This window comes from Anabas testudineus, chromosome 24 (assembly GCF_900324465.2).
Source record: "Anabas testudineus chromosome 24, fAnaTes1.2, whole genome shotgun sequence".
Classification (NCBI taxonomy): Eukaryota; Metazoa; Chordata; class Actinopteri; order Anabantiformes; family Anabantidae; genus Anabas; species Anabas testudineus.
The window spans coordinates 16,575,586-16,719,037 of NC_046632.1; the positions used below are offsets into that span (position 1 = coordinate 16,575,586).

General features: G+C 38.8%; 9 protein-coding genes across 13 annotated transcripts in view; 4 read left to right on the forward strand and 5 right to left on the reverse strand.

The window, feature by feature from the left end:
- Window positions 1-1,695: 1,695 nt before the first annotated feature.
- On the forward strand, window positions 1,696-12,235 carry trim54 (tripartite motif containing 54). The gene is made up of 8 exons (XM_026342221.1): window positions 1,696-2,280; window positions 2,542-2,720; window positions 4,949-5,129; window positions 6,062-6,157; window positions 7,501-7,734; window positions 9,532-9,554; window positions 11,298-11,422; window positions 12,070-12,235. Exons 1-8 carry the CDS (start codon window positions 2,089-2,091, stop codon window positions 12,141-12,143), a joined length of 1,104 nt encoding a protein of 367 aa, XP_026198006.1. The 5' UTR covers window positions 1,696-2,088; the 3' UTR covers window positions 12,144-12,235.
- A 4,759-nt stretch (window positions 12,236-16,994) lies between these two features.
- Window positions 16,995-18,787, reverse strand: uts1 (urotensin 1). The gene is made up of 2 exons (XM_026341625.1): window positions 18,748-18,787; window positions 16,995-18,344 (listed from the first exon to the last, which is right to left on the reverse strand). The coding sequence occupies exon 2, from the start codon at window positions 18,339-18,341 to the stop codon at window positions 17,904-17,906; it is 438 nt and encodes a 145-aa protein (XP_026197410.1). The 5' UTR covers window positions 18,342-18,344; window positions 18,748-18,787; the 3' UTR covers window positions 16,995-17,903.
- Window positions 18,788-20,878: 2,091 nt separating this feature from the next.
- On the reverse strand, window positions 20,879-29,489 carry mpv17 (mitochondrial inner membrane protein MPV17). Of its 2 annotated transcripts, none has more exons than XM_026340656.1 (8): window positions 29,412-29,489; window positions 28,131-28,213; window positions 26,003-26,118; window positions 25,626-25,718; window positions 25,185-25,280; window positions 21,960-21,992; window positions 21,789-21,841; window positions 20,879-21,500 (listed from the first exon to the last, which is right to left on the reverse strand). In XM_026340656.1, the coding sequence occupies exons 2-8, from the start codon at window positions 28,201-28,203 to the stop codon at window positions 21,431-21,433; spliced, it is 534 nt and encodes a 177-aa protein (XP_026196441.1). In that variant the 5' UTR covers window positions 28,204-28,213; window positions 29,412-29,489; the 3' UTR covers window positions 20,879-21,430. The 2 variants fall into 2 exon arrangements, with proteins under 2 accessions (XP_026196441.1, XP_026196442.1); XM_026340657.1 differs by having other exon boundaries at window positions 28,131-28,208; window positions 29,412-29,460.
- Window positions 29,490-29,947: 458 nt separating this feature from the next.
- si:ch211-243j20.2 (uridine-cytidine kinase-like 1) lies at window positions 29,948-48,628 on the reverse strand. 2 transcript variants are annotated; one of them, XM_026341345.1, is made up of 15 exons: window positions 48,522-48,628; window positions 46,463-46,671; window positions 44,093-44,199; window positions 43,387-43,557; window positions 41,686-41,757; window positions 39,556-39,745; window positions 39,132-39,193; window positions 35,867-35,886; window positions 34,778-34,876; window positions 34,468-34,561; window positions 34,147-34,209; window positions 33,797-33,919; window positions 33,510-33,617; window positions 33,200-33,356; window positions 29,948-32,356 (listed from the first exon to the last, which is right to left on the reverse strand). In XM_026341345.1, the coding sequence occupies exons 1-15, from the start codon at window positions 48,608-48,610 to the stop codon at window positions 32,280-32,282; spliced, it is 1,641 nt and encodes a 546-aa protein (XP_026197130.1). In that variant the 5' UTR covers window positions 48,611-48,628; the 3' UTR covers window positions 29,948-32,279. The 2 variants fall into 2 exon arrangements, with proteins under 2 accessions (XP_026197130.1, XP_026197131.1); XM_026341346.1 differs by lacking the exon at window positions 35,867-35,886 and adding an exon at window positions 37,605-37,621.
- Window positions 48,629-50,645: 2,017 nt separating this feature from the next.
- slc30a2 (solute carrier family 30 member 2) lies at window positions 50,646-60,413 on the forward strand. The gene is made up of 8 exons (XM_026341683.1): window positions 50,646-50,728; window positions 56,833-57,044; window positions 57,289-57,435; window positions 57,742-57,895; window positions 58,378-58,597; window positions 58,915-59,020; window positions 59,798-59,932; window positions 60,268-60,413. The coding sequence occupies exons 1-8, from the start codon at window positions 50,646-50,648 to the stop codon at window positions 60,411-60,413; spliced, it is 1,203 nt and encodes a 400-aa protein (XP_026197468.1).
- Window positions 60,414-64,249: 3,836 nt separating this feature from the next.
- On the reverse strand, window positions 64,250-80,162 carry gtf3c2 (general transcription factor IIIC, polypeptide 2, beta). Of its 2 annotated transcripts, none has more exons than XM_026341350.1 (20): window positions 79,890-80,162; window positions 78,957-79,070; window positions 77,999-78,599; window positions 77,601-77,728; window positions 76,972-77,159; window positions 76,581-76,666; window positions 76,205-76,282; window positions 76,011-76,112; window positions 75,615-75,842; window positions 75,341-75,452; window positions 75,130-75,247; window positions 71,150-71,181; window positions 70,905-71,034; window positions 70,595-70,739; window positions 67,904-68,065; window positions 67,692-67,770; window positions 66,995-67,123; window positions 66,588-66,869; window positions 66,378-66,485; window positions 64,250-65,778 (listed from the first exon to the last, which is right to left on the reverse strand). In XM_026341350.1, the coding sequence occupies exons 2-20, from the start codon at window positions 78,979-78,981 to the stop codon at window positions 65,578-65,580; spliced, it is 2,934 nt and encodes a 977-aa protein (XP_026197135.1). In that variant the 5' UTR covers window positions 78,982-79,070; window positions 79,890-80,162; the 3' UTR covers window positions 64,250-65,577. The 2 variants fall into 2 exon arrangements, with proteins under 2 accessions (XP_026197135.1, XP_026197134.1); XM_026341349.1 differs by having other exon boundaries at window positions 78,957-79,075.
- Window positions 80,163-81,092: 930 nt separating this feature from the next.
- znf512 (zinc finger protein 512) lies at window positions 81,093-92,087 on the reverse strand. Of its 2 annotated transcripts, none has more exons than XM_026342185.1 (16): window positions 91,209-92,087; window positions 89,891-90,019; window positions 89,721-89,776; window positions 89,504-89,562; window positions 87,946-88,508; window positions 87,617-87,706; window positions 87,302-87,406; window positions 87,013-87,137; window positions 86,831-86,917; window positions 86,617-86,715; window positions 86,346-86,513; window positions 86,055-86,252; window positions 85,770-85,871; window positions 85,566-85,628; window positions 85,219-85,317; window positions 81,093-85,087 (listed from the first exon to the last, which is right to left on the reverse strand). In XM_026342185.1, exons 2-16 carry the CDS (start codon window positions 89,988-89,990, stop codon window positions 84,383-84,385), a joined length of 2,619 nt encoding a protein of 872 aa, XP_026197970.1. In that variant the 5' UTR covers window positions 89,991-90,019; window positions 91,209-92,087; the 3' UTR covers window positions 81,093-84,382. The 2 variants fall into 2 exon arrangements, with proteins under 2 accessions (XP_026197970.1, XP_026197969.1); XM_026342184.1 differs by having other exon boundaries at window positions 89,891-90,022.
- A 7,548-nt stretch (window positions 92,088-99,635) lies between these two features.
- On the forward strand, window positions 99,636-135,606 carry LOC113149351. The gene is made up of 35 exons (XM_026341424.1): window positions 99,636-99,728; window positions 100,358-100,384; window positions 101,765-101,990; window positions 102,580-102,605; window positions 103,485-103,676; window positions 103,915-104,111; window positions 104,478-104,490; window positions 105,133-105,215; window positions 105,599-105,690; window positions 106,080-106,105; window positions 106,316-106,507; window positions 106,827-107,023; window positions 107,380-107,392; window positions 108,037-108,043; window positions 108,090-108,120; window positions 108,527-108,579; window positions 118,337-118,477; window positions 118,585-118,610; window positions 118,850-119,041; window positions 119,714-119,910; window positions 120,298-120,310; window positions 120,820-120,939; window positions 121,268-121,319; window positions 121,712-121,801; window positions 121,909-121,934; window positions 122,210-122,401; window positions 123,074-123,270; window positions 128,777-128,789; window positions 129,297-129,379; window positions 129,790-129,842; window positions 130,435-130,460; window positions 130,735-130,926; window positions 134,224-134,426; window positions 134,597-134,630; window positions 135,129-135,606. The coding sequence occupies exons 2-35, from the start codon at window positions 100,363-100,365 to the stop codon at window positions 135,218-135,220; spliced, it is 3,312 nt and encodes a 1,103-aa protein (XP_026197209.1). The 5' UTR covers window positions 99,636-99,728; window positions 100,358-100,362; the 3' UTR covers window positions 135,221-135,606.
- Window positions 135,607-136,688: 1,082 nt separating this feature from the next.
- Window positions 136,689-143,452, forward strand: part of LOC113149635 (probable serine/threonine-protein kinase kinX) — a 20,726-nt gene continuing 13,962 nt past the window's right edge. Inside the window, exons 1-5 of the mRNA XM_026341844.1 lie at window positions 136,689-137,112; window positions 140,421-140,630; window positions 142,279-142,404; window positions 142,494-142,520; window positions 143,146-143,172. Of these exons, the coding sequence (XP_026197629.1) occupies window positions 137,094-137,112; window positions 140,421-140,630; window positions 142,279-142,404; window positions 142,494-142,520; window positions 143,146-143,172 (409 nt within the window). The 5' untranslated portion in view covers window positions 136,689-137,093. The remainder of the gene's footprint in view (window positions 137,113-140,420; window positions 140,631-142,278; window positions 142,405-142,493; window positions 142,521-143,145; window positions 143,173-143,452) is intronic.

Consider the following 143,452-nt stretch of genomic DNA (forward strand, 5'->3'; position numbering starts at 1 on the left):
TGTCAACAAACAGCAGCTGCTTTTCAAGTCTTGATGATAACCAGAAGTCATAACATGCTAGTGACAGTGAGGCTTGAATAGCTCTTGTATGTGTGTGTTTGTTTCGCTTACTCTGCAGCAGCCGACTCCTGCAGAGCCTATAAATACTCTGTAATCCCATTAGTAGCTTAGTGTACTTAACAGACTCCATTCCAATGATAGCAAATACGTACATTGAGTGTTTGGTCATTATGAACTGACCTCGCTGATGATTGTTTGCTCATCAGGAAGTTGACAACATCGCATGTGGAAACGACCAGTGATTTATTTAAAATTGAATCATTTGTGAATCACGACTGTCCTAATTCCAGCTTTCAATTGTCCCAGTCCTAAGAGCTATGCTACCAAATTAAAGGATATGGTCAGTCATCTTCTGTATTTTCATTATTGTCACCTATTCCCATCATGAAAAGGAGCTATGAAGAGTTAGAACCACCATCACTTTTTGTTGAGGCTGTAAAAGAACCAGAACAGCGGTGTGTCTCTGAACAATAATGGCACAGACATCAACAAGTTAAAGATTGACTTTTGTTGAACTTGACTGACCCTGTCCTTTAAGTCCCTTTTTTCACCAATACATCTTTAGAATTAGGATTCCTGTCGTCTTCGGCCATGTCAACATTTTAGTTTGGCATCTGTGTCTTTGATTGTGTCTCTGTGGAGTTGGAGCCAACTTGTGTAGCTTCTATAATATTATAATGGATAATTAAATTAGTCATGGTACTTTACTGTTGACGTTTTTACAGTTCACTCAATGAGTGAGCTAAAGCTTTAACTGCGAAATCCTCAATTTGTTGTGTTGTCCTGCAGTAGTAGAACTACTCGTTTAAATCCATCTTCTGTGTATGATGCTGAATTGTAGTTTAAATATATCCTGTGAGCTGTTTGTTTCCATTCAGCTTCATTTCAAGATAAAGTTACTCACAGGCTCTGTTTCTGTTTTATTTTTTCTCACTGCCTCTTGAGGCTTGATGACTCAATCGTACAGTTTAAATTTAACACTTGCTAAGTGTTCACCCAAAATTGAAAAGTGGGAAAACAAAAACAGAGCTTACGTTACGCAGTAGTCTTCATTAATGTTTAAGATGTTTTTAATATTTGTAATTTTCCATCATTGAGAATACCAGATTTTGTGTAATCCAAGTTTACAAGTTACGTACTATCACAAGGAAGTACTAAATATTTAAATGTTTTTAAATAGTATTTAATGTCTACAGAGGTCCCCTTCCAGACACAAACCAGGGACTTATTGGTTATGTGGCATGTACACAAACCAGTGAGCACCTGTGTCATGCTCAGTTTAAACAGATTGAATTGTAATAGTTGAGTAGGAAATTAAAACTGTCCTTTTACTTTGTAAAAACATTTTTAAAATGCTAGGTTAGGTCTTTGCTTTCATAACAATCCAGCAAACTATTAGCAAATCAGACACAGTACAGCTGCTCCTGGTATAAAGGTAGAGGTGGTATAAAGATACCTGTCAAACAGTACTTGAGCTGGATGAAGTTGCTGTTATCTGACTGAGAAATACATTAGATGTATCAGGTTTTCATTAAATGTTGTCTTGAGTTCTGCAGGGACAAACAGAAGTGGAGGAACACAACTGGTCTGTTTATGTCAAAGTACTAATGACCTAGTACCTCAAACATGGCTGCCAGAGGTTGCATTCTGTCACCAGGATCCCCTCACAACTATCAGACTTCATATAAACAGGGTACCACTGTAGTAATCCGATGCCACGCCCCAACTTTCCAATGGTCCGGCTGTGGAACGCAGTTTAGACAGTAACTCAAGCCAGAACAAACTGAGGGGCTAAAAATACCAGTCAACAGTGGGACTGCTGCGGGACTGAGACAGGGGCGTCGGAGGGTCTTTACATGGTCGTTAGGCCTGCCGCAGGGTAAAGGGATGGACAGCTGAGGAGTGAGATGACGTAAGAGACGGAGTGGACGTCTAAACTAGAATGGTGGAGAGTTTAGCTGGAAGACGATCAAAATCAAGAAGAAAGGACTAGAAGATCTGATATTTTACCCAACGTCCCTGGACGTGATGAACTTTACTCTTGGCTTCAAGCCCCCAACGGCAGGCAGTTCTGGCCCCGGTGCTGGCAGCGGAGTCACCATGGAGAACCTGGAGAGGCAGCTGATCTGCCCCGTGTGCCTGGAGATGTTCTCCAAGCCTGTGGTCATCCTGCCCTGCCAGCACAACCTCTGCCGCAAGTGTGCCAACGACATCTTCCAGGTGAGGCTGAGCGTCTGCCAACAGACATCAAAACATACCTGCTGGATTTTAGTCCATTAAAACGTTCATGTGACCTCTCAAACCCTCCAGATCAGTCCACTTCTAAACATCAGTATAATAACTATTTCACCACATTTTGGCTAAATATGAAACATTTCACCATGTTTGCTGTTTTTCACCCATCAAAATGTATTTTAATGTTATTTTCCAGACAGAACTAAACTTGTTTCATCGTTTTCTTTCCCTCTTGTCTTGACACAGTCGGCGAACCCCCTGTGGCAGTCCCGAGGCTCCTCTGGCATTGCTGCCAGTGGGGGTCGTTTCCGTTGTCCGTCTTGTCGCCACGAGGTGGTGCTGGACCGTCATGGAGTCTACGGTCTGCAGAGAAATCTGCTGGTGGAGAACATCATAGACATCTACAGACAGCAGGAGTCGTCCAGGTGAGTTTGTAGAAGAGAGTGAAATAGAAAGATTCTTGATAAACTGTAATACATACATGTATAAATAAATACATGTCCTTATTTCATTGAATCATTAGTTTAAAATACTTTAATACTAATGTAATGTAGTTATAGACACTAGGTGTTTTTTAATAATGTGTTACTTGTTATTTGTTATATTGTCGTTCATTATTATTATTATTATACACAGAAAATCTGTCACGTTACATTATATGATGAAGCTTGCATAAAGTAAGAAGATGCCGTTTGTTGTAATAATGAGTGATTACCAGCAGAGAGCAGTGCTGTTTTGCATCACTCCAGTCTACAAGTATCTGACAAAACTTATTTTCCTCTGTCAGAAGTGGAGAATTGATCCATCCTCAGGGTGAAGTATGTAGTTTTGCTTCTGTGTTTTAGCATAATACACTCAAATTAACAGTAGGCATTAAGAAACTGTAACTAAAGACATAAAAGTTACTTACTTAAATGTTGATATGCAGCAGTCTTTTGGTAGAAAACGGCTTATTTCTTGAAAAAATGTAATTTAATGAAATTTCAACGTATGCAAAACAGAATTAAACCGGTGAAATGGTGCCTCAGTTACACATTTTACCATTCCATCAAATATTTGCAGCCTGTTTTGAAACACATGCAGCATTTTAATTTAGTGTTTTCCCCTCAGTCACGTTCTTGTTTCTGTTTTGATCCTATGGACGTTGATGCTGTTTCCTGGTTGAAGACGTCCTGTTTGCACACGGGAAACATTATAGAAAGGTGAAGAATGTGCTGATACACCTGTCATGTTGTCTGCAGAGATGGAAACTAATATAATGAAGCATCCTTGTCTTATCTTAGCTCAGGTGTTAATTTTCAGCTGCAGAGAGAGACAGTTAAACATGTTTTCTAATTGATGACTAATAATTCGGATGTTTATACAGTTTAGTTATAACTTCGTTAATGTAGTTTCTGCAGTAACTATTGAACTTCTCAATTCGAAGCCTCATCCGTTCATTTGACTCAGTTTTACACACTTTACAACTCTACACTGATAATTTTGTGTCATCGTATGTGTAGATTTGTCACGTTGACTCCAAAATAGCAGCTAAATGAGTCACTGGTTAAGAAGAGAGATGTTGGCATTCGTTAGAGGCAGAAGGACAGGAGTCCCCTCATTATCTGTGTGGGAGAAAATAGATGCGATTGTTCACAAATGTTTTGTAACTTGTAGTTTCTCATCATTTCTTACATGTGTGGAAGAATTTCAAATTACTTATTCATCATCATTTCTGTCAGAGACGCCTACGTCAGAGGACAAAGGACCATTTGTTGGCTAAAATTTGGCACTAAACAGCCATTGCTTTTTTCAGATGCTACATGCTGCAGATGCTACCCCCCCCCCATCCCTGGTACAGCATCCGTGTACCAATGTTGACTTTCATTCAAGGTTTTTAAAGGCTATCTTTGGCAGTGCTGTGTGTTTACATAGCTATCCATTTCTGTTGTATGCTAATTAAATGCTTGGCAGTGAAAGGACCGTGTACTTTACACCCTGGCAGTGACAGATCTGGAAGGAAGATGACATAAAATCACACAAGCACAGAGATAATGTAGAGGTATGCTATAGAAACCTGACAGCATCTCAGCAACACATCTCAGCCAAACTCTTTCATCTTTCCACATCCAGTGACGTCAAAATACGTCAGTGAGAACAGAATTAATTGAAGCTGCTTCAACAAGCGATGTTGCCAAGTCTTGTGGACACTGTGCCACTGGTGCATGGAAATGAGATTTAAAAACTGGCCGAGCTTTCCTTTAAATGATCCTTTAAGGGCACTAAGTGCATTAAAAAGATGGCAAACAGCCACCGTGTCTGCACTTTTTGTCTTCTTGAGAAACTTCTGTGCTCTTGAAGTAATCGTACTATTTGTTTGGTGGTTAATGTTGGTAATTTTGAACAGATAAAGTGCTGCCACTTCATATTTACTACATGATTCTTGAAACATTAATAACTATGTTACAGTGGGAGTTAAAGGCAGGTAACGCTGGTGTTTTTTAGTGATGCTATTGATTCACATTCACTAACATATTTATTTATCTGTCGTCCACCTGAAAAGGCGACAACCAGCTGGACCTTCCAGAGAAACTCGACTTTAAGATTGTAATGTAACTATAATAAGTCTGCAAATTGATGATCTGATGATTTTGCACTTGTTTCTCTCGTCCAGACTTGTCAACATAAAGTCAGAGCATCAGCAGCAGCAGCAGATGTGTGAAGAACATGAGGAGGAGAAGATCAACATCTACTGCCTGTCCTGTCAGACTCCAACCTGCTCCATGTGTAAAGTGTTCGGACAACACAGAGACTGTGACGTGGCTCCGCTCAGCAGTGTCTACACGAGGCAGAAGGTAAAGAATCCAATCCAACAGATTCAAGTCATTTAAACATCGGACTCCAGTTCTAAGTCTGCAGTTTAGTCCAGTTCACCTCACTGTTAATAAAGAATACAGCCAGATGTTATCAGTGCTGTGTGTGAGGGAGGTTATCTGGCACGTATGTGACATTCAATCTTCTGTTAGACTTTTAACGCTGAATAAAATGTACATGTCATATATCATATTTAAAAAACTTTATTTACTCAAGTGCAGCAGTTGTCATGCAGATGGAAGCGACACCAGTGTCCAGCGGGTTTTTGAGCATTTGGCTTTGTTGACATTTCTCGCGCCGTCTCTGATTCACTCATCTGAATTTTAGATGAGGCTGAGGAAAGTTGTTGATCCTTCATATTTATGCAAAAGTTAAGCTGAAAAACAAAAGTTAGCGCCTTCATTTGGCCTCCACACAAGTGAGAATGTTTGTTACACTCATTAGTTGACACTTGAACTGTACAGAAGCTGCAACAAACTATAAGAATGTGCATGATACTCGAAGCAGATGCACACTAGTGACTCATGTCTGCTTTAGGTGACGACAGGCTCACTAACTAGAAAGTACTCGGAGTGCATTCCTCCGCCAACGCTACTAATTTGTCTTTTTAATAAGAGAAATACGTCTATTGGCTGATAATCATGCTTCTTAGTCGAGACAGTCGAGAAGTTTAGTTAAAACAAAGACTGGAGCATTTGTTCAAGAGGGAATGTTGAACAGTTACTCACAAACAGTGGCGTCTAAAAACAAATCAGAAATGACTGTTATGATGAAATGATGTAATTACAGGACACACAGTATCATCAGAAAAAGAACAAACCTAATGAAGAACTGAGTGTCAATTCAAGCTATTACTTTAAGTGTATTGTTATTCATTGTAAAGTAACATGAGTGATGTTTTGAATGTTTGCAGGCAGAGCTGAGCGACGGCATCGCGATCTTGGTGGCCAGTAACGACCACATCCAGGCAGTCGTCTCTCAGATGGAGCAAATCTGCCGCACCATCGAGGTGAGACACATGCAGTCGTTATGTGAAACATGAAATACTGAACTTCGAAACAGCGGTCACATAAACTAAGTGCTCATATGCACATTGAAACAGGCTTTACTTGATGTAACTGTAACTCCTATCAGATAATATAAGCTTTGAAAAATAAAAAAGGATCTTTCCTAATGTCCTTTTAGTTGAACAGATAGGGGACAATCTCTAATCATCCCTCTGTGTATAAAAGGTTTATCAATAATTAACAATAATAAACTATATGATTCCAAGTTACATTAAGTATCTCCCACAGTTGCATCTTTTTTAATATTCATTTTCCAACTTCTCCCTGCATGTCAGTGGAGAAACACAAATTTTATACGTGTAAAAACCTTTCAGACTTCAGAAATCATTTTTATGATGACTGTGGATTACTCCCACTGAAAGAGAACGGATCCTTACATCAAGTAAAACCTCATACAGTGTTCATATGAGCGCCTGACTGGGATGATTCACTTGAATATATTTATGCACATCATTGAAGGCTCAACTTGTTTTTTTAAGAGCTTTTTCCAGCTGTCATGGAATTTCTTATTTAAATTGGACATTTGCAGCTTCTCTCATAAAACAAAAACTCGTGTGATGAGTCGTGTCAGTTTTAATCATGTCAACATGGAGCGAAGACCCCGACAGCATCTTTTAAATACGTGTCTAGTGGAGTAAGTGGACCTTGTGGAGATTTTCTTGACATTTTACTTTCAGAGAGATAATTAACATCCTAACTTCTTCACTTTTTAATAACATTTTCTGAGCTGTAAACACTGCAAGAAGTTGTTTACAGTAAATTGCAGCGACCTCGCAGCAGAAAGTACAACAGGTTTTGAGTGTGACGTTCAATCTGGTTGAAAATCGGTTTAAATGGTAAAAAAAAAATTTCTGACTTATTTTAAGTGATAAGACGCCCAGAGACGAACTTATAATATAAACTGACGAAAAGCTGTTTCCACTTTAGTAATTCTGTCTTTTTAATAATTGATTTCTCATTATGTGTTAAGAGATGAGAGAGGCTGGTGAACTGAATGCGCTGTCAGGAGGTTCACACCAGCTGTTTGTCATGAATGACTGATCTCACACCCAATCCACGCACAGCAACAATGCATATTAATAACACAAGGAAGCAGCTCGTGAGCCAAATAATACTTCACACATGTGTTGATCAGTCATCAATCAGGCATTATTGACAGCAGTAGTCTGTCAGTGGTGGCTACAGTAAAATAACAGGTGACAAGATGTTGGATTTAAACGATGGCTTATTCATTTATTGTTGGGTAATTAGCAGTTTTTTAACTTAATCTTCCTTCTTGTCTTAGGAGAATGGCCATCACCAGCGAGAGCAGCTTGCCAACCACTTCGACAGCCTGGTGGCCATCCTGGAGGAGCGGAAGCAGGAGCTGGTGGGGGAGATCGCCAAAGAACAGGACGACAAACTCAAACATGTTCGATCTCTCATTCGTCAGCACGGCGATCACCTGGAGGCCGCGGTCACGCTGGTAGAGTCGGCTATTCAGTTCATGGAGGAGCCGCACATGCCTTTGTTTATACAGGTGGGTGTCTGTAAATACTATTAACGTGATTAACGAGACAAATAATTTAAAGTTTCTTCTTCTAATATTGTAGTTATGCAGAAAACCAGGAAACTGAAGAGTTCAAATGTTTTCCTGTCACTGTAGTTTATTTATCTGTGTCAAACCTCCACTGTTGTTCAAAAACTACAACAAACACATCATATGTAATAAGAGCCTCTGGTGTCATGTTTGTTACCTGGATGATCCATGTCTTCTGTTTTTTTGGGCCTAGAGAGCATATATGTATTAGCATCCTTCTAGATTTTCTAAATATTCGGTCAAATTGAGCAAATTCTGATAAGTCAGAGTTAAATCAGTGGGTTTGTGAAGCTCAGAAAAATGTATTCGCTGTTTTAGAGCCATGATTGTCTTTTAGAAAAAAGCTTTTTGACCATGTGTGAGTCACAGGATGAAGCTGGAAGTTGTAGTAATGCAGTTTGGCCAATACGTCCAATCAATATAAGACTCTGACATAGTGTTTCAAGAACTGAATTCAGCATCACTGGTTTTTGTTGTGTGAGGCGCTGGTGAACTAGTGCAGTAAAATGTGAAGGCTGTTCTCAAATGAACAACAGTGGAGGTCGACTGCACAGACAAATGAGCTAAAGTTAGGTTTTGGATTCACAGGTTGAACAGTGATAGATGCATTTCAATCCTGGTTTTAGTCTCATAATCAGATTTGTTGACGATGGCAAAAATTAAAAATCTGTTCAAGATACTTGTACAACTCACCTGAGACTTCTCACACTCCTCCACCTTCATTTAACATGTCCTTCAAATCAAAATTTCCCAGCCACGGATTTAATCAGACAGGATGAAGCATGTTCAGCAGTCCCCAGGCAATGTGTGCAGTCGCTGTTAATGATCAAGAGTTCGATGTGCAGGGCGCTGGGCGAGGAGAGAACCAGGAGCAGGAAGCCCGTTAGGAAGCGTTCATGTCGAGAGCTCTGTTTCTAAAGAACCCCCCAGGGGACAGCCGGGTTTCTAGTGCTGGATACCTAAAGACACAGAAAGTATCGTCACACAGACAGTCCCTGAAGTATAATCTATTAATCAATCAATCAATCCATCAATAATGTGCTCATACATATACAAATGTGTTGATGGTTAAAACGCTCAGACACGTTCAATCCACTAACTAGATCACTCTAAAGCATCGCTTATCAAGGCTACACATCACTTTATCACAGACATGTCAAATTAGTTAATTAGCTAACAGTGAAATAATAGTTTTAATGTATTATATTAGCAGAAATGCTAAATTTAGCTGTTTGCCAAATGTAAAGATTATGGTTTGTTGGTACTTTTTGTTGGACATTTTATAGACTCATTAAAAAGCAATTTAATACTTTTTAAAAGAACAAGAAGTTTTCTAACACTTTAAAGTTATTAAAACCTGACAGCAGGGAGTTGAACGGTCCCTCAGTTCTGCCCCACTCATCCCTGAAGAGAGAAGCAGGTTGTTACTAAATTCAGCATCGTCGGTGCTGATGCAACACGTCTGCGTCACTGCCACCACTGAGGAAAGTGTGTGTGTGTGTGTGTGTGAGAAACCCTCAGGTGTTGCTGTTTTATGTTCAGCTGCATCCTCTGCCAAAGCAGGTGTTAAAGAAGAGACTTAGTGGAAGCAGGTAGTAAACACAGTGAGGCCATTGTGGCAGATGGTGTCGCTTCTTAGAATCATGTTTTTACTCTATGTTATGATGTGCCTGACATGTGTTGGCAGATGTTGTCGAAGCACATTGTGATTCATTTTCCCTCCTTTCTGTCTTACAGAGCGCCAAAGTCATACTGGAAAAGTAAGTGGAGTGTTTTGTGGTGACGCTGAGTCAGCATTAAAGTTTGGGTTGAATGTATTCACGTCTAATGTCCTTTTGTCAGCAGTCATATCACCACAGAGTAATATCCTCCAGATAGTAACGTTACAGACTCAGATTCCTAAAATCTATTGTATTAGAATAGAAAAGTAGTTTGAATCTGATACCAGAATATTCTGCGTATTTACACTAACGGAACCTGGTTGCAATACGCTGATATGTTAATGTTGTTAATCGTTTGCAATTAACTTGAATTGCAATTAACAAAACTTGCAATTTGGGTAAAGGATCAGAGAAACCTGATTTCCTGACCTAGATTTCTCGTGGGGAATGCTAATTTCAAGCTGCCAATAACCTTTTAGTTAGACATTTGCATCATGGCTACCCTGCGTATTCAGATATTAATGCTATGCATGTGCAAGAATGGAACTCAACACTCAAATGTGCACAACAATATCTACAACTGACTGCATCTAAGATAAGAGACTTTATTCATCCCACGATGGCGACTAGTGGTTGCAGTATGAAGCACACTCAGAAGAAATGAAGATTTATAGAAGCAGAAAAGGCAGATGTTTAAATGAAACGGGTTCTATTTTCTGTGGACAGACTTATAAATCGTCCAGATTTACACAATCTACACAGATGTTTTAGACAGTTTGTGCGGTGAAAGTGAGCTTCCGTCATTTATTTAATAGGCTGTCAGTCTGCAAGACACCAAAATAAATACATAAATAAATAAAGAGATCTTACACAGTTAACATCTGTGAGCCATGCTTCTAAATTAAGTTGGGGCTAGAGAAGGAATCCAATTACTGGTAACTACTTTTAATTACTGCTGCACACACATTGATTTACAGTGAACACGGAGTAAAAAGCTGCTTACACATGTCCCTCCCCTCTTTTCTCTCATACTGGGCACAATTTAAAAGGCTAGGAGAAAAACATCAGATTCAACTATGAACTGATCATTTTGACAGTTATTTGTGCATCTTATTCCTCAGTAACTAAAGCAACAAATGTGTATTAATCCTCCACAGAAAGTAGTTCCCGACAAAGTCACTATTTATTCCAGTTAGTTTGCTAAAATCTATCTTAGCCTGTTAGTCTAGGAAATGTATTAGATGGGGATTTGTTCTCAATTTATTTTACAGCGTGACCTGTAGTAACCTTTAACGTACTGCTCGTGTTCAGCTAGATTAGACTGTAGTAGTGCGTCGCCTCATTTCATTAAATCTCTGTCAGACAGTTGGTCATTTCATATACATTATGTAGCAGATAATCCACCTGTTGTCAAAACATCGACAAACCAAACTAATCTGTTCTGAGCGCTGGCGTCACTGACCGGCCCCGTGGGAACCACCAGAGGTCTGTGTGTGAGTGTGTGTGTGTGTGTGTGTTGATGGATTGAACCAATACTGGCCTCTTATTTAGACTCTGCATCAATGAGCTTTAAAATAGACGTTTGCCTGATTAAATATTTATTGTTAAATTACCATTACTACACTGGCTGCACTTCAGAAGTCATTAACCTAAAATAAGTCAAGCGTGCACGAGAATGTGCTGCAAGGTCTAAATACTGTGTGTTCACGAGTGTAAGAGCTTTGAATGAACATCAGCTGTGAGCGGCTAACATCTGAAAACATCTGTGGCAGGTTCAGCAGACAGACATTATACATAATTCAGCTTTTTTTAATCACTGATCTGAAAGTTCTCTATTCACAGAATGACAGTGATGGCGAGAACCTCGAACACGGAGCGTCCAGAACTCGGTTATGAGAGTATGAGTCACTTCGATATAGATACAGACGACCTTGCAGACATGTTAAGGAACATCAGCTTCAACTCTGGTATGTACAGTAGTACAACACAAAGGTAAAGTGCTACTAGTACATCACTAGTTCCTCTGTTCTTGAAATATCCCAATCAGTCATACACACTACCAGGCGAATTGATCAGAAATACAGTGTAGATATAGTTAATACTGGAAGTGACTATGGTAGCTGGAAATAAAAGATATATAGCTGTTAATTAGAAAACCCACAGGTGAAGACATGCACAGTGAATCCAGAAAGTTTTACAGTGCTCAACTTTTTCCGCATTTTATGTTGCAAAGAAGAATGTGAGAAACTGCCCAAAGAAAGGCAAATAAATAATAATAATAGGTAAATAAAGGATAAAACAAAGTATTGAGCAAAGAATGGGATACATATTTTATATAAACTTTTTTCACTTTAACATTATGGGGTATCGTTTGTAGAATTCAGAGGAATATAATGAATTGAATCCATTTTGGAATAAGGCTGCAACATAACACGTGGAAAGAGTTTCACACTGTAAAACTTTCTGGATGAACTGTACATGAACTGTACACCTGTGGGTTTTCTAATGACCAGCTATTTATATCTTATATATTACTGTGTCCAGACTTTTGACTGATCTGTTCCAGTTTACACTGATTAAAGTTAATGTCTGTTCTTTGTTTGCACGTTTTTAGGTGCAGGGGACGATGAAGAGGATCCTGAACGAGTGGGAGAAGAGTCAGAGCTTGACTTTAGTTCCAGATTCTAAGACCATAACAGAGGAAGGGTTTTTTGATGAGTGAAGTTCAGGATCTGTTTTTGATTTTGTTCATTTATTTGTGAATAAAAAGATTGATTGAAGTTCTTTCTGTGATTTGTGGTGTTTTCACACTTAGATTCAACAAAGTCCTGTTCTGCCTGGTTTCTTGTCAGATGTTTTGTGCACAGTGACCAACACACTAGACTCCAGAACCTAAATTCTAATATTTAACTCGTTGGATAAGTGAGGGGAGACGGTAACCTTAAGTTTAGCCCTGAATTATCAAATCTACAATTTCAAAATAAAAAAATAAATGTGTAAGGTTTACTTACAGTGTTCTAGTCTTTCTGCTGCCTTCACATCTCCCAGTCTTCATCAGCTGATGAAGCAGCGTTGTGGATCGTTCGTGTTCAATCTATGAACAGAGAGCTCGATTACTACAACTTAAATTCAAACTTTTTTCTCATTTTGTTAAAGAATGTTCTCAAAGACACTTTAAGCTTCTTTTGAGTATCGTTTTTAAATCCATACATGTGGAGATTTTCTGCAGACCTGCACTAAATCCATTTTAGAGATGAGTCTGATCATTTGTTGATGCTATGCTGTAGTTTTCACTGCTGCTGATTTGGACCGCATTATATAGAGAGGTTTTTAGCTTATGCAGATTAGCTATACTGATATAAATTGTGTGGACACAATAATAGACACAGCTTTTAGTATAAAACTCTACGATTACCAGCAGCACAAACCACCTGTAAATTATAATAAAGTTGAATCAAACCAGTTTTAACTGTTAGTCAAATCATGTCAGCTTTAACTAATGATTTAACATGAGATGTTAAATATATAAATGATGCTAATTTAAAGTGTTTTCCCTGGAAATTCCTGAAAAAGCAAAAGAAAGCTCTCTAACTAAAGTAGGGCCAGTGTGTCAGAGCCTGTTCAAAGATGTTCTTGTCAGTTTGTATTGTAATAGTTGTAAATCTGCACAGTCTGAACTCGGCAGGAGCTCGCTGCGATTTGTACAGAGGGGATGTGTGAAATCATCTCTAACAAGACCACTTACGTAAAGCGAGCTGCTGCAGAGAGTGAAGGATTCCCCTCATCCACCCAGGAAGGAGACGGCATCAGTGGATTCGTGCTGACTCAGTCGAATGCGGCAACAACAACAGCATCCTCCTCCGTGCTGGGACATCAGGCCGAGCAGTTGGAGAGTCACTGGTGATTGTTTAGACGTGGGAAGATGACACTGATCTCATGATATTCGTCTTTTGTTCTTTACTTGAGGTTCCTGCTGCAGTTCTGAGGAAATGTAAAACAGAGACAGAAATAGAGGTTTACCATAATCCTCCGGAAGAAATCCACACAGTGCTGGGGAGAGAAATCCGCCCCGACGGACATGAAACGACAGCAAAGGCAACATGAAAAGGAAATCAGAAGAGATCCAAACAGACATCTATACACATTAACCAGCTGTGTTCAATCATTCAACAGTTCACGTGCAGGAAAACGAGACCTTGAAAGCTTTCTGCCTCCCACAGTGATGCCAGGATGATATAAAGACGAATGTGTAAAGGATATTTATCCAGTGGATTTACTGCTGGATTCTGTGCTCTAAAAGGATTTAGAGTCCTTTTAGAGTTTTGTACATTAAACATTTGTGGCTTTTCAGTTTGTAAAAGTCATTTAGGATATTACATAAACTGTGTGGGTTAAATTTAAAAGGTAGAAATGGTTTCTATTAGAGTAATTAGACGTTTAAATCAAGTTATCAACACAACTGGGGATAAAGCAATAAATGGTTTTGTTGATGAATGGGGAAAACGTTTCTAAATTCACAAATAGAGAAACTGAATTATCCTTTAAATGCACTAAATACAGCAGAACGGGGAAAGACAGAGTGCGCAGTATAACACCAGCAGCAGTCTGCATTTTTCTTATTGTCAACACAAATGCACCAATAAACACAAATTAACCATCAACTATTAAATATCATCTCTGTATCCAAAGAGTCTATTTCCCCTCAGTGCCACAGAGCTCACACAGCAGCATGGCCGTAAAAACAAAAGTAGATGATTGTGAGCCTTCATCAAGACTCAAAATCAATCCACCCTGCTATGCCCAGCCCTCCCTGTGTCTGCTCAGTTATGCTCTTCTACTGTGTGCTACGCTAAACACTGCACAGCTCTGTAAGGATCATTCTCAAACAACACAACACATAAAATGAAGCAAATCTTCCAAATCAAGCAGAAATAAATTAAATGCTCTGGTTGGAAAGAACGAGCACTAAATATCTGCACTGCTGCCAAACTGTTGACTGAGTCTGACTTCCACAGATGCACTGGACATTAAAACCCTTTGTGCAGCATATTTCTACTAAAAAACATATTTGCAGGGTGAAATACTGTAGAGCTTTATGTTTTATTTCTAGGAGCAGGATTACAGCTCCGTCTAAGGTTAAAGTTCTGATTAAACGTTTAATTGGGGGACCCGCACTCCTGTCGGTTATTTTACTACAGACAGCTTTTTTGGGTAGACAGTCTCAAACATGGGGGATTAAAGTGCTTCAGGGCGCTGGCTGTACTGGACAGGTGGGGAATGTTAGTCCAGACTCGATCTGTTGATTCACAACAAGAGGTCTTTTTTTATATTTTCCTCACCTGCACTATTTCTGGCACAGGTATTAGTCAGGACCGGGTCAGACTGAATCATCACTGATACTGAGATTGATGATTGTTTCTCCTGAACTGACCAGAGCATTGATTTTTTTTATTAAATGTACTTTTAACTTTTTTGGCTTTGCTCCTAAATGTATTATTGATCTGTTTACCCCTTTATTGGACGGAGCTCTGATGGCCGTTTCTGGGTCACAGTGATTTGGGGCTTTTTGTGGTAAAGGACCTGTCAACACTTTCAACAAAAACAGATTCATTTTGGAACTTGAACTTTTTGAAAACGTTTTTTGTTTGAACGGCTCCATCTGTTAATAAATACAAAATGGTTTTAATTTCAATTCAATGTTATGTTTTGAGTATCAGAGTTCTTTAATATGTCAATTTGTCAACTTTTCTTATTGTGGTTTTTATTGTCACTGATCTATTACGTTAAAGTTAACTACTATGAAACAGTTGTTGCATATTTTACATCTATTATAATTTAGATGATCAGGTTCTGTCTTCTGAAGTAAAACTCTTTTGCAGTTTAACAGTTGCAACATGGTGACACACGTTTGTCACTTGTCTGACCGACTGAGTGACGTGTAATGGCACTTGTAAAGCATAATGAAGAAGAAGAAAGTGAACCGACACACAGACACAAACAGAGGGTGACAAGGCAGAATAATCACCAACACACCCACAGTTTGGACTGAGTCATAGACACAAAGAACCCAGAGGCCATTTGAACTTGTGTTTGCTGCTTTCCTCTCTTTTCTCTCTCGTTTTTAGAAATAATTAGTAAATACTGACTTGATAAACATTAAACTGGTACTTCTGATTCTTTAAATTTGTGATGAGCTTGAACAGACGTTTGTAAGAGATAATGAAATGTAAACTCATGTTTCATAGCAGTTATAAGTCTAATGAAGCAGTTGGGTTTTATTAAATTCCTATTACATACACAGTGGACAAGAAAGGAATGAAGAAACTGATTCTTATATAATCTCGTATAACGTTTGTCCTGTTGGAGAAAAGTCTGTAAACATCTTCAAATAAACATTGTTCTGATGCCAGTGCTGGAATTTAAACTGCATTTTAATAATAATGATAATCATAGTAATAAAAAACAACAACAATTTCAGTTTCATACTGCAGGGAAATGTACTTTTTATGGCTTCGAGTCATCTTTTACTTGTGAAGGAACCATTTTTCCTAAATGTGACTCCTTATGTTCCAAATTGTGCCATTTGATTGTTTTAATGTGATTAAATCTTAATGTAACAAAAATGCAAAAATGAATTTAAATACTCATGTAAAGCTGATCAGACTTCTTTTGCCAATTTAAAAACAATAGCATTTTAATATTTCATGAGTTCACTGGGAGTATTTTACCTAATGGTGGCGCTAACGCAGCTTTATGTCAACACAAAAAAAGGATTTCAATAAAATGTATTGCAAATTCAGCTATTTGTTGATAATCCTTCTCATAAAGAAAACTGATGAGTAAGAAAAAGTTGTTGGGAACAAGGTCAGTGAGTTCACTACCGTCATAAGGAGTCATCCTCTGAGGGACATGAATATTTAATTTAAAGCTCTTGCTGGAAAATGTTGTTAGATGTATAAACTGTGTAGCTGAGCGAGAACCACAGCTGATTCTCTGACCTCGACACAAAAAAGACAAATACCAGCATCCAGTGTTTTCATATGTGTCTATATGTTTCATATTTGTCTTTAGGAAGAATGGAAGAACACTGAATAACACGTCGGTCACATGAAGTTGTATTTTGTTATGGATTGATACACATTTCTAAACAGTACAATAACAAAAGCAATGATTTTTACTTCAAATCTTTTTTATTAAAAAATATAAATGGCAAAAAAGCTTCTTTTCGTTTGCTAAAACAATGATCGGTGTCTGATGTCAGCGTTTACAGTAAAGTCAAAGCTTTTTTTGTTGATTTTCCGTAGGTTAGCATGCTACAGTTGATACAGTACAGGTGATAGATAGATTCCTGCTCAAAGTAAAGGAGAGAAAAGGGGAAAGTGAGAGCTGACGACAGATGACAAAGGAGTCAACATAAGGTGTATTTCCTTCTACCTCAGCTCTGTTTTCAAACTACAATGTTTGATTTAAATCCATTTATACATAATGACGGATAAATTCTGTAATAAAAGATTCTGTTTTTGAATATTTTTAACTTGTACTTAAATTAAAAAAAATTATCTTCTCTATTCTGGTTAAAAGTTTATGGTTCTGGACAGTAGCAGAAATCTAACCTTAGTGTTTCACATCTAGTGTCTCCTAAAACAATCAGAACTAGTCTGATTGGATCGAATCTGACTTTCACTATTAGACTCATTCATAGACATTTACAGGATAAAAATGGGAACTTTAGCTTAATATAACGTATCAAGATCTGAGGATGGCCTTGTTTACTTAATCAATGCATTAGTGAAAATATTGGTTTGGTTTTCACAGCTGTGATAATGTTTCTAACATCTTGGCCAGTTTTTACACCTTCCATAATGTACCTGCCATTACTCATTGTTGGTGCCACAAAAAGTAACATTAACACAAACTCACCCACTCTCCTGGCTAACGGATTCTACCTGGGAATAAACTCAGCGGATTAGTAAATAGCCCATTCCTTTTGTCAACACTCACAAAACATTCAAATGAACCAGCACAACAACTTATTGTGTATTTAACCTATGCACAAATAATAAAGAATTGATAATTTCCAAGTCAACCAGTCCAATACACCACAAACTGTGAAGATGAGACTGGAATCCAGTGATGCTACCCGACAGTTTCCCACAGAAAGACCCAGAGATGAGGGGACTGTGTGTTTGAGCGGTCGGAGAAGGTTTAGACCAGTGGACAGTGGACGGGAGTATTTCCCAAGTCTTTGAATAATATTGAAGAATTTACGTTTAATTCGCGGATGCTTGGTGCGTAATATGGCACCATCTGTGCGTAAAAGGGTGGAGAAAACTGGCGCGTTCAAACAAAAACTTATGTGAGAGGTCTTAAATACTGAGACAGCGGTTTGGCTGTTTTAATGAGGCGTTTGCAAAAAAATAAAAATAAATAAAAAATAAAATAAGAGCTTTATTTCCCGATCTCGTCGAGTACTTTACGGTTAAGCTGAGCCTGCTCCCTCTGGCTTTCCATCTTAGCCATTTGGATCATATTCCTCAGCAGGTGGAAGGTCAGGTCGATGGACAGCGGCGGCTCCTCGCTCCGTTTCAACAGCTGTGCCGCTGCCCTGACTGCCTCCTCTTCGCTCTCGTCTTCTGATGGAAGCAGGTGGAGATGGTCCGAGTTCCTCCTCTGTAGAAAGCTCAGGATGTTGTCGTTCAGGAGATCCGACGGGGAGCTGTCCCCGGCGGCAGCCGCTCTGAGGAGCACCTCGTTCAGTCGCTGCGTCTGGAGGCGGTCGCTGCCATCCAACCAGCCGGGGAGGACGAGCGGTCTGCCGGCCGAGGGAGGAAGGTGCAAGGAGAGGAGGACCGAGGAGAGGAGCAGGAGCAGCGGGACTGACTTCATGACCTGCAACCACAGGTGTGCATTTAGATCACAAACACAAGTTCAACACTAAAGTCAGTTTCTGTGTCGTGCTGCAGTTCTTCAGACAGATCGACATTTTCTGCAGTAAACAGATAAAATAAGTTTTATTCTAAAACGTCAGATGCAACTTTAAACTGCTAGTTCACCACGGAAGTAACTTGAATTTAAGACCATTCTCTACCAAGAAGTAACTGTAAAAAATACAAATGACAAAGTACTTGTATTGTAAGTTTCATTTCATGCACAAAAGGTGCAAGAGAAAAGAAATTGAAGCATATGTAAAGGTCACAGGTGGACTTTGCTGAACTCTTGTTCCACCCTGCACCTGTATGTCTATGTCAACAGAACTATGCACTAAGATAAAAGTAAAAGCAGCGGGACTCACTTTATTCTCCAGATGCTGCAGCTGAACCTGGTGGTCGGCCGGTGAGACTTCAGGTCGAGTCTGAAAAGTCCCTGTGAGCGGCGACTGACGGGACCGGGGTTTTTATACATCCAGTCTGCTCCTTTGACGTCAATGCGAGCACAGATACCGGTTTGGAAACTGGACAACTATCGAGACGCAAAGACAACAGAGTCCCGAGGGACAGCTGGGGAAGCTGTGATGGACAGAAAATAAAGGAAGCATTTAAAGGGTTTCTTTCCTTTCCATCATATAGATATGGCACCAAGAGCGATGAGGAACCTCCCAGGGGGACAAAAGGATGATACCGGGGCACCTAAAGGGGTTCAGGGGGTGTAGGGGTGTGCAGTTGGAGATATCCTGGAAAGGTTCCAAAGGTTCTTTCAAGGAGGTTTGAAGGGATCATCAAGAAAATATTATTAGACTTTATGTGCCTGGTGTTGGAAATGTTGACAAGTAACTGAATTAATGTCTCAGGATTCTGAATACTGAGCTCTTTTAAGTAAATGTGCTGCAGTGAATCTGTGGACATCTGTGGGTTTAGCAGTTTATTTTTGTTTTATAGTGCATAATGGTCTTTTCTTTTCTAAATATTAGTATGACACAGGTTTTTATCACTGAAACACTTGTTGAACATTAAAACTGCAGTCAGAGCAGATGTGTGTGAACTGTCCGTGGTGCTGAACCAGCTGCTGTCGGTACTAATTTTCAGGATTTAAACTTTTATAAACTAATTAAGATCAATGTCTGAGTTGTTAATAACTCCTCATAAGATGACACACACTGTATTTAATCTAAAAATGATTTAGATCAAGGCACGACAAAGACTCTTTGGTTAAAGTGGAAACACGTGGTTGCAACTTGTGAAGGTGAAAAGACTGAACCCAGTGTGATGAACCGATTCTCATTCTGAGAGAAATACATATTCATACAATAATATGGTCTCATCTTATTCAGACAAATAAGCCATTATTGTATTTAACTTTACAAGTACACAGTTATAATAAATTCAATTTTCTGTAACAGATAAAGAACGAGGAACAATCTGAAATCAAATCTGCAATGCAAACTAAAAATGCTGCTTTTACTAGTGGCCCTGAGGTTCTGTTTACTTTGTACCGTCTCTGGACAAAAGTAGACATCAGGGAACATTAATGACCTATATTTCTTATTTTCCTTCATGCATGTTGGGACAGACAGACTCCTCCTCCTATTCAGTGTTTGCCAGTAGCGACTCCAACCTGAAGACTTGAAACACAGGTGTAATCACTGCTATGCCTCATGTACAGTTACAGCGCTAACAACATCATGGATCTTCATTAAAAGTACCTTGGCTTAACTTTAAAACACAGCGAGCCTGGGTGCTGAATCAAAACTGTATTCCAGCTTTCTGGGGAGAGGCTCATATCCCTCAGGGGAAGAGGCTATTTGGCGGCTTTTCAGTGCATTCGTCAGTCGTTTCTGCTCGTTTTCCCTGATATAGCCCAAGTGTGTTTGTGTGGGGAGGAAAAAAAGTGCAGTTCATTTGGTTGACAGCCCAGCTCAGCAGCCAAACAAACCCCACCCATCCGAGGCTAAGCTGGCCACAGAAGTTAGCAAGGTCAAAACACACCACTGGCATCACCACAAGTAAACTTTGTTAGCTTACACACCTCAGACAGCGTTTGTTGTTAAAATGTACAAAATAGATACGATGGTTCAACAAGTTTTAACAAAAATACACACGATTACTTAGATTATAAGATTGTTTCCGTTCTCAAGTCTGATAATAAAATAAACTTTAGTGCTCCTCCAAACATCTCCACTGATAAATGATGATTTTAGTTACAGGTACAGACTGGAGTTAGCTAAACAAAGTGGAATACAACAGCTGTTTCCCAGTTCCCAGTCCCGTTCTTCCTTCAAGATTCAAAATAACCTGCTTTCTATAGTTTCACTGCACAAAGAGTGGAGCGCTATCATCTGCAAAAAGTCACATACATGCATCAAACATGTTGTTAGTATCAATTCAAGCAGCATTAAATTACAGTGAACTGGCTTTACACGTTTCCTGAGCTCGGGAAGCCTGAAATTCTTTAGCGTTAAGTTAAAAATATCACAATCACATCTCAAATGTTGTTGTTGTTGACATTTTAATGACGTTTTAGACTCTTACATATATACAGATATATAGATAAACTAGAAATATATTCTGTCATCATTAAATAAAACAGCCTATTCCTAATATTTAAAGTGATTAATACATTTAATGGATTAGAAAAGTTTCTTTGCAGCTACTGGGTTTTAGTGTGTGTGTGTGTGTGTGTGTGTGTGTGTGTGTGTGTGTGTGTGTGTGTGTGCCTACACTGCAGCACCACTGCCAAATCCCATTTCCATAAATAACAAACTTTCACAGACATTTCTGCAAATTAAAGTTTGACTTTCAAGTGTGAATTTGTCATTCAGAGAGACGAGCACGTTCTCCCGACCTTTACCAGTGACTCAGTCACAGTTTTACACATTGGAAATATCAGAAGACTAAGTGGTCTAAAGTAAGTTAGACCAGAACGGCCCGTGTCATACACACACTACAAATGAGTGTAAAACCATCATCATCATCATCATCATCATCATCATCATCATCATCATCAACAACAACAACACAGGCCAGACGTGTGATCATCCTTTACATCTTATTGGCCTTCCAGGTCAGGTAGGAGTTCCAGGCAACAGCAACAACCTGGACGACAGCCAACCTACAAGGAAATTTGACATGTTTAATCTGAATAAAGTCACTGAGGTGTTTAATGCATTAATCAAAAGGAAATTAAACCTTTTAAAATGACAACTGTACTGCCAGCTCCTAATAATACTAATATTTAAAAAGGGACTGTCACAATAAAACATGACTCAAAAAAAACTGTAAAGTGTTGTTTTCCTACTACTTGAAACAAAATAGTATTTACAGTAAAATATATATTTAGATTCTGATTCTTTGCTCTTAACACAAACAGCCCCTGACCGATCAATGCAGAACGTCTCACCTGTGGTGCAGTGGAATAAAGTAGAAATTGGCGATCTGGACCGGAGGCCAAAGCTGAAACACAATCCAAAAACTCAGGAAATGACGCAATCACATGATACACAATACGAGGTGGTCGTTTAAAGATTCATTTAAAGAAGCCAAATGTTTTACAAGAACATTTTAAACTTACATAGTAATTTGAGATCAGTGCATCGGTGTAGTCCTGTAAACAAACAGACAATTACATTGACATCATTAATAGAATAACTAACCAGGGGCCGTGTTACTGTTAGTCTGACACTATAGTGGGCACTGTGGACCAGAGGCACAGGAAACACACAGGAGGGCTGCTGTAGAAGAAGAAACGAGGCAAACCTGAACAAAACGGTTTGTGTTTCACACTTTCGCTGGTTTCAAAAATCAAGAGACATGCAGCAGCCCGTGCAGCTACAGAGACGTCAACTGTCTGCAGGAAGCATATAGCAGGTCTAATGAGAAGCTAATTCTGTCACTAATATTAGACCAACATCCGAGAGACAAGTTAGAGGAAATCAAGGGGGGGTCTCCAAATCAGTCCGCGGCTCACTGTGCCAGCATTTCAGTAAAGTGAAGCTCTAAAATGTGAATCTTGTGTATTTTCATTCACTACTGAGGAAGAAAACAGGTCGCAGTTGGAAGAATTCCCTGTAAGTTAAATTCAAATATGAATGTTTTCCATAAAACCTCTCGCAGCCTCTCATCAGGTTCTGATGGAAACAGGTTCCTGTAGAATACCAGTTAAATGTTGATATAAACACCTCTAAAGACACTTTAAAAACTTCCAGCCTCCTTCTCTGCCCTGAAGTTCAGCCCTCCAACATTCTCCATTACTGAAGAGGTGAAACCACCAGTGGGGGGGTGAAGTGACAAATGGTGATACGCTCAACCTCCAGTTGGTGGAGAGTTTTATTCCAAACCTATCGAGAATGGAAATGGGGCTCGGCAGCCAAAATCACAGCAGCTGTTGAGTAACTGGTAATGACAGACATCCCTATCCCCCCCCTCCCCTAAAAGGAAGAGGAAGGAAATGAATAAAACAATTACTAAAAGTGAAAACATTTTGCTGCATGTGCTGAAATCAATTCCTACTCAGTTTATCTAGTTTAAGTTCCTTTAGCTCAGAATTTCTTTTTGCTTTAGTAAAAACTAATGAAACACAAAAGGCAGCAGACGGAGGCTTTGACTCAACAGTAAATACAGTCTCACTCAGCAAACGCAATCTTACCACCAAAAATCCAGCGTGTCATCTACCTAAAGGTCACCTCCACATGTCTCGACTTATAAAAACCACAATGTTCTAGTTACAGCACTTCTCTTTTTTTCTGGGTGTAATTACAGCCAAACAAGCTCCTTCACCACCTGAGGTAAAATTACGTCAAAGTTTTCCCAACCACGGTCTGGAGACGATGGGACCTCTCTCACCTCTGCCTGGAGTTCCTGAGCTGCTTGATTATAGTTTTTGCAAAACATTAATCTGCTTTAGTTCTTTATCGTAGCAGGAATTCAAGATGACAGGCATCAAACTGGAGTTACCTCTGTGGGGCTGCAGGTGTGGTTCAATTCCACACTACACACAGTTTTCCAGTAGGTCTCAAGGTTGTTCTGCAGCAACACGGGACCAAAGTCAAACTTCATTTGTTGCTAAAGTGTTTTGTTAATATTATTATTCTCCAACATATGGAGGAGCTGTGCACCTCAAACAAATCACAGATGGTGGGAAGACGACTCCAGACGATCTTAAGAAAAGAAAAATAAGTGTTTGATGTGGAAATTTCTTTTTAGTTCCTCTTTGTGTGAGTTTTAATGTCAGTGGCTTTTTAAAGTTGCAGTGAAGTAACGTTCTCTTGCAGTATCGCTCTTGCACACAGTATGTGTGAATGGTATTCTTCAGTTTTGCCTCCTGAGTGTTGTTGCTGTGTTTCTCTCCAGGTCTTTGTCTTAGAGCTGAGGTTTTAGATTTAATGTTTTAGGCTCTGAAGTTAAAGTGAGGATACATAAATGCAATGCATAGTTTTTATAGTAGGTGTTTAGATTCTTATTCATCTAACAGCAGCATCAGGGAGGTGTCAAATTCACTTTACAGCATGGCCAAGTCCAAATATGCCTCCGTATAGAGAATCACAGACAAGTACAAGACGTCCTGCAGCTGATGGTCCAGATCTAGATCTAGAGATCAGATCTATCCATCTATACTTTTTACTTTAGTGTCTAAAACTTTTGTTTATGACCATTTCCATCAGTACTTCGTGTTTAGTGCTACTTATCAAATGTTAGCATGCTAAAATGCTAAAGTAGGATGATGAACATATGTATCAGACACTGAGCAGCTTTACCAATCAGAATCCCATTAATTTCCCTCTCACATTTCCTCAGTGCCAGACTTTGTTGTAATGAGCACATTTGTCATTTATTTTCTGTCCTTTCTGACATTTACCAGTTTGGCCTTTCAGATCCAAGCGTCTGCTTTTGTAAATAATTAATGGTGACCAGCAGCACGCTGGGTAAGCAAGGCGGTGACAGGCGTTTGAGCAGCTGGCACAAGACGACAGTCGGCTCTGACCTGGCATACAAATACACATCCAAACACAGACACACACGCGCACGTATATATATATACACACACACACACACACACACATATATATACACACACACATATATACACACACACACACATATATACACACACACACACATATATACACACACACACACATATATATACACACACACACACACACACACACACACACACACACACAGGTATGAGTCATTCTGTCTTTTTCCACAGTCCCTCACTTTCATCTCTTCTCCCATCACAGGAAATAGTTTCTAATAATAATAATGAGAGGTGAGTGTTGGAGGTCAGGTACCAATACACAGTGAAAACCAAACTTCCTCTCTGTGTGCTCTCTTTACTTGGACTGTGTCCGTACAGAAATCCACTTTCTTGCTATTGTTTGTAAAGTTTCAAGTTTAAATAAACAAAAAGAAAACGTTGGGAAAAAAGTTTTTAATGGAGAAAAACTGGTAACGTGACTTGTTTTGTAGTTTTGCAGCTGAAAAACAATCACTACTAAGAACAGATGGGATAACTGATATTTTTATTACAACTGTTGTAATAAAAATACATTTAAAATATAATAGCATAAAAAAAAGAACATGGTGTAAAATGTAAATAAAAATATAATAGTCTATCTGTGCCCCACCGGCTAGTATATGCAGCTGTGTTTTTAATGCAAAATTCATAATAAAAAAACAACAAAAGCTCAGCAGAGCTCTGGTCAAAGACTGAATTTTACCTCCAGCGGCATCACTTCTGACACACGGCTGTGAGGACCAACAGTTAAAAGCTGTGACTCATAATCTAACTCACCCGCTTGAGCTTGGCGACGTTCTCCTCCACCGTCAGTCCGTTCAGAGCACCAGTGATACAGAGGAAAGCTCCCAAGAAGCATGGTGCGAAACACAACTGTAATGATACAAACACACGTAAGAAAAGAAGAGAAAGATGAAAGATAATCTGCTCATCTCAGATCAGATTAACAGGAGGTGGTGTTTAAATAAGCATGTGATTGTGAACGTGACACATACTGCACTGCATGGAAAAGGCCTGGAAAAGTATTGTCAAGTATTTTCAGAAAAAAATTTACTTGAAGAATGAAAAATAGAAATAAAGATTGGAAAAGTGAGTGATTATTAATAATTAATTTTTAACCACTGGTTGCTGTTAAATAACAAAACATATGGAAAAATCACTGAGCTTCTTTTGTAGAAGAAGAAGTGGAGGAGCACGGCTCCACATGACGCCTCTCACCTGATCAACCAGCATTTTCTTCATGGCAGCACTTTTACTTCCTCCAACCACTAGTTTGTCCAGAACCTTGTACCAGCTGCCGATTACTGGACCCTTTGTAGCAAAAGAAACAGGAAGCAGGATTCAGAGTTTATCCTCATACAACGTTTTCTCGTTTGACTTCTTCAGTTCTTCATGCTAATATATTATTATTATTATTCATGTGAGGAGGATTAATACAACATGTTCCAAAACAACAAGGCCTCAGATTAGTTTACAGAAATAATAATTAACTTTGTTGTTGTGCAGCAACATGATGTCAACGATGTTATGTCATCTAATCAGTCTCATCAATTAACAGTGTTTTCTAATGGGACTGTTAAAAAACAAACACTTACCACAAAGCAGAAACCGATGCTCATCATCCGGGCCGTGCGTCGCACGTTGTGCTGAGCCAACCCTCGTCTCTCAATCACCTGTTGTGAGATGACATCACCAACACCCACTAAAGACCCTGGAGGAGACGGACACCATTCAGTTCAATGAGCACAGTGACACTGAAGATAATTCCTGTGGACAACTGCATCCACAGAACGAAACACAGTTCAGCAACATCATTTTTAATGAAAGGACATAAATACAGCAAGCAGCAACACAACTGATCGTAGTATTGCAGCTGAACACTGGCTGCCGCCTGTCATGAAAAATAAAGACATAGTTCCATCTTCTAGTAGATTTAAAATCATTGTTACAAAATTTCACCATAATTATTGTGCAGTGAAAACTGATACTGTTACGTCCCTAATTGCCAGTTTTAATAAATCAGTGACCCAGATTAGTGGGTTTCTTCCACGTTGATGCTCTGCCAGGCCTTTCCTGCAGCCTTGTAAAATCTAATTTTGTCTGTCTCGATGTGCCGTAAAGCCAAGTCAATTAGCTAAAAAGAAAAGAGCTGCAGAGATGATGATGATGATTCTGTGTCATCACACTGTAGGTGACACTGCTCCTAGTTCATGTTTCACCTGCTACATTCTCAGTGTAAAAATATTAGTATATATATTAGTTGAACAACATGGAGCATAAAAGTAAACCACATCTATCAGTTTGACTCCTGTCCTAAATGTCCAATGATTGTCTTGCATTTATTTAAAGCACATAATTGGGTTGAGTGACACTGACACACACAGGAAGACAAAGCTGCAGTAACAACGTACACACCGCTGTTAAAACTGACAACACAGTGTTTTAATACAGACCCAGCCTCTCCTTAAAAGGTCACAGGGAACCAAATAAAAAGGTAATTAAGGTGACAAGGTGGACACACACCGACTCACACACACACGCTAAACAACAAAATGTCATCTGTACACCTCAAGAGCAATAAATATAAATATCTGTCACTAAGACATGTTGCTGCACAGTGAAATGCTCAGGAGCTTCTGTGAATTTCTATTAAATATGGGCACAACGTCTCCTTAAGGCTGCACTGTGCCAGGTTTGTGGAGGTTGAACAATGACTAAGAACGCTGGAGAAGGAAAGGAAGGGTGGAGTCGTGCAAGGAAAGGTTTTAGGAAACATGGGGGAAAACAATAAACCATCTAAAAATCTGTTAAAGGCCACAGAACATTTGATTTGATTTTAGTTTTTTAGTGCAGGATTTTAATGAAATCATCAAAAACTTGAAGCACTAAATGCTACTGGGCTCAAAATGCTTTCAAAACCTCAACATCCTACTCTCAACAGCTCAGGCTTAATTTCTTACTGTAAAACCTGCAGTCAAATGAAGTGAAAACCCCGCTCCTTAATAAACAGCAGATTTCTGGGATATTGTGTTGAATTTCCAGGCACCTGTCTGTGTTATTGAAGAAAAGAAAAACTGCTTAAAAAACAAAAAAACACAGATTTAATTTGTTGTAAATAGAGAAGCGAAGCTGTGTTTTGTCAAACGAGAATTAAATATAAGCAGCATGGACTAATAAGAGGTAAATCTTACAGTGACTGGAAGCAATAAACTTCATTAAAAGATGTCTGACATACACCAGCTCTCTCTAGTGGAGACTGAACTTTACTACACTGCAAAACTCCAACAGACCTTCTGTTGGATTTATTTCAAAATAACATCTTTAACTTATCAGAAAACAAACAATGTGTGACTACAGAACAGTTTCACATTATTCATCTCATGTCTTTTGTTTGTATGTTGCAGCTGAGTCTTTAAATGGAGTTATGAGTTGTTAGAAACTGATTCTAAGGAATAAATATCCTTGTCACAGTCCAAAGGGCTTTTTTTTTTGTTGACTTTAACGCTCACATGCACACTGGGTAAACCAGTGCAAACATCAGGGTCTGTGACCTTTTTGTCTTCACTGAACCCACAGTTGTATCTGTACAGTTGTATCTGTACAGTTGTATCTGTACAGTTGTATCTGTGCAGCTGATATAAAGCTGAACGTGGAGACAGATCTACAGCCATCACTGGAGCTGTTGTTAGGTTCGTGCAATGTGTGAATCGAAGTTATTCTTACCAGCCGTCACTATCTGGACTGTCCAGGGGTATTTGTTCATCAAGGCCTGGTAGGTTCTCCACAGGCCGGCCATACCTCCTGCTCTGGGAAAGAAAAAACAAAAAATCATAAAGTGATCATTGAAAAAACGAGACCGGGCCTCGAGAAGGAAATGTGACTCAAATCAAGAGACCCTGCTAATGAGCTCCGTTATATTATCTATTACAATCAATTTAACCAGTCTGAGCTGTAGCTGGCTGGAGAATAACTTTAATAAACTCTCATTATTATTATTATTGTTTTTGTTGTTGTTGTTTTTATTTCCTCCACTTATTGATTCAAACTGTTTATATTAGGGTGATAATATTTATTGAATCCTGTTTACGTCATGGTTTAAAATAATTTGTTAAACATTGAAACATGGTTCTGTAACACAGTCATATTTAGAAACATCAGAGGAAACTTTAAATGGACTTTTTTAATGTTTAAAGTTTGGTTTGTGTCTTCATGAATTAGCAGAGGTTTAGTTCACTAATCCATCCCCTGGTTTCTCTGATCGTTTACTAGTCTGTGAAGTTTGAAAAGACCTTACGGTCGTTTAAAAGCACATATCCGTATCCTGAGGATACAGCTAAAATCCGCCTATAATGATTTAACCATCTGGCTGATGCTTTATTCATTACACAGGATGATAAAAAACATTTTTAACTCGTTTCCACAAGTCGCGTGTTTATTTCCGAATGAAAACAAAGATGGCGGATCTCCACTAACTTTCATAGGAAACAGAAACTTAACCTACGAAACGCGTTAAATATCGTTTTTATCGCGTAAAGAAACACACGTTTTTCTTCCAGATAGGTAGAAAACTCTATTGGGATTCTGAGGATGCCACCAGATTGTTTCTGAGTTTTAAATCATTGCCAGATAATTAACTCCTAAAATAAACGATGGTTTTAGTTAATGGACAGACGGATGCTAGTGCTGGATAAGCTAACGTTACCAACACTAGCTAACGTCGTTTAATTACAGGGTTTAATAGTAACTAGTACGTAAAACATCGTTTTAGCAACTTGTGAATTAAAATAATTAAGTTAAGACACGTTATGTTATTTAAAGTGCAGGATTTTAACACATGCTGCTTTAACTTCCAAAACTAAAGAGAATTAACGCTTCGTACACAGGAACACAGTTACCTATCAACGCAGGGTGCTCAGTATGTTATATTAATGTGTGTTATTGCACAGAATATTACATTAAATCACAAAAAATAAAAATAATTGTATAAAACGTGTAGCTACGAACCTGATGATGGTCACAAGCTGTTAGCTCCTGATGCCTTCACGTCCCCTCCGCTGCTCCGAACTTAAACTCTCAAAAGACTCTGACACATTCTGTTAAAGTAGAAGTGAAGAAAATGTAAAAACGAGTTTAATATAAGAGCGAATAAATGTTGCAATAGACCCAGCAACCACCAACTAAAGAACTGTTTCATCCAAAGACTTGTATATTTCCATTTATATTTCCTTTATAGCCAAAGAGAACAAAAACATCTGTATAAATCGTGTGAATGCGAATTATCTATGATTAATAAACAATTAACGCAACTTAAATGTAGAATATAAACTTTAACTTACAGAGAACTGCACTTACCCATTATAATGGATTTCTATATTACCGCAGCACAGAATAAAACTGCTCATTTCCCACAGGCCTGGAAAGCAGCATGAGACCTGCGCAGTGCGTCACTTCCGCTGTAAACATGTGAGCTGCTGCCCTCTAGCGGTGAAATCACCGTATTAAAATAAAACTACACGACCTCAAGTTTTCAGTCTACAAAACATTTATTTGTTTTTTAAATTCTGTACAAATGAAGTGGCAGCTGCAAAGAGGAAAACAAGCAGAAACAAATGTTTTGAACAGATGATCTGTTGACTTGCCCACAATAACATCAACCAACTTTATAGAGCATTCAAGTGTGACTTACTAGAGCAGAACCAAACAGAACAGAACCAGTTATTACTAGTTGAACGCAAGGATGCATCAAAGTCAGTAATTAGTGAATTTGTACAGAATGATTGGACATTTTTAATGTCTTGACAGTTGTTTTATCAAACATAATTTAATATGTTAGAGTTTAATATAGTAAAAAACCAAAAGCAGGAAATTGTTCTTTCCTCAACGGATCAACTAATTGTTACGGTTCTAGCGGCATCTGTGGGTTCAGCTTGCACCCTGTAGTTTGTATATAAACACTGTTCAAGCAAAACTGTTTCATGTAAATCACCAAACTGAGGTAACTGGATTCAACACAAAGTAAATGTGTCATACAGTACTGATAAAAGTGATAAAAGTGACAATAGCTGACTTTTATATTTGTAGTATTTGCTGTTAATTACATGAGTATCTACCTGAAAACACAACTAGACATAAACAGAATCTAACTTATTGTACAGATCTGTTCTATTTAGGTGCAGCAGTAAAGACGGCACGTAACAGAGCATCTCAAAGAAATTCAGCTATTGTTAATGATAAACCTGACAGTCAAACTTACATGAGACCTATTGTTCCAATAAACCTGGAGACAGACTGATAGGACTTGGTCAGTACGTCTGTCTAATAACATTAAAACTTTTAAAATTTCAAGTTATGCAAGGTAGATAAATGGCTGTGGTGTGACATACAACAAATATGTGAAGATCTGAAGTTGTAGAATCGATGAAAACAATATAATAAATAAATTAAAGCTTTTTAAAATTCCTGCAAACTGCAGCAAACATAGTAACTTACAAGTAAAGAACATATCAGGGTCACTCTCGGCATTCAACATCCTCTTAAAAGATGGAAAAATAAAAAGAGGTTTATGCAGAAAACTCTGAGATGCTACTAAAGCAAAGTTATTTTCTACTTGTGCGAAGGCAAGTGCTGCAGAACAAATAAAATAAAAACATTTAACGGCCTTCAATCAGCAATTAAAGTCCACACAGAGCGTTACATCAGTGGCCTCTGCACCAAGTTTAATAAGCAACGTGATGTGAAGCTTTTCTCAGCTACAAATCAACTTAACTAGCAGCAGTTTAAAAGCGTTCAATGTAACCACGACTTTAAAATCGGTCCCTGTTGTTAGTATTTATTCTATCTAAAGAATATAGTCGGTCACGAGCAATGCATACATTTATCTATATAGTGCTTATGAACGCTGAATGAAGGCGTGAAGTGGTTTCTAATTTATACTTATACGGGCGCAACAGCTGTGTTATTACTGCGGTGACCTGCTGGAGTAAAATCAGATAAAAATGTTCTAACGACATAAAAACTATTGAACAGAAGAAGAAAATAGTAACAGGAAAAGCCCAAAGCTAAGTTAACATATCAGTCAGTCTCCGACTCACTTCAAGTAGGGAGCCTTTAGTCCCCTTCTCTGAAAGTTGCCTGAGAAACTTTAGTTTTACAGTACAGACGGCTGCACCTTCAGAAAAAACGACACTACTGTCCAGACATGATACAGTACATTAACCTTAAAGTCTGCAGCAGCAGTACTAAACTACCAACAGTTGTCATAAGAGACAGGTCTTAGAAGATGAGCTGTTAATTCCAGTAAGATTACGTCTTTGTGCAAAACATTAATTGGACTATTAATGATCAGAGAAAGTAACTGCTGTTAAATCTAATAACGGAGCGTCGCTCTAGACAAAGATTTCCAGCTAACGGCTACTGTGCAAATTCCTGAAAGAAACTTAAGACTCCTCCAGTAAACGGACAGTACTTCAGTTCAGTTTGTAAAACTTCAGAGCTGCAGATTCAGCAACAAAAACACAGTACTGATATCATAATCAAGCATTTGTCTCTTATGTTGGCAGCTATTTGAAGTAGCAGATTAATAACTACAGCCTGGTTTGGAAAATGGTCTTTTGAAAGCCAGTGAACTAAAATAGGAGATGGATTCAGTCCTGCTGGCTCAAACGGAAATCTCCATTCAGTTTCCAATCGTTTGAGTTGGAAGCAGTTTGTGCAGCATCACCTCACTCATCAGGAGGATGTCGATGCAGCAGAGCAGACCAGAGCAGTGAGGGATGACGGAGGCTCTTTTTTTTTTTTGTTCCTTTCCAGAAACTGTTTTCAATGCTAAGTGCTTTCTAATGATCCTCCACAGCCCGGATTGGTCCTCTCTCTTCAGAAGTCCATCCCTTCATCACTTTCACACAAGTCTGAGGGAGCATCGGTGCCAAAGTAACGATCCCCGAAGTTACCTTTGGAAACAAAGAGTTGAAAAGAAACTGAAATGACACTAAGGCAAGAATAGAAAACAATAATCAGAGTTCAGGACATAAAGAGGTGAATGAAACAGTTTCCCAACGGCCCCTGTGGATATGAAAATACTGATCAACATGCAGAGGTGGAAAAACATTTGTGAATGAATCTTGGAGTCATGACATCAGAGTTAGAGGCATGTTGGATCAGTACTGATGTGTGCAGAGTGAGACATGCTAATTGTGTGTAAACTGTACAATTAGCAATTAGCTGTGTCTGTGTACGAAGCATAGTTTGAGCTGCCTGTTCAGGGACGGTACAACGTCTAGGTCACCTGTGTCGTGAGGCGTCGAGGGATAAAGACTGCAGGACGTGTGCGTCAAAAACACTTTAAAAAAACACACAAACAAAAATCACAGAAAAACAGAACTGTGGCTCAAACTCAGCACCTGATTCAGTAAGATGCTGCAGTTCTGCCTCCACGTCACATCACTAAAGTCACTAAAACTACCAAATCCAAAGTCGATGCTCTGACATCACTGTATTTAAATCCCAGGTGCAGCTCAGTGGTGCAGAAATGTGATTCACTGTTGATTTACCCTTTAATACGACTGTGGGTAGAGTCGTATATCAGCCTGTCTTACGTTGTTCCAGTTGCTGCCAATAAAGGTTAAAGATAATTCATAAAGCTTCGTACTGCTCGGCTTCAAGTCTTACTGCACTGCAAGGTCAGTTAGGTGCAGTTGTTAAAGACTCTGACACACGTTCCTTGTTCCAGATTTAAAACTAGTCTTTGCTGTTAAAAGTGTCACTTAATTCTATGAAACTGCTCTTTATCTCACCGATGCCCGGGATGATGTGGAACTGGTCGTTGACCTCCTTGTCCACAGCCGTGGTGATGATGCGGACTTTAGGGAAGGCGTAGGCGACTGAGTGCACACCCATCTCTGCCATCAGCAGGGACAACAGGAAGATCTTATCTTCAGCTACATCATGGTCCTGTACAAAGGAAAATGAGAGAGAGAGGAGACAAGCTCATTAAGAAACTAACTGAATCGTTTATTTCCATAGTGATTGATTACACTGATTCACTAATATTAGAATAGTTCTATGAAAATAAGATGTATGAACTTCAGAGTCCTGCAGACGTACCAGCAGCACTCTGACAGCCATGAGTGCAGCAGCTCCAGTGGACACGGTGCTGTCCATCAGGATGACGTAGTCCTCACTGATGTCTTTGGGCAGACGAAGGTAGTGAAGCTGAAAAAGATTCAGAACGTAACAGAAAATGCAATAAGAACTAAAGTTTCTCTGGAAGGTAAAGAATTAATGATGTAACCATAACAACCAAGATTAATTTCATCTGTCATGTGATTAAAGTACAAGTAGCGAGATGTTGGAAACAAGGAAATGAAATTCAAGTGACTGTACACACGCACCTCAGGTTCTCCAGTATCGTGGTTGGTCTGGATGAGGATCTTTCCCAGTCTGATGTCTTTACAAACAGCCATCAGAGCCTGCTCCATGGTCTCTCCTGCTCTCAGGATAGAAACACCAGTAATCTACACAAACAAAGGAGAGAAGAGTTCAACACTTTGAGAATGAAGCCTGTGTTACAGTCTGAACTCCTCTGTATGGAAATATCTGCTGCGTCATGCTTCATACTGTCCGTCCATCCAACGTCTACCTGGACTCATGCATGACCGTATTAGAATATGTGTCTGGACAGACTGGTTAGTGGAGGATGACGTCAATAACAAACCAGTTCACATTCTAGAAGCAGACTTACTCGTTTACCGCTTAGCCTCTTGCCCTCATAGACGCTGCCCTGAGGCGTCTCCACAGACACTGGCTAGAGAGACACACAAAGTGAAGTTTATCAAAGTGAAGGTTATCATTTTGTCCTAAAGTCAACCTGCGACTTTCACAGTTATACAGTCGAGGTGGTTTACAACAAACCAACTCATGGAGGATTATCTAAAGGTTCCAGGACAAAAGCTGCTGTTACATCAGTAACTAACTAATGACACAGTTCACTGCAACAACATTTGACCTTCACATTGATTAGAAGCAGGAGGTCAGTTAATTCCACACAAACACAAAAACTCACCTTGAGAGGCAGGAAGGAGAGGGCATGCTCTATCAGAAGCCTCATTAATCTTTTGGAGTAGAAGATAAACTCATCTCGGTTCGTCTCCTTGTTCCTACACAGACACAGAAAGGGCCCGAGGAGAGAGGATGAAGACGACAGTCTCTGAAACAAAGTAGAAGCTGGACCCAAACTAAGGAGTAACAGTCGGGACAGATCTCCAACGTGCTGCCACAGCTGCTGTCGACTCTCCTTAAAGTTCAATTTGTTTCTACCAGTTCTTTTGCTTTTCATTTTTAACATGGTGTTCATGGTCAAAGTGAGTTCTCACCTGATGATGGTGTGCATGCCACGGACCTGAGGTGTGCTCTCCATCACACTGAGGGTTTTAGGTAAAGGCTGACCCTGATGAGCTGAGGCCAGAGCGGATCTGTGGGAAACAAACAAACGTTCATAAGTGACATTCTGACGACATCAATTATGTTTTACTGTAATAGAAAACTAAAGACATTCTCAGAGATTTATGCCGACAGGCTGATTGTTATTATTATTATTTGGTTAGATATGTGTTGTACACACAGCTTCCTCCTGGATTGAGATGCTTTGATGTACAGAAGTTAACTCATATGCAAAGAGCACACACCTTCCGACTACCAGCCGCTACATCTAATACACCATGTTGCTTGTTGCACATTAAAACACATGCCGGCTACTTGTTACACTAAAGCACATTTTGCATGTCTGACTCCTCCTAAAGCTCATCAGCTGCACAAAACCAACCAGACGGGTGATGTTTAGAAACAGTTCCTCATCTCATTGTTTGTTATATAATATTGGTAGCACACATATTGGTATAGTAAAGATACCAATCGATTTGGTGCTAGCTCTTTAGGATTACAAATAAGAGTGTTCAGTTATTATTCAATGTTCAAGTCATATTCAACTATCGTAAGAAAAAACGTGTGTGGAGACCAGGTTAACATGCAGTATCTTTGTGCAACTGGCCTGAGGATTAGACAAACTGATGCCATCAACAGGCAACATGAAGAAAAATTCAGTGACGGTTTGTCAGTCAGAAACACTATTGGGTATCCAGATTCATCATTCATGCTAAGAAACCAACACTGCAGGGTTTCTGTACTGAATGATTTTCTTTGCTGCATGCTTTGTCTGTGCACTAAAGGCACTAAACATGCTTTCGCTTTAACACCAAGATCTGCAAAGCGGTGTAAAGCGTTTCAGCCATAACAACTTCAGCATTCAGTGTTATTCGATTTTTGGTAATTAGAGGCATCAATAAACAGCAAACAAGCATGTTGAGTAAGCTACAGTCAGAGCGTTCATTCAGTTAACAATGCAGCAAAAGACCAAAGTGCATCAACACTACAGAATTAAAGAGGATGCACAAGTTGAGCCTCACATATCCCAGCGGAGCTTCCTCTGAAGAAGGTGACAGGTTTTCATTTGGTGAAATAAAGTGATTAAAAGTGGGAGGAGGGAAGAGAAAGAAAGCAGGAAGGGAAAAATATATATACACACAAAAAAAGAGAAAAAGGAAGAGAAAGAACAATATTAGAGCAGTGAAACAGCTCCACTATGTTACTGCAGTGCAACACTGAACAAATACTTTCTAGTTCAGGGCTGAGAAGCAGCGAGCTCAATTCAATTCATCCTCTAAGTGGGTTCGTTTTGGGCGACTCAATTCATTCCCACTCCAAGCAGACTGCTTTAAAAGAGGGAAAATATAGATAAGTCATCCTTTGCTGCTCGTGTTGGAACTGTGCAAGAGCCCAAACCACTGAAAGCAGCCTCAAATCGATCTCAGCATTTGTAGAGAGGAGTTTATCCAGTTCAAAAACACTCAGGGGAAGGTTCACACTGCTGAGCACAAGCTGATTAAACCAACTTATACTTAAGGTATTGATAAACTATAGCTACAGTATAAGTAGAACTCTAGATGCAGCACTTAGTGGACACACAATGTTTGACCTGTCGCTCTGGGAGGTCTTGGTAAAGTTTGAGTTTCTCATTAACACTTTCTCTTATTGACATAAGGTGAAGACCGGATGTGTACCATTAGCCGTCTGCTCCAGTTTTAATATCCTGTTCACATTCTTGAAACAGTAATTTAACATAAGATGGTTTAATGCTTTTAACGCACATTCTTTCTATGTTCAGTCCATATATAACAGGACATACAGCGGCTGACTTGTGATGTGAAAATAGATCAATACAAACTGTAGTAAACAGATTTTAAACTTGAAGATGTGCATGTATGAGCATGATTTGTGGCTTAGAATATTTTGGAAGGTAAACCCAGTCTTGACGAAGTGTAATCGGTTCAGAACTTCCAGCACATATACAGAGAACAGAGGGAACATCCTGCGAGGAAGGGGGAGGTCTTAATGTATTGCACTAGTTTGGCCATCACCAAACTAGCGTTTCTTCAGTTTCACATCACTGTAAGAGAATACAGTCAATACAATCTGAATCCAGACTTTTAGGATGCGATAAGACTTGTGTCACCAGCTGTTACACAACCCAAAAGTAAAATATTTGCAGTGAGGGAAACTGACCTCTTGGAATAACAGTTTCATACAGTACTCCTTTCCAAAATGTATTTACTCTGTGAGGTTTGTTTATACCATTGTTCTATGTCAAACTCTAATCTGCCCAAACTTGTTGTAAATCACTTGTTTCAGACTGATTTGTTCCACCTTCATGTTCATGAAGAGGTGCCTGCCCAAGTTTTGTTTTGCTCAGTAAACTGTCAGCTGTTATAATGGTGATACAGTGAACAGAATATAAATGTAACATTAATTCAATATTAAGTAAAGTTAAGTAAGAGCACCTAAAATAAAAATGGACGTACAATGAAGTTAAACAAATTCTGTTAAATCACTCACATGTGGAGGTTAAGAATGAATCTGTTAGTCTTACATGAGGCGCAATGTGACAGATTTTCACTTGAGTACAACAATTATTCACAAAAGGACAAATTCACCTTACAGTGTTCAGCTTTTCTTACTTTTTTAAAAGTATTTGCAGATGTAAACTAAGTACTCTATATATGAGAAGTGGCACAGTACCACAAATGAACAGATAAAGAAAGGAAGGAGGGAGAAGATGTAGTAATAACATAACAGTAACAGTCATACCTCACAGTGATCTCACGCTGGAATGGTTACACAGCATTCAGCCAGGCAAGGAGGGTCGTGCACAAGGAGACACACACACACAGACGCACCAGTGTGTGCAAACAGTGAGAAACATAAGAAGAACAAAACATGAGATAAGCCATTCCTGAGAAAAGCATCATCTGCAATATAATAATACCCCCCAAACATTTAAAATAAATGTTTGTTGAAATGTAACGTTGCCTTTATTGTTTCATGTCATCCTGCTCATCACTGGTTTAAATCACTGCTTGTTTTTGTGCATTGACAGCAAATGCAAAAAAAAATATATCAATCAATATTTTACATGGATGATTTTAAACCCTCAGTTTAGTTTAACCTTTATTTAACATATTCCAGCAGGAAACCTGCAGCTGAAATACTCCATTACTGCACATGTTCATGTCAAAGCAGAAAGAAAACTGAATCCATTTGTAAAAACAGTGAAGTATCATGCTACTGCCACCTGTCTGTGAATGTGCACCCACACTGAACCGTTTTACACACTGTCAGCGTCATGCATGAGAGTGTGAAAGATGTTATATGTGTTCTGTTAGTGCCCAGGACAGAATATGTTGTAGGTCATAGTTTGGTGCAGGTCATAAAGCGGCTGGGTGACATCTCAGCGAGCTGAGGAAAGACGAAGGACACCTCTCCTCTCCTCACAGGACCATTAACCTCAAGTACCTACTGCAGACGTCTCACACCAACACCAATGAGGTGTGGAGGCAAAGAAGAGGATAACGACGTCTGACAAATCTTTAGGCAGCTCTTTGATCGACTAAGGCTGGAAATAAAAAAACTGTCAAACTGAATCTTCAGATTGTTTTTCATGTAATTTTATTATTGTTCATGTGACTATAGCTCACTCTGTCTTTTGTGCTTGAGGTCCTTCAAAAACATGACAGGGCAGTTAAGCAGAGAGTGAAACCAAATGTTTTTTCCAGCTAACCTGCAGAAAACAGCAGGACAAACAGAAAAATCATTTACCTCTTTCAACCAGCAGAGGGTGGAGGAGGTCACAGACGGGAGAAGGTTTAATCTAAGCATCCAGACTCCTGAGCATTTATCCCATGGGGTAAAACATTTAAGGAAATACAGCTGCTCAGTTTACCTCTGAGACCGTTTTACTTCCAAAGCGCCACAGGTCATGTTCACACCTCCACACCTTCTTGTTTTTAAAAATCAAACTAGGACCTTTACTATTCAAGTTAAAGAATAAATAAAGCTCCAGATTTTCAGGAGTACACACTGCAGTGCATGAGCTGTTATTGTTCTTTTAAATATTCTTTGCTGACAACAGCAGTAACTGCAAAATAAAGAAAATAAATGGGGATGCTCTTTATCAGCAGAACATGCGGCTGAGCACTTGTTTCTTACAGAAAACCACAGGCTGAACCGGTATTTATAATCAGTAAAAACAGAAGTAATCAGGATGCACCTAGTTTTTAGCTGAATCAGTAAAATTGTGTCAGAAACATCAGACAAAGAACTTTGAGCAATTGTTACCTTCTCTAGTTGACTGTGAACGTGCTGAACAATCAAATCCAACGCTACAAAGTTCTCTCCGCCTGCAAAACACACAGATAAGAATTTTAAATGAGTCTGCAAACCTCGTCCTCGAGGGCCACCACCTGTCTCCACCCTACCCACCGCTGATTACCTGCATCTAGAGTTCAGTCAATCAGAAGGTTGGAGATATAAATTCAGTTTGTCTTCCTTGACCCTCATTTTAGTTGGTATCTCCCAGCTTCTGGTCAACTAAACACATCTGATCAGATAATCAGCAGAGGTGTAGGGAGGGAGAAGTTCCAGTTTACTAACCAGTACGTAAAGTATTATTATCATTATTATTATTATTATTATTATTATTATTATTATTATTATTATTATTATTATTATTATTATTATTATTAGTTATTTCGATTCTCACCTCTGGGCACCACGATGTCGGCGACCTGCACCGTAGGCTCGATGTACTGCTCGAATGCTGGCTTTACAAATTTATTGTATTGTTTGATGATGCCGCTGATGTCCCGTCCACGCTGGGAAATGTCCCTCTTCAGCCTCCGTATCAGACGGATGTCGGAATCTGTGTCCACAAACACCTTCATGTCAAGAAGCTGAGAGATTGGAAGAGAAAAGGAGAAATCAAGAGCATTAAATAAGATTTATACAAACTTTGTAAATCTAATGTGAAACCTTTACTTAAAAATATCAAATTTGACTTTAAAACCCCCAGAATGACGTATTTACACAGTAGTGCTCCGTTTTAATGACTCGACATTTTTACATCTGAAACGTGACACTGTGTCCACGACATGTTGAGTCCTCCAGAGTGTAAACTGAGGAGACGTCACTTATCACTGTCACTTTAAAAAGAAACTCAGCTGCTGATCCATCCAGTAAGCTCCAATAAACTGAACGTCAACTCAGCAAAATGAGCTTCACAACAGAGGTGGGTCAACAAAGGGGAAAAAAGAACAACTGATGACTAGTCAAATAAAAAGGAGTCTGTGGGTGATTTAGATCCGAGCGACGGTGGAGGTACAGGTATAACTCAGCTGCACAACAAGCCAGTGGATTCTGACGGCTGTAAATCTGACAAACGGACCAACCCAAAGATGGCATGTTGCTGGATAAGCACGACTGTCATTCTGTAAAACAAGGCGAATGAGGAGTGAGCTGTTCCTAAAGGTCAGAGGGCAAAGCTGCAGCTGTAGATCATCACTTCACCTGCTGCAACAGGAATGGATTCTTAACCAATGTTTTTTATCCATTTCCCCTCATGTTTGTAGATGGTAGGGAGACATTTCCAAGCTATAGGTTGTTATTTTGTCCAATAATATTTATCATTAATTAATATTAATAATGTTCTGGCTAATGAAGTGATTCAAATTGTTAAATATATTAATTTAAGAGAAGAGTCGCAGTTTATGACTGTGTTAAAAATGTCTTTTTCTCTCAATGTACAGTCGCTACCAGCAGCATGTGAGTGTGTGTGCACATTATCAGTGTTTATTAAAGCAGACCTCTGCTGTACCAGATCAGATCTGCAGCTATAATTGACTTCAATTACAAGAACGGACACAAAACATAATTAATCACCACGAACAATGGCCGTTATTAACTGAATCAGAAAGTAATCAACTACACAGCTGGGTCTCTGGAGGGGGGGGGGGCCTTATCACCATGGTCCAGCTCTCACACACCCACCCACCCCAGGACGGCCCTCTGCTGTAAAGAACCCTCCCCTTTAATTCATATAGATTTCATCAGAGTCTTGACAGGACCATTAAAAACGGTGCAGAATGAATTTCCTCCTCATAAAACTGGTCTCCTCTTCTCTTCTCATGCACATAAACAAACATGGGTGTAAAAGCTTGACTGAATTTTAATTACTCTGTAAATATTCTTGTTTTCATATACTTTAACTTTGGAGTGCAAAAGTGTTATAATAATAATAATAATAATAATAATAATAAGCTTCTCAAAGGTTGAACTCACCCATTAATCTTTACAATTTAACTACTCATTTCATATAAATGACAAGAACTGACTAGACAGACTAGAATTGAAAATTATTTTTTACAAGTTAAAAAATAATAAACATTAGAAAAATAATACAAAATAAAGGTAAACATAACTAAATAATATGTCAGGTTATTTAGAGATGATCATAGCTACGCTCAGAGAGGAGCACTTTTACAAAAAGAGCAGAGAGAGTCATGTCCATACGAAACATTTCATCTCACAGACAAATTAGCACCTCGTTCATTCAATTCCTCTTCTCAGATTCACCAGGTTCACTTCAGCATTAATCAGCCTGTTGGTCGTCTGAGCCGACCGAGCCATTAATCGGGTTTGACAGCACAGAACCGAACGAGCAAAGGGAGAAAAATCTGATTCCAAATAAATGGTTTTGAAATCGGGGATTCGTTCAAGAAGTGTGCTCATGTATTAAAAACGAGGGCTGAAGATATAATTTAATAAATTGTGCTGCATTCACTGACCACTGTAAAAAAACATTTCAGGCAGAGCAGAGGACCAGACTTTTTCATACCTTCAGAAGCTCCTTGTTGGCGAAGGCCAGGATGCCCTCAAAGATGACAACATTGGCCCCGTACACCGTTTTCTGTCATGAAGAATGAACAGAGAACGGTTAAATAAAGGCTTCAGGGTAAAGTAATGAAGCTTCCTAATAGTAGTTAAGACATGACAAGATGGTGGACTGGACTCATAGTTATTATTTTTTGTCTTAAAGTCCATCTTATGCCGAGGTGACACAACTTCCAGCTAATATCAGCATCACTATATCAGCTACTTCTGTCTGTCCACCATCGTTGTCTACAACCTGTTTTTGTTTTTTCTTTGTTACGTCCTGTCACGATCTCCTGTTAGGACAGTTTCCACAGCCTGTACCAGCACAACAGAGGGTCCTGATAAAACCTGCATGCTCAAACTTGTACATATGCACACACAGCAAACAAAACAAAAGCCACTCAAACATATTTATCTGTAGCCCATTTTAGTCGAAACCCCACAGGAAAGAAGACCGATATCCATAATCACTAAATGGACTTCAGTCTATTTTCTGTATCAGCAAACAGACGCAACATATCAGAAAATCAAGTGAACACGACTGGAACATTTTTATTTTTTTTTTTAAACATACAGGAAATTCTGCACTGAAGCACTTGTACACAGTCAAACATAAAATCGACCAAACCGGATCGTGAGCCTGTTTTTCTACCCAGTGTGTGTTTATTGGGTGGGATGGAGGGTGAGAGAGATTAATCACTGCCTCAATCAAAGACAAAATGGTGTATGGAGTATGTCACAATCCTATTACCTTCCTCTGACCGGCACCATGCTAAAGTCAATGGTCTGGACACATCGGTATTGATTTTGAGCAGGAGCAGCAGACAGAGCAGGCAAGGTTGTTCGTGAACAGGAGAAAGTGAATTCTAAAGAAACAGATGAGTGTTTATTGATTAGCTCATTTCCCTGTTCTTTGCTAAGAGATGATTTAGTGGGTCTTTAGCATGTTTAAGTATCAAAGGCTAAAAGAAAGAGAAGATGACCTCCAGTTTTGGAAAAGAAGAAGTAAATAAGTTCCAAGCTGCCATCATGTTCATTCATTTAACTGGCGGAAAAACATCCAAAGAGAGTATATACAGCCTGCAGCTAGTTGGCCCTTACAGCCCCCTTCACCCCTTGGGGCCTGAGGCTTAATTACAGTCAACGCAGTACAAAAGGCCCATAAAATGATTTCAAGTCACGAGTCGTGATAGGCGATTTCCCACATGATGTTGTGCCTTTCAGCCATGAAATTACTTTGCAAAGAAATAGAGAGGAGTTGTCAGAGTGCCACACTGTCAGATTGATTCTTTACAATGCCTCTGGGACAGGATTTGTGCTCTTTGCTTGGGTTAATGTCCTGTATACTAAATCCTTAATAATTAGCAAATTAGCAGGCATCTCAATCGGGATCAGTTCAAACAACGAGTGCATCTATTGGGGTGTTCAGTGATTTGTAACTGTAACAGTAATTTTATCCTTTAAATGACATCAAGATGGAAAAAAGCTGCAGCTTTTACTGTATTTTAGTGCAGGTGGATGGTTTCCAAACTGAACTTCAATTGTGTGCAATACCTGGATGTCCTTGCAGTTTTTTTTCCCCCAGGTTATTAACATGTGTTGGTCAGAAACAAATCCCATCTAACGTGGAGTCATATTATAATATGTCCTCGACAGGTCTTACCCATTCCTTGCGCCTGGAGTGAGATGTGAAGTCGTACACAGGCACTTTGACGCTTTTCCCTTTCTTCAGCTTTCTGAGGACAGTGACCAGAAGCTCAAAGTCAAAGGCGTCGGGGTGGTCAAAGTTATACTCATTTTTTGCTGCCAGCTCCTGCTCTTCTTTGTTTAACACCTGAAACACAGACGCAAAAGTAAACATCAGCTAATCCAACGTAATGTCTTACTTATTACACTTCATCTTTCCAGTCTAAATTACAAAAATTATTCCCAACACTACGCCTGTAAATGTCCCAGAGGAGATGAAGAGGATGCAGCTCCGATTCATATGTTAATGAGCTGTGAGAGTTGGGTATCAGAAGCCCATCAGCTGACTGGCTTGTTACATAAACCATTTTCACATATGAACTCCAGCTAACGTCTGGAGAATTAGGTCCAACACACTGTTCAGAGTTCAGGAGACAGATGTGTTCTCACCGGGGGAAATAGTCCCTCTGAGTTGGGTAAGAGGTGATGTAGTGTACGAAAGGACAGTGATCACACAAAAACACACAAATCAGTGTTTTGTTTGCAGCACAAAAGTAGTGTTCTGCCTTGCCTTTAAACCTCAGAGGAAAAAGAATAAAGAACAGAGAAAAAGCTGCTAACACACTGCAACGCTTACTGTTTATTTACACTCTACACAGAGTACTGTTAGCGGAGTTTGGTACCTTGTAGAAGGAGTCCATGGAGAGGAGAACCACCCAGGGAACATCCAGCGCCTCAATGATCTTATTGGCTACTGTGGTTTTACCAGACGCACTCCCCCCACACAGACCTGCAGCAGGAAAATAAACAACATTATCACTGGATAAGGAAAATGTGTAGGTCCAGATTTGGTTGACACCAAGGATGATAAGGTTCCTGCCCTTGTCCCATAGACACCTCTTCTGTGGAGAGCAGCCAGAAACTCAGCAAAAACGACATGTTATGTTAAAAATATTTATATATATTTTTGGTTCACTGGTTGGTTGCTTAGTTCATTTTTTTCTTTTGGGCAGGTGATAAAGATGAAGTATAACTGCATCATTTAAAAAACATTAGATATTAGTGAAAATTGTCCATCCCAGAATGCCCATAATACTAACAGTCCAAAATATTGTATATATTAATGTTAACGCACATCTAAGAAGCAGTAACCAGAGAATTTCTTATTATTTCTGGTTGAATCATGACTTAAGCTATTATGAAAGAACTAGCAATTCATTTTCTGTCAGTTGACTAATTATTTTCTAGTCCAATTTCAAGGGTCATTATGGTAAATGAACTGCACTTATTCTACACTTTTCTGTCTTCCTGGACAAACTGCTTTACAATTTGTCTTCTATTCACACAATATTTACTGCAGAGCGGCCACGAGCAATTCTGGCTCAGGAGCAACTTCAAAGAGGCTTTAGTGTTTTTCCCAAGGACACTTTGACCCACAGCTTTCCATAATCATGTTTCAGAGACAGCTCTATCATTTTCCTTTACAGCAGGCCTCAAATTATGGCAATACTTAAAAAATTCACTAATAAAAGTATATTTCCCCATCCAATCTCATGTATGGAATAATTTTCAACTTATAATAAAGTAACGAGGGATCAGTCATGTAGTCATAAGGTTTAATGTGATCCGATTCTTTTTTAATGCATTTAGGATCCAGGACAAAGATCAGAAAGTAACTTAGGCATAAAATGTTTTGGTACATATTGTTAGTATTATATGATATATTATACTTATTCTACTGCAAATGTCCCAAATACAATACAACAACATAACGTGGCTGGGGTGACAACTAATCCTTATGGATTAAATTGTTAAGATGTCACATTTAAAAAGCTGGATTAAGGAGATGTTTCACTTTTTTACTCTGTGTTGCAGGTAAATAATAAACAGTGTATGGGGAAAAATGAAGTAAACACTCTTTTTTGCTTGGCTTTGAAGAAAATGTGTGTGTGCAACCACATTTTGTGCTGCACTCAGAAATTGCAAAAGAAAAAAAAAAATACTACTGGCACCAGTAAAAAAACAAAAGCAAAAGTTCATCTAGAGACCGTTTTCACTGCACCCGACCTCCTGGGTTAAAGACCACAACAGCAATCCTTCAGAACAACGATGCAGGGCACTGAGCCAGAAGTGCACACTGGCTCGATGCATTTGCTGTGAGCAGTTGTGTGCGTTTGTTGAGGTGTGCACGTGTGTGTGTGTGTGCACGAGTGTGAGTTTATGCACAGGAACAGAAATAGCCTACAGAGCTACCGAGCTTCTGTGTTATAAACAACTCTCAGTTTTTGATTCATCAAGGTCCAAACTGCTGACTGGGGGACAGAGAGAAAACACTGCAGGGCTCCTTATTTCTATGCGATTCCAGCTTTGAAGAGTTTGTAGAAATGCTACCTCTGACTTTTAGATTGGTGTAGTAAAATAAGTTAAATAGATAAAAACCGGCTCCTGGAACCATCTGTTACAGCAGATAAAACTGCTTCTCTATTAGCAACAAAATCACACAGAGGAGATAAAGTACAATGACGCTTCACAGTGGGTTTTTGGTCCTCACCTCTGCTCTCTTCATGTACCTCCCTGCAGCTTCTCTTTTAACCCCTCACATTCCTAATTTTCCCCCCACTCTCCACTTAAAAGCAGGTTTGTTTTCAGTCTCAGGTTTTGCTCTGTCAAGTTCGCTGCAGACCTGCAGTCTGGGTCCTATAACCAGGACACATCGACCACAGAACAGCCGAGTATGAAACTGTAGCCACTCACTGCAGCCCATTGACCAGAGCAGACTGCCTACTGAAGGTAATGTCCACCTCTCCCTCCATATATTTCCACTCATGCCTATCTGATGTGTTTAACCACAGAACATTGGTTCTGCAAATGCTGCTGGGACATGTCCAGCGGCAGATATTTCACTGTGCTAATCAGGAAGCTAATGGTCTGCTTTGAGCCACCACCCACTGAAGTCACAAGTAAAAATTAATAGTTCAACGTTCAAGTAATTTGTCTTTATAAATAAGCTTTTTACTATATTGGTGGACAGCTATAGTTGCTTGATGTCTCACCAATAACGAAGGCCTCTTTGAAAGTGGTCCCAGTGACGTTGTACCAAGGTGGTCTTCCAGCTGTGTAGATGGTCCGCTTGCTAGTCCTCAGCAGTGGGGGCTCTGTCTTAGACTGGCTGGTGGTCCGTTTTCGTGGCGATAGAGAAGGGGTCAGTGGGCATCGGGGCACATGTTCTGGGAGGCCATCCAGGGAATCATGTTCACTACCACTGGATTTAAAGATGGGAAAACAACCATCAGAGGACGGAAGATCGACTTTACAACAGGTTCAGCTCACTGGTAAAACGGTGACTCAGTCTTTAGCCCTACTGGAAACACCCAGATATAAAAGTTCAAGGTTTACACTGCACCAACATAATAAAACTTAAGAAAAGAAATAATGTACATGGTGAACTACTATCAGCCTACATGCAGATAATAAGGCGACAGAGGAACTTACATAGAAAGGATCTGATTCAGTCCCTCTGACCCACAGCCTGCATGTCAACTTGTTTATTTTGATGTACAGTAAAAGCTAGTTGCCATCAGAGATGCCTTGTTAGCTCATGACTGACCCCATGACACTGCTCCAACACGGGCATTTCAGTCCTTACAAGGTGTCTGCAGGTTCCACAAAGTTGAATGTATGACAGACTTTTTCTGACCAAACACAACTAATCACAACATGTGACTATATATTGGAAAGAAAGAGACACTAACAAGACCTTTACCATTTTAAACACTGGGCCAGATTTGATCATTTACATTGTTTTAAACATTTGAGAACCTGCAGATCCTCCTGCTGTCCTGCAGAAAGATTAGAGGAACTCTGTGCTCTAGAGTTCCTCTCTCACGTTTCTCTCCACAGTGAAATCTCTGCTGTCAGTGTGGTTGAGGGGGAGGAAGGGGGAACTTGCCAACTCTCCCCAGGAAATCACACTGCTGCCCTGGACGCAGCATGGCACAAACTGGGGCCACCATTCACATGAGTAAGGCTGTCATCACTTGGCTGGGACTAGTTACAATGGTCTGATCTATGTGCCCTGGTTTAGAAAGACTGTAGTTAAGCATCCACACCTTCCTGCAGGTTTAAGTAGTACAAATTGTAAAACAGAGAGATGCCTGCAACCATTATATTTTAGTAATGTATTCCTTATTGAAAGTGCCTTTATATATGCAGTAGATAATCATCCCCTGTAAGAGATGTGTACTTTGGATAGATAACTGGGAAAGCTGCAGGAACTAGTCAGAACTCGTCCCACTAAAACCAGCTGGGTTCGACTCCGTTTTCCCCTAATTCAGCACAACCCTCATGGGACATTTAACACTGTAATAATCCCTAGATAATAATAATAATAATAATTAGGCACAACCAACTACAGGACATCCTGAATTCAAGCAGTGCAGGTTAGCATGGCTGCCACACAGACACCTGATCCCTCTGTAGTCTCAGTGCTACGTGTTATGAATGAGCTTGCATGAACCACACATTAGCATTAGCTGACGTTGTGATAAGCATTGAAACATTTAGTATTTAGACCCAGACTGCAGTTTAACTAAATTAGTCAGATATGGTTTGTTATTACTAGCTCCTCTTCTTTAGAGCTATATTTTTTCCATATCCCACTGTAGCTAGACACCTATGCCGAAATAACCACGGTACCATGAAACATAGTGAAGTCGTGTTCTATGAAGTATGAACGTTTTTTAACAATAGTATGAACATAAATTAAAATTTTTTTTAATCAAGTCTGGCTCAAGTCTGACTCCAAAGAGACTCGTCCGTTACAAGTGCTGGTGAATGCAAAGGAAAGCTAGTGTTAACTTATCTGTAGCAAGAAATAATGCTGCAAACTAAACCTCTTAAACATTCAATGACTTGATAACATCGCTGTTTTTATTCAAGTGTCACCACGTTGTTCTTTTCTTTTCTGCAGCCACGCTGACTCAATGCGTCGGTTTGACTCCGTTAGCTAGCCAGCTAGCTGCGTTATTTAGCTAGCATGAGCAGCCTTTGCTGTAGTGTTTCCCCGCGGTGCCCTGATCCGTGACACACACTTCCATCGTTAATTTGTTTTACCTGTCGGACCTCGACATGGAACTGTCCGCCTCCATTCCTTTATCTGTCCGCTGTTCGTCCGCTTTACTGTCGCAGCTCGTCGACTCCATGTTGGCTCGGCGCGGAAACCAAACACCAGCAGCGTCATGACGTCAGTGCACGTACACCCGTGCTGTATTTATGGTGATCGGGAAAAAAGAAACTTAACCTTCACTGGCTCGACTCACAGTTTGTGTTGCAGTCGTCTTTATTATAGTAGTATAATAAGTATTATAATAAAAATAAACAATTTATCTGTGTTGTTACCTTGATTATTATTATTATTATTATTATTATTATTATTATTATTATTACTGTTATTATTATTATTATTATTATTATTATTATTATTATTATTATTATTATTATTAACTGTAAGATAAAAACTGAACTATTTTCTATCTAAAAATATGAAAGGTTGATCATGGTGGGGTTTGTGATCATGTTCTTTGTTGCTTTTGTCACAGTCCCAGGATCATTTAGAACATATTATAAATATATATACAACATTTGGAAAACCCCACATATTGTTTATTTATTGTGTATTAAGCTAATTTTCTGTGTGTCAGACTAATGACCTGATTAATCATTTTATTTAAGTGCCTGGAAATATAACTGATTAGATCCATTACAGCATGCCCCGATAAACCAAAACACAATTTAACAGAAAGCTGTTGTTAGTTACTGACAAAATAAAATAAATAAAAACAAAAGACCAAAATGGTAAATATATAATAACAATTTATTTCAGCTAATACATTCATTCGACATCGTTAAGATTGAAAGTCACAGAATCAGCGTCTTGGCGACCAACTTTAAAATGCTATTAGTAGTCTAGTTCAATATGTTTGTGGCTGAAAACAGCAAAACTGCTGATAAATAACAAGTGATAAATAAAGAGAACAGAGAAGCAGCTTCAATCAGGAGAGCAGGTCAAGTTGGTGCAAATTTACGTTTGTCCCACAGGACGTGAACACCACATTGGCGCTGTAGTCACGAATGATGAGAATCGTCAAAAAACAGGTTCAGAAATAAACAGCTGCAAAACACGAAAACACACATTTAACACAAATATGTAAAACTTCCAGCTACATTTTATTAAATTTAATCATCGTCCAGTGGAACCTGCACCATCGTAAGCTACTAGTTTGATCAGTTATAGCCAAAATATGACTAATGAGACATAATTGTATTTTGAGGTTGAAAGGTTAAAATGTCCTAGAATTAATAAAGGTACACAATCCTAATCCAATAGATTAAATGTGAGTGTAATTTGCAATAAATCGTACATTATTGTACTACTGCATGATGCCATTTTATTTATGTTTTAATGCTAATACATCTGTTTAGCTCGACTCAAACATGACATAATTTATGCAGCTTTTATTCCATTAGATGGACACAATTAGACTCTGTTCAGTTTGATGTTCGTGTGTTTAAACGGAAACACGTAAATCTGCATTGAAATATTATTGTTTTGCATTGATAAATCTAAATTTGATCGTTCTGCTGATATTAACACATTCAGTAAAATTGAACCCCGGTTTATTTTGCTCTTGATGTTTTATAATAGGTTTAAAAGAAATGATTTAAATTCTATTATAACCTCTGTAGATAAAGCTCATTACCACTTCACACATGCTGATCTGAAATTGATTATTATTCATATGATGCTTGTCCAATTAGGATCCATCCACCTGGAGGTGTGCTGTGCTCCACCGGGTCATCAGTCAGACTGTTGCTGTTCGTCCTGTGACAGCAGCTGCAGTGTTGAGTGCTGCTGCTGCTGCTGCAGGTCCGTGTTCGAGGCTCCAACTCACAACCAAATTAAAACCTCCCTCAGAAAAAACCCCGCATGTGGTTTCCTCCTCCTGCCTCGCAGCTCGCACCGCAATGAAGGAATCCGTTGGTTTGCTCTGAAGTCTCCAGGCTCACAGACATGAGGTCTCGGTTCACTTTTCCACGCGTCGAGTGAAGATCAGGGACACTGGAGCGGTCGTTTCTCACCGGTAACTCCTGCAGCATCCTCCAAAAGGAAAAAAACAAAAACATTTAGTCCTTATCTGATCTCAGCCTGGACACAGACACTGACTGCAGGAAGAGTAAATGGATAATACCGCTGCAAACTCGGAGAAGTCTCAGCTGATCCACGAGAGGAATGCTAAGATGTATTCTCTGAAACTACAGAGGTGGGAGAGATGTCACTTTGATACTGTCCAGCTGCAGATGCATGAAGAATAATGCATGTGGTCACAGCTCTCCAAGTTACCTGAATAAACCAGGTTACATTTGGGATGAATCTTTAAAATATTTCTAAAATAGAAAAACGAACTATTTTAACTATTGATCCAGAAAGTGACCAGGTAGAAATCAGCTTTTCGTGTTTGCAGTCATGTTTTTTGACGTGTAAAACTCTGCATGTTGCACATCTGGAGGGAAATTCCCATGTTGTTGAGCGTCAGGTTAACGAACCCGCGCTGGGAGCAGTTGTTACTGTGGTGCATGAGAAGCAGGCTGCCGCTCTTGCGGGCTGTTTTATGTGAATGAACAAATTCATTTCCACGCTTGACTTGCTCCTGGACAGCCTGTGACAAATGGCCCCGGGGCTGAGCAATGCTAAAAACTCATCATCTGTCATTAGGGAGGCACGTTGAGCGCGCATGGAACGAAATGGAAAAAAGATTCTGACACAGAAGATGTGGATGTAGGAGTTTACACCTGCACAAGAATCATTATTAAAAACAGACCAAATAATAATAATAATTAAGAGCGCGTTTTTCTGTTCTGCAGAAATCTAGAAATGTGCTTTTAAAGGCCTGGATGTGAATCTAAAAGGTTATTTACAATAAATACGTTCAATCTGGAGCTGCGGTGTAAATGCATCTAAAAAGGAAACTGGCCACTCATGTAAAAATAATTCAAGTGCAGATTTACAAATATATGTTACTTAAATAATGACTTAATTTCATTGATCCGTTTTTCTTGTTCGGAGCTCGGAGGCCTGAACCTGATTTTCTCTGCGCTGTAAAACACGCGGCTGCAACATGTTCCTGCAGAGTCACCGGGTCCCGGTCCTGCAGAAACTCACCTAGTGGTTTTTAACATCCTGCTGAAAACAGGTGGATTTGACCACGTTTGTTTGAATTAGTCTGCAGCACTGATCGAGCTGAGAACTGATCCTCAGTCTGCAGGTTTTTATGGGATGAACCGCATCACTGGTTTTAGACGAGGCCTCCAAACGTGCCCGTCAATAAGTGTTTAATCCCAGATGGTGGAGTCCTGGGAGGGAACTGATCCTCCTGATAAACTCCTTCACGCCTCCAAAGCTGCTGTTTCTCCGCTTTTAGAGGTAAATCTTCAAGGCTCCGTGTTTATAAAGACTAAAATATGATAAATAATCATCTTCAGATATGATCAAACTGCTGATTCACAACGTTTAGGCTGAAAACAAGCAGGTGAAAATAAATTATTATCATTGTAGGTTCAAAGCTCTACAAGTTCTGCTGTGTGTTTGTTCCCCTGTTCGTGTGTGTGTGTGTGTGTGTGGGAGAGAGAGAGTGCATATGGCACTACATTTGGGATTTCATGCACCATTTGCACCGTGTGTGTGTGTTTACTGTGTCATCTTCAACATTTTCTCCCAGCTGGCAGAAAAGTGCTTTAAGGAAGTCACATCATCCCTCCTTGTTCACATTCAGACCTAAATCCACACAGTGGAAATCATATAATATTATACATTATAATTAGAATATAAATAGTGTAAATCATATTATAATATACATTATAATTAGAATATAAATTTATACAGAATAATACGTTTAAAAATACAAATGCAACACATTTTATTTCACATCAAAACAAAGTAAAAATGTCTATTTTACTTAAATTTTTACATTTTCTGCTGCTTCTTAGATTTTAGATGTTAAATCCTGTTTTTATTCCACTAAATGTTTTTGATAGATTATAATTAAAGACACAAATTACAGCACGATAACTAGTCTTTACAGATCCAGCAGTATGTAAAATAATTTAAATTAAAATCATCAAATCAGCCTATGAGGTCATTTAAATCAATTCCATAATAACCAGCTGCAACATTAAACACATGAATGCATCAAATAATCTAAATGTATTAATGGTCAATAATCTGTTAATTATTGTAGTTACCAGTTTTTCAATTAGCTCATTTACAGTCAGTGTAGAACGGAAATGAAGCTAAAATTCATCTGCAAACAAAAAGATAAACTCTGTGAACAAAATACTGTTGAATTGATCTGAAAGAAAAGTGATTTCATGAAAAGATTAAAGTAGATTTAACAAACAAACAACTGACATAATGTAAATGTCTCCTCCTGAGCCCTGATCTAGTGAATATTTAAGATTTTCCAATAAACAATAAGTAAAAGTGAATAAATGTTTCTTTAGTGCAGAACATATTTAGCTCTGCAGAAGTTACTTCACGTTAAGTTCTGATCATGATCAGATAATTAAAGCTGAACTACTTTAACAGACGTGGCAGCATTTTATAGCATCCAGACAAAAATACAGTAAATAAAGTTACGATCTTATGACAGAGATCAACAGGAAACAGTCAAAAACAGCTATAGTTGGTGCAATTTACAGAACGTCCTCTGTTAGCGCTGATGATTTCACCCAGTTGTATTCACCAAAGTCTATTGTTGGATGGTTTACTCCCTGGTAATTGTGATATCTCTGCCAGCACATGAAGGCAGCATAATCGTCTGAGGTTTAATGGGAGTCTGGCAGAGGATGCTGTTAGCAGACAATTCCTCTGATAATAAACAGTGAAGCCAATCTGGCTCCAAATGGACTTGGTGACCAGTCTGGTCTCTGGTGGCTCCTAACGTGTGTGGTAACATCTCTGAAGATAAGTGTACTTTAATATTAGCCGATCTACTTATGAAAACTGTTTAAATGTTCTCTTTAAGCCTGCAGTGAAGGTTTTCAGACACTGTAGGTTCTAATACAATAAGTTATAGTGGAAAATGTTGACTTTGTGTTTCATATAAAGATGTTGAGAAGCAGCCGTGATGTTTCCGTCTTAGTGTGGACTGATGCTAACAAACACAAACCACAGACTAATAATGTAATTAGTGCTGTAAATATTAGTAGATAACAGAATGTGTTTAGAAGAATAACAGCAGGAAAATCTGCACTAAAAGAAGAACGAGTGATATTGTTTTAATAAAAGCAGGTTGTTGGACGTAAAGCTAAAAACTCAGAGTGATCAATATGAAGTAAATAGCAAAGCAACAGACCGAGCTGCACAATCAAGTGTAGTTTTACTGGATTTTCTTCTGGTCTTTCTTGCCTGGGAACAGCGACCTGTAGTAGTGGTCTAGAAATAATCCTTCACCTGACAGAAGGAACCAGCTGCTGTATTAATCTGCTCATATCAATCTGAGAAAAACACCTCAACTGTTCCCAACAACAGTGTGTCGGCTGATTGTTCGGTGCAAAATAAGCTCGACAAAACACAGTGCTCCTGTAAATACAGCAACACTAATCGTAACAAGATCGCCGTGATCTGTTAAAGCACCTCATCCCTCGAAAGACAAAGCACTGCTCAGTTTTACTCTGCAGCAATCTTCCCTCGCTGCAGGCGTTGTTAAGTCAGCTCCGTAAAGCAGAATGCAGCTGTAATTAAATGCTCAGTGGTTATTTTTATTTTTCCAACAGTGGACAGCTCTTCTGAGGTCTCTTCATATCATATCATTTCACAGATCACTGCATCTTCCCTCAGGTGTCTGCACTGCTGACGCTGAGTGTCTGCCCACCTGCCCTGTGGGCTATTGACTAAGCGATGAACTCTGCTCCCAAATGAAATCTAATATTCATAATATTTAGGAGACACAGCATCTGTTCAGTGCTGTCACTTTGCCCACCAAGCGCTTAATAAGAATTTCAGCATTAAGTGTCGTTATAGTCAGGATGATTACTGCAGAAGAGCCCATTACTTAAGACACTGTCATTAAATATGAGCCATAACTGTAAACAGATCTATTTCCTTCAGGTTGCTTTTCAAAGAGATCTCACATCAGCACAGGTAAAATGTTATGATGCATATGTTCACAGATATTTGATTTATCCAGCAGTTCTAATGGTTTAAATAATGTTTTTCTCTGTTTAAGGTGTAGTTATATTAGTTATTATTGTCTCAGACCACTGACCTTATCTCAAACGTGGACATGAACTATTAGCTGATTTATCCGTTCATGGATTTTTCTGTTGATTACCAGGTTTAGATGCATTTAATTATTAATTGCTGCTGAGTGGTGACACATTTGGTTCAAATACCAATAAATGTAAATATGTAACCTCTTATTTAACTGAGTGAATCCTGCAGAAACCCTGGTGAAAGAGGTTTGTTCCACCACTGCAAACCTTTGCAGCCTTTGGCCAAATAGTAATGTGTGTGTGTGTTTGTGTACTCTCTGCTGTTGTGTGGTGTTCCCCTCGTGTGTGTGTGTGTGTGTTTGGTTGAGGACATCTTGCACAAAGGCTACCGTATGAGCCTATTAAACCTCATAACTACAATGTGCTCATGTTACATATAACGTTGCCTCGAGGCTCCACAGCTCTTGAATGTTTATATACGTGTGTAGGCTGAGTGAGTGTTTGCTCCTATGTCCCGATGGTGCAGTTGGACAGAATCCGTTTTCCACTCGACTGATTCTTTTCAGCTTGGACATCTCCTAAGACGTATGTGTGTGTGTGTGTGTGTGTGTGAGTGTGTGAGATAAAGGGTAATCATGGTACAGTGGTAATCTCCTATGTGAAGTGTCTGACATTAGGAGTGTGTGTTGTTATCTCGAGTGAGTCCAAATTAGTTTTTTTCCACCTCATTAGTCACAACGTTGCAGCCCCCCCCCACCACACACGGCATGAACAGCAACCTGGGTGTGTGAGAGTCGATGTGTGTGTGTGTGTGTGTATGTGTGTGTGTGTTTGTGTGTCATGACAAAGGAGGAGCCAGGATGTTGTTTCGTACTTGTGTGTCACAAGTGAAGAATAAATTCCCAGATCGATCCTTCAGTAGTTTAACACAGTAACTGTGGTAGTAAATATAATAACCCCCCAAACTAAACGTGTTAGTTTACTCTTAGATTGTTAATATAGTACTACTAGTATTACTAGTAGTATTGAAGGTATGGAAAGTCCTCTTTCAGGAAAATAAATGCTCCCATTTGCATATTTGGTTGAGATGAGAAGACTAAAAACAGAGGATGCAGTGGTTGCCTAAAAAAAGTACTTCACTACAAGTAGAAGTACCACTTGAAGTACTACTTGCAATATAAAGTACAAAGTACATGCTAGACCTCCTTACGCTTACTCTGCCTTTGCATTGTACCTTGTACCTCACTTGTAAAGTCGCTCTGAATAAAAGCATCTGTTAAATAAAAATGTAACTTGCAGAAATGTGACTTTAAAAACTCCACTCAGCACTAATCAGGTTATTATATATTATGATTATATATATTATTATGGACAAAGTGTCTAAATATCTGGACAAAGTTATAGTTTTTACACATCCAGGTTCCATTTACAGACGACCTATAACATTATAATTTTAGTTTAGCTCTTAGTTGTTAGTAATCAACATCTGCATATGTTGTTGTTTCATAATAATATTAATTATAGTGTTTGTAGCCTCAGTGTCTCAAACCTAGTTATCAAAGCCTCTTAATAATCTACATCTTTAAGTGTTGTTTACCTTAAATTCACCAAATATAGACGAGTGATTTCTAAAAACTGTGCTAATAAAAAAGATAAAATTCAGAAACAAACAGGCGATGAGCAGTGTTGTGTTATATAAGCAGGACTTTTCAAACACACACTCGTCCTCTCTGTCTGCATTCATCGATTTCAGCTGGTTCTTTACCTGATGACCCGTCTCACCATTCTTCTCCTTAAGTGAACATTGACTGTAATCTGCTTTGTCAGGTTTCTACTTTGTACCATATACGTCTGTAGATCTTTTAAATGATACTGTGTTCGGCTGCAACGTTTACTCAGAAAATCAATTCTGTCAACAGCACATTTACTGTGGTCAAACACCTTCATGTAAATACATCTCAACACAAGTTGAGATAGTTTACTGAATATTAGTAAACTAATATTACTAATTGACTGAGTAAACTAAAACTACAAATGTAATAATTCCAAGAAAGAATCTTTAAAAATATATTTTTTTTTACCTAGAAATGCTGACACAGTGATGCAAAGACACGTCTCCCTAATTCATTTACACAGCTGCTCTGTCTCCCTGCAGCTCGTTACCAGACTCCAAAGAGCAGTATTCCGACTTCCCTTTTAAGAACGGCGACATGGCTGGAGCCATCGAGCTGAAGCGACCCGTCAGAGCCCACTGCCACGGTACCAAAACCGTGGCATGTGAGGAGAGCGTGGACAAGCTGGTGGCCAAGAAGAAACTCTACATTGCCTCAGCCGTTTGCCTCGTCTTCATGATTGGCGAGGTCATAGGTAAAAGTGGAGAACCTCAGGGGTCGGGCAGGACAGGCAGTTCCTATCAGCAAGGCTTTAAGATCAGTTTTATATTTATGGGATGTGGATCAATACCTCTAATGAAATCAGCATCTCTAAACTTATTTTTTTGTGGGTTTGTCTACATTGTTGAGTCCTTTCTGTGCTGCTCACTTTTCTGCTCACATTGTTCAACGGTGCTGCTTTCTACCACTTACTATTGTTATTTTCCGACTCCCTACAGGTGGCTACCTGGCCCACAGCCTGGCCATCATGACGGATGCCGCCCACCTCCTCACAGATTTCGGCAGTATGATGGTGAGCCTGTTCTCCCTGTGGATCTCCTCCAGACCACCCACCAAAACCATGAACTTTGGCTGGCACAGATCAGGTCAGGACCAGAGATCAGGCAGCGAAAACATCTATTTACTGAAATATAAAAATCTATTTTAATGAGATTAATACACTTTTTTTACACATTTTATCTGCAGAACATTTGTTTTCAGAGCGTTCACCTTTTTCAGGAGGTGACATTTAATCCATTTTACATTTAAATATGCTACATGTGTCTAACTGTCTATTCTGTGCTATTCTTTAACTTGACATCCTACAGCAGTGATTAGATACAGGTGTGTGATGAACTGTGTTAAAGTAAAATATTAAAGTCATCACATTCCTGCCTCTTCTATTCTCTCAGAGATCCTCGGGGCATTCATCTCAGTCATGTCCATCTGGATCGTTACGGGGGCTCTGGTCTATTTAGCTATCGAGAGGATTGTACGCAACGACTACGAGATTGATGGCCATGTAATGTTAGTCACCTCTGGCTGTGCTGTCATCGTGAATATTATGTGAGTGGTTCTGAGCATAATGGGTGTTAATGGGTTGGACAGAGTACATTAGAACTCGTGCTCATCTCATTTTAGAAGGGTGTTGATATAAATTAATGATTTATCACTTCAGTTTCAGCTGGTGTGGACACAAATCCTAGAAAAATGAAATTGTGAAATAGACTAAACTTCAATGTCAAACTGTTTTGATTCATGATTTTTTATTAATTAAAGTTATTTTCTTGAGTTAATGATTATCTCTCTATTAATTAATGACACTGTTATCTTGAGAGACACAAAGTGCCCTTTACTTAAAACAACAGGATTCATGTTCCCTTTTATCAGGAGGTAATAAGATGTATCTTAAGATCAAGAGCTTTTTATTCTCTGGATATTAGGAAAACATGAGATCTTTAAAGTTAACTAATAGAAAGAACAACTATGAAAACAGGTTTCTGTTGACTCATGTTGCAGGTTTAACTAACACCTCTGTCTCTCTGCAGTATGGCCTACATCCTCCATCACTCGACCACGTTCCACACTCACGGCAGTGGTTATCACCAGATTGACGAGAATGGCCAGAGTCCCGTCAGTCACGGTCACTCCCACACGCTCCTCGGGGGCCACGGCAACACCAGCGTCCGCGCCGCCTTCATCCATGTGCTCGGGGACCTGCTGCAGAGCGTCGGCGTCATGGTGGCAGCGATCATCATCTACTTTCGGGTCAGATATAGATCACATTCATGTTAGGGTGAGACCAAAATGTCAGTTTGGCCCTTTGGTATTTTGGTTAAATATTCTCTGTTTAATAATGAATATCACAACTTTGACTTTGAAACTGTGTCGTATCAAGCTCAGTTTTTATTTAACAACACAGAAGTAAGTTTGTTATGGATTAAAGGGTTAAATAATAGCCATCATGCAAGACATTCCCTTTACTGCCCTCAGCGTTTTAATGCCTCATGACAGTGGAAAGCACCATCTGATGTCTCTTCATTCACACTTTAAAGTGTCCATAACCTGGTTTTTCTCTCTTTCAGCCTGAGTACAAAGTTGCAGATCCCATCTGTACCTTCCTGTTCTCCGTCTTTGTCCTCTGCACCACCGTCACCATCCTCAGAGATGTGTTCAGGATACTCATGGAAGGTAAGGATAGAGAACAATGATGAAATCCTTCTTGTGTTGTTCTGGTGATACTGACAACGAAAACTGGCACAAAGTTAGAACAACTCTAAATCTCTAAAACACATGTACACAAAGAGTATGAAGAAGGTAAAATATGTCAAATAAACCACTGCTAAGGGCTGTCATGTCATGAGTTCATCCAGGAGATTAACAGCAAGCAAGAGTCGACCAAAGCTCCACAGATCCTGTATCTGTATCTGGCAGGATTCATCACTGATCCTTTAGTCTGTTGTTCTTTGTTTTTGTTCACACTGGGGACAACTCAGGTTCTACTTCATTCATTTTAACTAATGCAAAACATTGAAAACAAGAGCACAGATGGTCATATTCTCAGGATGCCCGAAGAGTTTCAGGACATTTAAAATTCTAATCACACATCACTGAACTTCCTCAAGACGACCCTGCTAAGAAACATTTAGTAACAAGAGGAAACAGTCTGTGACATCAACAAGAAACTTTTTCTTAAGACATTTAAGAACATTTTTTGTCATGCGAACAAAGTGAGAACTATAATATGCTAAAAGAACGTGACGCCACAGATCAACTAAGGTTCCCAGAAAAGTAATAAACACCTGCTATATGTTGCAATAGTTACTAGTACCAGCAACAGTTATTGTCTGAATCACTGAATCAAATATCCTGAGTGAAAACCACAATTATTTTTATCTGCAGATATATTAGGAGGACATCATTTTGAGTTTCATCTGATGGACGTGTGCATTAATTCTCATTTTTCAGGGTCTCCTAAAGCAATCGAGTTTAACTCTGTGAAGGAGGTGCTGCTGTCTGTGAAAGCTGTGAAGTCCATGCACTGTCTGCACCTGTGGGCTCTGACTCTGGGCCAAGCGCTTGTCTCTGTTCACCTGGCCATAGGTAACGTATCATACTAACAAACCACTAGCTGGGCTACTGAAAGACAAGGTTTCTACTTGATTTATTTTTAAGGTGTTGCTGGTCTGCACTTATTACAATAAGACTTTAGGGGGCCATCATCCATATCATTGCCAGCTTCATCCTCTACGTTCTACAGCCTGAGCACTAATTTCACGCCGACTGCATTCTGCATTTGAATCCAGTTTCTAGCTGCACTAAGTTCTTCTCATGTTACATTAAATACATGAAGTGCAAAGTAGGGAGGAGCAAAGAACGAGAGTATTGGAACAGTATCCGGCACAGCACACTCACGGTGTGGTCTTTACTTCTTCCAGAGGAGGGTGCCGATCCTCAGTCTGTGCTACACGAGGCCACTGATCTGCTCAACACCAAGTTTGGCTTCTACAGCGTCACCATCCAGGTGGAGCTCTACACTGAAGACATGAGCCACTGCTCCCGGTGCCAGGACCCCAGTGACTGATACTGAGAGTGGACTGAACTGGACCCTCAGGCACATTTTCATTTTCTTTGGGTGGGATGGACCAGTGAGGGCTGTATCCACAACACCATTAAAAGGGCGTTAGAATTGAACCAGCTTTTTCTAGATTGTTGTGTTTCCCATTATGTCACAAGAAATTAGCCAAACCAAATCATCCATGTGTTGGTGGTAGAGTGGTGACTCTGGAGCTTTGCGCCAACATGGACAAACTCTGATGTGCAACCCTTCTCAAAAAGGGGGAGTATGGAACTCCGAGTCCTTGAGGTGGCCTGGTTTCTTTCCTTCTCAAATACTGATACAATTGTACAAAACTAGGTTCATTTTGCCAAAATATTGGTCCCGTATTCAAAACAATATACAAAAGATCCTTCTTTTTGTCATTCCAAATTCTGTCTCCATGACCTACCACACTAAACGTAAAGATAATATTATAATATTATTTATTACTTACTGTTGGTATAAAATAAATAACCAAAAGATGAGTTTAAAAAGCATTTACAGTGCAGATAGAAATCTGCATTCATAAAGTACATGGTGAAAATAAGACAGACCATGCATTGAGGGACTAGTGCTAGGTTTCTATTTACTTCAGGAGAAAACAAACTTCTGTTCAAGTGCTTTTTGAAATGATCTGCTAGTTGAAAACACTGCCTGCTTTTTAATATTTACATGTACATTGACGACAACTGCCAGGTACAGGAGTACATATCTTCAACAACTCTCAGACTACTGCTCATTTTCCACTTGCTACCACATTTCCTAATCCATCAGTTAACAGCTTGTCTGCAGAAATGTTGCCATGGAGCGCCAGATGCAATGATGTACCAGGAACACATGGATGACCTTCACGCCATTTGCTAACTTCAGCACTAACTTTACGCCCCCTGTACCAGGTCCTCACTCCACAGTACACTGTCAACTTTGTTCCATCGCCTGCTTTTTCTAAAGGTCAGACATGATTCAGCAATACTCGCTGGTCCTAAATTGGAATCTGAGCGAGGTTCACATCATGTGCTATGAAGTAAGAATTTTAAGATGAATCATTTGACAAATTTAACAAAAACTTCAATATATGCTGAAACAGCAGCTGTCAAAATGAAAAGATATACTGACATACTGTCATAGAAATAGTGACCAAAAAAGATTTGTTAAGGTCTTAAAGGTCTGATCCTTCACAGTGGTCTTGTCGTCTACAATATCCCACTCTGAACTGTTCTCGTAGTCCCTTTAAACAATATACTGTACTACACCTCATCATAATACACATGAATAGTATAATACACTGGTTAGTAGCTGTTTTAATGATTTTCTCATGTTGCATCCATCGTTTCAGTTTCCAGTGTCTTGTACTGACGTTACAAACGTTCTGTTCAATGCTGTCTTCAGTGAGTGTTTGCTTAACAGCGGGTAGTGTATTGATATGAATCGAGCACAAAGAAAACGAGTAAGTGTCAGGCTGAAAAAGCATTAAGCTCGTTCCACTGTCAACCTCTGAGCAGGCATTCAGGTCTGAGGGCAAAAATGATTTAGTCCAGCAGTCGGACGATTAGTTTCAGCTTCATGCTGTCATCCATCTTGTATCTCTCCTTCGACACCCACTGATCTACTCGATGTCTCTCTGTTCCCAGAACTTACATTCATGCATCTTTCAAACAACCCATTAGCAGATATGGCATTTAGGGTGCTAAAATCCAACACTGAAGTCTGCAAACCTTTCAGCTATTTGTTTAAGTAACTGATAAAAATATTGGGGCAATTATGGTGTATTTTTTTATGTGGAACATAAAAGTGTGCTTTTGTAGTTGACATTCAATTTAAGTGTCTTACTTTTTCACCTATGCAGATGTTGGGTGGTATTTAAGGTTCAGTGTCTTTCTTATGGACGCCTGTGGACAGAAGGAGCCAGAAGGATTGCACTGTTAACATGATGCTTTATCAACAAAACTATTTTTCAGTTTGCTAATTAATCCGTTAATTACAAGTACAGTTTGAAAATCATCATTATGGTAATTACTGGGCATAGTAAAGATAAATACCAAGACTAAAGAAAGCCTAAAGGCTGCACCTAGAAAACAAAAACACTATTCAAGGTTTATCTTTGGAGGAGCAGGAGCAATATGCACAGAATTTTTTCATTTCAGTGAAAATTGTGGGCTTTAGTGTAAAGAACCAACACAATTCATCTTGGGACCATCAATATACGCATGTTTCATGACAATCTAAAGTTATGTTATGAGAGGACATACCTTTTAATAACCTAAAACATTAGATGGGCTCATCCTCTGGGGAGCAGGAACATGCTCAGAATATTAAATGGTAAACAGTTTCTAAACTCTTGGGCTGATAATAAAGGGTCACCATGATTATCCACAGTTTTACAGCAATATGATAATTTTATATGTAGCAAAAAGACCATTTGCCGTAAACAAAGAAACAATTCAAATAATATCAGGGGGAGCGGGAATGTGCTCAGATGTTTTCATTTCAACAAAAGGTCTATTCAGTTATTTAGGTTTTACAACAAGATTCAATTCAAGTTTTACCACAGTTAGTTATAATAACTTGGGCCTGAGGGGGGAGTAGACGAAAAGGTGTAAATGACCTAATTCGAATTTATCCTCTGGTGATCATAAATACTAAGAGCAGTTTTCAAGGAATCTTAGGAAGTTCTGGGCAGTGTTGGACCTACAATCTATACTCAGCAGTTGAGAAAAGGGAACAATTTGTCATTTCACACCATAAGAAAAGGCAACAAGCCAGGTGACATTACTTAATGTTTTGCAGCTATTATAAATTGTTGATGTTGACAGTTGCTTTTAATGGAAGTACAGTTGTACATTGTAAACACCTAGTCAGCCACTCTGATCCAAATACTTGCATGGTTGTTAGCTGTTACTAAATATCATGTACAGTAAGGCATTTATTGTTCAACTGCCAATCAGAATATGTTGACACACTATGCTGAAGATTAATCAAAGTCTTAAATCTTTAAAATTTTATATTTTCACCAATTTCTAAGGAGATTCTGTATATTTCAGAGATTTTTCTTTTTGAAATAGAAAATGAGAATATATATGGACCCAACAGCTATGAAAACTAAGTTGAATGTAATGATAACCCATGCATTTAACTGTACTAGTTTTGATATTCTATCCATGCACACTGGAGTTCTGCTCTACAGGATGCATTGTTAAACTGGAGCCAAAGTCTTCTTTACAGTCTGATAAAGTTCATTTAATTCCAGAAAACACAGTTCCTGTTTGTTCACTATGGAAGTCTAATGTTTGAGAATGCTCCGTATTGTGCCGTTGCCGTCTGTGACAATTATCCTTTGTGTGACTGTTGTAAATATGTCAAATATTGTGTATTTTCTGTGTATGATTTTGTGTGTACATGTGTAAATACATTTATGTTCCTTGTACAATCTGTCTTTAAAAAGTCTTATTTGTCTGTGGTCTAGTAATATTGCATAAATCCACTTATGACATTTGTGATGTTTGACATTTTATTTTTGTGTCTCAAGTTTTTTGTAAAGAGAAATAAAAGTTTGCAGATGATGGAAATCCAACAGGGCATTAGACATTTTATTTATTGCCAAACACATCTACCTGTTCTAGGCGTTTCCGTCACGGACATTGGTGTTATGTTCAAATTTATTTATTTATTTGATCACTCTAGGGAAAATTTCCAATTTTGATATGATCAAAAGCTATAAAACAGCTGCTAACAGCAGCCTTGTAATAAAATTATTTTGACAGGCCAAGACAAAGGATTCAATCTTAATATTAGCATTTATTCAAATAATAAATATTAAAATAGTTATTCAAATATTTATTATAAAAATAGTATACACAGCAAATAGCAAAAAAAGAAAGAAAATGCTGTACAGTTTTATGCCTTTATGAATTACAAGTAGATGATAATATCCCCAGTAATTCACTATTTTTGTGACTGACAACATTATTGTGGTGTTCACTGAACATCATTCTGTAAAAACAGAGTAAAACTAAAGAAAACGGACATTTTCAAACCTCTAACTGAACTTAGAGGGAAAAATGACACTGAGGTGATTGTTTAACTAATAGATAAATATTCCAATTTAGCTGGAGATGCTGAAAAATAAAATGAATGTCAAAATACTGTAGCTGTTAGAAGATAACATCATCATCATAATAACACCAGGGATAGATATGACACTAAAAGAAAAAAACAAGAATAGAAAAAGATCTAAAATTGTGTCATTTACAAACATTACATCCATCAGAATTATAAGAAAAAATATTCAAGTATTTCCCCTCAGTTACAGCCTGAGTAGTTAATTACAAAAACAGAGCAGCAACAATGAGCTCAAATATAGAGTCCGTTCTTTTTGTTTGCTGTTGTACAGTTAGCAACTTCAAAACATCAACACTGAAGTGGGGGAAGATTTGAGGGGTGCTATTCCAAAAAGTGCATCTCTGAGATACTGTAAGAAAAAAACAAACAACCAAAACCTTACGAGCAGAGTCTGAGCACATTAAGAGACAGAATAAGACTAATGCAGGAGCTTTAATTGACCGACCCACTAAATGACTATAAAAACGATACTGAGATTCTTGTAGCTACAAACCCTAAAACACGTGAAGTGCAATGGAATGACTTTCTGAAAATGTAAACGGTATATTAGCATTTATATTTTGGGTTTATTCACATTTTGCAAATTGATCTTTCACATCTTCCATTTTGGGACTGGAAGCACTTGATGTGATTTGTTTTTTATCTAAGAATAATGAGTAATGACAGACTGCATGATACTGTCAGGAGTGGAAAACTAAGATGCTGTGGAATTAATGTGTTTGTTGGGAAATTCAACAGTTCCTATTAGAGAAACAGAAAAAATTTTCAAAATAAAATCATGGTTTCATTGGAAGAGAAGCAACAAATCATTGTTTTCCTTTCTGAATTGAAAGTAGCACTGATCGACGTTTGGTTTTCTATCATTCCTGCTCATTTGACACTGAACCCGAATTACGTATGATGTTTCAGTGCACATGACAAATTCATATTGATTTGTTGTCATTCTTAAACAACCAAGTTTACAAGTTTGTGTTTTTGCATACACAAAGTGCGATCCACCTTCTGATTCTGTAGTGAAGTGAAACTCCTGCTATAGCTCATCTGTCACAGTCTGGACGGTGTCCTCCTGGTCTGTTGGTTGGTACAACGCGTTGAACTGAGCCTGGTTGTCACTTATCATCTTCTTCACTTGAGAGGTGATCATACCCCTCAGACAATTAAGTCTGACTAGTCCTGTCTGGCCTCCCGACACCACCCAGATGTGGCAGCTCATGTTCGGGTTGAAACGCACCTGAGGAGAACAAGAAGAGGCTTGAACCAGTGCATTGAGCTCTCAGCCACTGTGCTATGTATCATGTCAACATCTGATCCACTCAGACGTAAACTGTAAAATATTAAATATCCCCTCCACTGAGTGACTCAGCTAAAATTCTCAGTAAGTCAATATCTGTGTCTTTTCTTTTATTTCTGGGCTTCACTTCAGTGAAATAAACTGCTCCTCTTCCACTGCTCAAGTCAGTCCCTTCTGAGCCAGTCAAAAACCCAGTGGCGATTTTTTGTCCATTGAGGAACCCGTCCATCATCCCATCCCAGAGGACACAGACACCCTCCACTCTGCCTCTCCTAGAATTGAACACATCAAATCCTCAAATGGCTGCTTTCCATCTACCCCTCTGCCCCCTCCTCCCACCGAGGGTGACATTTTTCTCATTTTACACATCATTACATTTAGCCTGTCTTTATAGCTACCCATCAGTGGAGGAGAAAGATGAGGGAGGAGAAAGAGGCTCTTTCTACATCTCTCACCTGTTTCTGTTCTCATTCAAATGAGCTGCAGCAGGAGTCTGACGATGCCTGCACTGCTTCCTGTCTGTGCAGGGACAGACCTACCTTGTGTAATGCAGCTAAAGTCATCTCATCCAGGTTCAGCTTCGACTTTATTTCTGTGGCTTGCATGCGTTTCCACACAGCTCGGTTCTCACTTCCTGCAAAGGTGCGCTGCAAAGAGGAGAGGAGACAGTTAAGAGCGATTAAATGTAGAGTTGCAGTAATGTTACTATGGTTGTAATGTTATCATAGGTGTAAAGTCCGTGCACCCACCATGTCATAGTCTGTATGGTGAAGGTAGTATTTCTTAACAGCCTCTTTGTATGTCTCAAACCGTAGAGAAGGACTTTCATCTTTACTACCTCCTCCTCCTCCTCCTCCTTCTCTCTCTTGTTCATGATCATTTTCATTCCCTCTATCAGATTGAGCACCCGATTCTTCCATTGCTCCGCCTTCCTGTGCTTCAGCAGCGTCTCCCTCCTCCTCCACTCTTCCTGTCTCCTGATTGTCTTTTTCAGTTGTGCCATAAGGCACCAGAGATGTGAAGTACACAGGCTATAGAAACAGCATGATGTGAAAAGGTTATGACAGGCACAGTTTAGCTTGTCTTCAGATCTTATTTGCAAATACAGAATGTGCTTCTGTCACTGCAGTTGGTCAAAATCAACTTGTAAACTTACAAAACGTCTTTCTATTGTACGTTTGATGTAAGGAGGGATGTAGTTTATCTGAGGTAACACGGCAAAGATCACCTCTCCGAAGCTGTCTGACGTGACCACACTGTTCATCCAATCAGTGAAAGATATGGACTGCAATAAGACAGAAACAGACCAATCAGCAAGAGACGTTAAGTTGTTTTCTACTGAACTTCACATTTATGATTTAGATTAAATCCACACTTTTACTGAGAATTACACCTTAATAACAGTATTATTGTTGGTTATAATATAAACAGGCTTATAAACCGGCTTCTATAGTAGAACAGCCTTGTCCACTCAGAGTATATAGATCTTGTGTGAGTATAAGAAACTAAGTAGAAGAAGAGTCTGTTCTGGGCTGGTTAATGTTCCTATGAGTGAAAAATTGCAATGCGACACAGCTGCATAACTGGCTTTTGTTCAAAATCGTGGTAAATATCTTGGCGATATATGAAGCAAAAGGAGCCACAGACATGATAAAGAAGTCCAGACATACTCAGATGAACTATGGAGTTGTTGGTTTTCAGCTTTCCACTGGAATCTTTGCACATAAAATAAACAGAACAATGCCTGCCTTACGCTTTTGTGGTGTCTGTAAACTTTACTTATGCTGAAGCTAGTTAAATATGCAGAGGATGCTAATAACTAAGAGATGGAAAATTACAACAGTCAGACTCACCCACACAGTGCCAGTTCTAGGAATAACAAAGAGGGAACGGGAGTAATGGTCAATGTAATGGACTCCTTGTGATCCTCTCCTTAAAAAACATAAATGAAGAAATAATATTAATAAAAAAAGGAGAAGAAAGAATGGATGCACAGAAATACAATGTTTAATCACTGGAGTACTCAAAACATCATATACGCTGAAATAAACAGAAGCTTTCTTACGGTGCATAGGCACATTCCTGGGCCATCAGGAGGCCAGGTGCATTCAGCGGCCAATAAATTTCATTGGTCAGATAGCGTTTCTGAACAGTCAGGGGAGTATAGGGCCTCCTCAGATCCCAAGTCTTCACATAGCGATCTTCTCCTGCTGTCACCAACAGGTGTCTGACAGAAAAAGAGAAGAGAGAGATTTTATTTGAGACTAGTAAACAGTGAGAAGCAATCTGCTGTTTTCCATTTAGGGAAAATGAGAACGGCTGAACTTGTACATGCAGTGCTTTAACACAGAACTACCACATGATTCTACTAACATTGATCAAATCTGTGTGGTGTATGAATGAGGAGAACAGAGACGAACAGGGGAAGATGACAAACTGTTCAGCTGAGACAAAAGAAAAGAAATGCAGAAGTGGAGCAGAAAGAGTTTTATCTTTCAACATGACTGTGTAATTAAAAAGCAGTGATCCAGATGAAATAGATGTCCTTGTGAGTCTCTCTGCTGCCAAGAGGGACTCTCTCTGCAGCATTAATCTTCTTACTCACCCTCAGTTCAACTTTAGATCTATACTTACCAGATCTGTCTTTTAAAGAAAACCAACAGTTGCTCTAACAAACGTTCAACTAGAATTCCAGCACTGCGGCTGTGTTCATCAGCTAACCAGGACGTTGTTTACACGGATGTTTGTCCTCAGAAGAGAGTGCCCAGACGGAAAACCAGAAAACACGATTCCTCCTCTTGCACTGGTCATCGCCGTTGCAGTGAGGTGTTTATCTCAGATCAGACATGAAATGATGCTGCAGTGCTGCTAATGGCAACATTAATTACTTATACACTGTATGAACCTTGAGGAAGTAATGTGTAGATACAAAGCTACATCTGCACGTCTACAAGCTAAATGGGCCTATTAGTAGTTTTTAGGGGGTTAGTAAAAGATTACTGAAGAAATGAGAAGTTACCCAATATCAAGTTGAACTGATGTTGGAGTTTAAAATGCATTTGCTGTCTACTTTAAGCTGATGTTCAATAAAATGTTCTTAAGAGTAGTTTTCTAGCATATTTTCTAGAATTGTAATATCAGCTATTCTCTCAGAACTGCATTCATGTGAAGGCACTAGAGGCATTTAAATCATAGGACACTAAAAGCCATATTCATTTTCTTTTTTGGTTGGTTGTGTCTGCACCTTACAGATGATTTTAGACAGACTGCCACTGTTGGAGCAGTTAAAGGCAAAAAACTGATGAAACTCCTTCACATCAAATATGTGGATGACACACTGACTGGCCAATATTAGATTTTTAATAAAAACCCAATTTTAGTCTTGAGCATTACTTTACCCCCTATGCTGACTTGCACTGCATATCAGTGCTGTCAGTGAATCCTTGTAGCAGGCAAGGATGATGAAAATGACACCTCCATCTTTCTCCTAATCTATACGTACATCAGCTGAGTAATGGAGCAGAGGAAATAATTTGAGAGGTAAGAGACGGTTTTAAAGTTAAACTTTTGATCTGTGACTATTTATCAAATATTAGATTTTGGACAGTCGGTGCTCATCTCTGAGCTTTTATGGCAAATATATCAGGATTTAGGGAGTATATACAGGGGACATGGGTTAGTGCTGTGAGACCAATGAAAAGCATATTCCTCCAAGCAAGCTACTGGACAAATATTACTGTTTATGTAATATAATAGTACTACAAACTCTAAACCCACTGTTCAGTTCATAATTTGATCAGTTTGTGTTTGGTTTTTGGGTGACTGGGGGCTTTTGAAACACAGATGACCGACAATCTGTCCTCAGCCTTAAAAATAAACCTGAAAAAATGTGCTTCCCTTTTTTCATTATCCCTGGGCTCTATATTCTAAAGATTCAACCCAGGAATAGTTAAATATTTCTAGCCAGAAGATCAAGCTTTTGATTAATTTTAGCAAGATCTTAGTTGAGGTAACCTCAGAGGGAGTCTACCTGGTTTGAATGGTGATAGCTTAGAGAGGACCTGGCTGCACACCTGGCCTTGTACCCTACATTCTGAATTAGTGCCTGAATACAGTGGAGCAAGGCTTTTCTACTAAACTTCAACACACCCTTCTGCGTTCAGGATTTATGGTGCTGCCTTTGGCTGCAAGTCAACTCTGCCTTCAACCTACCTTTTTAATCCTCTGTGAATAAAACTGCCAAACTACAGCACATGGAGAAAGAAAGCTGAACAAGCAAGCAAACAGAAAGTCATGAAATACATGCAATTGTTCTATCCAAATCTATTGTGATCTTATATAAAGTTTCTTACAGTATGTTATGTTTTTTTGCTTGCATGGAGGAGTTTCATTGCTTTTCCTTTGAAACTATTTTCATGATTTGGAGTTATAAACCCAACTGAAGTGAAACATGAGAACTAACCTGTTAAAACACTAGAAAGAAAGTTTTTAGCTATGCTAACAGAACGGCTAGACGGATGGAAATCCTAAAGATTGTGAACGAATGAATGTGTGAAAGTTCTTAGAATATAAAGAGAAATCGTACAACACACGATGAGGGAAAATGTAACTGTACAAATCTTCCAGCAGGATAAATAGACAGTAAAATACAAAATACAACAACACTGTTTTTAACCACACATGTACAGATGACCTACGATAATAAGTGATGGGCAGTAACCGCAGCACTAAGTGAGATCAGGGTGAAGATGTCTACCTGGAGGCAGGACAGAAGGCCAGGGCCCGAACAGCATGGTCATGAGCTAGGAGGCATCGATGGGGCAGCAGGCTCAGGGACGCATCCGACTCTCGTATTCGCAACAGTGAAGACTTTGTGGACAGATCCCATAGACCTACTATACCTGGACAGAAAGAGACAATGCAAACAGATTAAGAGTTAAAAGCACACACATTATTAAGCAAAACATGTTTTTATTAGGAATCTGAGGAGATCCAGTGTTAATTTGTTTGTTCTTTCAAATACTGAACCAACTAATCAGCAGCATCTCCGAGAAATCAATTCATACCATCATAGAATCCAACTGCAATTATATTGTGTGGTTTTTCAGGCAGCCAATCCATAGACAAGACTTGCCCACTTTTTTCACAACGAGGAGATTTGAAGGCACCCAGCTTCAGAGTTACAACTCCCTTTGCCTTCAGAAAACAACAGGGAGAAACACTTATTACTGTGTGAACGACGGGGGGGGGGGGGGGCATTACCAGCATAATGATGAGACAGCATGATGCAAGACTTTTCATAGGAGCCTACCTTATATACTCTCAGCTGTTGGCTGCTGTTTTCTGTGGAGAGGAACATTAATCACATGTTAATGTCATGACAATTAAAAAACACATTGACATAGGGTGCTGCCAAAAATATCCAACAAACACAAATGATGTAAAATGTGGAAACCCAGGGGAAACAAATGTCTGTATCAAGACAGACCACTTCTCTGCTACTGCCAGATATTACTGGATGTTAAGTGGCATTTTAGAAATTATTCTACTGTGTCCACCTCGGCAATCACCGTTGTTTAAAAGATAAAATCCAATAATGGAAAAAAAAAGGTGTTAGACTGTTTCCCCTTCATTAGTTTTCTTTTTTCTTCCAGTTTAAATCAATAGTGTCCTCACTCTTTCACACTCTATCAACTCATCTCTGCCCAAGAAAAACAAACTCTTAATAAACCTCTAGAGCCGTAAATCAAGTCCTCTTCTGTAAGTAAAGGATCCAACATGAACTGCAGTCAGTCCTGTATTTAATTTTGATGTGAGTGAAGCTTCTCAGTTGGAAAGGTGTTATCCTGTTTACATAATACAAAGGAAGCATTTGAAACATTTGTGGATCAAACTTTTCTCAGTAAGCTGAAATTTAAAGCAGTATGAAGAATTCTGCAGATATATGTGATGGTATCTTACTGAGGACAAACAGGTGCTGATGGTATTATCTTGTAAAGAACAGTGAAATGGGTTTTGCCATAAACTGATCAAATTAAATTATTTGATTCTCATGCTAGTTTAAGTTACATATTGTTATATATTATAGGTCCTCATCTATACCTAAACCAGTTCCTACCCATCTATGAACCAGACTATACCTGTGAACTCTTTCATTTTAAACCTCAACCAGAAAATGATCTTAGCAGTAAAAGCATGAACCCTAAACTGAGGACTGATACCAGGCTGGTTACTGCTATAAATAGAAACACTACACACTTAGACCTGGCCTCCCTGTGACCCCCCCCACCTCCCTTTCAACTCAATCTCAACCAAGTCCACGATGACTGACAGACTAAGGGTACGAGACGTGTCCTCTCTAGACCTAAAATTCATAGCTTCCAACACTAACAACTGGCTCAGTGATGCATCTTCTTTGTCATTTCAATTATAGATCTTTGTCTGATGGAGAATGGTGCGGTAAATTATGTGTGTTCAGTACGCCGTCTCACATCCTCCCTTTTGTCTTTTTTTTTCTTCCACATTGCATCCACAACCCCCACCCCCTTTCTCTCCTCATTCACTACCTCATTCATTCTGGCGACTGCACAGACAAAAGCCATTTATAATTATCTGTTGGAAACAGCATAGGGTTGGTGGAGAGGTACACATTAACCACATTCAAGCCCAATACCTCCACGTTCTCTCTAGAGCCGGTTCAACATACATTTTGTCATCTGGCCTTGAGGAACAGTCAGAGGATGAAAAGTATTTTTCAGCTTGCAAACCAAAAAAACCAAGTCAGCATTTTGGAATCACATGTGCAATGTATCTGGTGGAAGCCAACAGAGAGTCCCATATCCTCCCTGTTATACACACAAACAGAAAACATACACACACTGAACAAAAATCTACATTTTTACCTGCTACTGGTGCAAGATGACAAGTTTAACGACTGCCCAAACCATTAGAATTTATTTTGTGGGAACTATGAATGTCTGACGCAAAGTTTGTGCCAATTTAAACAGTACATGGAAATATTTTACAAGATAAGAGAACATTCAGACGTCCATTAGCAACATAATTAGGCAGTTAGCGTGGCTAAAAAGATAACAAATGGATTCTGTGACCTGCTTATCTTAATTCTTAATTTTCAAGACTGGGATATGACAAAAACATCATATGATATGACAAAGATGTCATCTGAAATTACACCTATTGAACTGCTCATTTTCAAGTTATTTAACTTAGCAAACCTTGGCCTGATAGTGGTGCTCAGTGAAAAGTCAGGTGTCTTCAAAACCATCAGGAGAGCTCTATGAGACACTGCCACTGATTATCAAGAGCAGTAAAACCTAATCCCACCACACCGAGGGACAAATAGTGATAAATAAGTATAAATATAAATAATACATTTTAATTATTGTAGGCGAAGAACAAACAAAGTATTGTAATGTAAGTATGGTATCTTTAAATGCAACCTTTCGATTCAATAAGTATAAGCTATGGTTGGAAGCAGGGGGCTGATGGAGTAGTTCTTTGGAAACTGGACCCAATGACCCATTGCTACAAAATAAAATGGAAACCAGGGGCCATGAAGCAATGGAGAAAGGAAGAAAAGAATGGAAATGTCAGGCTTTATATAGTTTTATGTCCAAAGTGTAGCACTGAAAATCTTTCTTAATTGTGAAACCAAGCCAAGTGTAATATAGTGAGGTTAAGTCATTTGTGTGTTTGGTTATATCAGTCGTCACTAGTGTGAGAAATACAATAGGTGAATAATGGGCCTGATGCTGGGCTTTTATCAAAATAAATGAATAGATACAAACACAGGCAAGGCAATGCAAAAGAATTTAATTTCATATAGCAGCGCAGAGAGTAGGTGTTTAAGACTGTGAGAAGAATACAAATCAGCAGGAAGCCTAAATGTGAAGCAGTACATATCCTACACGATGCTGAGTAAGAGTATTCTTCACTGAAAAATATCATTATCTGCCTACAGAAACAACTATCAGCCAATTTTCATGTTACACTGCACTACACGGGAGATACAGTACATCCCATGTGATAAGGCTTAATGGGATGTGAGAAGGTTGTGTCCACGGTGATCTAATATAATAATGTAATGTGAAGTGTGTGTATTTCTGAGGTGTGTGCTGTGATGAAATGCTATGATCTTAACTTGTGTACCTCTGGCCAGACGCAGACAGATAAACACGCATACACACATGTGCAGACATACCCAGGTTTCTGTGTATGATGGATGTGGAAGATAAGCTCGCCATTAATCTCATTCATACAGTCTTTTATCAGCAGAGCCCCAGAGGCAGCTGACGCAGTGATCTGAATAGACTGGACCATAGACGCCACCATCCATAATGTCAGCATGCAACCACACTCCCGGAAAGAGTCTGTATGTGCATTTTGGTTTATGTGTTTTTTAGAGGAGTGTTTAACTACTGCCAGCTTCTCTGCTGCATTTGTTGTTTTTTTTATATTTAAACTGAATAAAATACACAATTTAATAATGTTGTCCAGGATTTTAAGAAGGTGTAAAGTCAATTTTTACTCTTTTACAGATTTAATACTGAAAATACTCATTTGTTGCAAACCTAAATGAGGAAGTGTCTTCCCACAATGTTTCTTCTACCTGCTGATTCTTCCCAAGTCATGTTGAATCTATTGTCCTTGCAACATATACACAGTGTCAAACGTAGTCGTCAGTAGAAACGAGATCATATTTTTCAGACAATCTCTGAGTCTGAGTCACCCAATGGATCCATATTATACTCAATCATCTGCAGGTGAGGATCATGATTCAAAGTGACTATGGAGCCTGTGAAAAAGACTCATTCTTGCCTTCTAGTGGTCAGAACAGAGTTCGGAGCGTTCCTCTGAGATGGGATGTGTCAGTGAGGATACATTAAAAATCTCATTATTTTGTTTAATGTGCCATTTTAGTTGTTGTGTGTGAAGAAATAGAAGCGAGGCTTGTGAAATAATCCTCAAAGGTGCTGGATGGAGCAGTAGATCTAAGTTGAGCTGTTAATTTTTACAGTGCTGCCATGATCCAGTAATTACCACCGAGGCACTTTCTTTACTGCAGTACTGTTTCTTCACAGACTACAAGAAAACTGGTTCCACATAAAGTTTTAGAAAACCAACACTGCCCTCTGCTGAGCACAACAGACTTCACCACCTGGGAGTCTCAGTAGGGTCACGTCAGGGTACTATTTTTATAGTTGAGGAAAACTGTACTAACACCATGTTCACTTTTGTAATTCATGTACAACAATCGTAAAAGAGTATCACCTGAGTCTGGGAGCTTCTTGTTGGAGTGCAGAGCATCAGGGTGGGGGAGGCTGTAAATGGTGACTACACCGTTGGAGGTGGCAACTGCTAGAAGACCCAGCCGAGGTAGGAATGGAGCCTTTGGGGATGAGAGATGTAATTTTTTTAGTACACAAGGTTATAATTATGGTCCAAATATTCTAATCCTAGCTTTCAAATACTGGCAGCCTACCTTTCTTCCACAGCTGGGAAGCTCCCAGCCTCCTGCAGGACACCACTTTAGATTCCAGATGAAGCCTTTGTCCTGAGCCAAAGCATAGGCCAGGGATGGTTGGGAGTCTGGTCTATGTAGAGAGGGGGTAGATGAAAAAGACAGGACTAGTAAACATTACACTGCAAATTGTCATTTTGAAGTTACAAGAAATACTCTGGAAGATAAAAAATAAACCACCTGCCTGCAGAGCTAAAAAAATCGAATAAATAAAGTAAAAACACTTTATCTGCACCTCTTGTTGTACTCCAGTTGGCCCACGTCCCACAACTGAACTAGTCCAGGCCCAGTGTACATCTTGTTCACATAGTGCAGGTCATCCATCCCTTGGTGGCAGGCCAGAGCAACGTACTGTGTCGCCGGAGCACCATCAGGTGTCGGACACCACTCCATGGCCCAGACTGGCCCGCCTGCATTCAATAGCATGTCCCAGTGATCTGGGTGGGCCGACACTGCCTCAAACCTTAAATGAACAGAAAAGGTTTAAAAAAAAAAACAGTAAAAACACAGAAATTTGTTTTAAATTTTCACAGAACTAAAGTTGAAATTGCATCACATTTATAATCAGTGCTTATATAATCAGCCTTGTAGCTTGTGGATTAGTCAAATATTGGATGGTGATCGGTTTTACCTGCTGAGTCTTTGCAGAGGCGTCTCCTCTTCACTCCGACCTTCTCTGGACACTTTGAAATCAGCAGAATGAAGCTCCTTAGGCAGGTATTTGTCTAAATCACTGTGCCACACACAAACAGTTGATTATTATCTTACATACAGCTTGGAAAAAAACAGTATTCATTCATCATTTACAATCTTTAAAGCAACTACCTTTGTGGTACATGGTGCCAGGCACTAGTGGAGGGGACCCACTCTGCAAACACCCAGCTGCTGTAATGCTTTTCACGGCTGAAAAAACACACACACCATAATGACACAAACACACTACAGGACTAAAAATAAAAAAAATAGTACAGTTTGCTTTTCTTGTGCTGTTTTGCACTTTAGGGTTGTTGAATTTGTGATTTTTTTTTTTACAAACATGTATGTGGTTACATGTCAGGAAGGGAAAACACTTAAACTTGTGCAAACACAGAAAAAAATCAAAGCAGGTTTGCATCATCTGTGGTTTGAGTTCTAAAATGTCTGGGGCTTGTGATGCAGTTCAGTAGAGAGGAAGAGCCACAACAGGACTGTTACTACTTACAATTTCTTGGTTGTCTCAGTGGCTTCCCAAACAACTTTCATGGAGTTCATGGTGAGTCCGTTGGTGGCTTTGGCACTGGAGTAGGTCTGTAGGAGAAAAAGAGAAGGAGAGAGATTTGTTGTGGCTCAGAATGGTGAATGTTTTACTCTGCTGAGTAAATCGACTAAAAGGAAACACCTTTTAGCCCCAACACATGCTCACTAAATACTCTGGACTATTACCTTCTGCCTTTTCACATGAACTTGTGCAGAAACTACACACACTTTCTTTTAGACGGCTCAAAGAATAAAGTCCATTTAATGGCCAGGCTGTCTGACTCGGACATTTGCGTTCTCACATGCAGCCCACCCAGTTAATGTCTAAACAACAGCAGCTTGAGAGAACTACTTACAGTCTTGGGGGTGTGGAAATCTGCAGGACCTCTTCCACCTATCCTTATGTAGTCCAGGTCTGAATCCTCAGCAGATTCTTCATCTTCCGTCTCCTCAGCCTCTTGATCTTCAACACCTGGCACAAAGTCTTCATCTTCTGGAGCATCACTGTCATAACAAGCACGTTTCCTCTTTTTGCCCTTGATCACTGCAAGAATGTGCAAGAATCATTGTTATAGTACATGGGAATCTTTACAGCTACTGGTACATGAGGATGATAGGATAGATTCTTCTATTTTGATACAACTGTAAGTGGTAATTTATTAGGCTTAGAGCACTTTTAAAACACAGATGACCTACACTCTGTACTGTCCTTGAATGTTTCACCAGAGTTTAATGTGACACACAGCTCATGCTACTGCAGCCCTTAATTACAGACACAATTTTACTTTCTTAACTTATAGACACAGCAAGTGATAAGTGTACTTATGACAAGAAATATTAGAATCCTGGGATAGCATATTAAATTAAGAGTTGCTATTAATCAGTAGTTGCCTGACAGTCAAGGCCAGTAGAAAGGCACATTGGGATCGTGTACATGTATGTGAGCAGCAGGAAGCTGAATCATAACAGCGAGAAGATGACACACCTTTGCTTCCCTTTGTACTTTTCCGTTCTGTACCAGTGACTTCACTGTTGGAATCGGGCTGAGAGCTGGTCTCCTCACTTTTATGACTGAGCATCTCTTTTGCCAGAATGTGGAGGTACTTCAGTGCCCTGGATGGATTTTTGTAATATTATTGTCAACAGAGCTCTCCAGAAATGCCATGTCATGTTGTGTGCATAAAAACAAAACAAAAATAGTTTTAGACGTAAAACATGTTCTGGCTTTTAATGAAAAACTATATATAGCTCTGTATCAAACCTCTATAAATACATTTCCTGACTACAGATATGTATGCACACTTCATTTCCACATGTCTCAAACAGAAGAATAACTACAGTATGTTGAATACAGTGAGTGTAGCAGCCGACTAAGTGACTCACGCCTTAGCAGCGCCTCTTCGGCGGCGCCCATTTGGTTCCGCCACCTCCTCAGATACAACGGGAGGCTCACCCTGAGCTTCTCCACATGGTGATTCTGTCACTGGTGTAACATTCTGTACAGGCTGTCTCTTCACATACTTTCTCTTTGGTTTTGGTGTCCCGTTTTCCTGCTGCACAGCATCTACAGCTCCATCTGCTGCAGTCGGGAGGCACCCATCAGTAGCAGGAGTTTTTCTAGCAGGCGTTTTTTTGGTGGTAGGAGTCTTTTTTGAAGGCGTCCTTTTGGCTCTCCCTGTCTTTTTAGGAGTTTCCATTGAGGTTTTTTCATCAGACTCTTGAACAGTTTTGTCCGTGGCTTCTTTTTCGCCATCCACAGTCTGTTGTGTGACATTTTTAGCTTTTCTACCTCTTCTCGGAGTCGTTTTAGGAGATACTGCTGCACGTCCTCCTCCTGAGCTCTGTCTAGTATGCTTTTCCTGCAAACCTTCCTCACCAAATTTGTAATCAGTGTCATAGTCAGTATATTTGGAATTCTTCTTCCGTTGACGTCCTTTTGAGCTGAGTGATACAACCAAGTTCTGCTCTGATGGCTTCTCTTGCCCTGGGAGAAGAGTGAGGTCATTATTCCAGACTTATACAGTGTGTTGTTGAGAATCAAAGACATTATGGAAAGATTTTAAGGAATCTTGCAGATGGTACAGTAATGTGTAATATACAAAATCAAAAAACTTAATTCATGAGTATTTCTGCCCAAAATTAACTGAATGCATTAAATCAAGGCACAGTAAGGCCAAGTCACATCTTCTAGCTCACCATCCAGCCTGCACCTCCATTGACAATCTGTAACTTAAGTTACTATCACTTTTACTAATGTGTGGTCAATATTTTATTTATTTCATGACATCTTTAAAATAGATGGTAACTAGTTCCCTTAAATGTAACAGCTGGTACAGCAAACCTTGTCCAGAGTCGACGGGATCCATAGGCTCTGGGTTTCTTGTGCTCGAGTTGTCTTGTCAGTTTTCTCCTCATGTGTGGCGTAAACTCCTTCTAACTCAGGCTTCTGGCTTTTCTGCACTTTTGACAATAAACAGAAATTAAAACAGACATTAAGTCAAGTTCTTTATTTGCCATTTGCACGTTATTTATCAAAAACATGTCATGAGTCAAACTGATGCACTGGATGACATGTTTCCACCTCACAGTACAGTAGGTTAATAGTTTAAGGGTTAAAGGTTGAATAGTATTGGTTAATTACTTAAACAAAAGCAGCAATAGCACAGTGCAAAGGTTTTACAAATAAAATGTCTTTTAGTGATGAATTAATCAAATACTGTGTCCAGCTGGTAAAGATGAGGTTAATATCATGTGCAGCAAGTTTATTGGTAAATTTATTTATTTATTATAATACTTATAAAGTCCTGCCTTTTCTTTACATATAATAAAAAAAGGATGTGATGTGGAAAAGTGGATTCATCGATACAACCTAATACCGACATCAAGCCGGTATATCACGTTTTCTGCCTATCAAACCAAACCTTGTGCAAACATTCAAGAATTATATGTTCTCTACTGTACTGACAAGTCCATATGGGTTTTAGATAAACAAATACTTAACACAATTAATTTACTATATTCAATCATCAATTCGGCATATGTTTTAATAATAAACACTCCCGGTTATTAAGTAATAAATGTAATAACCTCATTTGTTTCCCCAGTGACTCACATTTGTCCCCATGCTAACACCCCTCGGCTAACGCTAACTGGCTAAAGTAGCCGTGTAGTGCTGCGGTTCTTCCGCTGTTATTTATCAACTTTAAAGCTCCTAAAATCGGCCGCTACCAGACTCACAGGACGGGAACCAGCACCGGCACCGTTAAAAACTCACCCTGCCTGGAACCGGGGCTTCCTCCCAGATGGCGAAGGCTGCAACGCCTGGTACAGAACCCGGGAAGTCGGACTCCAGCTCCCCAGGATCGAACCCCAGCTCTGCTCCCGGGAACCCGGCTGTGAACGACCGCAGCACCGTGCGGACCAACCCGACGCACACACCCCGCTGTTATGTTTTCACGGACGGCGGAACAGAAAGATCAGCCGCGGTGTTTCCAGAGCTCCGGGCTGCTGAAAGTCCCCGACCGCTCACATCAGACCGCCATGTTACTGTACAAGCGTGGCCGGACACAGCGCCCCCTACCAGCGGCGAGTGGGGAGACAGAGAGCCGCTGCAGGAGTTCAACCATCAGCCAAGAAGCAGGTGGAGGTCAGGAGGTCCATTTAGTCAACAACTGTAGGTCTGAGGCTTTGAACTGCTCCTCAAGCCATGCATTAGAGCCACGCATCACTGTTCATCATCATTGTTATTATTATTTATTATTAAAGGGCAGGTTCACACTTTTTCAGACTCCAGATTGTGTTGATGTTCATTACTGTTTCCTGCAAAACCTAATTTCAGATGTTTGCAGATGCTAACATGATGCTTCAGCTACCAAATCAACTGTATATCTCCTAAAGTCACAGCATTTCAAAACGCCCTCCTTATGTTACTGTCGAATTATCAGCATAAACAACACAGACAATCGCAACAATCAAAAACTGTTTCAACGTACATGCAGGCTTCTTACTGTTAATTTAAGACAGACAAAAGAAAAATTGTGAACCAGTCCTTTAAGATATATATAATTGTGTCTTCTTTTTTTCATTATGACAATGTTACTCATTAAAAAACATGCCTAAAACACACTTCTTTACTAATTACACTGGGACTGGTTTACAGCACATCATTAATGTCACAGATTAGGCTCATAATGATGTTGGTCTACCTACACAGCCAAGGGACCAGTTCCACCCCTCCACCCTTATCCCTGATTGTGACGATGAGAATGTGAGAATGATGGAGATGAGTCCAGACATGAAATCCAGGAATATGCTGGAGATGTTGTGCTGAGCAGGACCAGTGCTGCAAGAAGGATGAGTTGTGCAGTTCAATTAAGAGGAGGGATCGCACTGGATGATCAGAATCTAAAAAATACAATGCATGAGCAGCACCTGTGGACTACAGCACTGAAGACACAGAGGCTAAAATGGCCATGAATTAAACTTTTAATTATCTGTTGTTATAACCTTGCTGGTACTATGAAATAGCAGCACATAACTTCTAAAAAAACAGGTAATAACATATCTTTGTGTTGGCGGAGACAATAACTATTGTCTTTAAGTGTTTACAAATGGTACAAACTACTAAATGATTACATTTATTTAAATTTAAACTAGATACATAGCTGTATATTTTCTGTAAGGATGGTGGAACACAAGACAGGACAAGTGTTTTCAGTATTTCCATTCTTCATTAATTAATTAATCACTCTATTACTGTATTTCCAGCATCACAAATGCAGTTTATGACCATCAAATGAAACCTTTTAAAAGTAATCAGCTCATTTCAAGAGGTCAGGACCAAATTAATCATTTTAATATTTAGAATCTTCATGAATAATTCAACTGTATCTTCAAAAAAAAAGTGAGAAAACATGTCTCCCACTAGTTCTCTCTATTGTGAAAACTGGACTTCCTACTGGTCACTGTTGATTACATGCACATATTTTAGGTTCTGTCGTCTACAGCGGACAACAAATCCTCAGCTGGCAATGAAATAAAAAAAATAAAGACAACAAAAGAGTCTGTTTGGACTAAATATGGCTGACAGAGCAGTGCTACAGCATTAAGATAAACTTATGCTACTGTAAATTACATAACAGCAGGAAGACGAGATGCAAATCACTGACTTCATAGTTTTACTATAGTGAACAACATACAATCAACAATCTGGGCCTTTCTAGTTTATCTTATCAAATGATGTCAGCAAACCTCAGTGTGTGATTCCAAAGTCAAATGTTGGAGGATAAAACTAACTTGTGATAGATCCAGGTGCTTTGTGAAATCGTTTTCTTCCCTTGTGCCATTAATCAGTTCAAAGTGCAATTGGACGTGGGAAGTATTCCAACAGCAACAGAAAACTGAAACATGCATTTCTCTAATCTGATTGTTTTCCTTGTAAATTACTGGATAATAGTAATCTTATATGTCTCTAAAGCCACAGTGGACTTGGTTAACAGGGCTGAGGCAGACCTAGGTATAAAAAATATGGCTGCAGTTTATTAGGTACAATCGCACAATACACTGGAATCCAATACAAATCATATAGCTTTTTTTTATTTTTTAGCACTGAAATCAGAATTAGTAATGATGTTCTTAAAAAAAAAAACACTAACTTTGGTGATTAATTATCCTAATTACTAGGAAGTACAATGTATTTGTGGGTCGGACACCAAACTGGGAGGTAAGTGAGGGCCAAAGGGAGTCAGGAGAAGGTTATATACGACTTAAACAGGCGGTTTAACCTGCATCTGTCAGATTAGCTGTCCTGAAAAATGGACTCCACCTTTAACAAACCACTTTTATGGATGGAGAAATAATAACAGTACAAACCAGAACCATCACAGTCAGGTTCTAACACAGTTAACAATTCTTGACATTCATGTTAAATGATTGAAATGAAAATGCTGTCTGAAATACTTCCCATGTACAAGCAGGTTTTCAATTTAAAAACACAGGCTGTTCTTCCAAAAGGCAATGAAAGGTGAAGCACTTAAAACAGAGCTGGAGAAACTTTTTTACCTATTTTCTTTTACAGACTGGTCTACAGATTAACGGGGAACCCCTTTTTGAATTTTTCAAATCAATACCAGCGACAAACAGATGCAAAAAGAAATAAAGTGTTCAATCATTGCACAACTCACTGACACCGATCCATAGCCACACACCTCTATAGCAGATAGAAAATGCAGTGCACACAAACATCAGGCTACATGCTATTGATTATTATTCTGACATAATCAGCTCTCATTTTGAAAAATGAATAGAAGTGAAAAGCACCTGTCCTCCACATGAAATGCCTTTTAGCATTAAGTGTCACTTGTGTGTTAGAGTAGGTAGGATACATGAGCTCCTGCCTGCACGGCAACATCATTAATTAATCCTCAGTGTGCCGACTCTCTCCGTTTTAGCCATTAAGTACTATCATACTGAAGTGCTTCTTTCACTTCTGTACTGACGTTTGGTTTAGTGAACAGTCCTGCATTGAATTTAAAATAACTATAAAAGGTGAGCACTGAAAATTCATTGTTAACATCATAACTAAAGCTGTTAGTTCTGATGTAGATAGTTCAGTTGTCACAAGAGACCTACATTAAGACATGTTTAAGAATTAAAACTACATTTACAGATGGGCTTCACCCACTGTTGGTTTTTAATTTTAACTCTAATTAATTACAACATTAAGATTGAGCTTGATTAAGACTTTTATGATGTTTTGGCTACTTATAAACCAGGGGTTAAGAACTCGAAGACACAGTATTTGTCTCACATTTGTTCAATTGAACAGTTCAACATCTTGAGAACTAATTTCTTTTCTTTCCATTTAGAGAAAAGATTGATACCACTCTCTAACCTGCATTAAAAACAGAGCTAGATCAGCTTAAAAGCTCCCTAATTAACTAGTGGTATCTCGTTTGTTGTGCTATATCTAGTGTACTGTAGAGCTAAAGTGTTGTTTTGTACTTACTTTCATTCACTATCAGGAACTAAATGTCACTCTTCACATGTGATTTGCTTGATTAACACAGTTCCCGGCAGCCCAGTTGCCTTCACTGTCAAAATAGGGTTAAAATATGATTCAGGAAGAGACACAGTGAGGTGAATCCAAGCCAGAGAGAACTGGTCCTGTTTTCTTTCCAATCTGACACGAGAGCTGACACAGACGCCCACAAGGAAAGGCCAAAGAGTTGTAATGAAAAGTGATGGAGAGTAGTATGAAGTTATATAGATCATACTTAAAGAGGCACAAAATGTTTGAGAGAGAGAGAGAGAGAGAGAGAGCAACTACACAAGTCTAACAAAATACTATACTGTAGCATCCTCTCTTCAGGTTAGAGGAACTTTTTCCCTTTAAGGTAAACATGAAAGACGAGAAGTGTTTATCAAACTTTTAAAAGAATAAGACACATTTAGAGTTGGTGAAAAGACTCTGGTACAGAGAAACACAGATATAACTACATGTCTGTGGACTATACAATGACGACCATTTAAAGACAGAGAAACAAGTGTGTGTGTGTTCTCATATCCACGCTGACTCTGCGAGGTTTTATCGAGAGCGTACTCATCGTCCAAACATCAGGAGCTGCCTTCTTACCTGTGCATATTCTGGGAAAACATGTCTCACAGCTAATAACGTGTGGACAGGCAGTTGATGGTTTGTCTCCCTCTGTTAAAATCAGGTGCATGAGAACAGTTGGCGAGTGTTGAGATAAGTGCCTTTTTGGGGTTTTAGGTGTTCCTCTGTCGTTTCCCAGCCTCAGCGTGGTCCTCCATGGGGCCGGGCCTTTTCAGATTCCACTGGTCGATCTGTCTCTGCCTGTCCTGCTGCTCCACCTCTGATTCGCTGCACGAGCTGCCTGTATTACTGCTGCTACTGCTACTACTGCTGCTGCTGCCGCCACCAAAAGCGAAGCAATCCTTACGCTTCCCATCGGCCTTCCCCCTCTCCCCTCCTCTCTCCCCTTTCTCTCTCGGTTTAACCTCCAACATCTCACTGCTGTCCCCCCCAGCTTTGTTTACATCAGCCATTTCCATCTCCATCGGGGCCTGATCCGTTTCTGGCACAGCCCCTCTCTGGTCCATTTCCACCCACAATGGTCCCGCAGGAGGCTCTAGAGGGGTGTAGTGGAGCATCGGCTGCTGGAGCTGGGGGTCCACCTGTTGGGGGAGGCTCTGGTGCTCTGGATGGATGAGTTGGGTTTGTTGTTGAAGGTGATGCAGTGGCTGCAGTGGGTGCTGCAGGGGTTGGAGCTGGAGCTGCTGCTGCTGATGGTGGTGGTGGTGGTGGTGGTGATGCTGCTGATGATGCTGGAGGCGGTGATGCTGATACTCATCCACAATCTGTTTGTCCACATTATGGACAAACGCCTTGGACTGACTTTTGAGGAATTTCTCAAACTTCTTGGAAGCCTTTTTGTTCGTTACAAACCAGTCCTGTTAAAAACAGAGGGAAGAAGAAATGTAAGAGAAGTCAGACATAACGAGGAGACATAACGAGAAAACCTTTAAATCATCTGCACACAGTTTGACAAACAGAGATAGGTCATAATCACGAATGTCGTTACCTGGGAATGGACGGAATTGATGTGGTACTTCACTCCACTTTCAGAGTTAAACTCTTTATTGCAGATCAGACATCTGTATTTTCCAGCCTCAAAGTCACCCTGATTTAAGATCAGAGACATAACATCATTATCAGAACCTGGCATATACACATTATCAACTACTCACTGCACCTAACGGACTAGTAAAAACAGACAATATCGCTTTACTGCTCATTTATTCCTACTGAGAAACTTCTGGAACTCATTTTACATTCATCTTATTACATATTATAATTACATCAATTTATACATTCAATTGACTATTTGAGTTCTTTGGAACACAGAAAAAAATAACAAAGCAGACAAACCCTTGTGCAGAGTCCCAGATGAGCCTTAAGCCCAGACACACTGGTGTAGGTGCAGCCACAACCCTGAGAAATGATGATATCCCAAGAACGTTATGGACTCAAACTTCCTCCTTAGCAGGGTTTTTATGATGGACCCACTACGTATGTTGTACAGTATAAACAGAATGAAATACTGTACATGAATCTGTGCAGATTGTTTTCTACCTGGTTGGGACACTGGACTTTTCTCTGCAGCTTCACCTCATTTTTCCACTTTCTCAGCACCTCTTGACTGAAGGCAGGCAGACCTGGTCGGGCATATTTTAACTAGAATAGACAGAAGGAACAACAGAGGGTTAATAGAAATGTTGTGTACAACAGTATGTAGGTTTAGTGCAGAGGTTCCTCATTAATATCTGTGCATCTGGCCTTTAAATGACTATAATGGCTTTAATAACTTCTCCTCTATAAGACACCCTCATATATTCATCCAACTGAATCTCCTCTTGCCTTTTTGTCATCAGGAACCAGGTCTGACTGAAACTTCCTCTTGGGCCAGTCTTTGGGCAGCTCATTGTTGGCAATCTCAGCCAGGTGGAAGTTTGCCACCTGGGCCGATGCTCGCTGCACCCTGCCGCTGGCCGTCCTCTCTGGGTTTGCCTCCTTCTGGGCCTTCACGGCCTCGTCTTCCTCATTCTTCTGGGGTATCTGAAGAACAGGGAGAGAGGTCTTAGACCTTTAGAAAGGGAAACAGGGTTGGAGGACCAAACTAAACTCTACATAAATCTGAATGTGACTCACAGGTGCATGCTCTGATTTAAGGTGGTACTCCAGACCAGCCTTTGATTTGTATGTTTTCCCACAGTGAGAACAATTCAGCAGCATCTTCTCGAGCTCCGACTCCTCCTTTCCACACTTCTTCATGTGGTACACGTAGCCCATGATGCTGGTGAAGGCAGCATTACAGCCCTGTGAAAGGAAACACAAGAACACTTTACAACTAGTTCATTAAAGTTGGATCGCAGCTTGTTGCATCTATAATGTAATAAAGGAACACATGTTGGCAGCTCACCTCTTTGGAGCATTTTAATTTGCCCAGTCTCTTCAGGATCTTACGCAGTTTGTCTTTGATGGCACGATCATCGAGGTCCTTGGCATCGTCTGCTGAAGGCTGGACACAGAAAAAGGGAACAAGTCGTGTCCAACATTATGAACTAACCCACAAACTCCAATAAGTGTTTTTAACGGCACACTCCACACACAGGGACAGTTTAAATGTGTCTTACCAGATGGCTGTGGTCTGCCATGATGTGATATTTCATCCCAGTTGAAGACTTCAGCTGTTTCCCACAGTGTTGACAGGTAAACGGTTGCTGCACACAACACATCACAGTGTGCATGCTTTAAAGAAAGAAGAAATACATACATACTTTTCTTTTAATCTAATGTTACACCACTAGATTCTCACCAATCGGCAGTTTTCCATGTGTTTCTTCAGCCCCTCCACCGTCTTCCTGCTCACACTTTTACATTTTGGACAGGTGACTCTGCCTTTGGCCACAATCTGGAGCTGCCAACGCTCCTCTTGACTTCCTAGAGATTAGTAAAGAACAAAGATAGAATTTATTATGTTTTAAAAAGAAGTAGGAACCAATCATGACGTCTAGTGCAACTTTCCATATAGCTGCTGATTGCTGTTATGAAAATCATGATCTTCCCACTGAAATACAAACTCAGCTCTTTTCACACTCTCTCACCTGGTGGGTAGGTAGGAGGCTCCTTCTTGGCTGATAGGACTGGGGGTTTCTGCTCCTCACTGCCCTGAGGTGCTGAAGCTTCACCAACACTGGCTGCAGTTGGACCTGGAACAATTTAATTATGTATAATTTGAAATTTTTATAGTTTTTCACTGCTCTTTTTCTGTTTGTCACTTACTCATCTAAGAAATGTGTTGGGACACATTTAATTACAGACAGGTTGAAACCATTTACTAATTGTGTATATGCTGCTCACGTATTGGAGGGGTTAACATAAAGCATGAATTCATAAGAATTGACTGGATGATAACTTACAGGAGTTTCTGCCCTCTGGTTGCTGAGGGAAGTTATTAACAGTGGAGCTTCGCTCCATTTCCACTCTCTGGACTTTCTTCATGTTCAGGTCTGTAAAATAACAAAAACAGAACGAAAATCATGTTTCTGTTATTCTCCTCTTATTCTTCATTCATCTACCACTAAAGGCTCCACTACATAGTATTCTAAGACCTTACGTTTTAAAAATTGTAATTCATTAAAAATACTAATCTGACAGTGAGAGTGAGATCTTCAGGAGGTTGATTTAAACCTGAACCCATGTAGAAAACTGAACAGAAAACTTACTATCAATGTGTGTGGATACCCACCGGGTCTCCAGACGTGTTCTCTGTCTCTGCTTGTGTTGCTCCAGGTTTGGTCTTGGCTTTGGCCGGTCCCCCACCCCTGCTCTGGCCCTGAGGAAGCTCGGTCTCGTCCAGGATCTCTGCCTGCGTTCCAGCCTTGATCTTGGCCTCGGTCTCTGCTGGTCGCCCAGTTTTGCTCAGGAGCTCTGTCCCGGCCTGTCATCCAGGCCTGGTCCGGTCTTTCTCTGCCTGGTATCCATGTTTGGTCTTGACTGGAGTGGCCCACTCTGTCTCTGCCAGAGTTCCAAACCTGCTCCTGGGGACGGTCTCTACCTGGAGTCCAGACGTCAGGGCCTCGGTCCCTACTGGAGTTCCAGCTCTGGTCCTGAGGTTGGGACTGCTCTCTGTTGACCTCTGGGCCTTGAGGCCACACATCCTTCGCCACCAGTCTCGGAGGCAGCCTTGCCGTCGGCAGAGCCATTGAACCAGGCTCTGCTCCATTGGCTAAGCCACCTGATGACATCACCGAGCAGCTGGTGGTTGGGTAATCGATGGTTCCTATGGAAACACTCTGGAGGTCCTCGTACCTGTTTAAAAATAAATGATTTCAGAAATTCCTAGAAGTTATTAAACAGCCTTGTGTGGTCAGAGTTGTCTCGTTCGGTCAGTTTGGACGAGACACAGCGTGATGCAGCGGATAATTCTTTACTACCCATGAGAAGCATCTGACAAGTTTAAACAAAACGGAACATGGATTAAGTTCTGATTATTATTTCATCACCATCCTCATTGTGGTTTTTAATTTGCAGAGTTTCCACACTGTTAACTTTGAAGAAGTTGTTTTTGGGAAAGGCATGAAAACCCACAAATAAAGACTGTGGCTAATTTCCTAATTAGAGCATCTACAGCACACACATAGCTTCACATGTGACAGTGAAACGGCAGCTTGACAGAGCTAAAGAGCCCTGAACATGAATGGTTGAAAAAGTGGGTGATCTTTGTCCAAGTGAGGATCTATTTTTTAATTTACTAAGAAGTGATTGTTGTGATGTAATTGAAACCAAATGATCTCATTGTGAGGTAGAAGTCAAAGATAAAGTCTGAATACAGAATGATTTACATGAGGGTTGCAGGGTATAAATGATCTGTAACGGCGATGAGATGACCTGCACAGTGCAGTGTAATGCTTGTATGAACGTATACTAAATCAACTTTATTGCTGCCTTTAAAATACTGCAGCATTTTAAAGTTTAATGAATAACAACTGTGCTCCCTTCACATTGATATGACAAGACATTAGATCTACTTGTGTGTCTGAAATTCTGTTAGAAGGAAGAATCTTGCTCCAAAAGAGGCAAAACCAGCACTTCTTCACAATAAGTGAATATTTAATAAAGTTATATGCTGTAGCTTTAAAGTAGAGGTTGTCTTATGGGACTTAACTTGTTTAATGAGTATATTTTACACTAACTGTGTATACTGTATTATACACAGTATAAAACAGTATACTGCTGTGCATCTGTCATGCAGTTTGTCATGCAAGTATTCAATTCAGAAATCAACAGGTGAGTGAGGCTCTTACCTTTTCCTACCGTATGTTCTTTTCATCTTTAGAGCATCTTGGGCTTGAGACTCGTCATTCTAAAACATTTAAGTACAGAACTGTGAAGTGGAGGTCCAGTGGTGTGCATAAAGTTAACAGATTCTGAGCATTAGAACACGGAAATGAACTGCAGGATAGTTTACTGAGATCCAACATCACAGTAAAAACAGAAAAACAAGACGATGATGAGTCTCACCTTAGGGTATCCAGCCGAATTCAATTCACAAGTGGTTTCTTGCATTCGCTGGACAACTGTCGGAGTTGACAGAAGAAAAACACACAAATGAGTGCTTTTCACTGTCCCAGTTAACACAGTGTCGGCAGTATCCTCCCACAGAGTGATGTGAATACAGTGTTTTGCTTTACCTGGACATGGCACTCCACTTTTAGGTTGAGATTGAAGAGATCTTCTCTTTCTTGGCACATATAAAGGTGACATATCCCCTCCAGTGTGAGCAGGGTCCATTCTACGAGAGCCAACACCATGCAGAACTCCTGCTGAAAACACAAGACACAAAAGACGACAGCAGCGTTAAAACATGAAGGTTTTTTAACTGACTATGTTTGTGAATAAGGACCAATATAAAACTACTGTAGCAACAGATGCAGGTGTGGAAAACCAGGGAAATACAAAGGTAGCATTAATGTTTTGAACATATCGGAACAGGATTCCTGTGGAGAATTTCTTCAGCTGGATAAATCTGCACTTATCACAGGTTGATGACCATTTACATCAGATTAAAGTTTCATAAGTGACTTTTAAATTATTATTAATTGCCATATTGTTATGTGTTTTTGACTTTCTATTGCAAGAGTTCACTGATTTTCATATTTCATCAATCGCCCGACAGCCTTTTATTTTAAACTTGTTTATAATACTTGTTAGATGCAAATGCTTGAATTGAATTTCTGCATGTTTTTATCAACTTAGTACTGATGCACATACAGGATCTACATGTACATAAAGTACACGGATGCATATTTTCAGGATCAGGCTGAAATACTTGCAAAACATTAAATCAAAGTAATTTTAAATAACTAAAAACAACTGGAACAACTATCTTAACTATTTATAAAAGTGTCTCTGTGATGCTGATGTAAACTATTGCAGTGTGGCACTGTGTCTGTTTCTGCAGACTAGTAAACAAAGACTAGTTAAAGTAGAAGAACTGGTCCTGATAACATGTACTTGACGCCTGAGGCACCATTTCCTGCACCAGTCATGTTGACAGTGTGTGTGTCCATCATGCTTGACATCTGAACCGTGTTTGCATGTGGATGTGCTCCATGCATGTCACGTTGAAGGCCACTGCCTGTTGGTTTAATGGAGGACAAACCTGAACTGATCAGATTTAACCAGAGGAAATGTGCACATGTTAGGATTTAAAGTGCATGATGCTTCCACCACCCCTTCAGTCCAGTAAAGACCGTTTCACCCAGCCTTTGCAGGACTGAGGCAGATGGACTTCAAACCACCATCATCATTGTCTGAGTGGGTAGAAAAACACAACATTTGGCTTTTTGACGACAGTGTGCAGCAAAACACGCCTGAAAGCTGCAGCCAGACGAGAACAAGTGGTGTCAGAAGACTGCACGTCCGCTTTTCTCCAGGCAGAGACGGCACAACCTGACCTGTCCGCCTGCCATTGTTGCTGAACGGAGGAAGAAATGCGAGAGAGCCTACCGTCCTACAGCTCACTCCCTCTGCAGGGACGGGCAGCCTCCATGTCTTCGAGCCCGGCCTCCTCCGTCGCCTTTCCCCCGGCAGTGATACCAGCAGGAAGGCGCACATCCAGGAAGGCCTGGTCCGGGTGTTGAACTCCTCTCACGCCAATGCCGGAGCCCGCACAGCATGTAAATAGGAGTCAGTCCACCGGCATAATTGAGGCCAGTGTGCGTGGATGTGCTTCAGCGGAACGCCCTCCTGCTGGAGACAACAAATAAGACCCGCATCTGCTGCTGCCTTCAAGCGCCGTCGGAAACAGCGCATCTTTCTCAGGAGAGGTGTTTTCAAAGAGGAGGAAACGAGACAAAATACGGGCTTAGATGGAATTAAAAAGAGGGCATGAGTGACAGTGCTGAAGGTTTTTAAACCTGTAACGTAAAGGAGTGAATAGCCATTAAATCAGGGTTTGCACACAGCATATTTGGGTAATTGATTAAAATAAACTGCTTTAATACATCAGTCATCATCATAAGTCAGTGGAAAGCAACTCTCTAAGTGCATTTTAAGGTATTTCTACTCTTAACAGGCAAATATTGTACTTGTACTCCACCACAACTACTAGTTACTATTCAGAATATGATCAGTAATATAAAATCCAGTGTCATCACAAGACAGAAATCCACAAGCTACTGAGCAGCAGTGAAGTCATTTTTACTAATCAGATTCCAAAGGTATGATCATCTAAACAGCATCTGATGTAGTGTAGCATGAATTATTATAATAAAATATATCATTTCATATCAAATGTGACCACTCTTCAAAACACTAATGAACTAATGCTTCATTAACTTGACATTTTAAAAACAGGACTTGGACATAAATTAATGATCTGAGTACTTCATCCACCACCATCCAGCCTTTTAAATGTATTTTTAACTTTAATAAAAACGTGATGTGTTTAAGCATTTTGTATTCACCCGTGTATAAAAGGAAAGTTAACTAGATAATAGTAACATCACCACAGGACCGAGGTCACTTCTTCACTTATAAATCATATAACAGCAGGTTTGTATTATCTTTATCTGATTACAAATATATGAATTCAGAATTATGCACTGTGTGAGTCTAATATCAACCTCGTGTCCCTTCTCCTACAGACAGACCTTATTATGTAACTGATGCTGTGCTTAGACAGCACATCCTCAAATTAAACTACAGCTGATTACATTACCACAAACCCATCGCTACACAGTGAACCGGGAACCTTTGATTCTTTGCCCACTTGGGAATTCAGCTTTGCCCTTGTTACCTAATTTTATCTTTTACACATACAAGATGTGAACACTTAAAGGACAGAGAGTGTCTTTATCTCATGAGGATGTGTATCTATATATATATAAAAACTCTTCTTCTTGTTATTTGAATGTTGATTGGTACTGTAGATATTCTCTTTTTCACTTGCCCCAGTTACAGAGTACAATCAAACAGACATCTAACAATGTGGTAATTACAGCATGGAAAGTCCGAAATTTCTGTGAGTCATCATGAACCGTGACTCCAGACGTTTCATTCCATCCAAACTGAGCAGGAGTTCGCTGAGTAACACAAATAATAAAACACACAGGAAGGAGAAGGGAAGTCGGCTGTTTGGAATAAAACCACTGCTAATGATTCACTGAGATGTATTCAGGGACATCATCATAGATCATTATAGCTGTTGTGGTATTTTTAAACAAGTAAACGTTGATGACGTTTAAATCATTTCTATGTGCATTTGATCTTCCTGATGTTGCACCAGCACATCTATCGTTCAGTCATTTTTTTAAAATTAGTTTCATGTGTGATGGGATAAAGGAGATGTGCAGTAGTTCAGAAACTCACAAACAGACCCTGAAGGCAGCAGCAGGCATCAGCACTGGGAGCACTGGGAGCACTGGGAGCAGTTCCTCTTAGAAACAGAGAATGACTGGCTGCATCAGGGGAGTAGAATAAGAGGAGGTTTATGTTGTACAGTGGCCACTTTATGAGGAACATACAAGTTACAACTGTGATATAATAATAATAATAATAATAATAATAATAATAATAATAATAATAATAATAATAATAATAATAATAATAATAATAATAATAATAAATCAGCTTAATCAAACTGTGAAATTAAACAAACTGAATGCAATAAGATCCAAATGTGGGCACCTGTAAAAAGGGGAGAGGTCACTGTGCTTTAATCACCTAGAGGTCATCTATCAAACATGGAGCCACATCAGCACTTATTTAGACTCATTCAGACCTGATGAGTCTAATGTTCAGTCCTCATTTACACTCAGGAGTCTGTTCTAATATCTGTTACTGGTTATTGTTAAAGGACTTGATGTGTAAATCGTTTTCAACCTGATGTCATTTCGCTGGTGTTCAAAACGAAAGTGAAACTCGTGCAGAGAGAAACCATGACTGTATTGGTGTCAGAGATGCGACGGAGATGCCAGAGACAGCAGCAGGACAGCATCAGTCCAGGTCGTAAGTAGCGTCTTAACATCTTTCAACGAATCCCTGCAAGACTATGAAGTGCCGAATCTCTTCTGTGCCTCCGGATAATAACGAGTACAGCCCCATAAGGTGTGTTCTCATTCTTAACTTCTGTGTTTGTGGACGCTGGTGCAGAACAAGTGTGCCATGACTCACTCCTCGTTTTGGATGATTTGACTGTACATTTATTTGGACTGAAGGTTTTGTTTTCTGTGTCTTTTTCCCAGCGACATGCCTCAAGAACCCGGTAAGAAAACATGCAGTGAACATGTTCAGCTGTGTTAAACAGACACTATTACTCTTTTAAGGCTGTGACTGTCACATAGAGGACGTGGACGCCCTTTACGCAGCGCTGGTTTCTTGGAAATGACGCATCGTGTCAGATCTGTTGTGGCTGCAGTAGTTCTAATACATCTATCTGTGGATAAAACGAATGTGTTAGTGAGATGATAACTTCAATGGGAATCGGTTTGTACTAATATTTTACTATCTTTACTATCCTAACTGGTGAACAGACAGAACCTCCAGTGAGCTCCTCCAGTCTCAGTCCTCCTCAGATGTTATTCACTAGCAAACGTTTAAGAATGAGAACAAAACTATGCAATAAAATATGTTGATATTGATATGATATATCAGCCTGTACAAACCAAACCAGACTGAGGATCAAGTAGAGACAAGTGAAAGTGTTTCTGTGATATTTTTTTTACAGATACACAGTTGGAAGCACTTACTTGTGTTTCTGCTGACCTGACTCTTTACAGATGCTACAATCACAATAAAACACATAATATAAAGAGTTTAGATGTTGTGGTTTTAATGATAAAGTGGATGAGTCATTCTCTGTGTTCAGAGTTATGCTATAGCTGACTGTCCTTTATTCATCCACAGGTTTACGGAAGCGGTTCAATGTCTTCTTGGCAGGAAAAACCAACGAGGCTCATCGTGACTTTGTTAGAAAACTGAAAGGCTTTGGCCAAACGGAGGTGTACTCTCCTGAAGAATGCGACTACCTTGTGGTGTTTTGTCCTGTTGCTTCACGAGTTCAAACGGATGTCAACGAGGCCCTGGACAAAACGTCTGCCTTCGGTCAGTTTCATAGTGTTTAGTCAGTGGTATGAAGAGAAATGTGAACTAAAAGTTGTTTATAAAAAACTGATCATGGTCTACAGATGGAATAAAAACCAAACCAATGATGTTGTTCCTGACTCATGTGGTTTTGTCATCTCTGTGCTTGCAGGTAATAAACCGATAATTCTGGTGGTGATGCATCACACCTTCGATCCAAACCATATTTTACCTCGAGGCAGCGGACTGGAGACCAACCCCAACGTCCACCTCACAGTGAACTGTCTGTTCCACGAAAACCGATTCCTGCAATGTGCCTCCAACGATGAGGCATTCCGCCAAGTCCAGAGGTGTCTTGGAGTTTCACAGGTAATGATTCAGATTTAATAATTGTGTAAATGTTGAACTCACTGATGTTGTGGGATGTTTTTAATAAAAGATCGTCACTGTCTGACCTTTATTAACTTTGACTATTAATACTTATTGATACTAATTTTTCTCTCCCTTTCTCTTCTTTGCTCGACTCTCTCAAGAATTGTAAGTATGACTGTTTTCATTTCATTCAGATTTCAGATCAGATTGTTCTGATCTTATTACAACATATACTTATTGGTACATGTGAAGCAGTTTTAGATAAATGCTTTTACAACTAGTATTATTTTAGTTTATAATGTAAAAAAAACTGATAACATGAATAGTAATGTTAATGTTGGAATATTAGCTTTGGATAGTTTGAGATTCAAATGACGGCAGGTGACTCACTGCTTTGTTTCCTCTCTTTTGTAGTCTGGATGGATCCATGTAAGTGGGGGCCCGTGATTTTTGCAGTACTGGTAGTGTTTGGGCTCGTAATGGCTGTGATTGTCTTTGCTATAAAACATATTAAATCTGACTAACATGTATGACAAAAGTTAATTCAGTCAGTCTTACAAAGCTGCATCATGGATGTGTAATCATCTGCTTGACCTTAACAGAATGCTAGTGCTGCTTGTTGAGTTGATCATAGATGTTTAAGGACTGAAGCCTTTAACAACCATGTTATACTGTTTGTTATGGGTTTGGTTTTGTGGACAAAACCGACAAATTTAATAACATTAAAATAAAGTCAGATGCATCTGGAAAATCACTGTTGCTGCTTTGTGCTGCTTAACGTATAAACACTGCATTATTAATAAAACTGTCTAATATTTGTGGAGCTCGTCTCTGTAGATGTGTCACCAACCTCTCTAATAATCAATAAATGACATGAACATGTATGAGTTAAAGTCTCTTCAAAATAAAACCCATGTTTAAGACCTGAGCTTGGCTCATTCGTCTTTTAAAAACTACACACTAACATATTTACTGTCACAGAATCCAGGGTTTGCATCAAAACATTTCTAGGCTAAGTATATTGGTGAATGTATTTGTCAAAGCAAAAGTGAAAGTCACATGTGGGTGAAGCCCCGTACAGTAAAAGTAAAAGCATCAAAATGTTTTTAAAAAAAACACTGAGAGTCTGTGAAATGAAGAATTTCTAGTCACTGGAGTATTTAAAGATTAGACCCTGGTAAGCAGACTGGTTAGCTCAGGGGTTAGCGTCACAGACTTAGAAGTTCATATTCTTAATACTATATCTCTCTATTACCTAGAGGTCATCTATCAAACACGGGGCCACATCAGCACTTATTTAGACTCATTTAGACCTGATGAGTCTAATGTTCAGTCCTCATTTACACTCAGGAGTCTGTTCTAATACCTGTTACTGTTTAGTCTGTGTATATAAATATATAATCTTAGGTGGTGAGAGATTTGACTTGGACCAGGTGTTTAAAATCACTTTTATATTTGTGACAATGCGTGTGAAACCATTTATATATAATCAGATCCTGTATGCAGAACCATGACCCCCTCCTGCTCACATTCTGTCTCATGTGCTGCTTTAGGACAGGGGCTACAGGTTCTCACTGTTAGGCTGCGTTCTCATGCTGCTGTATTCATATTTGTACCTTTCTTAACAACTGCACAGTTGCTTTTCTCATCTGTGCACTTCCTGCTTAACGGTAAACAGGATGACATAAGTGAAAGTGAAACTTTGGTGGAAGGAGACAGAATTACTGGCTTATGTTGCAGAAATACGCCAGGGCAGGAGACAGCAGCAAGAAATAATCACTTAGTGCAGGTAAGTGTCTTGAAATGTCTGAAATAAACCATGCAGGGCTGTAAAGTATTGAATCTCTACTATGTGTTGGAGTTAATCAATTAGTTAAGGCACTCAAAATTATCTTTTAATAGTTTTCTTCTTGGCCAGTAGAAGCTTGTGCTGATCAGCTGTGACACATTTATTCCTCGTTTTGCTTAATTTGATTCTGTTAAATTATGTGGATTGAACGTTTTTCTCTGTGTCTTCATCTCCTCCTCAGAAAAAATGGCCCAGAGACAAACAGCTGGTGAGAAAACAAGACAACTATTGCACAACTATGTTCTGTGAAAAGAGGAGTTTATAGAACCATCTAAAGAGAATCATGTTGGTCTTGTATGATCTGGCTTCTCTTTATAAGTTGCACCAGCAGGTGTCACTAGTGCACAGAGCCTTGGTTTCTTTCCTCTGTCTCCACAGAATTACACCAAAGCTGTGTCAGTGTTAACTCATATGTTCTTCTTTATTCTCTTACAGCTTCACGGAGAAGGTTCTTTGTTTTCTTGGTGGGAAACACTAACGGGGCTCATCATGACCTGGTTGAAAAGCTTAAAGGTGTTTGTCACACTGAGGTGAACTCTCCTGAAGAATGTGACTATGTTCTAGTTTTTTGTCCTGTCGCTACAGTGGTTGGAATGGACGTCAGAGAGGCTCTGGATAAAACTCCTGGTAAGAACTGGACAATTTTACAGCACTGGTCGGAGGTTTTAAGAGAAATTTAAATGTTTCAGTGTTAAAATTGGCATCAAACTTTACACAGTGATTGATTTTCTATCTGTTATATTAGTGAATCCCCCTGCAAGGAGAGAAATAGACCCAGCATCATTTACAACTTCTTATTAGAGATGTTTTCAATAGTAATGATAATAATGTTCCCAACAGACTGTGCCAAGTGCTGCTTTGTTAAGTCTGTGGTTTGAATTTGTATAATACAAAATGGACAGGAATGTAATGAAGTCTGGCAGACATGGTAAAGTCTAAATAGACAAGTAGGGGGTGGAAAAAATGGCCAGCGATGGCTCAAGATGGACGATGTGAAGAATGCAGATGAAAGTAAGATCAGGGAACTGTGAACAGCTGACTAAGTGACTGTGGCTGAGAATGAAGGGAAGGTGAGAGGGCATCTAGTGGCTGGATTGAGAATAACAGCAGAATGTTTCTGAATCTTTGGTTTTGTTATCTTTGTGCTTCCAGCTGGTAAACCAGTAATTCTGGTGGTGATGCATCACACCTTTGATCCTGACCGTGTTGTATTTGAAAGCAGGAGATTAGTGACCGACCCGAACGTCCTCCTCACTGTGGACTGTCTGTTCTATGATCAACACTTCCTGGAATGTAGCCGCAATGAAACTGCATGGTGTGAAGTTAAGAAGAGTCTTCATGTTCAGGTAATGACTAAAATGAAGAATCAATTTACTGATGATGTGATGTTTTTAATAAAAGATCATCACTGTGTTTGATCTGACACTGGTTCAATGATGCACTGTGATTATTAATACTTATTATTACTCAGGTTTCAGATCAGTTTTTTCAGATATGAAGTACAGTCATCACTCATACAGTTAGAGTGTGTGATTATATGCATCTTAAAAGAGTCACTGATATGTGTAAATCTGGGTGTAGTAGTATAAAAACTCCTCTCTGTTTTTTTTAAGAGCTGCAGTGGGGACATGGTGAAATAAAACATTAACCCTATAAAACATATTCCAACATTACACTTGTATTAATGATGGGATATTATTATTTTTGTTGTTTGTGATTCAAGTGATATGAGAAGACTTAATGTTTTGTTTTTCTCTCTGTTTTAGACTCGATGGGACTGGCCATCTATGAATCTATCTATGCCATCTATGAATCTATCTATGCCATCTATGTCATGGTGGAAAAGTAACAACAAGGAAAATTGAAAACACTCGTCAGTTAAAACTTTACTTGGCTGAATTAAGACTTCCACAGAGCTGAAGTGAATTCAATCCCTTATCACCTGCATGTCAATTACCTTCAGAGGAAATCTCTTTACCACCAATACAGACTTGTAAAAAGTAAGTTTAAATTTAAGACCCGAACGTCCTCCTCACTGTGGACTGTCTGTTCTATGATCAACACTTCCTGAAGTGTAGCCGCAATGAAACTGCATGGTGTGAAGTCAAGAAGTGTCTTCATGTTCAGGAGGTAACGACTAGATTTAAAGATCTAATACAGTCAAGCTCATGGGAAAGTTGTGTGGTATTCACTCATGTTGTGATGTTTTAAGAGATCATCACTCTGCTTCATCTAACACTGCTTAAATTATGCACTATTGTTTAATTGTTTGAGATTCAAATGATACCAGCTTTGTTTTCTCTCTATTTCTGATCCCATCAATCTTCAGTACATGTTAAAATGTTTGAAACAAAGTATTTGCTTTGAAAAATTATCTGTATGATATTTGTAGCTTTGTCTCCAGTGTCTCTGAAAATAAATCAAATCTTCATGTCTCATAATAATAAAGAACCAAGCCTGAGTTCCCAGTTTCTCTTATCTTTTATTTGAATAAAGAAAATGTTAACTACACTTCACTTTCCTACATGTTGTTCTCAGATTGAGTCTCAGATCAGTTTCTCACAGTTTCTCCTTCTCCACACTGACACAGTTCCTCGTTAGATCTGCGCACTTCCTGTGTTAATGGTTAAAGGAAGTCCCCAAAACAAAAGTGAAAGTCAAACATTATTTCTCTTGTAGGTTTGTTACGGACCTGTCCACAGACAGCAGCTGGTATTTATCAGGTAAGAGGCTTGAAATGTTGGAAACCATCGAGCTGCGAAGCTGAATCTCTGCTGTACATCAGAGTTTGATCGATTATCAATTGATGTTTTATTTTACTGGGACTCTTTGTTTGGGGGGTGTTGGGTGCAGCATGAAGAGCTTCCTGCAACGAAGACACCAAGATAGTGGGTAGAGGTTTCAATAAATAGTAATTGAAGTATATTTGTTCTTCTGCTTTTAAAGTAATACGTGCGTATTTTTAGTGTGCGTCTTTACGCGGAGGGATGAGGAGGTGGTTTCGGTTCAGTGGTTTATTGATGTGTTAAAACCCTCTGTGTAGCCGAATTAAGGACAAGTTAAATGTGCTGCACTGACTCACTGTAACCCTTTTACTTCAACTGTGACAAATATCTTTTGTTCGTTTGTGTACTTGCGCTTGTGAATAAATGCTTTTATTTTGAAAGGCAGCGTTTTCTGCCTCGTAACTTTATACCCACATTTATTACACTAACATGTAATAAGATGCATGTTCAAACTCATCCCTCGTTTTGCTTAAGTAATTAAATTAATCTAATTAAATCCAGTTGCCATGACTCAACTTTCAGATGTGGACTGATCGTTTGTCTCTGTGTTTTTGTCTCATCCTCAGAGAAAATGACTCAGGAACAAGCAGCTGGTAAGAAAACAAGTTGACTGGTTTCATAAATATAAATGTTCCCATCAGCTTATTGAGGCTTTTGGAGCAGCTTTGGTACAACAAAGTTGTAGATGCCAGACTGAGCTTGAAATACTTATATTGAATCATCTGTCACTAGTGAACAGTCTTATAATATCTCTCTGTTGCTGCCTCTTAGTGATCCTGGCACAGAAACACAGACGTTGTGGTCCAAACAAAGAGTCTAGAAAGAACAATATAATATTATCTTATATATTGTAATAATTGAACAGTAAGGACTCTGCTCTGCAGTGACTGTGACCAACTGTTAATTAAGGTTAATTGCACTTTTGAGTCAACTTAAACATCTAGCTCAGAATATAGCTTTTCAATATAAACACACTTAGACATCTGAATATACAAATCTTGGAATAAATGTTTACTACAAAGCAGAATTTTAAGTCACAGCTTGTCGCTGTAAGGATTATGGTTTTTGGTAACATGACAAGTCACAACTGAAACTAGAACATCACAAAACACAAAAACAGGAAATCACAAATCTCTAATCAACAGAAGAGAAAGTGAAACAGTTCCTGTGATAGTTTTCATGAACATGTAGTAAAGAGCACTTGCTAGTTGTGTATCTCTGCTGACCTGACAACAACACTTTCATCCAGCAGAAGTGAAAAACTATTTACTGACTGACACTAAATCATTCAGCTTAACAGTTTTAGTTTTGACATTTGACAGCAGCAGGAACATTGGGCAGGTCAGAATCCAGTTCATCTGCCCGATGTTCTTGCTGCTTGTTGTTGTCTTTATTGCCTGCTGTTCTTTTCTCTCCTCTTTCCACTCACCTCAACCGGCCGAGGCAGATGGCCGCCCACTATGAGCCTGATTCTGCTGGTTTCTTCCTCTAAAGGGAGTTTTTCCTCTCCACTGTTGCCTAAAGCTTGCTCAAATGGGATTGTTGGGTTTTCTGTATCATTTTTTGTATAATTATTCTCTGTAAGGTCTTAAACTTTAAACACTGTAAAGTGCCCTGAGATAACCTCTGTTGTAAATTGGTGCTATACAAATAAAACTGAATTGAATTGAATTTGTTCATTTATATTTTGAACACTTCTACTGACCTAAAAACGAGCAAAAACTACCATCAACAATTTGACAGAGGTTATGATGATGTTACTACTGAATACAGAAATGTGTTGACTTTTATTGTGACGAGACTTTAATATTCTCTGTACATCCACAGCTTCATGGAACAAGTTCTTTGTCTTCTTTGTGGAAACACTAGCAGGGCTCATCATGACCTTGTTGAAAAACTTAAAGGAGTTGGTCACACTGAGGTGAACTCTCAAGATGAATGTGACTATTTCCTGTTTTTTTGTCCCGTTTTAGCAAAAAGGAGGAGATCAATGAACGACCCGAACGACCCGGATGAACCTGCTGCCCAGCTCCAGGATTCTGCCCCCCAGGGTGACTCTATTGTCCAGGTCAAGGATTCGGCTTCCCCAGGTGATGCCGATCCCCAAGTTCAGGATATGGCCCCCCAGGGTGACCTTGCTGTCCAGGTCCAGGATTCTGCCCCCCCAGGTGACACAGACGCCGAGGTTAAAAAAGAAAAGTAGGTTTTGGGAAATGTGACAGAAACTTGTTAAAAATAAAGAAACTTTTTAAAATGTGACCATGAGAAAGTTCTGGTTCTTAGTCTTTGTCTCTTGTAGATGTCAATGTTAAAAAAGTCGTTCATTCTTATTTATTATTAAATATGGTGGGAACCATTTACTGCCTTGTTAATTTACTGTATGTGATGAGTTATTACTTCTTCCAATAAGCTGCACAGGCTACTGTGGTTTTCTCCTAGATGATGAATTAAACTCCTGGTTTACTGCACCGTTCTTCTCTTACAGTCTTTCTTATTTATATAGAAGAGTGTCATACCTTTTTTACGCAGTCACTGCTTCCTCTTATTGTTCAGATCATATCTTCTTCTTTCTGTGTTAAACTGGCACGAAGGAGTTGTAGTTATTTCTCTCAGCATTATGGGACAGAGATAGCAGAGATAGCAGCAACAGCAGCAGCAGCAGCAGCATCTTTTCTAATTAGGCATCTTATTTTATTTATTTATTTATTTATTAACCCTTCTGCCTTATTTTACTTTATGTAACTGTGTTAATCTAAAGTTTCTTTATGTTTGTTTGTCTCTTCCTCAGAGAGGTGACCCATGAACAAACACCTGGTAAGAAAACAAGTTTCCTGTTTTAATAAACTGACTTATTACTTTTTTAACTTGTTAAAAGTTGTTGACAACTTACTTGGGAGACACATTGCTCAGAAGTCCTCAAAGTGACGACTTCTGTCTCTGAAATCAGAAGAGAAAACAAAACATGACGCTGGCTGATTTGTTTATAAGTAAAGATTTGTAGTTTTCTTTAGTAATCAAGCTAATTTTAGCAAATACACTCGGCAACCTACACAAACAGCTATGTTAATTCAAGTTAGGCAGTTAGAATCGGAAATGTCTGGAGATGTGCAAGTGGCAAATGTTCAACTAAGACAAAGTAAATTCAAGCTCACGCCGTAATTTGCAGGATGACAATCAGACGTCCAGTGCCAGTCTGCAATGTCACAACTGCCACTAAGAGAGAGGAAAGTTAGTTATTACAACTCCTCCCTTGAAAAAGAATGAACTGAATCAAAGTGTTTATGTCTCTATCAATGTGTCTCAACATTTAAAGATCTGTACTTCTCATGGCACAATATGACTTGCTCAGAAATGTTATGCACTTTTCTAACAAGCAAAAACAAAACCCACTTACCTGTTAATCTGAAGAATGAAGATGGGTGAAAGTTCAAACTGGATTATTCACTCAAGCATGTGGGTTTACTACAGTTGTTTATGTTCCCAAGATGTATTGCAAAAAATAAAGTACTGTTTTCTCTCCTCTAACCCTAACTAATATTGTTATAAGGCATTTCACCAAAAACAATAACAGCAATGTACCTCATTTGAGGATTACAGAAATATACCGTTGATGTATTTAATTAAATTAACAGCAAAGTCTAAGAGTGTACAGCTGGCTCAATAATGACTTTAATATTCTCTGTACATCCACAGCTTCATGGAACAAGTTCTTTGTCTTCTTGGCGGGAAACACTAACGGGGCTCATCATGACCTTGTTGAAAAGCTTAAAGCTGTTGGTCACACTGAGGTGAACTCTCTGGATGAATGTGACTATGTTCTGGTTTTTTGTCCTGTTGCTTCACGAGTTGGTACAGACGTCAAAGAGGCTCTGGATAAAACTCCTGGTGAGAACTGAACAATGTTTTGACAAATCTGTGTGAAAACTGGTGTCAAACATTTTGACAGAGCTTTGACCTCAATATCAGTCTAAAATGTAACAGTTGTAAATGCTGGTCTGGAAAAACAGGATTCGACAAATCACTCACTGTTATTGGTCACAGATGGAGAAAAAGTTAAGAAACTAATTTATTAAGTTTGATTTTGTTTCTGACTCATTTGGTTTTGTTATCTCTGTGCCTACAGCTGGTAAACCAGTAATTCTGGTGGTGATGCATCACACCTTTGATCCTGACCGTGTTTTAGCAGAAAGCAGGAGAATAGTGACCGACCCGAACGTCCTCCTCACTGTGGACTGTCTGTTCTATGATCAACACATCCTGAAATGTAGCCGCAATGAAACTGGATGGTGTGAAGTCAAGAAGAGTCTTCATGTTCCAGAGGTAATGACTAAAATGAAGAATCAATTTGATGTTTTTAATAAAAGATCATCACTGTGTTTGATCTGACACTGGTTCAATGATGCACTGTGATTATTAATACTTATTATTACTCAGGTTTCAGATGTTTTTTTCAGATATGAGGTACAGTCATCCCTCATACAGTTATAGTCTAGTATACAGTTCAGTATCTTGAAGTTTCTGGTTCACAGGTAATGACTTGATTTATTTTATACAAAAAACATGAATCAAAGATTTTTATATCTTGTCAAAGAACAGATATGATCCCTGTGTTTCATCTGAAATGAATAAAATGATGCATAATGCAGTTTAATTTTCTCATGTTTTGTTTCTTTTCTTTTTTTACAGGCCCCTATGGAGTGTAAGTGTGACTTTAATTAATTTCACATCAGATTTATGTTGTCTCTTTATAAAATGCAACATGCAATAATTTTCTTATGAAGGCCTCTATCAGAACAATCAATACATGCTCTTTATAGTGTTGATTTGGCTCCTTGAGAGATTCTCCTGTTTTAGTTAAACTTACATTTATACATCTGCCTAATCTTATTTTTCTAATACTTACTGTTTATGCCCCTTGTTTCTGTACCATCACTATCTCCACTGCTGTAGTGACTTGGATTTTTTCTGTTCCACATCTAACTACAGTTGTCCAAGACACATTTCACAAAAAAGCACCTGTTAAGGAACTAATTTCAGTTTTATGAACTGATATATCGCTCTTTCAATATTGCTGCTATTAAATATTTTGATTTTATAGTGGATATGCAACATATAATAATTTCAGTAAACATTTAAAAGTGCTCTTAAAATGATTTATATATGTTTGTCATGGTGATGATCCTACAGAAAATGATGAACAAAGTCCCAACAGATCATTATTTGATGAATCTTGCTTAAGAATTTAGTTTAGACTGAGCTTCCTCATGTTCAGGTATTTGACTACACAGATTTACTCTACAGCTGAATCAATAAGACTCAAATGTTCTTTATACATCCACAGCAGTCGTTGCCTTCTTTGCGGGAAACACTAACAGGGCTCATCATGACCGTGTTGAAAAGCTTGAAGGTGTTGGCCACACTGAGGTAAATGTTCCTGAAGAATGTGACTATGTTCAGTTTTTTTATTATGTTGATCCAGAGGCTGACATCAATGAGCTCCTGCCTGGTAAGAACTAATGACTGATAATGAGTTTGTACAGGTTCCAACAGGAACTATACCCATTATAAACATTTTAACAGTGTTTATTATCAGTCTAGAATTGTTACAAATGATGATCTGGCTTCATTTTCTGTTAAAGAAATATTTCTTATAACAAGAATCTAACAATATGTAGTTCACCTTCAGGCAGAAAATCAGTATTGTTCATAATAACAAGTTTATAGACAGATTCTTTACTTCAGATGTAGTAAAAAAATAACTGGTTTTGTTTCTCACTCATTTCATCGTGATAACTCTGCGTTTCTAGGTAAACCATTTGACCTCCCCGGGTGACTCTACTGTCCAGGTCCAGGTTTCGCCCCCCCCAGGTGACGCCGATGCCGAGGTTAAAACAGAAAAGTAGGTTTTGGGAAATGTGACACAGAAACATAAAAATAAACAAACCTTTTAAAATGTGACCATGAGAAAGTTCTGGTTCTTAGTCTTTGTCTCTAAACTCCTGGTTTACTGCACCGTTCTTCTCTTACAGTCTTTCTTATTTATATAAAAGAGTGTCATACCTTTGTTACGCAGTCACTGCTTCCTCATATTGTTCAGATCATATCTTCTTCTTTCTGTTTTAAACTGGCTCGAAGGAGTCGTAGTTATTTATTATGGGACAGAAATAGCAGAGATAGCAGCAGCATCTTTTTATTTTATTTATTTATTTATGAATCCTTCTGCCTTATTTTACTTTATGTAACTGTGTTCATCTAAAGTTTCTTTATGTTTGTTTGTTTCTTCCTCAGAGAGGTGACCCATGAACAAACACCTGGTAAGAAAATGTTGACAACGTGTTTGTGAGATACATCGCTCAGAATCAGGAATTGAATTACACAGCTTTCATTGGGGGTGGGGGTATTTGCTGATGTGAAGATATAAAAAAAATGTTGATTCGTTTTCTCATGACCTTTCTTCTTATGTTTTTAGTAGTGTGATGTGACTATAGTTCAAGACTCAAATGTTCTTCTTCATTCTTTCACAGCTTCATGGAACAAGTTCTTTGTCTTCTTGGCGGGAAACACTAACGGGGCTCATCATGACCTTGTTGAAAAGCTTAAAGGTGTTGGTCACACTAAGGTGAACTCTCCTGAAGAATGTGACTATGTTCTGGTTTTTTGTCCTGTCGCTACAGTGGTTCGAATAGACGTCAGAGAGGCTCTGGATAAAACTCCTGGTAAGAACTGCTGTTGTCCAATGTTTGACCAATTTGTCACCATTGTTCAGAGATATAACGAGAAAATTCACAAACCAGTGTTAAAGTTGGCATCAAACTTTACAAAATGATTGATTTTGTATGTTTTCTATTAGTAAATCACTGCACAAGGAGAGAAATGGACCCAGCATCATTTATAACTTCTTATTAGACATGTTTTTAATTTAAAGCAACTGTAACCTGTGGTGAGAGAGAGTGGTGTGACAATAGTAAGTAGACTGTGGCTACGGTACAGTAAAAATAAAATTCTGATCTAGTTTTGTTATCTCTGTGCTTACAGCTGGTAAACCAGTAATTCTGGTGGTGATGCATCACACCTTTGATCCTGACCGTGTTTTAGCTGAAAGCAGGAAATTAGTGACCGACCCGAACGTCCTCCTCACTGTGGACTGTCTGTTCTATGATCAACGCTTCCTGAAATGTAGCCGCAATGAAACTGCATGGTGTGAAGTCAAGAAGTGTCTTCATGTTCCAGAGGTAATGACTAAAATGAAGAATCAATTTACTGATGATGTGATGTTTTTTAATAAAAGATCATCACTGTGTTTGATCTGACACTGGTTCAATGATGCACTGTGATTATTAATACTTATCAGTACTCAGGTTTCAGATCAGTTTTTTCAGATATGAAGTACAGTCATCCCTCATACAGTTATAGTCTAGTATACAGTTCACAGGTAATGACGTGATTTATTTTATACAAAAACATGAATCAAAGATTTTTATATGTTGTCAAAGGACAGATATGATCCCTGTGTTTCATCTGACATGAATAAAATGATGCATAATGCAGTTTAATTTTCTCATGTTTTGTCTCTTTTCTTTTTTTACAGACCCCTATGGAGTGTAAGTGTGACTTTAATTAATTTCACATCAGATTTATGTTGTCTCTTTGTAATATGCAACATGCAATATTTTCTTATGAAGGCCTCTATCAGAACAATCCATACGTGCTCTTTATAGTGTTGATTTGGCTCCTTGAGAGATTCTCCTGTTTTAGTTAAACTTACATTTATACATCTGCCTAATCTTATTTTTCTAATACTTACTGTTTATGCCCCTTGTTTCTGTACCATCACTATCTCCACTGCTGTAGTGACTTGGATTTTTTCTGTTCCACATCTAACTACAGTTGTCCAAGACACATTTCACAAAAAAGCACCTGTTAAGGAACTAATTTCAGTTTTATGAACTGATATATCGCTTTTTCAATATTGCTGCTATCAAAGATTTAGATTTTAAAGTGGACATGCAACATGTAGTAATTTCAGTAAACATTTAAAAGTGCTCTTAAAAATATTTATATATGTTTGTCATGGTGATGATCCTACAGAAAATGATGAACAAAGTCCCAACAGATCATTATTTGATAAATCTTGCTTAAGAATTTAGTTTAGACTGAGCTTCCTCATGTTCAGGTATTTGACTACACAGATTTACTCATTTACAGCTGAATCAATAAGACTCAAATGTTCTTTATACGTCCACAGCGTTCGTTGCTTTCTTTGCAAGGAATCACTAACGGAGCTCATCATGACCGTGATGAAAAGCTTGAAGGTGTTGGTCACACTGAGGTAAATGTTCCTGAAGAATGTGACTATGTTCAGTTTTTTTATTATGTTGATCCAGAGGCTGACATCAATGAGCTCCTGGTAAGAACTAATGATTGATAATGAGTTTGTACAGGTTCCAACAAGACCTGTACCCATTGTATACATATACATATACAACAGTGTTTTGACATTAATATATCATTATAATATCAGTCTAGAATTGTTACAAATGATGATCTGGCTTCATTTTCTGTTAAAGAAATATTTCTTATAACAAGAATCTAACAAAATGTAGTTCACCTTCAGGCAGAAAATCAGTATCGTTCATAATAACAAGTTTATAGACAGATTCTTTACTTCAGATGTAGTAAAAAAATAACTGGTTTTGTTTCTCACTCATTTGATCGTGATAACTCTGCGTTTCTAGGTAAACCATTGGACCTCCCCAGGTGACTCCGATGCCAAGGTTAAAAGAGAAAAGTAGGTTTTGGGAAATGTGACAGAAACTTGTTAAAAATAAAGAAACCTTTTAAAATTTGACCATGAGAAAGTTCTGGTTCTTAGTCTTTGTCTCTTGTAGATGTCAATGTAAAAAAAGTCGTTCATTCTTATTTATTATTAAATATGGTGGGAACCATTTACTGCCTTGTTAATTTACTGTATGTGATGAGTTATTACTTCTTCCAATAAGCTGCACAGGCTACTGTGGTTTTCTCCTAGATGATGAATTAAACTCCTGGTTTACTGCACCGTTCTTCTCTTACAGTCTTTCTTATTTATATAGAAGAGTGTCATACCTTTGTTAAGCAGTCACTGCTTCCTCTTATTGTTCAGATCATATCTTCTTCTTTCTGTGTTAAACTGGCACGAAGGAGTCGTAGTTATTTCTCTCAGCATTATGGGACAGAGATAGCAGAGATAGCAGCAGCAGCAGCAGCAGCAGCAGCATCTTTTCTAATTAGGCATCTTATTTTATTTATTTATTTATTTATTAACCCTTCTGCCTTATTTTACTTTATGTAACTGTGTTAATCTAAAGTTTCTTTATGTTTGTTTGTCTCTTCCTCAGAGAGGTGACCCATGAACAAACACCTGGTAAGAAAACAAGTTTCCTGTTTTAATAAACTGACTTATTACTTTTTTAACCTGTCACGTTGACAACGTGTTTGTGAGACACATCGCTCAGAGTCAGGAATGAAATTACACAGTGGCTTTCATTGGGGGTGGGGTTGGGGGGCTAATTGCTATTGCGAAGGATGCCCTATAAAAAAATGCTGATTCATTTTCTCATGACTTTTCTTCTCATGTTTTTGTTAGTGTGATGTGACTATAGTTCAAGACTCAAATGTTCTTCTTCATTCTTCCACAGCTTCATGGAACAAGTTCTTTGTCTTCTTGGCGGGAAACACTAACGGGGCTCATCATGACCTTGTTGAAAAGCTTAAAGGTGTTGGTCACACTGAGGTGAACTCTCCTGAAGAATGTGACTATGTCCTGGTTTTTTGTCCTGTCGCTACAGTGGTTCGAATAGACGTCAGAGAGGCTCTGGATAAAACTCCTGGTAAGTACTGCTGTTGTCCAATGTTTGACCAATTTGTCACCATTGTTCAGAGATATGACGAGAAAGTTCACAAACCAGTGTTAAAGTTGGCATCAAACTTTACATAATGATTGATTTTGTAAGTTTTCTACTAGTAAATCACTGCACAAGGAGAGAAATGGACCCAGCATCATTTATAACTTCTTATTAGACATGTTTTTAATTTAAAGCAGCTGTAACCTGTCTGTGGTTTGAATTTGTATAATACGAAATGCACAGGAATGTAATAAAGTCCAGCAGATACAGGTTAGACAGAACGGACAGTTGGAGATCAGAGAATGGTTGGTAACAGGCAGGTAAATGACACAAACAGGTAAAGTCTAGATAGACAAGTAGGGCGTGGAAAAAATGGCCAGCGATGGCTCAGGATGGACGATGTGAAGAATGCAGATGAAAGTAAGATCAGGGAACTGTGAACAGCTGACTAAGTGACTGTGGCTGAGAATGAAGGGAAGGTGAGAGGACATTTAGTGGCTGGATTGAGAATAACAGCAGAATGTTTCTGAATCTTTGGTTTTGTTATCTTTGTGCTTCCAGCTGGTAAACCAGTAATTCTGGTGGTGATGCATCACACCTTTGATCCTGACCGTGTTTTAGCTGAAAGCAGGAGATTAGTGACCGACCCAAACGTCCTCCTCACTGTGGACTGTCTGTTCTATGATCAACACGTCCTGGAATGTAGCCGCAATAAAACTGCATGGTGTGAAGTCAAGAAGTGTCTTCATGTTCCAGAGGTAACGACTCAAATGAAGAATCAATTTACTGATGATGTGATGTTTTTAATAAAAGATCATCACTGTGTTTGATCTGACACTGGTTCAATGATGCACTGTGATTATTAATACTTATTATTACTCAGGTTTTTCAGATATGAAGTACAGTCATCACTCATACAGTTAGAGTGTGTGATTATATGCATCTTAAAAGAGTTATAAATATGTGTAAATCTGGGTGTAGTAGTATAAAAACTCTCTCTGAATTTTTTTAAGAGCTGCAGTGGGGACATGGTGAAATAAAACATTAACCCTATAAAACATATTCCAACATTACACTTGTATTAATGATGGGATATTATTATTTTTGTTGTTTGTGATTCAAGTGATATGAAAAGACTTAATGTTCTGTTTCTCTCTCTGTTTTAGACTCGATGGGACTGGCCATCTATGAATCTACCTATGCCATGGTGGAAAAGTAAAAACAAGGAAAATTGAAAACACTCGTCAGTTAAAACTTTACTTAGGTGAATTAAGACTTCCACAGAGCTGAAGTGAATTCAATCCCTTATCACCTGCATGTCAATTACCTTCAGAGGAAATCTCTTTACCACAGCCTGGAAGCCTGGAAAATTATCAAGGCTCCTCACAACCCAAGAATGTTTTGAGGCACGTACAACGTCTGAGTTAGTACATTAGTACATTAAGTTTAAAACACAAACATCTCTTTAAAATCACTGTTGCTGCTTAAAATATGAAGGTGTTATACATAAAGTATTATAAGTTATATGCTATATATTTGTCTCTGTACATGTGTCTCTCTGTAATAATAAATTCATGTGATGGACTTCATGTCTGAGCTAATGTCTCAAAAAAACAAAACAAAACATAAAAGCCTTTGACAGATGAAGATGATTGTTACAGATTGTGTCCCAGGTCATATTAATTACGAAAAGAGCAAGAGACGAGCCTCCGTTAGGCTTCTCAATCTACTCGAGCTACAACAGTTTCCTGCAGGTCTGTGCTGAACGCATGGTGCACATGTAGAATAGTAATAAGCTGCTCACACTATGGGTGGGGACTAATTTACTGCCTATAACCAGTCAATACCACTGAGTATAAAAACAAACGACAGAAACAACAACAACAACAACAAATTAAATACAGCGTGTAGGTACATAGTGTGTCATGGTGGTACTGTGCTGGCCCTTCTTGTACAGAGCGTCTGTGTTTCTAGACCAGTCCAGTTTATTGTTAAGGTGAACACCCAGGTATTTAAATGTGTGGTGGAGGGGACCTCCTGAAGTCAAGAACCAGCTCCTTTGTCTTGCTGGTGTTTAGGATCAGGTGTTTATTTTCACAACAGCCCACAAAGTCAGAGATGACCCCCCCTGTGCTCTTGCTCGTCCCCCCTGGATACACAGCCAACAATGGCGCTGTCATCTGAGAACTCCTGTAGGTGACAGTGGTGGGAGTTGTATTTAAAGTCCAATGAGTACAGTGTGAACAGGAAAGGGGAGAGCAAAGTCCCTTGAGGTGCCCCCGTGCTGCAGACTACCACATCAAACACACAGTCACGCAGCCTCACAAACTGTGGACTGTGTGTGAGGTAGTTGATGGTCCAAGCAGCCAGATGTTGGTCCACGCCTGCCACCTCCAGCTTCCTCCTCAGCAGTGATGGCTGGATGATGGTGTTATAAGCACTGGAGAAATTAAAAAAAAACATGACTCTCACAGTGCTCCCAGGGGACTCCAGGTGAGACAGGGCCCAGCAACAGAGGAACATGTTGTTACAAACGAAAGTGAAACTGTTAAACTGAGAGGGAGGAGTGTTCAGACGGAAGTAACAGAGACAGCAGTAGAAAATTCTGTACCGTAAGTAAGCATCTTGAAATGTTTTGAATAATCCCTGAGAGGCTGTGAACTGCTGGTTTTCAACTATGCGTCGGGATATTACGTATCATAGAGTTCCAAGGTATTTATTTCTGTTTCTGGACCAGTAGAAGATTGTGTTGAACAGCTGTGATGAAAAAGTTTGATGCATCTACACATTATTTCCTAGTTTAACTTTATTTATTTATGTTAAACGTCATATACTAAAGATTTCTCTGTTTCTCTGTTCTTTAGAGAAATGACTAAACAAGTATCTGGTAAGAAAACACACTTCCTGTTTAATAGGCTGACATGTTGCTCTTTCCATGCTGCAACTAGTGCGTACATGTTAGACCCTAAGTGTATAAGCTACATTTCAGTTCTCTGAATCAGTTCTCTGATGTTGTGATGTTTTTAATAAAAGATCATCACTGTTTTTTATCAACACCGGTTAAATTACGCACTTTAATTATTCATTTATAATTACTCATATTTCTATTATGATTACTTCTATTTCTTTATACAATGTACATTTTAAATTTCAATTCACCTGATTAAAAAAAGTAAAATAAATGAATGACATGAATGTAGGAATATTCTTATTTTAGTGTTTGAGAATCCAGTTGACTTCCAGCTTTGTTTTTCTCTCTATTTCAGATCACATCAATCTTCAGCATCCTAAAAAACCCACTTTCATTCTTTTGTTTGTAACTGTACAGGTGAAATTCACAGTCACGGTTACAGTTGTTGCTAAAGTGCTGAATGGATAAGAAACAAAAAGAGCTCAGAGGTTTCATCATCACGTTTGACAAAAGCAAAAAGTTTCAACTGTTACATTATCACCACATTAAACTGTCTTTGAAGGCCTCACAGACATCATGTAAATCTAATCTATGCTAGAGCCAGTTATTGTCACAGTTGTATGGAGGACCCACCCATCTTTTATTTGAATAAAGAAAATGTTAACTACACTTCACTTTCCTACATGTTGTTCTCAGATTGTGTCTCAGATCAGTTTCTCACAGCTTCTCCTTCTCCACACTGACACAGTTCCTGTTAGATCTGCGCACTTCCTGTGTTAATGGTTAAAGGAAGTCCCCAAAACAAAAGTGAAAGTGAAACATTATTTCTCTTGTAGGTTTGTTACGGACCTGTCCACAGACAGCAGCTGGTATTTATCAGGTAAGAGGCTTGAAATGTTGGAAACCATCGAGCTGCGAAGCTGAATCTCTGCTGTACATCAGAGTTTGATCGATTATCAATTGATGTTTTATTTTACTGGGACTCTTTGTTTGGGGGGTGCAGCATGAAGAGCTTCCTGCAACGAAGACACCAAGATAGTGGGTAGAGGTTTCAATAAATAGTAATTGAAGTATATTTGTTCTTCTGCTTTTAAAGTAATACGTGTAACTAACATGTAATAAGATGCATGTTCAAACTCATCCCTCGTTTTGCTTAAGTAATTAAATTAGCTAATTAAGTCCAGTTGCCATGACTCAACTTCCAGATGTGGACTGATCGTTTGTCTCTGTGTTTTTGTCTCATCCTCAGAGAAATGACTCAGGAACAAGCAGCTGGTAAGAAAACAAGTTGACTTTTTGGTCTGAATATAAAAATCTTGGAATAAATGTTTACTAAAAAGCAGAATTTTAGGATTCACAGCTTGTCGCTGTAAGGATTATGGTTTTTGGTAACATGACAAATCACAACTGAAACTAGAACATCACAAAACAAGAGTCACAACAGGAAATCACTGCCAAAAGGAGATTAACTCTAATCAACAGAAGAAAAGAGAGAGAGAAACAGTTCCTGTGATAGTTTTCATGAACATGTAGTGAGGAGCACTTGCTAGTTGTGGATCTCTGCATTTAAATTTTGAACACTTCTACTGACCTAAAAACAAAAACTACCATCAACAATTTGACAGAGGTTATGATGATGTTACTACTGAATACAGAAACGTGTTGACTTTTATTGTGACAAGACTTTAATATTCTCTGTACATCCACAGCTTCATGGAACAAGTTCTTTGTCTTCATGGCGGGAAACACTAACGGGGCTCATCATGACCTTGTTGAAAAGCTTAAAGGAGTTGGTCACACTGAGGTGAACTCTCCTGAAGAATGTGACTATGTTCTGGTTTTTTGTCCTGTCGCTACAGTGGTTGGAATGGACGTCAGAGAGGCTCTGGATAAAACTCCTGGTAAGAACTGCTGTTGTCCAATGTTTGACCAATTTGTCACCATTGTTCAGAGATATGACGAGAAAGTTCACAAACCAGTGTTAAAGTTGGCATCAAACTTTACATAATGATTGATTTTGTATGTTTTCTACCAGTAAATCACTGCACAAGAAGAGAAATGGACCCAGCATCATTTATAACTTCTTATTAGACATGTTTTTAATTTAAAGCAGCTGTAACCTGTGGTGAGAGAGAGTGGTGTGACAATAGTAAGCAGACTGTGGCTACGGTTTGTTTTTTTACACTCCTCTTCCACTTTCTCTTATTGAATCAATAACGCCACCTGAAAGCCACAGAAAGGTGGTGAACTTTGTGTTTACAATATCAATAATACAAAATGGACAGGAATCTCACAGAGAATGGCTGGTAACAGGCAGCTAAATCACACAAAAAGGCAAAGTCTAAATAGAAAAGTAGGACGTAAACAAGAAGCAGAAAAACACAACTGAGTGAGAGAGACTGAGAATGGAGGGAAGGTGAGAGGGCATCTGGTGGCTGGATTGAGAATAGCAGGTCACAGGAAGAGAAGCCAGAATAAACAAGACTGAGACAAAAAGCTTAGATAAGGCCTAAAGAAACAGTAAAAATAAAATTCTGATCTAGTTTTGTTATCTCTGTGCTTCCAGCTGGTAAACCAGTAATTCTGGTGGTGATGCATCACACCTTTGATCCTGACCGTGTTGTAGCTGAAAGCAGGAGATTAGTGACCGACCCGAACGTCCTCCTCACTGTGGACTGTCTGTTCTATGATCAACACGTCCTGAAATGTAGCTGCAATGAAACTGCATGGTGTGAAGTCAAGAAGTGTCTTCATGTTCCAGAGGTAACGACTCAAATGAAGAATCAATTTACTGATGATGTGATGTTTTTAATAAAAGATCATCACTGTGTTTGATCTGACACTGGTTCAATGATGCACTGTGATTATTAATACTTATTATTACTCAGGTTTCAGATCAGTTTTTTTCAGATATGAAGTACAGTCATCACTCATACAGTTATAGTCTAGTATACAGTTCAGTATCTTAAAGTTTCTGGTTCCTGGGTAATGACTTGATTTATTTTATACAAAAAACATGAATCAAATATTTTGATATGTTGTCAAAGAACAGATATGATCCCTGTGTTTCATCTGACATGAATAAAATGATGCATAATGCAGTTTAATTTTCTCATGTTTTGTTTCTTTTCTTTTTTACAGGCCCGTATGGAGTGTAAGTGTGACTTTAATTAATTTCACATCAGATTTATGTTGTCTCTTTATAATATGCAACATGCAATAATTTTCTTATGAAGGCCTCTATCAGAACAATCCATACATGCTCTTTATAGTGTTGATTTAGCTCCTTGAGAGATTCTCCTGTTTTAGTTAAACTTACATTTATACATCTGCCTAATCCTAAAAGGAACTAATTTCAGTTTTATGAACTGATATATCGCTTTTTCAATATTGCTGCTATCAAAGATTTAGATTTTAAAGTGGACATGCAACATGTAGTAATTTCAGTAAACATTTAAAAGTGCTCTTAAAAATATTTATATATGTTTGTCATGGTGATGATCCTACAGAAAATGATGAACAAAGTCCCAACAGATTATTATTTGATGAATCTTGCTTAAGAATTTTGTTTAGATTGAGCTTCCTCATGTTCAGGTATTTGACTACACAGATTTACTCTACAGCTGAATCAATAAAAACTCAAATGTTCTTTATACATCCACAGCGTTCGTTGAAAAGCTTGAAGGTGTTGGTCACACTGAGGTAAATGTTCCTGAAGAATGTGACTATGTTCAGTTTTTTTATTATGTTGATCCTCAGGCTGACATCAATGAGCTCCTGCCTGGTAAGAACTAATGATTGATAATGAGTTTGTACAGGTTCCAACAAGACCTGTACCCATTGTATACATATACATATACAACAGTGTTTTGACATTAATATATCATTATAATATCAGTCTAGAATTGTTACAAATGATGGTCTGGCTTCATTTTCTGTTAAAGAAATATTTCTTATAACAAGAATCTAACAAAATGTAGTTCACCTTCAGGCAGAAAATCAGTATTGTTCATAATAACAAGTTTATAGACAGATTCTTTACTTCAGATGTAGTAAAAAAATAACTGGTTTTGTTTCTCACTCAATTGATCGTGATAACTCTGCGTTTCTAGGTAAACCATTCTGCCCTCCCCAGGTGACTCCGATGCCGAGGTTAAAAGAGAAAAGTAGGTTTTGGGAAATGTGACAGAAACTTGTTAAAAATAACCAACACAGTCTGCTGAAAATAATATTACACAAACATTATATGTTTTCATGTTTTTATTGAACATAACATGTAAACATTCACAGTGCAGGGTGGAAAATGTATGTGAACCTTTGGACTTAATAACTGATTGACCTGTCTTTGGCAGCAATAACCTCAACCAAACGTTTCCTGTAGTTGCAGATCAGACCTGCACAACGATCTGGAGTAATTTTGGACCACTCCTCTTCACAAAACTGTTTCAGTGTAGCAATATTCTTGGGATGTCTGATGTGAATGGCTCTCTTAAGGTCATGCCACAGCATTTCAATCGGGTTGAGGTCAAGACTGTGACTGGGCCACTCCAGAAGGTGTATTTTGTTCTGTTGAAGTCATTCTTTTGTTGAATTACTTGTATGCTTTGGATCATTGTCCTGTTGCATCACCCATCCTCTGTGGAGCTTGCTAGCTTTCTGGCGGACAGATGGTCTTATGTTTTCCTGTAAAATGTCTTGATAAACTCTGGAATTCATTTTTCCATCAATGACAACAATCTGTCCAGGCCCTGAGGCAGCAAAGCAGCCCCAAACCATGATGCTCCCTCCGCAATGTTTTACAGTGGGGATGAGGTTTTGACAGAATATTTTGCCAGTAGTGCTGTGGAACATCCAGGTGCTCTTTTGCAAACTTCAAACATGCTGCAATATTTTTTGGACAGCAATGGCTTCCTCCATGGTGTCCTCCCATGTACTCCATTCTTGTTTGATGTTTTCCTTATTGTAGATGTGTCAACAAAAATGTTAGCATGTGGCAGAGATTTCTGTAAGTCTTTAGCTGACACTCCAGGATTCTTCTTTACCTCATTCAGCATTCTGCGCTGTGCTCTTGCAGTCATCTTTACAGTACGACTTTAAAAGTACGACTTTAAAGGGCAGGACAGCTTTCATTAAGAGGTGGCTGTGGCTCAATAGGTAGAGCAGTTGTCTGCTAATCACAGGATTGGTGGTTCGATTCCTGGCTGCTATGCCACATGCCAAAGTGTCCTTGGGCAAGATACTGAACCCCCGACTGAAGTTTCCCCTGGTGAGTCAGGTCAGCTGCATTGCAGCTCTGCCATTGGTGTGTGAGTGTGTGAGTGTGTGAATAGTTGAATGGGTGAATGAGATGCAGTGTGAAGTGCTTTGAGTACCAGATAGGTAGAAAAGCACTATATAAGTGCAGACCATTTACCACTTCATTAACACATCCAATATCATCACACTGATTGGACTCAGTGACTTGGAGAAGTCATTAGGCTAGGGGTTCACATACTTTTTCTTGCCACTGTATGTACTTCTTCCAATAAGCTGCAAATGCTACTGTGGCATAAATGAAGTGAGATCAGAAGTTGTTCTCTGTAGTTTTCTCCTAGATGATGAATTAAACTCCTGGTTTACTGCACCGTTCTTCTCTTACAGTCTTTCTTATTTATTGCAGGAGAAGAGTGACATACCTTTGTTACGCAGTCACTGCTTCCTCTTATTGTTCAGATCATATCTTCTTCTTTCTGTTTTAAACTGGCACAAAGGAGTCGTAGTTATTTCTCTCAGCATTATGGGACAGAGATAGCAGCAGCAGCAGCAGCAGCAGCAGCAGCAGCAGCAGCAGCAGCAGCAGGAGCAGCAGCAACAGCAGCAGCAGCAGCAGCAGCAGCATCTTTTCTAATTAGGCATCTTATTTTATTTATTTATTTATTTATTAACCCTTCTGCCTTATTTTACTTTATGTAACTGTGTTAATCTAAAGTTTCTTTATGTTTGTTTGTCTCTTCCTCAGAGAGGTGACCCATGAACAAACACCTGGTAAGAAAACAAGTTTCCTGTTTTAATAAACTGACTTATTACTTTTTTAACCTGTCACGTTGACAACGTGTTTGTGAGACACATCGCTCAGAGTCAGGAATGAAATTACACAGTGCCTTTCATTGGGGGTGGGGTTGGGGGGGCCAATTGCTGATGTGAAGGATGCCCTATAAAAAAATGTTAATTTGTTTTCTCATGACTTTTCTTCTCATGTTTCATGTTTCATGTTACATCCACAGCTTCATGGAACAAGTTCTTTGTCTTCTTGGCGGGAAACACTAACGGGGCTCATCATGACCTTGTTGAAAAGCTTAAAGGTGTTGGTCACACTGAGGTGAACTCTCCTGAAGAATGTGACTATGTTCTGGTTTTTTGTCCTGTCGCTACAGTGGTTCGAATAGACGTCAGAGAGGCTCTGGATAAAACTCCTGGTAAGTACTGCTGTTGTCCAATGTTTGACCAATTTGTCACCATTGTTCAGAGATATAACGAGAAAGTTCACAAACCAGTGTTAAAGTTGGCATCAAACTTTACATAATGATTGATTTTGTACGTTTTCTATCAGTGAATCACTGCACAAGGAGAGAAATGGACCCAGCATCATTTACAACTTCTTATTAGACATGTTTTTAATTTAAAGCAGCTGTAACCTGTGGTGAGAGAGAGTGGTGTGACAATAGTAAGTAGACTGTGGCTACGGTTTGTTTTTTTACACTCCTCTTCCACTTTCTCTTATTGAATGAATACAGATTAACGCCACCTGAAAGCCACAGAAAGGTGGTGAACTTTGTGTTTACAATATCAATAATACAAAATGGACAGGAATCTCAAAGAGAATGGCTGGTAACAGGCAGCTAAATCACACAAAAAGGCAAAGTCTAAATAGAAAAGTAGGACGTAAACAAGAAGCAGAAAAACACAACTGAGTGAGAGAGACTGAGAATGGAGGGAAGGTGAGAGGGCATCTGGTGGCTGGATTGAGAATAGCAGGTCACAGGAAGAGAAGCCAGAATAAACAAGACTGAGACAAAAAGCTTAGATAAGGCCTAAAGAAACAGTAAAAATAAAATTCTGATCTAGTTTTGTTATCTCTGTGCTTCCAGCTGGTAAACCAGTAATTCTGGTGGTGATGCATCACACCTTTGATCCTGACCGTCTTGTAGCTGAAAGCAGGAGATTAGTGACCGACCCGAACGTCCTCCTCACTGTGGACTGTCTGTTCTATGATCAACACGTCCTGAAATGTAGCCGCAATGAAACTGGATGGTGTGAAGTTAAGAAGAGTCTTCATGTTCCAGAGGTAACGACTAAAATAAAGAATCAATTTACTGATGATGTGATGTTTTTAATAAAAGATCATCACTGTGTTTGATCTGACACTGGTTCAATGATGCACTGTGATTATTAATACTTAGGTTTCAGATGGGTTTTTCAGATCTTATTACTTAACTCATATTGAAGAACAGTCATCACTCATACAGTTATAGTCTAGTATACAGTTCAGTATCTTGAAGTTTCTGGTTCCCTGGGTAATGACTTGATTTATTTTTTATACATAAAACATGAATCAAAGATTTTGATATGTTGTCAAAGAACAGATATGATCCCTGTGTTTCATCTGACATGAATAAAATGATGTATAATGCAGTTTAATTTTCTCATGTTTTGTCTCTTTTCTTTTTTACAGACCCCTATGGAGTGTAAGTGTGACTTTAATTAATTTCACATCAGATTTATGTTGTCTCTTTATAAAATGCAACATGCAATAATTTTCTTATGAAGGCCTCTATCAGAACAATCCATACGTGCTCTTTATAGTGTTGATTTGGCTCCTTGAGAGATTCTCCTGTATCAGTTAAATTCACATTTATACATCTGCCTAATCCTAAAAGGAACTAATTTCAGTTTTATGAACTGATATATCGCTTTTTCAATATTGCTGCTATCAAAGATTTAGATTTTATAGTGGATATGCAACATGTACTAATTTCAGTAAACATTTAAAAGTGCTCTTAAAAATATTTATATATGTTTGTCATGGTGATGATCCTACAGAAAATGATGAACAAAGTCCCAACAGATCATTATTTGATGAATCTTGCTTAAGAATTTAGTTTAGACTGAGCTTCCTCATGTTCAGGTATTTGACTACACAGATTTACTCTACAGCTGAATCAATAAGACTCAAATGTTCTTTATACGTCCACAGCGTTCGTTGAAAAGCTTAAAGGTGTTGGTCACACTGAGGTAAATGTTCCTGAAGAATGTGACTATGTTCAGTTTTTTTATTATGTTGATCCTCAGGCTGACATCAATGAGCTCCTGCCTGGTAAGAACTAATGACTGATAATGAGTTTGTACAGGTTCCAACAAGACCTGTACCCATTGTATACATATACATATACAACAGTGTTTTGACATTAATATATCATTATAATATCAGTCTAGAATTGTTACAAATGATGATCTGGCTTCATTTTCTGTTAAAGAAATATTTCTTATAACAAGAATCTAACAAAATGTAGTTCACCTTCAGGCAGAAAATCAGTATCGTTCATAATAACAAGTTTATAGACAGATTCTTTACTTCAGATGTAGTAAAAAAATAACTGGTTTTGTTTCTCACTCATTTGATCGTGATAACTCTGCGTTTCTAGGTAAACCATTCGCCCCCCCAGGTGACTCCGATGCCAAGGTTAAAAGAGAAAAGTAGGTTTTGGGAAATGTGACAGAAACTTGTTAAAAATAAAGAAACCTTTTAAAATGTGACCATGAGAAAGTTCTGGTTCTTAGTCTTTGTCTCTTGTAGATGTCAATGTTAAAAAAGTCGTTCATTCTTTTTTATTATAAAATATGGTGGGAACCATTTACTGCCTTGTTAATTTACTGTATGTGATGAGTTATTACTTCTTCCAATAAGCTGCACAGGCTACTGTGGTTTTCTCCTAGATGATGAATTAAACTCCTGGTTTACTGCACCGTTCTTCTCTTACAGTCTTTCTTATTTATATAGAAGAGTGTCATACCTTTTTTACGCAGTCACTGCTTCCTCTTATTGTTCAGATCATATCTTCTTCTTTCTGTATTAAACTGGCACGAAGGAGTCGTAGTTATTTCTCTCAGCATTATGGGACAGAGATAGCAGAGATAGCAGCAGCAGCAGCAGCAGCAGCAGCATCTTTTCTAATTAGGCATCTTATTTTATTTATTTATTTATTTATTAACCCTTCTGCCTTATTTTACTTTATGTAACTGTGTTAATCTAAAGTTTCTTTATGTTTGTTTGTCTCTTCCTCAGAGAGGTGACCCATGAACAAACACCTGGTAAGAAAACAAGTTTCCTGTTTTAATAAACTGACTTATTACTTTTTTAACCTGTCACGTTGACAACGTGTTTGTGAGACACATTGCTCAGAGTCAGGAATGAAATTACACAGTGGCTTTTATTGGGGGTGGGGTTGGGGGGGCCAATTGCTGATGTGAAGGATGCCCTATAAAAAAATGTTAATTTGTTTTCTCATGACCTTTCTTCTCATGTTTTTGTTAGTGTGATGTGACTATAGTTCAAGACTCAAATGTTCTTCTTTATTCTTCCACAGCTTCATGGAACAAGTTCTTTGTCTTCTTGGCGGGAAACACTAACGGGGCTCATCATGACCTTGTTGAAAAGCTTAAAGGTGTTGGTCACACTGAGGTGAACTCTCCTGAAGAATGTGACTATGTTCTGGTTTTTTGTCCTGTCGCTACAGTGGTTCGAATAGACGTCAGAGAGGCTCTGGATAAAACTCCTGGTAAGAACTGCTGTTGTCCAATGTTTGACTAATTTGACACCATTGTTCAGAGATATGACGAGAAAGTTCACAAACCAGTGTTAAAGTTGGCATCAAACTTTATATAATGATTGATTTTGTATGTTTTCTATCAGTAAATCACTGCACAAGGAGAGAAATGGACCCAGCATCATTTACAACTTCTTATTAGACATGTTTTTAATTTAAAGCAGCTGTAACCTGTGGTGAGAGAGAGTGGTGTGACAATAGTAAGCAGACTGTGGCTACGGTTTGTTTTTTTACACTCCTCTTCCACTTTCTCTTATTGAATGAATACAGATTAACGCCACCTGAAAGCCACAGAAAGGTGGTGAACTTTGTGTTTACAATATCAATAATACAAAATGGACAGGAATCTCAAAGAGAATGGCTGGTAACAGGCAGCTAAATCACACAAAAAGGCAAAGTCTAAATAGAAAAGTAGGACGTAAACAAAAAGCAGAAAAACACAACTGAGTGAGTGAGACTGAGAATGAAGGGAAGGTGAGAGGGCATCTGGTGGCTGTATTGAGAATAGCAGGTCACAGGAAGAGAAGCCAGAATAAAGAAGACTGAGACAAAAAGCTTAGATAAGGCCTAAAGAAACAGTAAAAATAAAATTCTGATCTCGTTTTGTTATCTCTGTGCTTCCAGCTGGTAAACCAGTAATTCTGGTGGTGATGCATCACACCTTTGATCCTGACCGTGTTGTAGCTGAAAGCAGGAGATTAGTGACCGACCCGAACGTCCTCCTCACTGTGGACTGTCTGTTCTATGATCAACACGTCCTGAAATGTAGCCGCAATGAAACTGGATGGTGTGAAGTTAAGAAGAGTCTTCATGTTCCAGAGGTAACGACTAAAATAAAGAATCAATTTACTGATGATGTGATGTTTTTAGTAAAAGATCATCACTGTGTTTGATCTGACACTGGTTCAATGATGCACTGTGATTATTAATACTTATTATTACTCAGGTTTCAGATCAGTTTTTTCAGATATGAAGTACAGTCATCACTCATACAGTTAGCGTATGTGATTATATGCATCTTAAAAGAGTTATTAATATGTTTAACTCTGGGTGTAGTAGTATAAAAACTCTCTCTGAATTTTTTTAAGAGCTGCAGTGGGGACATGGTGAAATAAAACATTAACCCTATAAAACATATTCCAACATTACACTTGTATTAATGATGGGATATTATTATTTTTGTTGTTTGTGATTCAAGTGATATGAAAAGACTTAATGTTCTGTTTCTCTCTCTGTTTTAGACTCGATGGGACTGGCCATCTATGAATGTATCTATGCCATGGTGGAAAAGTAAAAACAAGGAAAATTGAAAACACTCGTCAGTTAAAACTTTACTTAGGTGAATTAAGACTTCCACAGAGCTGAAGTGAATTCAATCCCTTATCACCTGCATGTCAATTACCTTCAGAGGAAATCTCTTTACCACAGCCTGGAAGCCTGGAAAATGATCAAGGCTCCTCACAACCCAAGAATGTTTTGAGGCACGTACAACGTCTGAGTTAGTACATTAGTACATTAAGTTTAAAACACAAACATCTCTATAAAATCACTGTTGCTGCTTAAAATATGAAAGTGTTATTCATAAAGTATTATAAGTTATATGCTATATATTTGTCTCTGTACATGTGTCTCTCTGTAATAATAAATTCATGTGATGGACTTCATGTCTGAGTTAATGTCTCAAAAAAACAAAACAAAACATAAAAGCCTTTGACAGATGAAGATGATTGTTACAGATTGTGTCCCAGGTCATATTAATTACGAAAAGAGCAAGAGACGAGCCTCCGTTAGGCTTCTCAATCTACTCGAGCTACAACAGTTTCCTGCAGGTCTGTGCTGAACGCATGGTGCACGTGTAGAATAGTAATAAGCTGCTCACACTATGGGTGGGGACTAATTTACTGCCTATAACCAGTCAATACCACTGAGTATAAAAACAAACGAAAGAAACAACAACAACAACAAATTAAATACAGCGTGTAGGTACATAGTGTGTCATGGTGGTACTGTGCTGGCCCTTCTTGTACAGAGCGTCCGTGTTTCTAGACCAGTCCAGTTTATTGTTGAGGTGAACACCCAGGTATTTAAATGTGTGGTGGAGGGGACCTCCTGAAGTCAAGAACCAGCTCCTTTGTCTTGCTGGTGTTTAGGATCAGGTGTTTATTTTCACAACAGCCCACAAAGTCAGAGATGACCCCCCCTGTGCTCCTGCTCGTCCCCCCTGGATACACAGCCAACAATGGCGCTGTCATCTGAGAACTCCTGTAGGTGACAGTGGTGGGAGTTGTATTTAAAGTCCAATGAGTACAGTGTGAACAGGAAAGGGGAGAGCAAAGTCCCTTGAGGTGCCCCCGTGCTGCAGACTACCACATCAAACAGTCACGCAGCCTCACAAACTCTGGACTGTGTGTGAGGTAGTTGATGGTCCAAGCAGCCAGATGTTGGTCCACGCCTGCCACCTCCAGCTTCCTCCTCAGCAGTGATGGCTGGATGATGGTGTTAAAAGCACTGGAGAAATTAAAAAAAAACCATGACTCTCACAGTGCTCCCAGGGGACTCCAGGTGAGACAGGGCCCAGCAACAGAGGAACATGTTGTTACAAACGAAAGTGAAAGTGTTAAACTGAGGGGGAGGAGTGTTCAGACGGAAGTAACAGAGACAGCAGTAGAAAATTCTGTCCCGTAAGTAAGCATCTTGAAATGTTTTGAATAATCCCTGAGAGGCTGTGAACTGCTGGTTTTCAACTATGCGTCGGGATATTACGTATCATAGAGTTCCAAGGTATTTATTTCTGTTTCTGGACCAGTAGAAGATTGTGTTGAACAGCTGTAATGAAAAAGTTTGATGTATCTACGCATTCTTTCCTAGTTTAACTTTATTTATTTATGTTAAACGTCATATACTAAAGATTTCTCTGTTTCTCTGTTCTTTAGAGAAATGACTAAACAAGTATCTGGTAAGAAAACACACTTCCTGTTTAATAGGCTGACATGTTGCTCTTTCCATGCTGCAACTAGTGCGTACATGTTAGACCCTAAGTGTATAAGCTACATTTCAGTTCTCTGAATCAGTTCTCTGATGTTGTGATGTTTTTAATAAAAGATCATCACTGTTTTTTATCAACACCGGTTAAATTACGCACTTTAATTATTCATTTATAATTACTCATATTTCTATTATGATTACTTCTATTTCTTTATACAATGTACATTTTAAATTTCAATTCACCTGATTAAAAAAAATAAAATAAATGAAGGACATTAATGTAGGAATATTCTTATTTTAGTGTTTGAGAATCCAGTTGACTTCCAGCTTTGTTTTTCTCTCTATTTCAGATCACATCAATCTTCAGCATCCTAAAAAACCCACTTTCATTCTCTTGTTTGTAACTGTACAGGTGAAATTCACAGTCACGGTTACAGTTGTTGCTAAAGTGCTGAATGGATAAGAAACAAAAAGAGCTCAGAGGTTTCATCATCACGTTTGACAAAAGCAAAAAGTTTCAACTGTTACATTATCACCACATTAAACTGTCTTTGAAGGCCTCACAGACATCATGTAAATCTAATCTATGCTAGAGCCAGTTATTGTCACAGTTGTATGGAGGACCCACCCATCTTTTATTTGAATAAAGAAAATGTTAACTACACTTCACTTTCCTACATGTTGTTCTCAGATTGAGTCTCAGATCAGTTTCTCACAGCTTCTCCTTCTCCACACTGACACAGTTCCTCGTTAGATCTGCGCACTTCCTGTGTTAATGGTTAAAGGAAGTCCCCAAAACAAAAGTGAAAGTGAAACATTATTTCTCTTGTAGGTTTGTTACGGACCTGTCCACAGACAGCAGCTGGTATTTATCAGGTAAGAGGCTTGAAATGTTGGAAACCATCGAGCTGCGAAGCTGAATCTCTGCTGTACATCAGAGTTTGATCGATTATCAATTGATGTTTTATTTTACTGGGACTCTTTGTTTGGGGGGTGTTGGTTGCAGCATGAAGAGCTTCCTGCAACAAAGACATCAAGATAGTGGGAAGGTTTATTGCTGTGTTAAAAACCCTGTGTGTAGCCGTTTTCACAATTTAAGGACATTTTTAAATGTGCTGCACTGACTCACTGTAACCCTTTTAATTCAACAGTGACTCGTCAGTATCATTTAACAAATGTCTTTTGTTCGTTTGTGTACTTGCTCTTGTGAATAAAGGCTTTTATTTTGAAAGGCAGCGTTTTCTGCCTGGTAACTTTATACCCACATTTATTACACTAACATGTAATAAGATGCATGTTCAAACTCATCCCTCGTTTTGCTTAAGTAATTAAATTAGCTAATTAAGTCCAGTTGCCATGACTCAACTTCCAGATGTGGACTGATCGTTTGTCTCTGTGTTTTTGTCTCATCCTCAGAGAAAATGACTCAGGAACAAGCAGCGGGTAAGAAAACAAGTTGACTTTTTGGTCTGAATATAAAAATCTTGGAATAAATGTTTACTAAAAAGCAGAATTTTAGGATTCACAGCTTGTCGCTGTAAGGATTATGGTTTTTGGTAACATGACAAATCACAACTGAAACTAGAACATCACAAAACAAGAGTCACAACAGGAAATCACTGCCAAAAGGAGATTAACTCTAATCAACAGAAGAAAAGAGAGAGAGAAACAGTTCCTGTGATAGTTTTCATGAACATGTAGTGAGGAGCACTTGCTAGTTGTGGATCTCTGCATTTGTTCATTTATATTTTGAACACTTCTACTGACCTAAAAACAAAAACTACCATCAACAATTTGACAGAGGTTATGATGATGTTACTACTGAATACAGAAACGTGTTGACTTTTATTGTGACAAGACTTTAATATTCTCTGTACATCCACAGCTTCATGGAACAAGTTCTTTGTCTTCTTGGCGGGAAACACTAACGGGGCTCATCATGACCTTGTTGAAAAGCTTAAAGGAGTTGGTCACACTGAGGTGAACTCTCCTGAAGAATGTGACTATGTCCTGGTTTTTTGTCCTGTCGCTACAGTGGTTGGAATAGACGTCAGAGAGGCTCTGGCTAAAACTCCTGGTAAGTACTGCTGTTGTCCAATGTTTGACCAATTTGACACAATTGTTCAGAGATATGACGAGAAAGTTCACAAACCAGTGTTAAAGTTGGTATCAAAGTTTACGTAATGATTGATTTTGTACGTTTTCTACTAGTAAATCACTGCACAAGAAGAGAAATGGACCCAGCATAATTTACAACTTCTTATTAGACATGTTTTTAATTTAAAGCAGCTGTAACCTGTGGTGAGAGAGAGTGGTGTGACAATAGTTAGCAGACTGTGGCTACGGTTATTTTTTTTACACTCCTCTTCCACTTTCTCTTATTGAATGAATACAGATTAACGCCACCTGAAAGCCACAGAAAGGTGGTGAACTTTGTGTTTACAATATCAATAATACAAAATGGACAGGAATCTCACAGAGAATGGTTGGTAACAGGCAGCTAAATCACACAAAAAGGCAAAGTCTAAATAGAAAAGTAGGACGTAAACAAGAAGCAGAAAAACACAACTGAGTAAGAGAGACTGAGAATGAAGGGAAGGTGAGAGGGCATCTGGTGGCTGGATTGAGAATAGCAGGTCACAGGAAGAGAAGCCAGAATAAACAAGACTGAGACAAAAAGCTTAGATAAGGCCTAAAGAAACAGTAAAAATAAAATTCTGATCTCGTTTTGTTATCTCTGTGCTTCCAGCTGGTAAACCAGTAATTCTGGTGGTGATGCATCACACCTTTGATCCTGACCGTGTTGTAGCTGAAAGCAGGAGATTAGTGGCCGACCCGAACGTCCTCCTCACTGTGGACTGTCTGTTCTATGATCAACACGTCCTGAAATGTAGCTGCAATGAAACTGGATGGTGTGAAGTCAAGAAGAGTCTTCATGTTCCAGAGGTAACGACTAAAATGAAGAATCAATTTACTGATGATGTGATGTTTTTAATAAAAGATCATCACTGTGTTTGATCTGACACTGGTTCAATGATGCACTGTGATTATTAATACTTATTATTACTCAGGTTTCAGATGACTTTTTTCAAATGTTATTACTTAACTCATATTGAAGTACAGTCATCACTCATACAGTTATAGTCTAGTATACAGTTCAGTATCTTGAAGTTTCTGGTTCCCGGGTAATGACGTGATTTATTTTATACAAAAAACATGAATCAAAGATTTTTATATGTTGTCAAAGGACAGATATGATCCCTGTGTTTCATCTGACATGAATAAAATGATGCATAATGCAGTTTAATTTTCTCATGTTTTGTTTCTTTTCTTTTTTTACAGGCCCCTATGGAGTGTAAGTGTGACTTTAATTAATTTCACATCAGATTTATGTTGTCTCTTTATAAAATGCAACATGCAATATTTTCTTATGAAGGCCTCTATCAGAACAATCCATACATGCTCTTTATAGTGTTATTTAGCTCCTTGAGAGATTCTCCTGTATCAGTTAAACTTACATTTATACATCTGCCTAATCCTAAAAGGAACTAATTTCAGTTTTATGAACTGATATATCGCTCTTTCAATATTGCTGCTATCAAAGATTTAGATTTTAAAGTGGACATGCAACATGTAGTAATTTCAGTAAACATTTAAAAGTGCTCTTAAAATGATTTATATATGTTTGTCATGGTGATGATCCTACAGAAAATGATGAACAAAGTCCCAACAGATTATTATTTGATGAATCTTGCTTAAGAATTTAGTTTAGACTGAGCTTCCTCATGTTCAGGTATTTGACTACACAGATTTACTCTACAGCTGAATCAATAAGACTCAAATGTTCTTTATACATCCACAGCAGTCGTTGCCTTATTTGCAAGAAACACTAACAGGGCTCATCATGACCGTGATGAAAAGCTTAAAGGTGTTGGTCACACTGAGGTAAATGTTCCTGAAGAATGTGACTATGTTCAGTTTTTTTATTATGTTGATCCTCAGGCTGACATCAATGAGCTCCTGCCTGGTAAGAACTAATGATTGATAATGAGTTTGTACAGGTTCCAACAAGACCTGTACCCATTGTATACATATACATATACAACAGTGTTTTGACATTAATATATCATTATAATATCAGTCTAGAATTGTTACAAATGATGGTCTGGCTTCATTTTCTGTTAAAGAAATATTTCTTATAACAAGAATCTAACAAAATGTAGTTCACCTTCAGGCAGAAAATCAGTATTGTTCATAATAACAAGTTTATAGACAGATTCTTTACTTCAGATGTAGTAAAAAAATAACTGGTTTTGTTTCTCACTCATTTGATCGTGATAACTCTGCGTTTCTAGGTAAACCATTCGGCCCCCCCAGGTGACTCCGATGCCGAGGTTAAAAGAGAAAAGTAGGTTTTGGGAAATGTGACAGAAACTTGTTAAAAATAAAGAAACCTTTTAAAATGTGACCATGAGAAAGTTCTGGTTCTTAGTCTTTGTCTCTTGTAGATGTCAATGTAAAAAAAGTCGGTCATTCTTATTTATTATAAAATATGGTGGGAACCATTTACTGCCTTGTTAATTTACTGTATGTGATGAGTTATTACTTCTTCCAATAAGCTGCACAGGCTACTGTGGTTTTCTCCTAGATGATGAATTAAACTCCTGGTGTACTGCACCGTTCTTCTCTTACAGTCTTTCTTATTTATATAAAAGAGTGTCATACCTTTTTTACGCAGTCACTGCTTCCTCTTATTGTTCAGATCATATCTTCTTCTTTCTGTGTTAAACTGGCACAAAGGAGTCGTAGTTATTTCTCTCAGCATTATGGGACAGAGATAGCAGAGATAGCAGCAACAGCAGCAGCAGCAGCAGCAGCATCTTTTCTAATTAGGCATCTTATTTTATTTATTTATTTATTTATTAACCCTTCTGCCTTATTTTACTTTATGTAACTGTGTTAATCTAAAGTTTCTTTATGTTTGTTTGTCTCTTCCTCAGAGAGGTGACCCATGAACAAACACCTGGTAAGAAAACAAGTTTCCTGTTTTAATAAACTGACTTATTACTTTTTTAACCTGTCACGTTGACAACGTGTTTGTGAGACACATCGCTCAGAGTCAGGAATGAAATTACACAGTGGCTTTCATTGGGGGTGGGGTTGGGGGGCTAATTGCTATTGCGAAGGATGCCCTATAAAAAAATGCCGATTCATTTTCTCATGACTTTTCTTCTCATGTTTTTGTTAGTGTGATGTGACTATAGTTCAAGACTCAAATGTTCTTCTTCATTCTTCCACAGCTTCATGGAACAAGTTCTTTGTCTTCTTGGCGGGAAACACTAACGGGGCTCATCATGACCTTGTTGAAAAGCTTAAAGGTGTTGGTCACACTGAGGTGAACTCTCCTGAAGAATGTGACTATGTTCTGGTTTTTTGTCCTGTCGCTACAGGGGTTGGAATGGACGTCAGAGAGGCTCTGGATAAAACTCCTGGTAAGTACTGCTGTTGTCCAATGTTTGACCAATTTGTCACCATTGTTCAGAGATATGACGAGAAAGTTCACAAACCAGTGTTAAAGTTGGCATCAAACTTCACATAATGATTGATTTTGTATGTTTTCTACTAGTAAATCACTGCACAAGGAGAGAAATGGACCCAGCATCATTTACAACTTCTTATTAGACATGTTTTTAATTTAAAGCAGCTGTAACCTGTCTGTGGTTTGAATTTGTATAATATGAAATGCACAGGAATGTAATAAAGTCCAGCAGACACAGGTTAGACAGAACGGACAGTTGGAGATCAGAGAATGGTTGGTAACAGGCAGGTAAATGACACAAACAGGTAAAGTCTAGATAGACAAGTAGGGCGTGGAAAAAATGGCCAGCGATGGCTCAGGATGGACGATGTGAAGAATGCAGATGAAAGTAAGATCAGGGAACTGTGAACAGCTGACTAAGTGACTGTGGCTGAGAATGAAGGGAAGGTGAGAGGGCATCTAGTGGCTGGATTGAGAATAACAGCAGAATGTTTCTGAATCTTTGGTTTTGTTATCTTTGTGCTTCCAGCTGGTAAACCAGTAATTCTGGTGGTGATGCATCACACCTTTGATCCTGACCGTGTTTTAGCTGAAAGCAGGAGATTAGTGACCGACCCAAACGTCCTCCTCACTGTGGACTGTCTGTTCTATGATCAACACGTCCTGGAATGTAGCTGCAATAAAACTGCATGGTGTGAAGTTAAGAAGTGTCTTCATGTTCCAGAGGTAACGACTAAAATGAAGAATCAATTTACTGATGATGTGATGTTTTTAATAAAAGATCGTCACTGTTCAATGATGCACTTTGATTATTAATACTTGTTATTACTCAGATTTCAGATAATTTTGAAATCTGAGTAAATCAGACTGTATGAAGTACAGTCATCACTCATACAGTTATAGTGTGTGATTATATGTATCTTAAAATAGTCACTGATATGTGTAAACCAGGGTCTAGTAGTATAAAAACTCCTCTTTGATTTTGTTAAGAGCTGCAGTGGGGGCATGGTGAAATAAAACATTAACCCTATAAAACATATTCCAACATTACACTTGTATTAATGATGGGATATTATTATTTTTGTTGTTTGAGATTCAAGTGATATGAGAAGACTTAATGTTCTGTTTCTCTCTCTGTTTTAGACTCTATGGGACTGGCTACCTAATCTACCTACATCATGGAGAGATTTTATCAACAAGGAAAATTAAAAACACTCTTCAGTTAAAACTTTACTTAGGTGAATTAAGACTTCCACAGAGCTGAAGTGAATTCAATCCCTTATCACCTGCATTTCAATTACTTTCAGAAGAAATCTCTTTACCACCAATACAGACTTATATTGACTAAGTGTATCATTTAAGGAGAGTGCTGAAGCCTGGAAAATGATCAAGGCTCCTCACAACCCAAGAATGTTTTGAGGCACGTACAACGTCTGAGTTAGTACATTAGTACATTTAGTTTAAAACACAAACATCTCTTTAAAATCACTGTTGCTGCTTAAAATATGAAGGTGTTATTCATAAAGTATTATAAGTTATATGCTATATATTTGTCTCTGTACATGTGTCTCTCTGTAATAATAAATACATGTGATGGACTTCATGTCTGAGTTAATGTCTCAAAAAAACAAAACAAAACATATAAAAGCCTTTGACGGATGAAGATGATTGTTACAGATTCTGTCCAGGTCATATTAATTACATCACTTCTCGATCTACTACCAGCTACAACAGTTTCCTGCATGTCTGTGCTGAACGCATGGTGCATGTGTAGAATAGTAATAAGCTGCTCACACTGTGGGTGGGGACTAATTTACTGCCTTGTTAACTGCATGTTAACTTCTTATAACATTACATGCACTTCTGAACTTCTAACCTTATGCTACAGCTGCATAGAGGAAGTGTGGTTAGAGGTTGTTTTCCGTGACTTCCTCCTGCAGTAGATGATAAACTATGCAACACTTTACGCCACAGATACCTTGTTTAAACTTTTATTTGAACTCGTGTATTGCACTGGATGAGTAGCACAGGTTTTCTGTGCAGTTACTCCTTCCTCAGACATCTTACACTGACAGAGCTGAATGTCCCACGTGTTCACATCCTGTTTGGCTCTGAACAGAGGAACATGTTGTTACAAACGAAAGTGAAACTGTTAAACTCTGAACACTCCTCCCCGTCAGTCTTGCTCTGCAGAGACGGAAATAACAGAGACAGCAGTAGAAAATTCTGTACCGTAAGTAAGCATCTTGAAATGTTTTGAATAATCCCTGAGAGGCTGTGAACTGCTGGTTTTCAACTATGCGTCGGGATATTACGTATCATAGAGTTCCAAGGTATTTATTTCTATTTCTGGACCAGTAGAAGATTGTGCTGAACAGCTCTGATGAAAAAGTTTGATGCATCTACGCATTATTTCCTAGTTTAACTTTATTTATTTATGTTAAACGTCATATACTAAAGATTTCTGTGTTTCTTTGTCTCTTCTTTAGAGACATGACTGAACAAGCATCTGGTAAGAAAACACACTTCCTGTTTTTATAGGCCGACATGTTGCTCTTTCCAGGCTGCAACTAGTGCGTACATGTTAGACTCTAAGTGTATAAGCTACATTTACTGATTGCAATAGACATGTAAAAGTGCTCTTATGAATATTTATATCAACATTTATAGGTTGTATACATGTCAGAGGTTCTCTTTGTGCTATTAACCTATAAACATAGGTTTATACGTTAACTAAATCAGCCTAAACCTAAACAGACTGAACCAGGCACTTACACTGTTACAGTTTGTGTTTCAACCCTTCTTCTTTATTCATCTGTAGTTTCATGGAAAACATTCTTTGTCTTCTTGGCGGGAAACACTAATGGGGCTCATCGTGACCTTGTTGAAAAGCTTAAAGGTGTTGGCCACACGGAGGTGAACTCTCCTGAAGAATGTGACTATGTTCTGGTTTTTTGTCCCATCGCTTCTCGTGTTGGCACGGACATCAAAGAGGCCCAGGACAAAATGCCTAGTAAGAACTGTCAGTTTCACACTGACTGCTCTGAGATATAAAGAGACATTTGACAAATCTCTGTGTTAAAATTTGCATCATGAAGAAGAAAGAGGTAATAAAACATAGGACCAAGGACATCTTGTAAAATAAACAGGGCTGAAACAGGAATAATTATCACCACGACTAATGTTACAGATGATGGAAAAATAAAACTTTAGTTTGTCTTATATCGTTGTGCTATCTCTGTATTTACAGCTGGTAAACCAGTAATTCTGGTGGTGATGCATCACACCTTCAATTCTGGCCTTATTGTAGCTGAAAGCAGGAGATTGGTGACAAACCCGAACGTCCTCCTCACTGTGGACCGTCTGTTCTATGATCAACACTTCCTGGAATGTAGCCGCAATGATATTGCACTGTATGAAATCGAGACGTATCTTGGAGTTTCTTCTTACCAGGTAAAAACTAAATTTACTGATCTTATTCCATCAGATTAACACGTAATCAGAGTTCACTGATATTGATATATTGTTAAATGACAGGTATCAACACTGATATTAATGAAATGATAATAATAATATAATGAAGTCTGTCTTCCTTCCTTCCTTCCTTCCTTCCTTCCTTCCAGGTTTCGTGGTGGGAAACAATCAAAAATACCATCCGTAAGTTTAACTTGAATTCATTCATCTATTTCCTTCCAGATGTTTTTGTCTTTTATTGCTTCACTTAAGATGAAGCAGTTATCTGACAATATGGAAAAGGGAACCATCAGTTTAGGTATGGAAAACCCACTAATTGGAGGTGAAAACAAGGGTGCACATTAAAATTATTAAACTTATCAGTCGTAAGCCCCTACTGCTTCGAATGGCAGTTTCCTTGTTCAGTTTTGACCAACTTCAGTGGACATTTCGAGTATGGTTACTATCTTCCTCTCTATATGCTGAGGTCTGGGTCCAGTAACAGACTGGTTTAAATCTGATTATTGACTGTTTGTTGAGTTCCATGACATTGTTTCTAGTGGTGTTGCTGAGTCCACCAGACTTAAATAATACATGTGGCCAAAACTATGAATCGAGCAATAATGGCGTTGGGGTTTGTCTTGTTTGAGTTTTAAATGACACCAGATAACTTATTGCTCTGTTTTTTTCCTGTTATTTTAGGTCATCCTGCTTGTATAGGATTGATTGCGGTCGGACTGGGGGCAGTGATACTGGCAGTCGCCTTGAGCATCTACTTTGAAGTAATGAAGTGAACCTAGCAATCCTAAAGGCTAGACATGCATAAGTCTGAGTGTATCATTTAATAACATTGTAAAAGCCAGGGTTTCACATAACACTGGTAATCATGCTTTTGAGATACAAGTTTGTATTTGTTTAAATGTGTGTTTAGTAAAGTTTGTGTAGGCCACTATTAAAACGTTTTAAGTTTTTAACACTCTAAAATATCGACTGTTACTGCTTTGAATACAGAGATGACATTATTCATAAAGGATAAATAAAAATATTTAAAGTATCTAGATTAGATTTTATCGTAAGTTGTCACTGTACATTCGTCTTATTGTTGATAACACAAATAAATGAATAGGAGGTTTTTCTTCATGTTTGAGTTAAAGTCTGATATAAATAAAGACATACAGTAAGCCTGACTTTTCAGTTCCCCCATCTTTTGATGTGACATAATCATGTATGCAAATGTCTTTTGATGACAGTCGTGGCCCTACAGTGACTTATGATGCACATTTGCATCTTAAAAATTGAGATATTTGTTTCACAGTCAGATTACAAATCCCTCAGCTCAGTATTTGCTACAAGATTAAGTCTGGAGACACCCACCTGATTTTCAGCCTGTCAGCTAATGACCTGATTGATAAGAGAACGTTTTGGATAATGTCGTCTGTTACCATCTAGCAAGTGTAGCTTTGACTTTGTAGACATGTTACGAAACAAGGCGTGGTTCAGCAGCTGCACAGCCTACTTCTCACCTCAGGAACCAGTTATGATCGTTAGTTAAGTTAAGAGTGATTGAAGATTTACATTAGTTTTGGGTAAAACCAACTGCACGAAGCGTAAATACAGGCAACAGAGATTTTGGAGGCAGTAGAGTGACACCACGAAGAGACTGTGATGACCGGCATTGTGGGATGCCTTCAGGTGAAGTACAAACTGATGTGGAATCCTGTTGTTGATTGTATGAAATTTCACTTTGAGTTTTCTGCCAACAAACTTCCCTCTCTTTCGTTCTCTCTCTCCACTTGATGACAGCTCTATGTGGAGCAGGGGAGGTCTGCAGGAGGGGGATCACCTAACATGGGGAGGCCTGGGGGGGATGGGGTGTTAAGGTCACGCCTCTGGCCTAAAAAGGCGAAGCCGAACACCAGTGGCAGCGAACTGCTCTAAGAATAACTCAGGGCCTGAGGCTCAGAAACATGGCGTGAATGTAACTGAGCCTAATTAGCTCCACACTTTTCTAGTTGGCAACAAAAAGTTTGAAACTATCCAATAAATAGATCAGTTTGTGTTTAAGGCAAAATTATTGACACTTTCAAGTCGTGTGAAGTCTGTGTCCACACTGTGATCACATGATTCAAGCAGCAACATCAGCTGCTGGGATAAAGTTACCTCGAAGCTTTCTCTCCTCATCTCTGTTCCCTCTTTCTCCTCCATCGTCCGTCAGTCCCCGTGGTCGAGCTAATTCTGTCAGAGCTGGTGGAGGGAGGAGGGGTGGGCAGCCTACTCTATCTGCAACCCCAGCCCCAGTCAGCCAAAGGGCAAAGACACTGACCACCTAAACCTGGTCTTTGTCTGTCTCCCCGGCCTCATCCACTGAGTCAGAAATCCTCTCACTGAACCACGGTGCAATCATCTGGACCCATCAAGGGTGTTTGACGTCTGGAACCATAAAGGAGAGTCCAGATTTAAACGGAGGTGATGGAAAAACAGGTGTAGAGTTACTGGCGGTGGCCACAAATTTAGCTTTTCCACAAATCTCTGCAACATGTTGCTGTTGGATCGGAATTAAACACTGGGATTAAATTTTGCAGAGGAGTCGAGGATCTGCTGTGATTATTTCTTTTCATGGAAACATATTCTGAACAGAGGATTAATTATTGGAGTTGAACTGAAACTATGACTGAAGCGACTGAAGGTAAAGTATCAACACATTCAGTATCGCACCACGACACATTAAAGAAGCCTGTTATAATGTAGATGAATCAAGCTCTGTAAGCTGTGTTTTGCAGCCTGCCTCTCTGATGTTGTGCTGTCTGGTATGAGCTGGGGAATTTCATGATTGGGAGTATCTAAAAATATACTGCTATCATGTATCTGCTATTTGTAATGCAGCTTTGAGATTAGTGTGACATCCACTGTGCTGTATAGGACCAGTCAGTCCGCCTGTTGCATGTAAACACATCGACTGATACAGCTGTGATGCCATTTTTTAACCATTTATTGTTCATGGAGAATGTCACTGTCACATTAGGAAAATCAAAACTTACTGTCTTGTCCTCAGTTAGAGACAAAAACAACAATCTAATCTTATCTTTTTACTGATCCCTTCATTTATGAAGACTGTGGCCTTTGATTGAAAGTAGCAGCATCCTCACATCAAGATTGAACCTTTCATGGTCAAAAACGTTTTATTTCTAGTAACAATGTTGGTGACTTGTTATCCAACTGTGTCACATTCACTTCCATAACATCTTAAAATGAAGCCTTAAGGAGTGACTTAGACAAATTGCAGAAGTGTGGATACCCTGTTAAAAAGAACTATTATTAAATAGCTAATAGTTGATTCTTGTATTTAAAACATGTAAACATAAAAACTATTTCATGAATTGAATTAAGAATCACACAACTAGATGTTTGGAGATCACAGTTACAGGTCTTAAAAGTTTACTAGCAACTTGGCTTCTGCACAAGAAGTATGCAAAGCAATTCCCAGCTCAGCAATAAATAAATAATAATCATATTAAAATATATCAGATACCATATCTTTAAATAGAAAAGGTGCAGTTGCATTTTAAAGCTCCCCATGTGTTTGATCCTCTGCAGCTCTTCATGTTTGGTTTCCACATTATTACTCATTTGTTTTTGTACTGATCCATTTGTTGACCTGTTTATTGCTTATTATTGCAATAAACATTACAATTTCTTATCATAGAGCTATTAAACTCCTATAACCACTATTACCCAGTTATTATTAAACTGTAAAGTGCTACTGAAGTTTAGATCATTTCCAGCATTTGACAAATGATTTGAAGGCTCTGGAAATATAGTGTAGTACAGGATACTACACTAGTATGATTATGGAAATTCAACAAATCTGAGTTAACTCACTGTAAGTAAAATAAACTAATACAAATTATAATTTGACAAAAACATAGATTATTATGGTGACCTTCAATCCATTTTCTCACATTGATTACTGCATCTGAAACAACACTCGTGCCAGTCGGAGACACGGAAACAGCTCATGGTCAACCAGCTGGGTTGAAGGAGTCTCTGCTGCTCTTAGTTCAGTCCTGTTACGATCACTCTGCCCTGTATTCTGGCAGAAAATGCAGCCCGTGGCTCCTAATATCTGCTCTGAGCTGAGCTACTATGGACACCTACTATGTATCCACAGAAATATCATCCTCAGTGTGGAGACAGGTCAGCCATAAAAGGAGGAATTGCACATGGATGGTTGGTCAGTTCATTAAGAGTTGGTTTTAGAAAGTGCAGCTTGACAGAGGTTTCAGGGTGAAGATAGGAGAAAGATTTACCAGTTTACAAATTGATGATCACGAATCAGGTTTTAAATACCATATTGTGAATTGACTTGTTTGTATGAGGGTAATGTGGTTAGACAGGTGTGTGTATCTGTGTGTGTTTAAAGTGTTGCCAAGATCTGAATCAGTAACACAACAAACTAACCACTGTCAGTGATGTGATAAAAAGAGGCAACAAGAGAGATTATTAGCAGACTCACAGTGACATTAACAACACTGGAACTGACTTGATGAGACAAAAAAAAGTCCATAAATTAGCATCATATAAAAGGAGTCATGGCTGAAATACTAAGATTACACAAGAGTGAGTAGAGCACAAATCATCAGCCGGGAGCGCCGACAGAAAATCATCTGTCTGACCATAAAAGGTCCTCGACCCACTTTCCACATAGATCCACTGTGTTCACTTTATTTCCATTAGAAATATTTAACATTAGAAGTTAAAGTTAGTTATGGTTAAACCATTGTTGTCCAACAACAAACAAACAACAACACACAATAAAAAATACTACACATAAATAAAAAACAGAAATCTCTTCTTTCATACCCCTAACTCCGTACCGTCTAGTCTGTGTCGCACCTTTTGGCAGCAATTACAGCTTCAAGTCTTAGATAGTAAATCTCTAAAAAGCTTCTGGATTTAGGTTTTGGGATTTGACTTGATCTCATTCAGATCCTGATACAGATCTTCTGAAGCTCCTTCAAGTGTCATGTTTGGGTCTCTCCACAAATGTTGTGTAAGGTTCAAAGGAACAGGAAGCACCTGACCAGAGGTGAATAAAAGTACAAGAACTCTGTACTGAAGTAAAAGAACAAGCAGAATATTCATTGCTGGATTTGAAGTACTAAGTTTATGCTCAGTATTCCTCTATAGAACTCATTTATCTGGGTGTTAATCTGATGAGTTATTGAAATGTGGTTGTATTTTTAACAGTTCTGAACTGGATGTTGTTGACAACATGAATTTATAGACAACATAAAGTCTCGTCCAGAGAAAGACAAAGTTAGCTAACGTGTGTTTTCTTTAGCTTCATACTGGTGTTGTGAAAAATGTTTGTTCTGTTTTCTGTTCCGTGATCCTGAGATTTGAAAATGTTTAGTGGTAATTTTAAAAGTTTAATGTCAGATTATTTTCAGAGTGTAAATACAGAGATCAGTTCCACAATAATTCCTCCTGGTGGTTTTTGTTGTGGTGGACAGCATGTGTCAGAACACACAGTGCATCACCACGAGGCTGCAGATTGGTCAGCCGTTTCCATAACTCAACATATGTCAGCTTTAGTGTTTCATTCTATTTCTCTTTAGTAGTTATTTGTGACGTATGAGCTGCTGCTTTATGCACTTTTATTTTGTAACACGTCTATCTTCACATTCTTAACAATGAAAGGAATACAGCATATCATCCTGAATTCTCACTTCCAGTGTTGATACTAATAAAATACAAACATTATTATCATATTTAAAATCTCTAGTTGATGGGGTTGACAAGATATCAGGAACTAGTCTCAGTGTAAAACAACACAATTCAACAACAGTTCAGCACAGCTCCATTACTGCATAGACAGTACCTAATAAATTGGCTACCGAGTATTACTACACATGCAAGCTGCTCTACTTCCAATACAGTTAATAGACAAACTAGTGAGGAAATGATTTTAACACATTGAATTTTATTCCCCAGCACGGTCTCTGACCACCACCATGGTCATCGACCATAAGAACGTAGACGCCGGGTCACCGCCTGTACGGTCCTCCAAGAAAACCTTCACAGACGACCTGTATGCTACTTTCAGCTCCCCGCTGGCCTGGATCTTAGTTCTGGCTCTCATCATTACATGGTCATTTGTTTTTGTCATCATGTTTGATCTGACGGACTACAAGGCCATTTCAGGTGAGGAGAGGGCTTTGAAATTCTGCCTGTCGCCTCCTCTTATCTCAGATAGAGGAGGCGTAGAGTCACTAAAAGCAGAAGACAAACTAGAGCTTTGCTTATTCATAACTTTTATTTTCAATTGTAATAAACAAAGACAACTTGCTTTTGATACTCTTTATCTTATCATGTATGTATCTTCCTCATCACCACGACAGTATGTTGGACTATCCTCATTTTAAATGACTAATTTAACTTGTTCATACGTCACTGCACATCACTACACTAAGTTGGTTCCATTTCTCTGCATAACGTTAAAACTTCATTTATTTCTGTTGTGTTCAACTCCAGTCAGTTTTCTAACCCTAACATAAACTGTTACAAGTGATTCTCGTGCCATAAAACTAGATTAACAAGCAACAATTAAACATAGAAGTCCACCTAGTTTTCCCAAATTCAGGACAAATCGAGCATAAGAACAAATCACTGTGTGTCTTTTTGTTCTTTCACAGTATTAATTCATGCATGTTAAAACCTCATCACAGACTGGACACAGAAATACTTTACCTTCCACCACCTCTCCTTCTTTCCTCAACGTTCTTCTCCTCACTTTGCTTCAACACTGTGCTTAATGTCTTTGCTTACTGCCACTTTATTTCTCGTTCAACCAGGTCACCCACCTTCTGGCATCAGGAAGGTTTTAAAGGATTCAGGGCGTAGAGGCAAGGCACTTCACCTGCTACTAACTCCTCAGGCCAGAAGCTTTTTCTTTTGCTGATAAAAATACTAATAACCTTGGCTGCTAATATTAGACACCAGTGTTAGAAAGCTGCTTTATTTCTGCATTTCCCTCTAGTTATACACTCACACTTTAGTATTATGTTCTGCATAGTTGTCAGTTTACTCTGTAGATTTCTACGATGTGTATCATCGTGAGCTTGTTTAGGAATTCCTTTGTGTTCATTTTACCTGTGTACAGTGTTTCTGGGTGCAGAAGACGACTGTGCTGGATCAAATATTTCAAAATCCAACATGTGCATTGTGATTACAGACAAACGTTTTTAAATATTTGATTTTATTTAGCACACGCTGCCTCAGTTTCCTGTGGAACAGCCTCAATTTAAAATAAACCATGTTATGTGTGTGTGTTTGGGAACGCCGGCCCCTCTTTCATTAACTTCTTTGTCTTTTTATTGAAATGAAGTTAGTTAAATAAGGAAATTCTAGTGTCGGCTCAAATTCAGCTGTAAAATGTTTCAAGCAAGTTTTGTGAAGACGGGAAAATACGTGTTCTGTGACTTGATGAAAGAGGTTCGGTGTTGTTTTTTAAATGCTCTTTGTGCAGCGATGTGCTACCGTGCACAGCAGAAGGCTTTTTGCAGTGGTTAAACTGGAAGGTGGGCTCCTATTGTGACATCAACCACTTTTTGAAATCCAGTTTTATGAAGTCTCACCACAGTTTAACCTTTTACTGGACAACGTATGTTACCTGATATTTCCTCAGTGTAGACGACTGAGCTTTATTTGCACTGAGGAAAGTTCAGAAGCTCTTTTTGATATTGGATTTGTTTGGCTCGGTTAAGAACAACCAGAAATAAACTTCAGTCTGACCAAGCAAGAGACTAAAACCACTTTTTGTGTACCTGTATTCATGTCCCTGCTCCATCAGGAGGCCTCAGCAAGATCGGCTCAGATCCGGTGAAGGCGATGAACGATGCTGTGGAGGAATCAGCAAACGTGATCAGTCTAATGGTAAAATTTGCTGCCAACCTGATCGCTCCTGCAGAAGATGAAGGTACATTCAGACTTTGCTGCTTCAGCGTGTTTATAATGAATAAAATGGTGACATTACAGTGCATTTACTCATTTCTCTCTCTTCTGTAGGAAACCTATATGCCGTGAGAAAAAAAGGTTTGTACCGATGGAGCTGGTTTTATTTTTTGTTGCAATGATCATTCAGCTGCAGAAAGAGGAAAGAAAAACAAGATTGCTCGTTGATTGCAGCTTCTTCTGACATCATTATGAGGTCAACAGCTTTGCCTTTTTGCACTGAGAGTGTGTGGGGCTATAGAAAGACATGCATGCATCTAGGTGACAACATGAGCAGATTATTATTGTTGTGGTGGTAGTTCCAAGCTGACTTTATCTGTGAACCATCTCAAAGATTCAAAATGGTTGGAGGAGGAGAAGAAGGTGGAGGTGAAGAGTAAGAAATCAGAAGGTATTCTACAATCACTGTGTATTTCTGTGAATCTGTAGATTAACTTGATTTAGTTAATAACTTTTGAACCATGATCCCTGTTCTATAACAGTAAGTCACAAAACCCCACCACAGTAAAACCCACAGTGTTGTTTCTCATCATTACCTGCACTAAAACATTTCATATAAGAAGGTTGGCGTTTTCTCACTAACCGATGCTACTAAGCTATAAAACCTCTGATAAAACTGAAGATCTACTGCATGTGAATGAGTGTTGGATCAAAGTGAGCATGTCTTATTGTATTGACTTCTATTTCCTCTCTTCTTACTTTACAGGAGAATTTCTACCTTCACGGAGTAAAGGTTTGTACATTCAGCATCTTCCTTGTACAGTATTGATTTCTGCATTTTGTTTTTTTCATTTTTAGCATTATAATTATTATTAATGTGCATCTGTCTTACAATAAGGTGTCCACCGCTGTCCCTGCTGCTTATTAAAAGACCCTTTTCCTAATTTGTGGTTAATGCATGTAATGAGGTTGAACCATCTGACATATGCAGTTTAAGAGAATATCATCAAACTGTCCAGAATTTTTAGTACTAATGTCTTTTTGTGTTTCCTTGTTGAATAATTTTGGAATCA

Coding starts and splice junctions, on each gene's coding strand:
- trim54 (XM_026342221.1), top strand. CDS start 2,089: ATGAACTTTACTCTTGGCTTCAAGCCCCCAACGGCAGGCAGTTCTGGC. Junction 7,735..9,531: donor ACATGCCTTTGTTTATACAG/GTGGGTGTCTGT, acceptor TCTGTCTTACAG/AGCGCCAAAGTCATACTGGA. Junction 9,555..11,297: donor GCCAAAGTCATACTGGAAAA/GTAAGTGGAGTG, acceptor CTCTATTCACAG/AATGACAGTGATGGCGAGAA.
- uts1 (XM_026341625.1), bottom strand. CDS start 18,341: ATGAAGTCAGTCCCGCTGCTCCTGCTCCTCTCCTCGGTCCTCCTCTCC.
- mpv17 (XM_026340656.1), bottom strand. CDS start 28,203: ATGGCCGGCCTGTGGAGAACCTACCAGGCCTTGATGAACAAATACCCC. Junction 26,119..28,130: donor AGTCCAGATAGTGACGGCTG/GTAAGAATAACT, acceptor CGTCTCCTCCAG/GGTCTTTAGTGGGTGTTGGT. Junction 21,993..25,184: donor ACGTCGCCAAGCTCAAGCGG/GTGAGTTAGATT, acceptor GTTTGTTTACAG/GACTACACCGATGCACTGAT.
- si:ch211-243j20.2 (XM_026341345.1), bottom strand. CDS start 48,610: ATGGAGTCGACGAGCTGCGACAGTAAAGCGGACGAACAGCGGACAGAT. Junction 34,210..34,467: donor TCTCCTTCCTGCCTCTCAAG/GTGAGTTTTTGT, acceptor GTGTCTCTCTAG/CCAGTGTCTGTGGAGACGCC. Junction 33,920..34,146: donor AGAGGCTAAGCGGTAAACGA/GTAAGTCTGCTT, acceptor TTGTTTGTGTAG/ATTACTGGTGTTTCTATCCT.
- slc30a2 (XM_026341683.1), top strand. CDS start 50,646: ATGGATAATACCGCTGCAAACTCGGAGAAGTCTCAGCTGATCCACGAG. Junction 50,729..56,832: donor TATTCTCTGAAACTACAGAG/GTGGGAGAGATG, acceptor GTCTCCCTGCAG/CTCGTTACCAGACTCCAAAG. Junction 57,436..57,741: donor CTTTGGCTGGCACAGATCAG/GTCAGGACCAGA, acceptor CTATTCTCTCAG/AGATCCTCGGGGCATTCATC.
- gtf3c2 (XM_026341350.1), bottom strand. CDS start 78,981: ATGGATCCCGTCGACTCTGGACAAG. Junction 78,600..78,956: donor TCCCGTCGACTCTGGACAAG/GTTTGCTGTACC, acceptor CTCTTCTCCCAG/GGCAAGAGAAGCCATCAGAG. Junction 77,729..77,998: donor CGAAGAGGCGCTGCTAAGGC/GTGAGTCACTTA, acceptor AAATCCATCCAG/GGCACTGAAGTACCTCCACA.
- znf512 (XM_026342185.1), bottom strand. CDS start 89,990: ATGGACCCTGCTCACACTGGAGGGGATATGTCACCTTTATATGTGCCA. Junction 85,872..86,054: donor TGGTTCCTGATGACAAAAAG/GCAAGAGGAGAT, acceptor TGTCTATTCTAG/TTAAAATATGCCCGACCAGG. Junction 85,318..85,565: donor ATCTGGGACTCTGCACAAGG/GTTTGTCTGCTT, acceptor ATCTTAAATCAG/GGTGACTTTGAGGCTGGAAA.
- LOC113149351 (XM_026341424.1), top strand. CDS start 100,363: ATGACTCAGGAACAAGCAGCTG. Junction 105,216..105,598: donor AAGGTGTTGGCCACACTGAG/GTAAATGTTCCT, acceptor CTGCGTTTCTAG/GTAAACCATTTGACCTCCCC. Junction 108,580..118,336: donor GCCAAGGTTAAAAGAGAAAA/GTAGGTTTTGGG, acceptor ACTGGCACAAAG/GAGTCGTAGTTATTTCTCTC.